The 143,726-nt window shown below is 41.9% G+C and overlaps 2 protein-coding genes across 4 annotated transcripts; both read left to right on the top strand.

Moving 5' to 3' along the window:
- Positions 1-6,686: 6,686 nt before the first annotated feature.
- DGAT2 (diacylglycerol O-acyltransferase 2) lies at positions 6,687-31,208 on the top strand. Its single transcript, XM_084226376.1, has 8 exons — positions 6,687-6,815; positions 14,942-15,061; positions 16,037-16,144; positions 16,932-17,002; positions 24,339-24,543; positions 27,609-27,783; positions 28,853-29,055; positions 29,836-31,208. Exons 1-8 carry the CDS (start codon positions 6,776-6,778, stop codon positions 29,988-29,990), a joined length of 1,077 nt encoding a protein of 358 aa, XP_084082502.1. The 5' UTR covers positions 6,687-6,775; the 3' UTR covers positions 29,991-31,208.
- Positions 31,209-44,300: 13,092 nt separating this feature from the next.
- Positions 44,301-138,445, top strand: UVRAG (UV radiation resistance associated). Of its 3 annotated transcripts, none has more exons than XM_084226456.1 (16): positions 44,301-44,476; positions 58,821-58,938; positions 60,354-60,388; positions 62,147-62,308; positions 63,132-63,206; positions 67,672-67,757; positions 82,792-82,897; positions 84,671-84,797; positions 85,734-85,818; positions 86,292-86,379; positions 86,939-86,999; positions 87,567-87,608; positions 88,993-89,158; positions 106,639-106,717; positions 125,075-125,166; positions 136,361-138,445. In XM_084226456.1, exons 1-16 carry the CDS (start codon positions 44,396-44,398, stop codon positions 137,061-137,063), a joined length of 2,106 nt encoding a protein of 701 aa, XP_084082582.1. In that variant the 5' UTR covers positions 44,301-44,395; the 3' UTR covers positions 137,064-138,445. The 3 variants fall into 3 exon arrangements, with proteins under 3 accessions (XP_084082582.1, XP_084082583.1, XP_084082584.1); XM_084226458.1 differs by lacking the exon at positions 44,301-44,476 and adding an exon at positions 52,277-52,380; XM_084226457.1 differs by lacking the exon at positions 87,567-87,608.
- The last annotated feature ends 5,281 nt before the right edge of the window (positions 138,446-143,726 follow it).

Below are 143,726 nucleotides of genomic sequence, written 5' to 3'. Positions count from 1 at the left end.
AAGTTGTGGTAAAGCTAAGAGATATTGCAACAAAGCAACTAAATGCTTATATATAATAAAAAGCTTGATTCACTTTTGATGACAAAATCATGTGGCAGACACCAGTGTAAGGCCTCCCTCCAGATGACCACAAGAACGACAGGAAGCCAACAACCACCTGGAAAGATTGTGGAATTGCTGATCCCAGCTTATTGATATTTGCTGATTCAGATTAACACAAGCACACTGGAAAATGCTTTGTAGGCTTAGAACCAGTCTATATACTCTGGTGAACTTGTAGTGGTGTGTGCCGTGAGTGGAGTGGTGACTCCCTGGCCACCAGCGCTGCTTGCTTGCTTTCCTTACAATAAAAGATATAAAAATGAAATTCGGTTTGGCTATCGAAATTTTATATCAGTCTGTTGCCTCCAAACTACACCTCCCAGTTTGCAGTCCTAAGGAGCTCTTCCTAACATCTTAAAAAGGCCACAAGCATCCTGCCATAGGAGGGATCCGTCCTCCCTTTCCAAAAACTTACAGCTTCCTGAAGGGAAGAGATGAGCAGCCGACAACATGGAGCAGAAATACACCGGCTTAAGGGAGACAGTCTCCTAAGAAACAACCCACAACCATTTCTCATGGAGCAGATGTACCCAAAACGTGTTGTGCTACACAGCCTTGAGAAGTCAAGTGCCTGTGAGCAGTGGGGAGCTTGTCTCTCTGCCATGTAGCAAGGTGGTTTCTTCTCACCAGGCTGCTTTGCAAGGCTGGGGCATAGCTTTCCTTCTTCCCTGCTTTAAGTCATCCTGCGCTCTGTGCATGGCTGAAACCTGCAGGGAGGATTGGAGGAGTCTGGGGCAAAGGGAGGATTTCCCAGTCCCTGCTTTTCTCTGCAAAGGGTGCTGGTGCTGGAGGGGCCCCAAAGCGCTCAGGGAGGTTTGCTGCAACTGGTAAAATCCTTGGAAGCTGGGAGGCACAGGATGTGCTAATTCCATGAGGCAATTCTTGGATATGTCCTTGCAAACTGCAAGCGATCTGTTGAGTGAATTTCTACCTTTAAAAATCCATCTTTTCTTTATGATCTTGGGACTGATGGATCCCCCACAGGATTTGGGGCCACACCTGCCATGCCCAGGGTGGTGGAGAGCCCTTGAGAGGTCTGACTGGCTGAAAGGTCGGGGGGGGAAGAACAACCTTGGCTAATAGCTTTAAGGCCTTGCTTATAGGCCCTTGCTGTGCCCAGGGGATGGAGGGTGTGTGATGCTTCTGCTGGGAATTTGTCTGGCTGAGAGCTGGGATGGAGGCAGGAAGGTGCAGAGGAGCACTTGCCTTGGCTTCACCAGAAATGCATGGTCTGTGTGTGGATGGTTACCTTTCCAAGATTTGTGCCTCAGTTTCCCCACCAGTGCTGGCCCGTGGCTGTCTGGTTGCAAACACAGAAAAAAACACAGAGGTTTGTGGATTTCTCAGGGAAGGCTTTAGGAAAATGCAATCTTCATCATGGGCAAGAGCTGAAAATGCTCATTTTTAAAGAAGTGTAGCAAGATGCTTCCTAAAAGGTCATGAAAGTCTCCCACCCTTCAATAATAACTTTTTTTTCCTATTATATTTAACCACTTTCCAATGTCTCATTCTCCCACACCCCTCCTAGCAAACCTACTTAAGAAAAGCACTAAAATCACCTTTTTTGGTCTGTGTGTGCCAATTCTTGTTTTACAAAACACCCTGCAACTGGATTAAAAATGGAGCTGGTCAAATGTCTATTAGTAATTCTCCACCTGGTCTCTCTCCTGTGCTGAGTAGTGCTCCTTCAGCACAAGGACCAAAGTTCTTTGGACATACAGTTAATTTTTAGGTGCTCTAATTTTAGACTGCAGCTAGGCAGCTCTACCATGACTTGCTGCCAACAGCCAAAATCTTTGCTCCCTGACTTGCATAAATCTTCCTATCGGTCTGCTGGGGAAAAGTGAGGGTGAGACTTGCAAAAAAAAAAAAAAAATTAATGCCCTTCAACACAAAGCTCACTGTGAAGTGTCTCTCTTGCAGTTTTGGCCTGAAGTTTGCTTCCACTTGTGAAAAAGAGGAGGTGTAAGTGCAGCTTAGGAGGGGAAGAAATGGCTACATTTCAAAGCCTCTGTAAATGTTAAATAACTTAACTACCTGAACAAAAAAGGCAAGTGCTATGAAAACAGCTGATGCCAGCTTTGGGCTTTGAAGTGGTTGTACCATTAACCAGTGAGTTGCAGAGAAAATGCTCTTTGCTCCAGTACTACAAAAAATAGTGGCTGTGTACACTGAGCATGGAGGTTTGCAGACAGTACCTACCCCAGACAACGCCTAATAGGTGGTGTGGCATCAGAAAGGATACAGGACCAGTATCGAACAGGTGGACAGAAGAAATATGGCATTTCCTCCTGTGCTGGGCACCTCCAGTCCTGGGGGTGTTCTGGGCTCCTCACTCCAACAAAGACATTGAGGGCCTAGAGTGTGCCCAGAGAAGGGAACAGAGCTAGGAAAGGGTCTGGAGCACCAGGAGCATCTGAGGGAGCTATTCACTCTCCCCAGTTCCCTGACACGAGGGTGGAGCCAGGTGGGGGTCAGGCTCTGCTCCCAGGGAATAAGTGACAGGATGATAGGAAGCAGCTTCAGTTTGCCCCAGGTGTGGTTTAGGTTGGATATAAGAGAAAATTTCTTCCCTGAGAGAATTGTCTGCCTTTATAATAGACTGCCCAGAGAAGTGGTGGAATCACAATCTCTGAAGTGTTTGAAAGGCATGTGGATGTGGCACAGGGAACAGAGTGTAGTGGTGGCCTTGGCACTGCTGGTTTAACAGTTGGATATGATGATCTTAGAGGGCTTCTTCATCCCAAATGATTCTGTGATTCCATGCTCATTGGGGTTTTACCCTCTGCTTGTCCCTTTCTTGCATCAGTGGTCTGCTCATCAGTCAAATTTGCTTTTAACACAGTCTGGATAAATTCAGGCTTTGCCCCACCAGCTAAATAAATGCTTGTTTTTCCTTAGTTTCTTTCCTGGGGATGTCCCAGGATGCAAAAGTCCCAGGGATGTGTTGGTAGGGGTTCTGAACAATCTGGTCTAGTGGAAAGTGTCCCTGTTCACGGCAGAGGGTTGGAACTGAATGATCTTTAAGGTCACTTCCAACCTAAACCATTCTGTGATTCTGTGATTTTATGTGTCAATGTACTCCTAAGGTGCCCATAGCTGCAGAAATCCCTCTAGAGAGCAGGGTTTGCAAAGCTCTGTCATGCAAACATCCCCCCCAAGCAAATTCTTTGAACAGGAAGGGTGTAAAGTGCAAACTGGCTGAAAATCAAGCCACGGGCTGGGGGCTTGGACAATTTTTTGGCCATATGACATGGATCCTCCATATGCAAAGGTCAACCAGTTCAATGAACGTGGTGGTGCTCAGATGTCCACAGGCACCTCACCATGGGCTCTGCTGAGGTCTCCTGGGGAGGGTGGCATTGCTTCCTGCTCATTCAGCTCTTTCTGGGCACGGTAGTAGACATCTTTGCACCCTAGCAAAATATAAGCCAGTGCCACTGGACCATGCCAATGACCTGGCCCAGAATGACTTCATGCATCTGTAACACGTTGCCCTGTTATATTCCTGTTAGAAAGTGTATGATGGCTTTAAACTGGAAAAGAACAGGTTTAGAGTAGAGATTAAGAAGAAATTCCCATGAGGTCTTGGCACAGGCTGTCCAGAGAGGTTGTGGCTGCCCCATCCCTGGAGGTGTTTAAAGCCAGGTTGGATGGAGCTTGGAACAACCTAGGAAGTTGCCCCTCTTCATAGCAAGGCAGCTGGGACTAGAAGATCTTTAATGTCCCTTCTAACTCAAAACATTCTGTGCTTTTATGATCCTATAGATCAGTGGTTGTCATTTGTACAGCAAAGAGTGGCCATGCACAATTTGTTAATGGGTTCAGAGACACCCTGGTTGACACTTATTTTGCATGTCTGAATGTGTCTGGTTCCTGCTCATATGGCAGGTGTCCCTGACGTATTTTCTGAAAAATACCTTTGCTAGGATTTTTCTCCTGAGAAGCTGAGAGGCCTCAGAAACAAAATGTAAACAATAATTATCTGATTGCTTGGAATGTGGTTTGGAGGTTGCTTACCAAGAGGTGCATCTTTGATTGGTTCCACGTGGATTGTTTGTACTTAATGACCAATCACAGGTCCAGCTGTGTCGGGACTCTGGTCAGTCACAAGATCATTCCTTTCCTTGCTAGCCTTCTGATGTCTCCTTTCTCTCTTTCTTTAGTATAGTTTTGGTACATCATTTTCTTTTAATGTAATATCATAAAATAATAAATCAGCCATCTGAAACATGGAGTTAAGATTCTCTTCCCTCGACTTGGGGACCTTCAAACACCACCACAGGCAGGCACTTCTCTGGTGATGGAGCATTAGAAAGTACCAGTCTGGGCTCTAAAATCATAACACCAAGCTCAGAAGCATGGACAGGCAGTGATGTGAACCTGGAGTGACAGAACACTTCCACCCACCCACAAGAACAAACAGGACTTGAAGGATCTTACCAGAAGCTACAGCCAGAAGCAGGAGAGACCAAGGGGAGCTTTCAAGTCATGAATTCAAGACTAAGGCATGGGGTGAAGGACCAAGTGTGAAATTCTCACAGCTACCTAAATCTGCATTGTTTCTTTAGCTTAGTTCTCCAGTAAGCTTGTCCTGACAAGCCAAATACAGGAAGTATCTTACATACATCCAAGCTGCTGGGTGAAGACATTGAACACTGATTCTTTGAAAACAGGGCATTTTCTGCCACTAAGTAGCTGTACAGGAACAAAGATACAGAGCTGCACGCCAGGTTCTGACTCAAAATATTGCAAATCCGCCCCACAACTTGCAAACAATTCCTGCAGTCTCTGAATAGAAGTGGGAAGGGAAAAATAAGTGTGTTCTCAAAAGCTTTATTCAATAGGCATTGCCCTAAAAATTCAGTATATGTATTTAAAAAAGCAGTCTGAAACTATTGTGAATTGTTCTTGGCTGCAGAGAGCTGGAGGACTGGCTCCTATCTGTGTTTGTCTGTCCATAGCCCATGTTTTTCAGACTCATGTGGAGTAATAGTAGGGTATTTGAAAAGATGTTATTGTTCAAGAATAATCACGCCAGACACACAGGTTAATAACAGACAAAGCTGTGTATCTCCTGCATCAACCAAAACAACAAGAAAATATGTCCTGGATATTTCCAAAATCATTAATCAAACCAGTACCTGGTGTGTGGCTTCTTGTTGGGAAAAACATCCTTGTGGGAACACAGCCAGGATATTTCTAATCTATTATTTTGGACTGTTCGCTGATTTTCAGTGAGCGGGATGGGAGAGGCAAAAAAAAGTTTCAGGACAAGTACTCTTCAAGGAAGTGAGATACTGCACTGCACTGCTCAAGCAGCGGGAGTCAAAGAATCTGAGAATGGTTTGGGTCAGAAGGTTCCTTACAGCCCATCTTGTTTCAACCCCTGCCAAGGGCAGGGTCACCTTTCACTAGACCAGGTTGCTCCAAGCCCCATCCTACCTGCCCTTAAACACTTCCAGGCATGGAGCAGCTACCGCTGCTCTGGGCAACCTGGTGTGCCTGGGCCTCACCACCCTCACAGACAGGAATTCATTCTAACCCTGTCCTCTCTCAGTTAAAAGGGATTCCCCTGATTGTGTCACTGCATGCCCTTGTGAAGGTAGAGCCTGTTCTGGGGCTCAGTTGTATCATCAGGTTCAGGCTTACGTTTTCCTTCCTTACAAGAAACTTGGTGACACCATTTACAACTTCAAGTCACAAAGCAGCTGCTGAGACTGAGGCTGTCTATGGTGGTTGCATCTTTACTCCTGACAGCTGTAATAATGCATGAAGCACTAAAGGATTTCATTATTATTAGTTTATTTATTTAAATTTTAATGCATCCATCTAGGCTGGGATACCATTGCAGCATATGGAGCAGGAAAAACAGCCCAGAAAACCCCCATCTCCTGGGCCTGGGCTGATCCCACAGCGTGGGCAGCAGGGGAGCAGGTGGTTCTGCTCCTCTCAGGTGAGTCCCCACCTGCAGTGCTGCCTCCAACATCAGAAGGATGGGGAGCTGCTGGAGACCTTAGAGCCCTGCCAGTGCCTAAAGGGGCTCCAAGAGAGCTGGAGAGAGACTTTGGACAGGGACCAGGACGTACTGGACAAAGAGGAATGGCCTCCCACTGTCACAGGGCAGGGTTAGATGGGATATTGGGAAGAAATTCTTGGCTGTGATGGTGGTGAGGCCCTGGCACAGGTTGCCTAGAGAAGCTGTGGCTGCCCCTTGCCTGGAAGTGCTCAAGACCAGGTTGAATGCGGCTGAGAGCAACCCGCTCTAGTGGAAGGTGTCCCGGCCCACGGCAGGGTGTTGGAAATGGATGAGTCTTAACTTAGTCTGTGCTAATCCAAATCGTTCTGTGATTCTATAAAACAGGGCATGAAACAGCCCGTATAGGGTGCTTGGTCTCCCCACTCCCTAATCACTATCCCATGTATCCCATGCAAAAATCTGCACCGCCGGGACCAAGAGCTTCCCCTCACCCCCACGGCTGGGCTGAGAGCCCCAGGAGCTCGGCCGGGCCCGCCCCTGCACCCTCCCTCCGTCTCCTCCTCCTCCCCCTCCCGGGGCTATATATGGATAGGCGGCTGGCGTCTCTCCTGCTCGCTGGCTGCACCGGGGCTGCGGAGCGTGGGGGGCTCCTCCGTCCCATGGCCCTGCCCGAGCCCTGAGCGCGCCCCCGCCATGAAGACCATCATCGCCGCCTACTCCGGGGTGCTCCGAGGTACCGGGGGCAGGGGGAAGGGCTGGAGAGGAGCCTCGTGTCCGCAGGGGATGCTGCGGTGCGGAGCAGCTTTGCGGTGCTTCAGGGGCTCGGTGGGAGCAGCACCGAAGCACTCGGCTTTATGATATGTTTATATATACATATATATATATATTTTTTTTTTTTTGGCGCAGGAGCGTTGTTGAAGGGGAATGAGGGGGAAGAGCGATGTGCAATGGCGGGGAGGGAGCTGTAGCTTTCCTTGGGCTGAGGATTACAGGTCTCTGCGCAGGTTTTGTGATTTAGCGGCTCGGAGGCTCCTCGGGGTGCGCTCCTGGGGCTGCTGGAAACGGCTCCAGTTGGTCCTGTACATTTTGCCGAGGTGCAAACTACAGTGAGTTTGCACCTTTGCAAAACGTGGGCGTGGGGCACTTGCGTGTAAACGAGTCTTCCCCTCCCTCCCACCCCCCTCCCTTTTGTCACGGTAGGAAAAGAAGTGTAGTCGCTTTATCGGATAAAGTTCATTCTCAACTTTCTATTCATAGAATTTCATTTAGCTTGGAAAAGGCCTCTTCAGGGTGTCCAATTGTTTCACAATACTGTGTTCCCCACACCTTCATCAAGGAGAAAATGGCAACGTGTTGCTATTTTTGCTGTCTTATAATGAGGAGGTGAAGATTCAGTGCTCAGCAGGAGTTTCGTGGTGCCAGGTTTGCTTTACCAGCCCTCCGTGCTGGTGAGTGACTTGTTGAGAGAAGCGGAACGGGTGTCAGTGGCTGACACCCATCGTGGACGGAGCTGCTGCAGACACCGAACACTTCCCTGCACGCTGGGACATGTTGGTGAAAGGCTGTGGAGAGACTATAGGAAATCCCAAACCACAAGCTACCTTGCCTGCTTGTAAAGGCATCTCTGAGGATCTTCTAGGAATAAATTCAGCAAGTCTAAATGTTTTGCTAGATAGAGTTTTGTATCCCTTCTGCTGGGGTGCTTGTCTGGAGAAAGGTCAGGATTTGCACACGGGGGAGCTTTGGTGAAAATGCAGTTGGACAGCGATTTAACCTGTGATTTGTGGAGGGTCCTTGAGTGATTGCTCTGTGTTGTGACAGAAAGGCTTTTGCCCCCAAAAAGCAAAATGCTCATGTCTCCTAGCATGAAGAGACCCGTGAAACGTTTTGTTGATTAAACAAATCATTAGCAGAGCTGAAAGGACATGAACCTGGTGAATTAACCTCTGAAGTCTTGACTTTGCGCTGTCCTGTCTGGTCCTGGGTGTAGAGCTGTTGGTGCTCATCTCAGCCGGGATATTAGATTGATCTGAAGGATCGGTTTTGAACTGACTGGAGGGAAGACCTTCATGTGTTTCCTGTGTTCAGATCTGTTTCTTAAAATAACTTTGCTTGCCTGCATGACTAACAGAGGACAAGTTATATTTTCAGTTGAGAGAGGTTATTTGAATTAGTATTATCTGAACTGTTATATTGAGAGTTAACTGCAGACTAAGTGCAGAGAATAAATAATTCAGGAAACCTATAAAATATGTAGGGTTGACCTGAGACCTCAGCAGCCACCTTGTTGGCACTGTCATGTTAATGATGGATCTAGGACACATGCATAATTCAAAATGGACTGTGGTTTAGGGACAGTGATTGGCCTCATCTCTAGATAATCCTGATTAGTGATGGAAAGCTGTCTTAACTCTTCTCAGGTCAGTTTTCCTCTGAGGCACCTCGTGGGGATCCTGCAGTGATATTTGTGCTTTTTAACTTAACTTATTTCTGCCTGGGGTAACAAGGGATGTTGCCTTGGTGACTGCAACATCTACCAACCCCTTGCCAGTGCTGTAGCCTGGGCAGGAAAGCGCAGGACTGGCTTCGGAGCTGAATCTAGGGGCCTCCCAGAGGAGGTCTGACTCGGACTGGGTATGGAGAGAGTGGTGTTGGGACCCTGCAGATCAAAACTGGCAGAGGTGATGTGGTGTTGAGGTTCATTCATGAGACCTTATGTACTGCTTGATCATGTTTGATGATTTGTCTCACTACAGAAGATGTATAGAACAAGCCTGCTAGATTTTTTTCCCCTACATCCCAGAATATTTTCTTCCGAGTATCATGCTTGTGCCAAGAGCTGACTTTGGGGTGAGCATCTGAATGGCTCATACTGTCCTTCAGTCTTATTGTTTTTCTGGCATCTAATTTTGCTCTGGTGCTTGTAAGTTTGGCTGAATTAAGTCTGATCCTATTTAAAAACAAGCAAAAAAAAAAAAAAAGTGCAGTCATCTGCGTCTATATCCATCCCTTTAGGTATGGAGAGGAATGTTCTTTGGTATCAACCAAGTACTGCAAAAATCAGAGCAGACTTTAGACCAATGCCTAGGGTTGGATCATGCTCTGAGGCACCTGGTTGTGGTCTCCTCACCTTGACCTGCCCCACTTTGGCCATAGGATGCCCAGGAGGTCTCCTCGTTGTCTTTGGCAGAGCAGCAAGGAGGTCTCATCCTTCTCCCCTGAGGAAAGGTGCTAGTGTGGCTGGAACCTTGAAAGGCTGTCCTCTGCTGAAATGTCTTTTCTAATGTTACTTCATCACTAAGAAGTTTGCCATGAAGATGATTTTGCTCAGCTTTACCTTGGAGTTAATCTTCCACTGCATGCGAGGTTTACCAGACCTGAGTTCTGCTCTGGGGTGGGCAGCCTGGGAGCTCCTGTTTTGGGAGAACAGGATCAGGCTGGCTGCAATGAGGTGTTGACTCTTGACAACGTTGCTTGGGAGGTGAAGGTCTGGACTTGCTGATATGAAGCCCCTCTTTCAGAGCTCTCATGTGCTCTGGACACACTGATGAGCTGTAGTAGGATGGGTCATTTTCTCTTGTCCCGACTGGTTCAGTGCTGCTAACTTAAATCTAAGCTGGTTGGCTGCTCTGGGACAGTGGGGTCTTGTGGCTACATCGCTTCAACACGTGTACTGCTGTGAGTGTGGAGTCTGAGAGCTGAGTTTAGTGCTGAGAGTAAATCCAGAACTAACATAGGTAATCATGACAGATTTGTTTCCTGGGTCTGGAGAATCCCAGCTCCTTTCTAAAAGAGCTGTTAGAAATTTTTATATACATGTCCCTGTTCAAAATATTGTTGATCTCCAGTTGTAGACACACCGTACTGCAGATAATGTAATTGAGTAGGTTCCTGGGACAGGAGCAAACTGTTCTAAAGCTGTGTACAGGGCAGGATAACTATACTCTGCACTGATTACTCATTCTTTTCTTCATAAATTGTTTACTCTGTAGTGAATATGCTTGTGCACCCAAGTAAACCCAAGACACAAAAGGACTTGTGTTGCTCAAGGGTTTTTACAGGTGCTCCTGTGAGCTGTGTGGGCTCCTGCTCATGCTTGGGTGGCTAAGTCCTCCTGAATATTCTAGTACTGGTCTGTTTTTCTTATCTTTGTTCCAATTTCAGCTTCTCTGCAAAATATGTGGCTCATAATGTCCATTTGCAGCTTATGCTTTGGTGGATCAAATATGGTTTTCCTCTAAATAAGCCATGTGAAGCAGTTTAATTATTGGCCAAGAATTAACATGCTAATTGTCTCGCAAAGGTGGCAGATGAAGCTTGGGTTTAACAAGGTTTCAGTGTATTTTTAACTATATGTAGCACTTGTACTTCTCAGTTAATTTCCTTTGCTGACGTTTAATTAAGTCGTTTCCGTTGGGTTTTTCTGGTGCCCATGTGTGAAGTTCTGTTTACTTCCACTCTTAAAATCTTTGATTCTACTTCCCTGCCTAGATAAATGTTGTTTGTGTAATTTATCTGAAATAAACTGTGCTGGAAGAGCACCAGATGCTGAGTTGGTAATGCAGGAATCAAATGCTTGGTCAAACCATTTGCTGATTCCAGGATCTCCTTGGTAGCAACTCCTGTGTTTGATGTTAAATGGAGCTAAATGATAAAAGTAGGGTGAGCCCATCACCAGTTGCAGGATGGCTGGCTAATGTCCCTGAGCTGCCTTGGAAGGCTGCAGATGAGCAGCACAGAGGTCTCCTGGAGAAGTTGTTACTGTGTCCATTGTGACAGGGAATGTCCTGGAGAGAGCCGTGCATGGCTTAGTGCAGGGAGTATCCCATCAGTACTCCAGGGAACGGGCTGCAGTTCCCTGGGGACCAGCTCATCTGAGACCAGGAAACCTGTTGGTAAAGTATGTCTTTGTGTGGGTATGGTTTGCCAAGGCTGACTCCAAGATTCGTGGAATGGCTTGGGTTAGAAAGGATCTTAATGATCATCTAGTTAAGGCTCCCCAGTCAGGCTTTCCAGTTCTGGGACAGGGACCCTGGAAAGTGCTCAGGGGCTGTGCTATGTGGCCAGCACAGGATCAGCTACTGTCTTCAGTGGCAGAAGACAGAGGTTTGGGTTTCATCAGGATCCAGGATATTTCCTTGGGAAAAGACTGATAGGAATGTATACGAATTAGTTACATCTACTGGGCCCTTTTAAACTAGGTTATAAGGATAATCTGTTCCCTGAAAGTTACAGAAAATGCCTTGGGGTTTTTAGTGTGTGAAAGGTGCTTGGTGTGGGCCCACAAGTGAGCCATTAGAAAGAAGTATTTTCTCTAATGGACTGAACTCAAGTGTCAGTGTTGGGTTATTCCTCTGTGGCTGAGTGCCAACCCCCCCCTTCCCCCCATTTCTGTTGACTTGTTACAGCTCTTCTGCTCTGTGTCACTAGTACTGGCCTGGTTCTCGAGAGCATGGAGGGTCTTTCCAAAAATGACTCCTGGCTACTGAAGCTGGAAGGAGATGAGGCTTGCTTGGGGGGTTGAATACACAGTGTCAGTCAGACATGATGAATGAGAAGGTCAGGACTGGCTGGAAAGGATTGTCTTGGCACTAAAATCTGTAAATGGTTGATGAAATGGGTTAATCTGGAGTCTGCAGGTTTTGTGCAAAGGTATACCTGATGAACCTGCCAGGTTGACTGACCATTCCCATGGTCATTTCCTTTGCTACTGGGCATTTTTCATTTCTTAACTGGGAATTAAATGCTATATACAGGCCATGGTAATTACTGACTTTCCTGGTATCTTGGTTTGAAAAGACAGGTGTCTGTTAAGGAAGGCAGGAGCCTCCCCTGAAATGGGAAGTGTAAAACCCCTCCCTCTGAATTGTTATAAATTTGAAATTAATGGAGGGCTCTCAAGCAAATATATGGGAGCAGGAATAGCAGTTCTTTACTAGGGAAGAAAATTTAAATAAAAAATGCATTAATACAAAACAACACTGACAGAGTCAGAATATGACCTGACACCCTGTGGGTCAGGGTATTGTTAGCAGTCCAGTTGGAATGGTGGCTGCAGCCTCCTGGAGTGGCAATGTGGTTCTGTTGAAGCAGTGATGCTATAGAAGGGTGTAGTCTTCCTCTGAAGATCCAGTGGAAGAGGCAGCTGTTCCTCTAAGAATCCAGTGGAAAGGCTGTTCTGGTATCCCAAAATCTCAAATTATATCCAGGTAGGAATGCTTGGCTCCTCCCCCTGGGCAGAGCATCTCACGACAGGATGATGTAATTTTTATCAGTCATGCAGTGACACTCAATGCCCATTGACAGATGATGTCTCCTGAGGGAGGATTGGCTTGTGGAAGAGATAAAGAAAACTGCCCCACCTCTAAGAGCTGTCAAATAGAATACACACATTACCTTGCAATCTAGGACATGTGGTGTGGAGAATATTGTTCTCTTTGAAAGGACATCTTTGCTTTCAGTAAATAACTGACCTGGGACACTAGTCCAAGTGCAGGGGCTTAGAGCTGTCTGGCAAACCACTACCTTTTCTCTGTCTGCAGGAGTTGAATGTTAGTTTTATGTGGTTCGAAAACGAGCTGACAGGTTGACTTGTGCTACTCAATAGTGTTATATTTACAGGGCGGGCAATGCCTACAAGTTGTTTGAACATCTAGAAAAATTCTGAAATACAAATTCTCATCTAGAGGGATAAACAGCTGTTCTCTTTGGTAAGAGGATAGGGATTTAGCTAATCCAAGGTTGGAGTGTTTGGTTTATGAAGCCAAAGAGGTTTGGTAGTGTAAATGCGGGTGCTGGAAGAAAAAAATTACACGGGGCTGGGCTTTTATTGTGTCACAAATAATCTCTGAGACTTTTGGCTTCTTTTGGAGGACATAGACATATGTCCAATCATACAGCTATTGCTAAACACTTTCTTTAAACTTGTATGTTGTAATCTTAGTCTATATAAAGTCTGTCCACGTGCAATTTTGTAAGGTTTTTGGGATAGCAAGTACCCAGAGCTCCTCCGCGAGAGTTGAGCAACCTGGTCTAGTGAAATGTATCCCTGCCCATGGCAGGGCATTGGATTGACATGAACTATAAAGATCTCTTTGAATACAAATCGTTCTAAACCCAAAGATTCCTTTTACCCTTGAGCAGGCAACTGGCTTTGTAAAACATGGGGTGAAGTTTATCCCTCACCCCAAATTTGGGGATTTGCCACTAGATTTTACAGCATGGGGTTTCTGAATCTCACTGCTTAGATACTCTAGTGTGGCAAATCAATGCACAGTGACAGTTTAACTCAAAATATTCTCGTGTCTCACCTCAGAAACAGGAGAACTACTTGCTGGATTCATTCTTAATACTGCACTGTATTATCTTGTAAAGAACTGCCTCCAGCTCTAGCTGTTGTTTCAACCTGGATTAGTGTTGTAGGTTTCAGTTCACTTGCAGTTGTAGTGGTATGTTCTATCCCAGCCTAAAACTTGGTCTGCTTAGAGTAATTAATGCCCAAAGCCCTACTGGGATTGTTCATGTAACATTGACTAAGCAGAGCTAAGGTCTGAACTGGGTGGTCTGGCTCTAAGTTTAGACTGCAGCCTTTGGTGTGGCTCCCTCCTGAATATTGCCAGGGATGAGGCATCTCTGGGTAACCTGTGCCAGTGTTTCACCACCCTCCTAGTAAAACCTTCTTCCTTACCTAATCTAAATTGACCCTCATTCCCATGAAACAGTTGCTTTACATGTTTAAAGGATGCACCAACGAGAGTATCTTTGTAGAAGCTACCAAAAATCCTAGTGCCTGCTTATACCTAGAGAAGCTATTTTGAATCACTTTGAGTGTGAACACTTGCTGTGCTATTACCACTAGCAGGTAGTATCTTGTCAGCAAGAACTGGACCTATTCAGTGTAATAGCTTCTTTCATAGTCCTAATAACAGGCTGATCCTTAAATACAAAGAAAATATGTAAATACACATAAAGTGATTTGTATTTTGGGCAGTTATTAGGGGGCTTGTAAATAAAGTAATGAAGAAAAGTGAAGGAAAACGTGCTTGCAAGTGCTTCTTTCTGGGGGCTGTGTATACTGTCAAAAGTTGCAGTGGGTTGTTCTTCATATAGAAACCAAGTGTTTCCTGTGTTTTACCCACTTCTGGGTTTTTTTCCCTCTTGAATATCTTAAGCTTCTGCAAGAGTGGCTTTCAGCTCCTTCCTTATTTACTGCTTTGGGAGTGCTGATAGTTTTCCTTACTTGTAGAGCTGTGGATCTTCAGGGTTGTATGCTGAGGTGTTCAGCCAGCATTTGGGCTGTGCTGAGGAAGGCTGGAGCACAGAGCTTTCCTTGAACAGCACTGGGAGCTGTGCAACAGGCCTTGTGAAGGGTGCATGAGAATAGCTCACACCACAGCCGGGTGTCTGCTTGCCTGTGGTTTGAGGCAGCTGATCTTTATCCTGCTGTGAGCTCATGGGGTTCCCTTTTACCAAACACCACTTTGAGGAGCTGCAGTGGGAGGTGAGGGTATGTGTTAGGAACATGGGTTAATGTCCTCTGCATTTTTATGGTCAAGTTAACAGAGGCTTGCTTGGGTGGGTACTGATGATTACTCATTAATCCCCTCCAGTATTCTGAAAAAAGCTGGATGTTGGCAGATGGCAATCCTTCCTCTTCCAGGATGCCCAAACTCCATGGAAAATATTAGCTTTTAGCAAGCCTTGCTGTAAAAGCACACTGCACATTTATCTGAAACCTCTTACTAAAATAAGCTGGACTTGATGACCCTTCCTTCTATGATTCTGTTTCAAAAGAAAAATATTGTTTCCTTTGCTCAGTGTGCAAGTGTAACTTTATTTCTTTTATTTTTCTTTCCTTAGGCACGGGATCGAACATTCTTTCTGCTCTGCAGGATTTGTTCTGGCTGTTGAAATCCAAAGTAGAGAAACAACTCCAAATCATCTCTGTGCTGCAATGGGTTCTCACTTTCCTTATCATGGGTAACACCTTTTGGCCTAAAGCAAAGGGGTTTTGGCTGTAATTCTGGATGAGAAATGTTAACTTTTTCATAAGTGTTAATTACTAGATGTGTACTGCAGCAGTGTAGTTCTTGGGGTACATGGTTACTGTAAATCAGTTACATTGATATTTTCAACTATAAATGACTTTTCCTGGCTCTAGAAAGTCATAAGAGCTATGGAAAGACTGACTGATGGTTTAGCTTGTGTCAGTGTCTACCATGCAAATGAGGCTGAAACAATTGGAAATGTCTTACTTGGCTGCCTCATGGGAATATCCACAGAGATTTCTTAGAAGCAAGTGGTAACTGATGCAAGTGATTGCAACAGGTATGCCTTCCTCTTGGCTTGGTCTGCTTCCACGAGGTATCAGAGATGAGCAAGAGTTGTTTGTGTTAGACCAGTAAAAGAGTAAAGCCTGTTTATCCCTGGGTACTTGGATTATGTGACACCTCGGGCTGCTCTGCTCCATTGGATTGTTAATGATTAAGCTGGAGAATGACTGCTCTTAGCATCTGTCTCACTCTGCCTTCCCAATTCAGTTTGTGCTGAAATGACAATGTCATTTTTGGGTGGGATCCTTGGCACCCTGGTGGGATGGCTGATATAGAGCTGGTGTAACCTGTGGAAGATGTGTGTAACTGTGGGGAAAAATCCCATTGGTGTGGGCCACAAAGAACTCTTCATGCTCATCAAGTCTGATGAAGCAGCTGCCCTGCCTGGAGATATGAGAGATGCCTGGAGGCACCATTAAGGGGAGGCTGAGGTTTTCCAGAGCTCTAGAGGAAGCTGCCTCAGCCCTACATAAGGGGCTTTTGACTAAATCCAATTTATTTGAGGATTAATGACATCAGGCTGAGACTAAGATTTCAGCATAGAAGAGTCAAAAGGCAAGGGGTGTAAATGGAGACCAAAACCTGCTGCAACCTTGTTTTCTTCTTTCTTGCACCCTTCCAGGTATTGCTTGCACTTTAATCCTCATGTATATACTGTGCACAGATTGCTGGGCGATTGCTGCTCTATATTTAGCCTGGCTGGTATTTGACTGGAATACACCAAAGAAAGGTAAATATTGCAGAAGAAATACTTGTTGTTCAAGTGTCCCTGTCTCCATATTTGGACAAAGAAGCACTTCCTTGTAATGGATGATTTCTCTTTTTAGTGGGACTTGGCTGAATCACTGACCAAAGGCATTATTCAGTGAAGCCCTTAAATGTCAGCCCTCAGCATGAACAGTGACTACAGGTTTCACTGATGCTGAGGGCAGTACAAAATTGACATTCAATACTATTATGCCATTGCTGGCTTTTACTAATGTATTTATAAGGCATAGGTTCTTTCTTTACTTCAGAAAGATCTAAAGATTCAAGACCTTTCTGTCCTGTCCAGCTCTTGCAAGGTTCAGATTGTGATGTGATTATCAAGGTATGGCTCCTTTGTGGAGTCAGTGTTGCTAGAAATTAAGCAGATTACTTTATTTCAGGAAAAAAACCCCAAACCTGTAGAAGCCAGCTTTGGCAACTGCTTTTATATCTAGATAGGCACAATTCTCCATTGCTTCAAGATGACTGAAACCATCCCAAGATTTTTGCCTTTCTTGAAGGTTGAACTGGAGTATTTCTAGTTTGAATTGTAGAGTTGTCTACCATGAATTTGCAGTCAAGCCTTAATTTGTTTGAAGTACCTTGTATTCCAGACTGTCACTGATTTCAGTGAATGATGCAGGTCTCCCACTTGGAGGAATGAAAGTGTTGATTCCTCTAGTGAGACAGCAAACACTGGAGTCCTTTCGGCTTTTTGATGGACAGCCACGTGGAAAGAGCTTTAAAGACATCATTACTTTTTTCAACAGGGGGAAGAAGATCCCAGTGGGTGAGAAACTGGGCTATATGGAGGTACTTCAGGGATTATTTTCCAATAAGAGTAAGTAAAAGTTTAACTCTATACCCTGAGGTTTAATTGCTTTAATGTCTTGTACTGGCTCTAGTCTGTCTATGACACAGAACTGTAAGCAGGACACGGCTCAGTTACTCTTGCCATACTACTGCTTGTGGCAGGTGTGGTAAGAAAATCTGAAATGTATTACCAGTGGTGGCAATGTGATTGCCAGAAGCTGCTGTTTCTAGTGGTCTTACCAGATTCCTGGAGGCACTCTGCAATCCTTGTTCATCTCTCCAGCTTCTGGAGACACTGGCACAGGTTGTCCCAACAAGTGGTAGCTGCGTCATCCCTCAAAGTGTCCAAAGCCAGGCTGGATGGGGCTTGGAACAGCCTGGTCTAGTGGAAAGTGTCCCTGCCCATGGGAGGGAATTGGATGATCTTTAAAGTTCCTTCCAATGCAAATCACTGAGTCTCTTCTGTGCTGCAGCAGTCCTGTGTAGTGCCTGACCCTAACACTGTTCCCTTCTCATAAATCATAAAATCTAGCTCAGTTTTTGCCTGTTTTCCAGTAACACTTCTGCTCTGGGATGTATTGGGCCAGAATATCTGGGACCATTGTGCATCAAAAGTCAGCACTTCACATGGAGCAGTGAGATTTGTCCTTAAATCTTTTTCTTTGGAGAAGTGGATTTTCCAGCAGTGGGAATAGCTTCAGTTCTCCAGCTTGTAACTTGCTCACTACATACTTGTATTTTTCCTACTGGTTCAGACATGTTGCAGAAAGAAGACAGGGCTGCCAGACTGCTCTGGGACCGCAGAATTAGCTGGGTGACTTGGAAGGGAGCAGGGGTCAAATTCGGCTAGGAGGGAACTCGATCCTCTTTGGAAGGGCACGCAGCTGAAAGGACTATTATGTAAGGTTGTTGGCAAGTTTTACTCAGCTTGACTATGAGGGAGGGACCTTGATACAGCTTTTGAGCTACCTATCCCCAAGATAGTCTAACCTCAGAAAGGAATAGGGAATCCAGTTCCAGCAGGATGCCAAAGCGGCTTAGACTGGATTCTTCCTTTGCAAAGTCACTTGAACTCTCAGGGTACCTGAACGTGGTGCTGGTGAACAAGCCTTTTGTTGTACTCTGAGAAGCACAGAACCATTTAAGTTGGAAAAGACCTTTAAGTGCAAGTTTGACCATTAACCCAGCACTGCCAAGTTCACCATGAAACTTGCTGTTGTTAACAGGTAATTCTTGGCAAGTCTAAGTGTACATGGAAAAATTCACTATGCCTGCACAGGCTGGAAGTCATCCTGGGTCTCATGGCTGACAGAGAACTGAGCAGGCTCTGCTGTTGAGCATGGGTCTCAGATGTGTTGTGTTCTAGTACCAAGTCCTTAGCATTGCATTAAACACTGCTGCCGTGGATATTGCTGAAATGGGCTCTGTTATGCTGGGGACTTGGTTCCAAAGGGTCACCTGTAGTGCTGGTTCTGTTGTTCCATCATTCCATTCCTTTGATGCACATTTATCCTTGTCTTCATGGAAATATGCTCTGCAGAAGCCCTGCAGGTCAGATTCACTGTGGATATTGAAAGTTTGTCAAAGAGCTGGATTGTTTAGATAGGTTTAGAGATGAGATGGGGTAGATAAACTAAACTCTACAGCAGTTTTTGTTTAAATACTTGGTAGTTCACATGTCAGTTTGTGCGATCTCCTTATGGGTGTAATTCCTTTGCTGCTAAGGGGGAGGAATTGGGCAAGGTTTATGGAGCTGACTGGTATTTCACATGCAAAGGGCAGAACAGGAGTGCTGACAGCTGGGAGATGACTCCTGCACGTGTTTTGGGGGAACAGCCAGCTGGCTGCAGGGAGGGATCTTAGGGTAGAGAGGTGCTAGAAGTGTTTTTCTGCAGTTACAGGACAGATGCATGGACAATGGATAATGTCTCTGGATATTAAGAATGATACTAAGAACCAGAATGCCTTGGGCTTGCTAAGAGCATGGGAACTCCTGGGTTAAGCCTGTTCTTGCCCAAGAGGAGAGGGGTCTACAGAGGATCACTTGTTTAAATGTTCTCCTAGAATAATTTTTACTGGATTCTGATCTGTGTAATGGCTCATGAGGACTTGGTTTGTGTCCCAGGCTTATGGTTTGTCAGGACAGTCCCCTGCTGCATCTCAGCCTGTGCCATGTGTCTCCTGAGCACTGAAAGGACAGATCACACCAGTGACAGTCACACTGGTGGCACTTGTAATGCTGAACTTGCCTCCAGCAAAGTCTGCATATAGAGCTGTGGTAGCTGCATCCATACCTGCACAGGTACCAGCTGTGCTGGGTTATCAGCTCAGATTTAATTCATGAATCACGGTACAGTTCAAGGGACCTTAAAGCTTGTTTCATTCCTCCCCTCTGCCATGGTCAGGGCCATCTTCTATTAGACCAGGTTGCTTCAACCAGGCTGTGTAGCCTGGCCTTGAACACTTCCAGGGATGGGGCAACTACAGCTTCTTTGGGCAACCTGTGCCAGGGCCTCACCACCCTCACAGACAAGAATTTCTTCCTATTTGGCTTGCTGTATTAGAGCAGCTGCATGAGAATCAAGCTCTGCTCCAATGTTTGTGCTGATTAGGCTGGTCTCACTAGAGTCAGCAGTGCCTCCCAGCCTGAAACACCAGGACTATTGTACCCATACCTGGAGATATGAGGTCATGTTTTGTAATACCAGGTGGATTTGGAAAGCAGCCTGAATCTGTCTCAGTTACTCAGCATGAGCTGAGTTGGCCACATTCCCTGGAACTTCATGCAGCTGCTCTGAAAATAATAAGCTCTTTTAGGTCACTAGAAACTTAAGTTTGTCTGCTGGTGAATGGCTGGCCTTGTAAATAGTGCTTTAAGTGAAGCAGCACATGAAGTGGCTGAGGTGAACTGAGTCCTGGACCTAAAGTGGAGGTGAAGCCCAAGCCCTTGCAGGTGTATGCATGGGGCTGGACTGGAGCAGACATCACCTGCACACACCATCTCTATCTCATGCACACACTCATCTGCACACACCATCCACGATCTCATGCTGCTGATCCCAGCAGCCTCCTAAGCACATGCTGATCTGAGGATGTCATGCTGGCAGTGCCATGGCCTAAAGGTTTTGCTTAGGTAAAGAAGCTGTCATCTGAGCATGTGAACATCTCCACATGCAGTAGGACTCAAGGTAGCCAGGGCTTCAGACCTTTGGCTTACCTTTGTCAGACTGTGAGCACTTCAGGTGTGTGCAGGGAGACCTGCTCACTGCAGTGGAAGAGTGGGCATCTGGCCAAAGCAGGAATTGCTGCCAAAAGTGTGGTTTTTTTTTTCTTTTCCTCCCTCAATTTGTCTTGTATTCTGTGTCTCTGCAAAGCTCCTCCTTAATTGTTGTACATGATTTACAGCATAGAAATAGAGGGGTTTGATTGCTCTGTCCTAATCTAGTGTAGTGGAAGGCATTCCAGCCCATGACAGGGAGTTAGAACAAGCTGAGCTTTAATGTCCCTTCCAATCCAAGCCATTCTGTGAATTTGTGACATATATAATACTGGGAGCCTGGCAAGGGGTCTTCAGGTCCTGGCTTGCACTGCTGGGAAGGTAAGGTAATTTCTTTGATAGTGTTGCTGGGTGTGATGTGCCTAAGTGCAGTTCTTGGGTTGTTTTGCTTACATGCTCATGAGACCTGCTGCTTGGATCCTGCAGGATGAGCTCTGGTTTTCTGCTCTCTGAAAGCTTCCAGTCAGTGCTACTCAGCTCCCACACAGACAACTGACTTTTTTTCCTGCTCTTTGGCTTCTGGTGCTGAGCAGCAGTGGTTTTGCAGTCCTCTTTCTCCACTACTGAATGTGCCACTGTTGCTAAAAATAAAATTGGCATTATGGTTCTTTATCTGTATCTGGCACTCTAATATTAACACTCATTTTCTTTACTCTGTTGCACTGGCTTACTGCTTCTGTAGGCTGGCTTAGTTCTGTGTAAAGAAATCTGTTATTATTAGACAGGTAGATGGACTTTGCTCCAGAGAAACAGGTTTGGCCTCTAACAGCAGCTGGGAACAGGTGTGTTAGTGCAATGAGGTGAAGGTTCATCTTCACTCCCAGGACTGATTGTCCAGCTGAGATGCAGCAGGGATGTGCTGACTCTGCCTCATCATGGGGGCACTGAGGCTCCAAAGAACTGTGTGGGGATGGAGAAGACCTTGGAGGCAAAAGGAAAAAACCAGCTGTAGGTTCAGAACAGAGTTGCAGTGGTGTTGTTCAGTGACAGCTACAGCAGTTCCTTGGGGCAACCTGCTAACACTGTTTGCTTCTCAAGGGGAGGGGTTTAAAATCCAGCAATGAGCGATCAGCCTCCTGAAGAGAGGCATGGAATCATGGGATGGTTTGGGCTGGAAGGGACCTTTAATTGTGTTCTAATTCCAAAGCCCCATCTTGTGCACTTCACTATTTTCACTCTCGCTTGAGTCTAGAAATACATTATTTATGCTACTTCAAAAACTCCTGCTTTTAGATTAAATTTAGGGAGAGATGAAGGTATTGGCAGGTTATACCCTCCCTGGGCTGAGTTTGTGCATTAGCAGATTCAGGACCTCCACTTGCAGAGAAGTGCCCAACCCTGTCTGATATGTTGGTCTTAGGTTCCCTGGCTTGACTTGGGTGGAAGAGCACATAGAATCACCAAGGTTGGAAAAGACCTTGAAGATTGAGTCCAACTATTCCAGTGCCTTTTGGGTAATTTTTCCTGATATGTAATCTGAGCCTCCCTTGGTGCTACTTGAGGCTGTGTCCTCTTGTCACTTCTCACCTAGGAGAACAGACTGAACCTCACCTGCACCCTCCATGTTTACCTTCTGTGAGCCTCTGTGTTGTGGGATAGGTGTAGAGGGCAGTGGCAGCCTGCATGGGACAAACAGGGGAAAGCACACGTGTATGAATACGAGGCTAAATCTCAGCACTCTCCCTTGCCTTTGTTTAGTTGGATCCCTGCACACCCCTTGCCCAGCTCCTGCAGTGCTGGGGGTGATTGATTGTCATGGGAATTGCCAACCCTATGGCTCCATAACAGGAGCTCTTGGAAAACAGCTACAGTGATAAGGCTGCTCCTTGGCTGGGGCTCATGTGAGGTATCCAAGCAATGGCTCCACTGGGATCTGGGCGTCCTTGCATGTGGTGGAGGGGCTGGAGCAGGAGAACAGCGTGACTTCCATTTGTGTGGCTCTGCCAAGCTCAACGTGCAGGTGCCTCGTGCTCCAGAAGGATAAGGACAAACCTCCTTTCAGCTGCCTTTCCTATTAAAGGAGCTGTGCTTGGGGCAGGGGAGAGATGAGGCTTGGAAATCGCTGCTTTGTTCTGACAGGAGCTTTAAGGAAGGAGTGTCTGCTGCTTGTGCAGCCAAGCCATGTGTCAGTATCTACCAGGCCTGTAGTCAAAAAGTCAGACTATTGACTAGATTGGAAAAGTCCCCCAAGATCATCAAGTCCAACCATTCTGCCAGAAGTGCCAAGGCCACCACTAACCCATGTGCCCAGGTGCCACATCCACAAAGCTTTTAACTCCCTCCAGGGATGTGGGGTCCACCACTGCCCTGGATAGCCTGTTAATAGAGTCTCTACAATTGAGCAAGAATTGATAGAGGGAGGGGGTTAGTTACCATATCACTACTTTTTCGTGGAGATGGGTTTTTAGTCTGTGATCCCTGTTTCCTGTAATTGATCAAGGGGGCAGCTCTTTTATCCTGGGAAGTGAAAGCAAAGTCACCTACTAATTGGGAAAGAATAGTCAAGGGGCTCTTCAGAGCTGTTGCTACCACAAGACTCTGTGCCCTCTTCCTGGAGCTCTACATGACCTCAAAGCCAGAGGAAATTATGAAGAGGGCCAGTCACCTTGCAGGACCTGCATCATGCTTATATCACAGCCACTGTTTTAAATAGCACAGGAGCTGTAGCTTCATCTGAGGACAAGGCTGAGAACAGGGAGAAGGGAATCAGGTTTCTGGGCACGCTGCTTTAGTGTGTTGCAACTGTACTTCAGCTCCCTGTAGCATGATCCAGCAGCATGAACTTGCCAAAACACTCCTTGTCCAAGGCAGTGGGGTGGGTAATGCTGGTGTGACATCTTGGAAATCTGTGGGGTTTTTTCCCTATGGAAACTGATGCAGAGTGGCCTTTGCAAATGCAGTTTGAGGGATGGAGTGCCAAAGCTTCAGCTTGTAGGTCTGAGAGCTGCTGGGGTTTCAGTTGGCAAAAAGTGGCACTGTTGCAGCCTGAAAAGAGATGTTCAGATTAGATATTAGGAAGAGATTATAGACTCTTAGGTCCTGGCAAAGGTTGCCCACAGAAGCTGTGGCTGCCCATCCCTGGAAGTGTTTAAGGCCAGGATGGACAGGGCTTGGAACAGCCTGGTCTAGAGAAAGGTGTCTCTGCCTGTGACAGAGGTTTGGAACTGGATGATCCTTAAGGTCTCTTCCAACACCAACTATTCTAACAGTTGGAAAAAATTAAATTGGATCTCTATTTTTGTAGGATGATTCAGCAGCTCTGCTGTGTTTTGTCCTGTGTGCTTCCTCAGACTGCATGTGTGCTGCCTGGGGAAGATGCTCTGACACATGGGATGCTGCTGCTACCTATGGCATCAAAGAAGCCCCCTCTGGCAGTAGTGGTACTAGGGAATGGGCTGTTCTGTGCTAGCTAAGGCAGCTGTAGAGAGTCCATGCTCTGCAAACAGAGGAGCAGATGGTTAGGAATATTGCACAGCAGTGTGTTCACAACTCTGAGTGCATGCCCTGCAGGAATCAGAGATGGCTTGAGGTGTCTTGCTGACCCTTTGGCATGTAGGCCAGAGCACAACCTCTTAAAAGGAGGGATAATTTCCAGTGGTTACCACCCTTCTGCACACTTTCCCACTTGGAAGGTGGCCAACAGGCCCATTAACTGGTTGGCTCTTTTTTCAGGCATTAGCTGAACTTGCTTCTGCTGTGAGACAGTGATGTTTATGTTCTTTCTGCCTCATACTGGGATGTGAGCCACTAATGTGCTGAGAGAGGGCCTGAAGGAGGTAGCTGTGGCTACAGGACTGAAGAACTGGATTGGTTTGGGCAAGAGGTGTGTCAGAATACTTCAGGAAGGAGTAGAGAAGCAAAAGGCCCAGGCTGCAGCAACCTATGCCCTATTCCTACCTGGCTGCCCAGCTTCTTGTGTGTGAGATCAGCCTGTTTATCTTGCTCCCTCTGCTCAGGAAACTGAAGTCTAAATGGCTGCTCCTACCAGAGGACAAAACCAGGGGAATGTGAATTTTTTTTTCTTCTCCCACTTTTATTTACTATCTGAAAATATCCATTTTCAATTGAGCTCTTTTTTCTTTCCTAGCTGGTTAAAACCCACAATCTGCTGACCACCAGGAATTACATTTTTGGGTACCATCCACATGGCATCATGGGCCTGGGTGCCTTTTGCAACTTCAGCACAGAGGCCACGGGTGTCGGCCAGAAATTCCCTGGGATCCGACCATACCTTGCTACCCTGGCTGGGAACTTCAGGATGCCCATATTGAGGGACTACCTAATGTCTGGTGGTAAGCACATTCACACTGTGCCATTTCTGCTTTTGCTCTTGGCTCTGAGCTGTCTTCACCTCTATCAAGTGAAAAGCTGTGTTGGAAGCTCATGTAACCACTTCCTGCTGGTAGCATCACCCAAACATTGCTTTCATATGGTTGTCAAGAGGAAGCTGTGAATAAATGTGAGAAATCCTGTCTAGTGGAAGGTGTCCCTGTCCCTGGCATAGGGTTGGAACTGGATGATCTTTAAGGTCCCTTCCAACCTAAACCATTCTGTGAATATGACTAGTTTGGGCTGCAGGGACTGCTGTTCCTCTGTGCTCATCTTTACCTCTAGGATCTAGGATACTCTTGTCCAAAACCATATTAAAGATACCTGACAGCTGTAGTTGTGGAAGGTGGAGACGTGGAACCAAATTGTCCTAGTTATTGTGTGAAGGTACAGGAAGAAGTTGCACTGACTGAAAATACTGAGTAACCACGGCCAGCTCGGCTCCTGGGCTCACTACCACCTCACTTGTCACACATCTGTGTTTTGTGGTGCTGGTGGATGCTGTCTCCACTCAATCACACTGCTGGGTGCCTGCCAGGGGTAAAGAGTCTGAAATATTGCACGATACCAGCTGTGCACAGACCCCCCCTTCCCTGGATGTGTTCCTGTAGATGGATCCCATGGATTATGCAGTGATGTAAGTGTGCCAAATTACATTCATAGGTTTGTTTTAATGGAATCCAGGATTTTAATACTGGAGGGCTTGTAAGTTATGACTGGGCAGAGGAAACAGTGCTTAAAATACCAATAGCGTTCTTGCATGGCCTGAGCTTCCTTTTCTGAGTGAGGGTGTCTGTCAGATAGCGGTGAGGGAGTCACACTTAAAGACTGTGAATTGAACAGTCCAGTAACCTGTTTGCTCTTTGTGGAACTGGTTCATTAATAAATGACTTCAAAACAGATATCTTAATAAATACCATGGCTGGAGAGACAATAGGAGTAGCTGTACCTGACTCTGACTTGCTAGAATTGACTATTTCTGAGATTACTGTCTTAATCGAGGGAGAGAAACTAACTGGATCTGGTGCAGAGAAGGTGTTTGTCCCTATCTAGAAAGGACATATCTCAAGCTGGTTTTTATCTTCCTGTACTGATGTTAGTTGCTGTGTGAAGCCCATAATTTGGGAATTCCCAGGACAGCAGTACATGAGAAGTTGGGATCTGCTTTCCAGTCTGTCACATCTGTAAATTTAGTTGTGTTGCTTAAGTTTCCATGCAGCTTTTTATATTTTAAAAAAACACCTTTAATCTGTTCAGTATGACTGGCAAACAAGTCTTGTGGCCAGCCAGAGCTGCTTTCTCCTTTTTGGAAGAAATGTGGGAGTAGGCATTAGCAACATCATTGCTGGCTTGGCTGCCCCTGAGCATTGTGCTTAAACCAGAGCAAAATTGTGCTGCTTCGGTTCCTGGGATCTAAGCAAGTCTACAGGTGTCATGAAGTTACCTTCTGAAATCTGTAATTTGTCTTCACTTTCCTATACTGGAACTTAGGGTGCTGATACAAAGGCTTTAACATCACTTAGAAAGTGCTGATAATTCCCTCAGTCCTTTTTTCTGTGGATGAACCACTTCCAGGTGGAATTATAACAAATCTAACACTGTACCAATACACATAGTTGGTTTACAACTAGTATGAATTCTTAATTGTACAGCCTACTAGAGGTTAAGGTACAGCAGGGGTCCTATAAGGCATGACTAGAAAACCCTATATACTGTGTGAATGTGCTGAAGAGCAGAATTTTATCTATTGCCACTTGTCTCCACGTCTCATTACACTTTCTGAAGGAACTATTTGGTGCTGTGAGCAGCAGTAATCTCCTGCTAACAAGTGTGAAAGAGCCTAACATAAATCTGTTACCAGGCCTGTGTAGCCAGCATGAGCCTTCATGTGGAGATTGGGACAAAATTGGAGCAGCGAGTATAGCCTGAACCTTTCAGAGGAAAAACGGTCAGAGATGTAGTTGTGCTGAAAGAAACTAATTCTTCATCCTCAATTCCAGCTGATCTGTCTCAAGTGGGGTCTACTCTCTTCTTACCTGGAGCTGGGATAGGTGATGATGCCCCGACAGACATCAAGGCTGGCAGACTTGTCCTGTCTAAGTCCCCAGGGCCTGTTCTTCATTTAGTTCTTGCCTCAAGCAATTAATACCATGAATGTAATAGGGCAGTGACCTAAAGTACTCAGATCAGATGTGTTGTGTTATGGGAATGCAAGTGATGGCATCCCATTTTTCCTTGGCTTATTCTGGCCAAAAAGGTGAGGCAGGAGCAAGCTTGGACACCACTTCTAGGATAAAGGCAAGAGTTTGTAGAGCAGACAATGAAATTTCTTTACATTTTTAAAGCAGTACAGAGGAAATTAAAGGTGCTGTCTTTGGGTTTTCATTTCCCTGGAGTGGGGACTGGTGCTTTAGGGCAGAGATTGCTTACTAAAGGTGAAGGGAGGTCCTGCTCTTTCCAGTGTGGAATAGAGGGAAAGACCTTCACAGACACTTTCCTCAGAGTATGGATTTACATAAACACTTTCTTATTATTTCAGATCTGTCTTAAAGGTTTGTCCATTTATTCTTTTTATATTGCTAAATCTATTCCACTACCTGATTTTGCTGAAGAATTGGTCAATATCAGCCTCTTATCCATCAAAATAACACAACTGCTTTCTTCCTTTCTAAAGGTAAACCAAATCCTACTGCAAAGTTTACATGGAGGGAGTATGTCTGACACCAGTGCCTTTGATATCACCAGATATAGAAAATCCTTGCTGGATTTTGATTAAAGGAAAACTTTGAATAAAGGAAAACTTTTGAGAGCTGATGTTTATGGATTTTATGACCAAGTCTAGTGCTGCTGGGTCTAGTGAACTGCTTGTTTAGTTGAGGAATAGGTTGCCTGCTAATACTGCCTGCTCTGACTAGATGGCGATTGGACAGCTCAACTTGCAATTGAGGCATAAACTTTGTGCTGCAAGTGTGAGAAGACCCTGAAGTCACCTTGTAGCATGACCCTTGTGTCTGTCCCCTTAATGCAGGGATATGTCCTGTGAACCGTGACAGCATAGACTACATCTTGTCCAAGAACGGCAGCGGCAATGCCATCGTCATCGTGGTCGGAGGAGCAGCAGAGTCCCTGAACTGCACCCCAGGGAAGAACTCTGTGACGCTGAAGAACCGGAAGGGATTTGTGAAACTGGCTCTACGGCATGGGTAAGGGCAGCCTCAGTGCTGGAGCACTACTGCTGCCATGGGGATGGTGCTTTTATTTGAACAACTTGGTCTAGGTGAAGATGCTCCTGTTGCAATGCAAGGCTATAGGACTAGATGGCCTTTAATGGTCCCTTCCAGCTCAAACCTTTCTGTGATTCTGTTCCCTGATGCAGCTGATACCTTGGAGGGATTCTCTGTTTGCAGTTGTGCTGTGTTGTGTGGGTGTTTGCCCAGAGCATCAGACATGAGTGTCCTTTGGTTTCTGCCCCTGAGCAAGGTACAGGGGTAGGGGGATCCCTGGGATGTCAGGAGGCTTCCATGGCAAGGAGAGGCAGTGTCAGTATGAGGTGATGACCTGTGCAGTCCCTCTGATGCCTGTGTGTCACCGACATGTTTTATGAAAAATCCTTTCCTTAGGATTTTTCCTCCTGAGAAGCTGAGAGGCCTCAGGAACAAAATGTAAACTATGATTATCTGCTGCTGTGGAATGCAACAGGTGCATCTGTGATTGGTCTCATCTGGTTGTTTCTAATAATGGCCAATGACAGTCCAGCTGTCTCGGACTGTTTCAGTCAGCCTGAGCCTTTGTTATTCACTCCTATTATATTCTTAACTAAACCTTCTGATGAAATCCTTCCTTCTATTCCTTTAGCATATTTTTTAATATAATATATATCATAAAATAATAAACCAAGCCTTCTGAACATAGTCAACTTTCTTGTCTCTTCCCTCACTCTGAGACCCCTGCGATCACGGTCACACCCCTATGTCTGAAAGCAGATGGCCATCCAAAATAGGAGTTGAGTATATATGGAAGCATGTCCCATACCTGACTGCACAATGCTCCACAGGCCCATTGTCAGTTCAATTCTCTTGTATGCCTTCAAAGTATATCTCTTATGTCATGCCAAGTCTGGCTGGCTTATGTCAGTACCTTGTGCTGCTGAAAAAGCTCTGGGCAATGGTACCAGCCGCTGTGCAGCCTGGCAGAAGGCACAGCAGCAAGTGTGGGGCTGTCATGTGAGCTGCAGTGCAGGGGGTGGGGTCCTGAATCTTTCTGTCTTTCTAGAGCGGACTTGGTTCCCGTCTACTCCTTTGGGGAAAATGAAGTGTACAAGCAGGTGATCTTTGAAGAGGGTTCCTGGGGAAGATGGGTTCAGAAGAAGTTCCAGAAGCACATTGGCTTTGCTCCCTGCATCTTTCATGGCCGTGGCCTCTTCTCCTCCAACACCTGGGGGTTGTTACCTTACTCCAAGCCCATCACTACTGTTGGTAAGGTTTTAGTATAAACATGCTGTGTGCCTCTCTAGGTAGCAGAGTACTTGAGTCTGTGCTGTACGTCTGCTGTAGCTTGGTCTCGGAGTCTTGACTATAAAAGGGCTTTCCCTTCTATATAAAAACTTTCCAAGCAAAACTGAGAATGAGCTAGGAGAGTTTCCAGAGGTTACAAGCCTTCAATCAATGTTCTGCTTACAGGCAAAATTTTACAAGAGAGCTTTTTTTGGGGGGAAAAAGGCTGTAGCTCTACTTTCTTTGGCCTTGGATAGGTGAAGTCAGAAGCAACCTGGCCTCCCCATATTCCAGTGGGATGCATGTCTAAGAGCTGAGTATTTAAAGCCAACCCTAAAGCTTGCATTTGAGTCTTCTAACCCAAAGCAGCAGGGCTTTAAGGGAGGAAGGGAAAAAGGTTTGCTTTTGTGGTGTGTGTAGGGGAATGCCTAAGAAGAACTCTTGGCTCATGCTAATTGAGGAGAGATTTATCACTCTGCTGTAAACAGAAGGGGGGCTTCCCAGCCACCTTGAACTGTAAATGCATTTGTGTAGCTAAAGCAGATCTAGTATTGCTGCAGATGTGGTGTGGGTCCTTGCTGTGGGACAATTGTGCTTCAGAGCCTGGTAAAACTGGGGGGATCAGGCAAACCACTGCTGTAATGGCAAACTGTGCTGTGCCAGAATGGATGTGCTGAACTGCCATAGCTATGTCCATAGAGGACAAAACACTGAGGTTTTAGGAGCATTTAAGCTAATACGGATTTGTCCCTTTTTTATCAGTTGGAGAGCCCATCACCATCCCCAAAATTGAAAATCCATCCCAGAAGGATGTGGACTTCTACCATAGCATATATGTGGACTCCCTGATCAAACTCTTTGACAAATACAAGAGCAGATTTGGCCTGCCGGAGACTGAGGTCTTGGAAGTCAACTGAAGGCACTGGCTCAGCAGCACCTCCTTCTCTCTGAACCAACACATCATTTCCAGGAGTCCAAGCTGTCACTGTGTACTTGAAAGCATGTGTGGGTGTATTTGTTCTTCAAAGCAAGTGTTTAAAGTATTGCTAAACCACTTTAAAAATAATAAAGGCTTTGCTTTAGAGAAATCCCATTACAAACATCTTTTTATACCAAAAAAAAAAAAAAGGCACAACTCCCCATTGCTGTGAGGATTTGGATAAATGTTTGCCTTTGTAATCTGATCAATCTGTTGGATCACCAGCAATGAATTAGAAAAGTTCCTACAGCTACTGGACCCACAAGCAATTTTGGGAGAGTAGGATTCATCTGGTTTTCAATCTAAAAAGCAGCACATTGATTTGAGCAGCACGGCAGTTTTACAGGTGTGTTGCACAAGAGCCCTGTTGAGACATGCTCACATAGTACAAGGGTATTTCTGCTTTGGAAAAGCCCTTTCTGGAAGTACACTCCCCCTGGTGTGGCATCTGTGCTGGATGGTGCAGAGAGAGTCAGGTAAAGCTTGATCCATCGTGTAGTGGGTGATTTTGTGGCTGTAAATTCAGCCACTGTATTTAAGATGTCAGTTTAGAAGCAGGTATGTCCCTGGTGCTGCTTGCACAGAGGCTTAGAGCTGGAAATCTGAGACTTCTTCATAGCCACAAAACTCCAAGGATAAGCTCTAGGAGCAGTGGGAGGGTGTAGCCCTGGTGTTGCAGACTTTTAGGGTAGACCTTATGGGGAAAATGCAGTGGGGCTATTGATGGAAGTGCTTTGGATGCCAGAAGTATTTGGGGAAACCTAGAAGTTACTTCTGGTCTGAAGATGGCTTCTAATTACTCGATCCAGTGAATGTAAAAGAGTAGCCTTTGCACACATAGACTCTAAAGTGAGCTACTTTTAAAAGTATTTATAAGATGTTTATGTGGATGTTAACACTGCTTGTAGTGAGATTTCTTGGGAGTACAATTTGTTTATGTATAAACCCGAAACACTGCACTACTTGCATGTCTGACCTGCCTTTTCAACCATTCAGTGAGTGTATCTTGAGCTCTAAAATGTGCCTTTCTTCCATGCAAGAGGATGGTACTTCACATTCCTGGAATCTTGCCTCTAAAGACAAATGTTCATCTGTCATATTTGATAGAGTATTGTATTACAGAGGATCAATTTTTGTACAAATTTCTAGAAATAAACTTGGGCAAAAATAGCGGGCTGCTTTGGTCCCTTCAGTGTTGCAGGGTTTGTGGCTGGTATTACAGCAGTAATTTGTATGATTGCAGTTGTGCCTTTTTTCCTATGGGGGAAAAATGGTTTGTCTCTACAAAAGCAGACTCACACCAGAATCACCCTCTCTGAAAGTGTGTAGTGGTACACCTGGAAGAGTTAGGTTAAGGGTTGGACTTGATCTTAAAAGTCTTTTCCAAGCTTAATAATTCTACTGTCTGCATGCTCCCTGCATGAGGCAGCCAGGGTAGTTTAAGCAAATCTTTATGGTTTATAGTTGGGGCTTTGCCTGGGAGTGTACAAGGAGCTGAGGCAGCCTCCACTGAGCAGATACAGAAAGCATGTTCCCTGTTGCCCCTTACAGCAGATTACGTTGGGTTTTGTTGCTGGTTTGCATCCCTGGTCCTCAGGTGAAAAAATCCTTCCAGCCCCTTTCAGTACTTAAAAGGGAGCCTCATCAAAAAGAGTGACTTTCTATACAGAGTGCTTAGTGATAGTGCAAGGGCCAAATAATAACTTCTATAAATAGGCAATAAGCTTAATAGATAAGAGATTTAGATTGGATCTTGGGAAGAAAATCTTCCTTGTGAGGGTGGTGAGACCCTGGCACAGGCTGCCCAAAGAAGCTCTTGCTGCCTCATCCTTGGAAGTGTTCCAGGCCAGCAACCTGGTTTAGTAGAAGGTGTCCCTGCCCCATGGCAGGGGAGTTGGAATGAGGTGAACTTTTAAGGTCACTTCCAATTCAAACCTCTCTGTAATTATTCTTGTCAGAGCCCCAGGACTTCTACTACTGGAGGTGCAAAGTGCTGCAGAAATAGTTCACAGTGCTGAAAAGTTCATGTGGGCTCTTCTAGTAACAAGGGAGGTTTTAACCTGTTGTTATTGGGCTGGGTCTGGCCTGTGAAACATCAAAGTGATCAATCAGTGTTGGCTGACTTTCACAGCCTCACAGTGTTGCTCTCCAAGGTGGAAGCCAAACTTACTCTTTGCTCTTTTCAGGAATGGCCAATGGAATTTTAAAGTCTCCTGCTCAGGAAGATAAACCTGGTGTGTTGCTTGCTTCCCCTTTTCCTCACCCCTAGTAGGATTGATTTGTATCTCTGTGTTCTACTAGCTGACATGAGGGTTGTGTTTCCAGTGACTTCTCTGGAAATGAGTAGCAGGAAAAGCTCTGCCCAAACCACTTATAACTACTTGTGACATGTCACTGGAATCCACCTCTGAGGATTCCATGAACTGGAGGTCAGTTCTTGTAGAGCTTTTTCCAAGCAGTGGTTTTGATTATCAAGTTTTAGATCAAAGCATAGCTGCTGACTGAAAATCCCCCTAACACAGAGGAGTTATTTCAGACAAGGCTCCATTGCAAAAAGGGATACACTAATGAATGTCCTGTGATTTTCCACACTACAAGGTTGGACCAGCTCTGCTGAATTCTTGGCTGTGCTAAGAGTGTAACAAGAGATTGACACTGAACATGGTTCTTTTCCTATTACCAGTCTCTGAAGGAGGAATTTTTATGTGATCTCAGCTCATGCCCATGTTGTCTCATACAATAGCGTGCAGAAGGCCAAATGCATCTTGGGCTGATCTTACAGTGTGGCAGCAGCTCAGGGGAGGTGATCTGGTCCCTTTGCTTGTGAGGCCCCGCCGGCGCTGCTCCTTCAGCTCTGGAGTCCCCACAAAGACATAGACCTGGCAAGTCCAGAGGAGGCCACTCAGAGGCTCTGAGGGCTGGAGCCTGTTTCTGCAGACAGACTGGGAAAGCTGAGGATGTTCAGCCTGGGAAAGAAAAGGCTTCAGGGAGATCTTAGAGCCCTGCCAGTGCATAAAGGGGCTCCCAGAGCTGTAGAAGGTATGGAGGGATAGGACAAAGGGCAATGGCTTCACAGTGACAGAAGGGCAGGGTTAGAAGGGTTTTTAGGAAGAAATTCTTCACTCTGAAACAGTGGCACAGGTTGCCCACAGAAGCTGTGGCTGCCCCATGCCTGGAAGTGATCAAGGTAAGGTTGGATGCGTCTTGGAGCAACCCAGTCTAGTGGAAGGTGTCTCTCCCATGGCAGGTGTGTGGAACTGGATGATCTTTAAGGTTGTTTCCAATTGAAACCATTCTGTGCTTCTATGAGCTTAAGCATTAATAGGAGTTAAAATTATCACCTCTGACAACTTTGTGGTGATAAGCATTAGAACAGCCTGCCCAGGGAAGTGGTAGAATCATGACCCCTAGGAGTGTTCTAAAAGGGTGTGGATGTGAACTTGTGGACAATGGTTAGTGGTGGCCTTGGCAGTGCCAGGTTAATGGTTGGACTCAACGATCTTAGAGATGACTTTTCCAGACATGACAGTTCTGTGATTCTTTGGTTCTATGACTCTGCTGTGTGTTGCTGGGACTGTGTCAGGATGGAATTGCTATGCTCTTGCTGCCTCATCTAGGTCACTTCCCTTGGCTGAGATCGGCTGCTGTCCACTACAGACCAGCCCTGATAAAGCTGTTCATACAATCTGTTGAGAAGTGAGCATCTTTCCTTTCCTGTGGACCTGTCTTGCCTTTAGCTCAGCAACTTCCCCTTGCTCTGCTTTTGTTTAGCTTGGTATATGAAGTACATTTGCTTTTCTCTGGTTCTTTAAGATCTCCCTGTCCTCCTAATACTCCTCATTATACCTGCAAGAATCCTGATAAATCTGTCCCTCATTACAGGCTGGAAGAGGGGACTTGCCACTTTCACCAGTTCTTCCTCATGTGTTTATACATAGTTACTGTCCTATTTTGTTGCCTTTGCCTCAAATCAGAGCTCTCCCTCTGGCAAACAGAACAAAAGGGTACATGACTCAGTTTATGGAAAAAGCATGGCAGTTGGATGCAGGCCACCTGCAGTGATTTATCCCTTCCTTGACTGCCAGCCATGGGCATCCTGAGCATGTTATATGAATCCTGGGTTCAGTTTTGAGCCCTTCATGACAAGAAAGACATTGGGGGACAGAAGTATGTCCACAGAAGGGAATGCAGCTGGGCAAGGGGCTGGAGTGCTAGAAGTGGCTGAGGGAGCTGGGTGGGGCTCAGTGTGGAGGAAAGGAAGCTTGGGGGGTTTTGTCACTCTCTACAACTTCCTGACAGGAGGGTGAAGTCAGGTGAAGGTTGGGCTCTGCTCCCAGGGGACAAGGGACAGGACAAGAGGAAACAGCCTTAAGTTGCACCAGGGAAGGTTGACATACTATATTAGGGAAAAATCTTCACTGAAAGGGCAGTCAGGCATTAGAACAGGCTGCCAAGGGCAGTGGCAGAGTCTCCATCCCTGGGGGGATTTAACAGAAGTGTAGGTGTGGTATTTGGGGACACGGGCTAGTAGTGGGCTCAGTATGGAATGGTGACACTCAATGGTCTTAGGGGGCTTTCCCAATCTTTATGATTCTGGGAGTTTGCTCAGCTGTTTTTTCTCTCTCTGTGAAGCAGGGCAGCATTATCTGCTACAACACCAGCTATAAAGGTGGGATATCACCAGCTTGCGTTGAGCCCCACATTAATAAGCATAGCATGAGCAGAATAATGCTGTTTGTATTCTGTACACAACTGCTTTTTTTTTTTTAATTTTTTTTTATTTTTTTTTTATTCAATGTGGAAGCAGACCTGGGTCTAATGAAGGAGATTGAAAAAACAGAGAGGACGTGCTGCCCCCATAAGGTGCCTGTCGGTAACTCCATGATAATGTAACAGCCCCCAAGCATTTTGGGGAAACGCCAAGTAGCAATGCCAAGAAATCACTCACCCAGACTAGAACAGCCTTCCTTTGAGGAGGCAGAAACCAGAAATGGACGCATTACCCTCTAAATGAACTTTTTGTCAATTTAGCCCAAGCAGCAGTACCACAAGGAATAACAAATTATTTTTCTACAGTGCACATTCTCAAAGCTTCGTACTGTAAAATGATCCCCTTGAAAATGGTACTGTTTGGCAACAGCTTAGATAATTGAAGTTTTTCCATTTAAAGAAAAAATCCATACTATCACAAAAATAGGCACATTCTTCCCTGCCAATGACAGGGATTCAAGGGACCACATTAGGCAGCTGAAAGGGCAGGAAAAAATGCTAATGTAGGGATTTCTCTATTTTGCTTTGTGGTTATCTTTTTTTCTCTCAGAGGGGGTTCTTGGAGTGAAGATGTTTTAACAGGTTGTAAAAGGCCATAATGTAAGCTTGGTGGGAATTTGAACTCTGTCCATGGTCTGATTATTTACTGGTTCCCTGATTCCTCTTAGATCTGATCCACACCTCTAATTAATCATACATTGGGAGCTTTTTCCCCCACTAGTTTTTGGGTTTGCATTGTGCTTTCTGCTGTGCTTTGATCAAGGCAGCACAGTGCAGGCAGGAGTGCCCTCCTGCCACATTTGACTGAGCTAATATTAACCTCTGTGCCAAAATGTCATACTGCCATTGCATGAGATCTTTGGAATGGTTGAGCTTGATGATCTGAGAGGTCTTTTCTAACCTAAATGATTCTGTGATTCTGTGCTTTTATGCAAATAGGCTGCACAGCATCAGCAACCATAGAACGCATCCATTCTTCTTCCTTTGTCACATCAGAAGGTCTGGATATCCCAAATTCTTTTTAAATAGATGTAAAGGTTTAATCAGTGAAGAGTCAGTCAGGATATTATAACCTACAGATGATACCTTATAAGAATCAAAGATAAGAAAGTCTTGGTATTTTGGTATAACGGCATTATATTGTTTGGGTTATACTTATAGCCAATGAAAGTACAAAGTTTTGGTGCAAATGCTGTTCTGGGGAGGCTTAACAGCCAGTAGGCTCCAATTCAATGGGTGTACTGATTTTTTCTCTTCTTATGTATATTTAGCTTTCATCATTGCTTTCATCTGGTGGAAACTTTTCATTCAAAGGGCCTTAAAGGTCTCTATAAATATTCCAAAGAAAGATTTACTTTTCCCATAGATTAAATGCAACCACTTCTGGAGTGGAAAGCACAACCATGACACATCAGATTAAGTGACAAATCTCTACCTCTGCAAGATGAAAATGCAGGTGCAGTAAAGGGAGGGACTTTATTTCAAGCAGAATTCAGAAATGTTTCCTTCAGGGACTTATGGTAATGTACCAGGAGATACTTCATGACTGTACTTACATGGCTTAGGAATTTTGCATCTTGTTTGGAGACAGTTCTTGCAGCAGCCTGCAGTCCCAGTGCTTATGTGTTAACGTGGGGTCAGTGGTCAGAGACAGAGACGACACACACTTCCAGAGATCCATGCAACAACAACAACAAGTTTTATTGTTCAGATCCTGTTTACATAGGGGGTTTGAAACACCTTGGTCTAAACTGTCGGGTCTGGTTTTAACACCACCCAGCTCTTTGACCAGTGTGATGTCTGTGGCTTAGGATGGAATGTGATTGGGTGCAATCCCTGTTTGGGTTTGGATGTATCCTATCATTGTTCACAAAGCACCGGTTAATGGAATTGGGCTGGGTTTCTTATTCATAGCTGAATTAATTGCTGAGCCACAGACCAGCTGTGACACTTATTCAGTAGTGAACCACTAGCCTTTGGCCTTGATCTACCCACTGAAATCAGAAAGCATCTTCTGGTTGATTGACATGGGCATTTAATGTAGTCCCCAGTGGTAGCAACCACTTTGAGGTTCTGTGGGTGCAATGGACCCCATGTGCTGTTCTCTTTCATTTAATTGCCTTCTCATTTAAAATATATTTAGTTTGTAGAATTACAGAATCATTTCAGTTCTAAAGCCTTTGAGACCATGGAGCCCAACTATTCCCCCAGCAATTCCCAGCCCACCACTAATTCATGTCTCCAAGTGCCACATCCACATGCACACATCTGTTAAATCCCGCCACGGATCTGGGCTCTACCCCTGCCCTAGACAAGCTGTTCCAGGGCTGGATGACCATTTCCATGAAAAAATTTTCCCAATATCTAACCTAAACCTACCCTCACGCAATTTGAGGTCATTTCCTCTTGTCCTGTCCCTTGTTCCCTGGGAGAAGAACCTGACTCCCACCTGGCTCCACCCCTCTGTCAGGAAGTTGTAGAGATGGAGAAGGGCGCACCCAAGCCTCCTTTTCTGCAGGCTGAGCCCCCCAGCTCCCTCAGATGCTCCTTGTCACACTTGTGCTCTATTCTTTTCACTACTTTCCCTATCTCATTCACAATATATATTTAAAATACATGTTTGAGTCTGAGAAGGAAGTTTTTTCCATGTAAATAATAGCCCTTTTAAACACCAGGAGAGTAACAGATATTCTAAGCATCATTTGCCTTCCAAAGCACCAGGAGTCCTCTTCTGTGTCCTGTGTGGAAATTATCTAATGGTTATGAGCTGACTTGAAAATGTCTTCTACTGAAAGTGGATGTCCTCTGCACACATAATGTGACCTAAACAGCTTGGTGGTGTGTCAAAAACACAATGACGGGCCTCTCTCTGAGGTGGGGTTTATCTATAATGGGACACTCAGGAAACTTAGGGTAAATTAATTAAATCAGTTTTAATACCCCCATATTTATGTAGCTGATGGTGATGGTAGAGTGCAAACAATGGCCAGTTGCAAAGAATACAGTCCCCCTTGGAGTTTATTGCATTAAAGACTTATATTACTTTAAAAGCAAGGGCCTCTACATGAAAAAGATGTGACCTTTACTGTGCTTCTCACTGTGAGCTTCTGATACATTGTCTAGGGATTACCAGAACACCTTAGGTATCTGCAAGTGTCTCACAGCAGTTCAAAATAACCTCTGTGAAGGGAGCAAACATATTCAGCTGCAACTGGAAATACAGATCCTAAGAAACACCTTGGACACAAACAGGTACGAAGTTCAATGCCTACAAAACCAGTCTCTTGTTTTAGTCACTATTGCCTAAGATTGAGCCCTCTCAAAGGAAAGCTAAACAAACTCTTTTCACCCCACATCTATGGCTGTAAAATACATTATTTAATACCCATTCAGTGCAGAATTTGTTCTTTTTTCTGTGTAAACAGTTCACAAACTTCAAGTATTTTCCTCTGCATTTGGAATGCTTCTACCCATCAGTGAAGTATGCTGTCTCACTGGAGGGATTTTGCAATGATCTCATACCCCAATAAGAAGCATATCTGACCAGATCTGTGGCAGAAGTAGGGATAATTGTTAGTCACAAGGTAATTTCTTCCCTTCCCAAAGGTGATACCCTGCCAAAACTTGCAATAAAGTCTATTAAATAATATCTCTAATAACTTGCAGGTAGTATCTCTCCACCATATGTCCTTTTGAAGGACCTGAGTCCATCTATCTCACCTTCAGTGCAAAAAGACTACTGATAAAGTAGTGCTTCCAGAAATGGCAATTAAATATTCCAGTGTAATTTCTGGCAATTCCTCACTGGCTCTTCATCCAGCTTTCTCCAGAGCCTTTTCAAAAATACACTTCGTTCTGCAGGAGTCTTTACCAACTTTTGTTAAAAATGCTTTTTGAAATTGTGTTAGTAGTAATTTTAATTATCTTCTGGCTTTGTTTAAAAAAAAAAATGTCCAGAAGAAATGCCTTCTGGTAGTCCATAATGTCGAAGTGAGGAGCTGCCAGTGTGAGTTAGACAACACATAAACACAAGACAGAGTCAGTAATCTGGTGATGTTTTTGATTGTTGAATTCATTTGAAGAAAACTGAAGATCAAAGATACACAGACTGGCTTAGACTGAAAGGGACCTTAAAGCTCATTTTGTTCCAGCGCTCTGCTATGTACAAAGACACTTTCTACTATACCTGGTTGCTCTAAGCCCCATCCAACCTGGCCTTGAACAGTTCCAAGGATGGGGCAGCCACAGCTTCTCTGGGCAACCTGTGCCGGGGCCTCACCACTCCCAGGGACAAATTTCTTTGAAATATACAATTTAACCTTGCTTTCTTTCAATGTGAGGTCATATCCTCTTGTCACAGACTCACAGAGTCACAGAAAATTCTGAGTTGGAAAGGACCCACTAGGATTATTCTGTCATTCCAGGCCCTTGTCCAAAGTCCCTCTCCAGCTCTCTTGCAGCTCCTTTAGGTGCTGGCAGGGGGTGGTCTAAGGTTTCCCTGGAGCCTTCTCTTCTCCAGGCTGGACACCCCCAGCTCTCCCAGCCTGTCTCCAGAGCAGAGGGGCTCCAGCCCTCAGAGCCATTTTGTGGCCTCCTCTGGACTTGCTCCAGCAGCTCCACATCCTTCTGATGTTGGACCCAGAGCTGGAGGCAGCTCTGCAGGTGGGACCTCACCTAAGCAGGACAGAGGGGCAGAATCCCTTTCCCTACTGCGCTGGCTGTGGGATCAGCCCAGCACATGGGGGCTTCTGGGCTCTCCGCACACATGGTCAATCCTGTTGAACTTCTCACCCATCAATACTCTAAAATTCTTCTCCCCCAGGCTGCTCCCTGTTCATTCTTTGCCCAGCCTGTGTTTGTGCTTGGGATTGCCCTGACCCGTTTGCAGGGCCTTGTAGGAATACAGCTAGAAATCTGAGCTGGGAGCACTGCCCAGCTCATGACAGAAGTGGATATGTTAGCTTTAGCAGGCTGCAAGCCTTGGCAACAGAAAGCAGAACCTTGAAGAAGGAATGCAGGAGTTAGCAGTGTGCTTGGTACAATGGGCTTGGTAAGCAGAACTTCTACGAGATAACACATACCTGCACTAGTTAGTAGGAGGCTCTGAATTAAGCAATGTTACCTAGTTATATAAATGTTATAGTTGTGCTATTTAGTAATTGCTGCAAAGGTAGATAAGCTCAGCTTTGTGAATCAATAAACGGCTTCATGTGTGCAAGCCATGGAGTCCACGTCTCTTTCATCAGTTGCCGTCAGGACCTTGGACATGGTCTGGTTGAACTTCACAAGGTTCACACAGACCCACTTCTCCAGCCTGTCCAGATCCCTCTTGACACCATCCCTTCCCTCTGCACAGTAGAGACGCCACTCAGGTTGGTAGATAGGGAGGTTATGGATGTGGGAGCACTGTGTGCATCTCCATCTGCCCATCCTGAGTGGTATGTCTACTGTACTTGCTGCAGCTGCAGGAGCTTCATCTTTTATGATAACACACTGCAGGAACACCCATGGAGACATAATAAAGGTTATACTGTAATCTTCAAAATGATGCAGACAGATAATGACAACCTTTTGATTTGGTTAAAAAATTCAGATGACAGTTTCCTAGGGCATCAGTAAATTACACAGGGTCCTATGTAATGCCATATACATGGGTGACTTGGGCAGTACTGCTCCAGCATTACTGCCTCCAGTGACTGCTCATAATTAGGGGCAAAAGAAACCACTCTCCAGCTGAAGCTTGCAAATACTCTGCTTAAAATAATCCAACAATCCTAATTAATGAACGAATTGTTGTAAGCCCTATAATTCAGGGACAGTCTGGGTTATTAAATGGCTGTCATCATGTTGAGTGGTCATTGTGGTGAACTATACAAGGCAGGTACTAAACCTCTCAAAACTCATGAAAATCAGATGTAAATCTGAAACCTTATCCCTACAAACTTCTTATTTTATAATGCCCTTGGAAACAGTACTTTTTCATGCTGACATAACAAAACCTAACAATAAATCTGAAATTTAGAATAAGGCCAAAGCTTGAGCTAGTGTGAGCTGGAAATCTGCCAGGACTTCTCTACAGCTGTATGAGTTCCACTGCTACAAAATCAGCAATATATCCACATGGGTTTTGGGGTCATATTTGAATTTTTCTCTGAGCAATATTTTACTTTTTAGTCCCTGAATTGTGGGTTAGAGCTCTCATCAAGCAGCAAATGCAATCTCCATATACACGGCAGGTGAAGTGCTATAGTAAATAAATAATTTGACTTTTCTAAACATCACTATTTTATCACCAGAGTCTGGTCCTGTGGAAAAGAAGAAAAGTAGGAAAATCCTGCTATGGTAATAACATTTGGACTTAAAATTCAGCAAATTTCACTATGTAAATTAGTGTCCTAGTGTTCTCTGGGATAGAGTTAATTTTCTCCTTAGTAGCTGGTTGTGTTTTGGATTTAGGATGAGAATAATGTTGATAACATACTTTTTATAGAAGGAAAAGGTGAAGAAGTGGGGGAATATCAGTCACAGAAACAGCATGTTTCATCTGAGGATGAACTTATTTTTTTTAAAGGATGTATGGGGTTTTTAATATTTTAGGCAAACAAGCAGTGGCATCTTCACACTGCTTCCATAAATTGTTTTTAGTGATTTACCCCAGGAAAAACTATGCTTACAGCTGTGATCTTCTTTGATTTTATATCTAAGTCTAGGCTAGAATTAATTTGGCTCTCTGGAGAAAACATATTGAGAGTCTCAAAGGCAGAAAGCATTCTCAAAATTTCTTGATGTTTAGATAATTTTGTCATTCTGAATGCATTTTTCACACCTTGAGCAAAGAAAACCCCCAGACTTCATCCAAAAAAATCAAGTTTCAGTTGTCCAAGGTGACGTTGGAATGCTTAACAGGAAGGAGTGTCTTGTACTGAACCAGAAACCAGGAGGTGAATCAAACTGATACAAGAGGTCCAAAATGACTATGTTTGAACTTCCTGGTCTCAGCATGCCTCAGGAGTCTGGGTGCTTGAAAATAGAACACTGGCTATAGAAAATACTGAAATAGAAGGGGTTTTTTTCATTAGAAGGAAAAAAAATGGAGACAGGCTTTTTCCCAGAAGATCTTCCCAAAAACGCCAATGTTTTTAATTAATTTTCCTGATCAGAGATAGCAACATCCTGTACTCACACACACCAGGCTCAATGATGTCCAAAATTTAAGCTTTAGGTATTGAATTTATTTGATGTCTACATGTAGAATCAAACAATTTGGGAAAAGAAGTCCATATAGATGTGTTATTATGGGATAAACCAGGGAATCACCCAGAAGAAAAGTTTAGCATCTCCATTTCAACTAGGAAGCATTTTGGAGAAAAGCAGACCATGGTGAGCAGCTGCAAAGGAAAGAGCAGGATGGAAGATGATTTCATGCTACAAGGATGGCCATCAAACCCCAGAAAACTTGACTTTCCATTCCAGTTTTAATTTTAGTTCCTCTTTTTAACAAGTTAACTTTTGAATACCCTAGATAAGCGCTGAAGACAATGCTGTTACAGCACCTCACTGGAGCATGGAATATTACAAACCAAGGAGTGCTGCAGGTGAATGAAGGCTCACTGGGCTTCCAGCAGGATGCTCTCCATGCTGTGGCAGATGCATGGTGCTGAGGACAGGAGGACAGGAGGAGAGGAGGAGCAGAGGACGGGGTTTTCCAGCACCGCACAGCACACTCGACCCTTTCAGAGAAGCATTTCCAGTGCTGTGGCATGCATTAGGGACAGGCATTCCCAGTGCCACTGCAGGGAGGGCAGGACTGGTGCTCTCAGCAGTGCAGGGACAGGTGTTTTGGCTCAGTCCCTGATGGTCCCTGGCAGTGCCATGGGGATGGGCATCTTGAGTACGACCACCTACGCTAGGTGTTGCACTGCTCTTGGGATGGACGGCCCTGGTGAGCACAGGCACAGGACTGGTGCTCCGAGAGCTGCACCCTGCGTGGGGATGGTGCTGTTCCAGGTGGGCATGGTCTCCTCTGCTCAGGATGGATGTTGCTTGGGTGGGATGGGATGGGATGGGATGGGATGGGATGGGATGGGATGGGATGGGATGGGATGGGATGGGATGGGATGGGATGGAGGTAGGTGCTGAGGGGATGGTTGCATCGGGCTTTGGTGTGCGTAGGCATCATGGCTGGTATGATGTGAGGCGAGTTGGCCTGATGTGGGATGGCTCGGCATGGAATGGGATGGGTCCATGAGCTGTGGGAAGGGTTTGTCTGATATTGGGTTGGTTGGCACAATGAGGGGCAGGTTGGTCTGTGGTTGTTGGGCAGGTTGGGGTGATGTGAGGCAGGTTGGGGTGACGTGGGGCAGGTGGATGGGCTATGGAGAAGGCTGGTGTGATGCGAGGCAAGTGGATGTGATGTGGGGAAGGTTCACAGAATCATCGAATAAGCTGTGTTGGAAAAGACTCATCAGGATCATCAACTCCAGTTCCTGGCCCTGTGTAGGACACCCCAACAATCCCACCATGTGCCTGAGAGCATTGTCCAAATGCTTCCTGAGCTCTGTCACATTTGATGCTGTGCCCACTTTCCTGGGGAGCCTATTCCAGTGCTCAGCCACCCTCTGGATGAAGAACCTTTTTCTAATATCCAACTCGAACCTTTCCCAACTCAGCTTCAGGCCATTCCTTCAGGTCCTGTCACTGGTCACGAGAGTTAAGACACTGGTACGTGTCCCTCTGCTTCTCCTCCTGAGGATACTGAATGCCTCAATGAGCCTACTCTTGTTGATCACTCTCTTCTCCAGGCTGAACAAGAGAAGTGACCTCAGTTGCTCCTCATAAGGCTCTCCAGACCCTTTGCCGCCCTCATGGCCCTCCTTTAGATCCTCTGCAATTACCTAAGGTCTTTTTTATATTGACATGACACGGATGTGACCCTGGGCAGGATGGCCTGTTTTGGATATGGCGTTGAGCAGGTGGGAGTCATGCGAGGGAGGGGGCGCTCAGGGTGACAGCACTCCCGCTGCACGGCGCGGGCCCGGCCCCGCAGCCCCTCAGGGTGCCATGGCGGCCGCCCCTCAGAGTGCCATGCTGACCGCCCCTCAGGGTGCCATGCTGACCGCCCCTCAGGGTGCCATGGCGACCGCCCCTCCGTCCCCTCCGCCGAACTATTTTCCGTCCCCCCACGTGATGACAACAGCTCCCGCACACGTGACGGAGGGCATGCTGTCAATCAAACTCCATCTCCTCCAATCGCGGCCCGCGATCGGGCGCCGTCCCGCCTTCCGGAAGCGGGCGCTCTAATCGGCGCCGGCGCGCGTTCCGGCGGTTTGACAGGGCCGGCGCAGCGGGACGTTGATTTGCGTCAGACTGAGCCAGTCGCAACTCGAGAAGGAGCGTGGGGTCCCGCCCCTGAGGCGGGCGGGCCAATGGGCGCGCGGGAGGCGGAGCCCCGCCCACCCCCCGGCACTGCGGTAATATGGCTCCGTAGCGGGCGGCCGGCTTGGCGTTGCTGCCGCCATTAACCCCTGCGCGCCCGGCGGCCTCGGGGGAGCGGAGCGGGGACCCTACGTGAGGATGACCTCGGCTGCCGGTCCCGCCGCCTTGCCGCCCGGCTCCGCCGCCCGCGCCCTGCATGTGGAGCTGCCTTCGCAGCAGGTACGGCGGGGCCTCGGGGCGGCGCTCGGAGGGGGCTGAGGCGGAGGAGAGTGTCCTGGGGGGAATCAGGGGTGTCCCCTGAAGTGTGGGGTGTTCTGAGGTGAGGGGGATTTGCTCTTTTAGGCGTGGGATGCCCTGAGGTGTCCACAGGAGCGTGCTCTCTGAGGTGTGGGTTGTTTTGGGGTGCCAGGGAGATGTTTCCTGAAGTGAGAGCAGCTCCTGAGCTTGCTCCCTCGGGTGAATGGGGTGGTCCCTGCGCTAAAGGGGTGGACAGCTGCTCCATGAGGTGTCAGTGGGGCTTCCCCGAGGTCTGGGGGTACCTGAGGTAGAGTCTCCAGGCTGGTGGAAGGGGAGTCCCTGAGGCAAGGGGCAGTTTGAGCTCCTTTCTCTTAGGCTGGTAGGAAGGCGAGAGGAAGTGTGGGGGTAGGGGTCTGTGCCTCTCCACTGGGGGAGTCAGGTGCTGTTTCCTCTCCCAGAAAACTACTTCTGTGCCTACAAAGGATCTGGAGCACACTAAAGGTGAGACTTGCAGCAGGAATAACACCGTGAAAATCGATGTTAAACTTGGGCACCTCGTGAGGCCGGAGCAGCTGGGGTGTCATCTCCTCCTCCTGTTGGTGGGGTGGGGAGCAAGTGTGGATATAACATGAGGTATATTCTGAAAAGAGGTGAAATGTTCTTTCCCCGTTGCATCCTTCCTTCACCTAACGCTGTTTTTCTTGTTTGCTGATAGTTGGCTTTTGCCTTACTGGGCATTTGTCCCATGTTTTCATTTTGGAAAGCATTAATTTTAAGTGAGGAAGACTAGGTTCTGCCTGAGCATTGAGCAATCCCTATCAAACCAACTCTGTGCCCTTTCCCCTCTTGCATGTGGCCACTTTGATTGTACAGGAGCTGGAGCAGGACTGGTGAAGGCAGGAATAATTAGCAAAATTTTGCTCTTCTTTAGAAATAGTGAAAGATGTGAATGTTGTTTTGGCTCATTGACTCAGTGCAGTCGATGTTTTTATGAGTTAGACACACAGTCTGTTTTACTTGAGCTACATGTTACCGGGTAGGAATACAAAGAACACCTAAAGAAAAAAATCAACAGATGTTAACTTGAAGTGGATCTATAACTGCTCTTTTGTTAAACATGTTCTAGAAGACATCTACTTGGGGGCAAAGGGAAGGAAGTGGAGGTGTCTGTTGGCCACCTGACCCTAATTTGCGAGCAAGGGCTTACTCTGAAGTGTGGGTCTGCTCTGTGTTAATAAACATAAACATGAATGGTGCTCTGTATGAACAGGAAACAATGGATTGTCCATGAGATCAAGTACGGCCTTCTCCTTGCTGAATTTTTGGCTTTATTTTTTCTCAGGCTTGTGTAAGGACCAAGTGAATGCTGCAGGGAGAAGCCTGAGATATTAGTCATTGGATTTCATTTGTGAAAGTGAGACCAAAACACAGGCTTTTTTTTCTAGGAGCAGAAGCTTTTATAGGAGTTCCTAGGAGCAGAAATTGAGTCATCAATTATAGGCTGTTGCAGTTGAGTAAATATTTAGTGAGGATGCTGCTTGTATGTTCATTGTAGCAAGTTTAAGGCTGTGACAGAGACTGAGGTATTCTGCTGTGTGCTCTGCCAACACAAGGACCATGTGCTGAGGGATCTGTGTACTCTGTTTACTTGGAATCAAATTGAGAGGCTCAGCTGAACGCACTGATAGCAAATCACCCTCTTTCTTTGTATCATCTGAGCTCAGAAGTCTGGTACTGAAGTGCAAGATACCTTGAAGGGGCTCAGCATACGAGCTATTTTACTGCAGAATTATGAAAAAGATAAGTCATTCCTTCCATATTGTACCACCTCTGTAATGCCACAGTCTGGCTGACCCGAGCTACGTGATGCTATGTAAGGCAATGTAATTGTTTGCTGTGTGCCAGCACAAAATAAGCTTGGTGATTTGTTTCAGTAGGCAGCTTTCTCTAGAACACCCAAAGCTACATTTTTTGAGTATAAGATGTTATAGTGATTGTAAGAATTGAGAGCAGGATGGTCTGAGTAATGGCTATAAATCTCTCCAAAGACAAATTCTCAACTGTGAATTCAAGGTGAGTGCTTTTAATGACTGAAGTGACTTTTTAGGGGCAGAAGTACTGACAGTGTAATTTAGATTTAGTCTAGCTTTAATTGTTGCAGTAACGTTCACATTGATTAGAAAACAGCGTTCCTGCTACTGACACTTGTGCAGGGAGGAAAGATAAGTCTGAAACCTTTTGCTGCTGTGATGATACTTATGTCAAAACTGACTGACCTCTCCTGTAACTTGTTTGTGTGGCAGGATGGCTGGGGCAAAAAAACTTTTTGCTGTTGTATTCTGTATTTTAAGAAAGAGAAATAGAGGATACGGCTGTAAAGAAATGCATCTGATTAAGCATAAAATTCCCATTTGAATCCTTAGTCATTGTGTCAGGATGTTGTTCTCTTTTGCTGTACAAGTGAGCACAACAGAACTGAAAATGTGAAATACTTGTACTTCAGGAGCAGAGATTCTTTAGTAATATCTCTTTGCAGTTGCTCGTCACAAGAAAATTGGGAGTGTCATAATAACTTAAGGATTTCTGAATGCTGAAAATAAACTGTTCAATCCTGTCATTATAAGCAGTTCAAAGCAATGGAGGGGTTGGGGGACCCAAACTTTTCAGACTCTTATATGTCCTCAGTGGAAGGGATTGGACAGAAAAATGCAGCCTTGAATGTACAGAGGCAGTCATGCCACAGTCAAATGATCTGTTGAGTGCTACTGTGGTAATTGCTGGCCAAAACAGATTTCATGTGTGGCTGTCTAGTAACAGGAAGCACATAGTCATGGACTCCAGAACCAGTGCCCTGGGAGGCTGTATGTGTGGGAGGGAGGGAGATGTATCTGCTGAGTATGGATGTGGTGGTAAGGATGGAAGGGGTAAGTTGTGCCATTGTGCACAGCCATGAATAGTGTCAGACCAGGTGACCCGATATTTTCTGTATCTTTCAGTTCACAAACGTCTCTTGACAGAGAGTGAAAGTTTCTGTGGAGAGGAGCAGCAATGAGGTTTCAGCTACAGGTGTCAGAAATGTATTTCAGGGTAGAGCAAAACAGAGCAACCAGTTAGTAAAACTTCTCAAGGACACTCGGTAGCCTCCATTAACATTAAGGCTGGCATTCCTGAAGGTCCAGTTGGAGTTTTATGCACTTGTACGAGTCCAAGAGCAGTGCTCATCATAGATGGCTCCTTTGGCTTCCACACCAGCATCTCTACCCCTCAGGATTTGACCGTCTAACCAACTCCTTATCCATCTAACAGTCCACTCATCAAATCCATCTCTCCAGTTTGGAGAGAAGGATATTTTGGGGGGATCGTGTCAAAGGCTTTACGGAATTCCAGATAAATGTAACTCTTCCCTTGTCCACTGATGCAGCCACCTCATCATAGAAGGCCATTCGGTTGGTCAGGCAGGACTTTGCTTTGGTGAGACCATGCTGGCTGTCAGATCACCTCCCTGTCTTCCATGTGCCTTAGCACAGCATCTCAGAGGATCTGTTCTGTGATCTTCCCAGGCACACAGGTGAGGCTGACAGGGTGGTAGCTCCCAGGGTCCTTCCTTTCTGGCCTTTTTCAAGATGGGGGCTATGCTTCCCCTTTTCCAATCACCTGGCACTTCACCCGACTTCCAATATCACTTCCAACATCATGGAGAGTGGCTTGGCAACTTAATCAGCCACTACCGTCAAGACTCTGTGATGCCTCTCATCAGGTCCCATAGACTTGTGCACATTCAAGTTCCTCAGGTGGGCATGAACCCAGTCTTAGAGTGTGAGGGGCTTTGTTCCCCCAGTCCCCATCCTGCTGTCCATCCATTCAGGATGTGCTAGAAGAGAGGTTGTCATTGAAGACTGAGGCAAAGGAATTGTTGAGTACCTCACCCTTCTCACCAGTTGTTACCAGTCTTCCAGCATTATTTATCAGGAGGTAACACCTTCTTTGGCTTTCTTTTTCTGGGTAGCATACGTGGAGAAGCCCTTCTTTTGCATCCCCTGCCAGGTTCAGTTCCACATTCAACTTGGGTTTCTTTCTTTAAAGATGTGCATCACTCGTACATAAAGTTTTGGGCAACATGGCAAAAAGGGATGTTTCAAAGTGTGCTGGCAAATGTGTTTGAAGGGTCTTGTGTAGGAAAAATGAAGAAAGTTACTGTATGGGCCCAGGCTGTACGTGAGTGAGACTTTAAACAATGAGAAAATAGTATCTTTTTAAACATTAGTTTTCTATTACTCTTGTTATATATTCTCCTGAGTTATCTGGGAAAAAAGACTGATTCTTAAATATTTTACTTCCCCTTGCCTACAAAATATGGGGGGAGGGGGGCAATCAGAATAATGGATGGAAAATTTGTATTGGAATATTGCTTTCAGTTCTCTTTGACACACAGTCAAATGCTGAGTGGGAGGGAAGTGCTGCTCCAGTGAAAGACCACAGTGTGAGTTGTGACCTGCTGATCTTACTCAGTTGTATCCATACCCATCTGTATCAATGTTTAGTGTTTGTTAGAGATAAATTAGGAGGAGTAGTTGTTAAAGTTACTGGAAAATTGTAATTTGAGCCCAAAAGACTGGCTGTTATGCTGGGGCTGGAATTTTGCTGTCTGCAGTGTACTTTCTGTAAGGGATGCAGGAGTGTTTTGCAGACCAAATGATCCGTTGATAAGTTAGACTGTTATGTCCAAAAGCTGTACTAAATCAGTTGTCATGCTTTATTTGGGATGTTTGTGGTGGGTTATGGAATGTTCTTAATTGAGCAGCTTGCTAGCTGAAGACTGAAGTCTCATTTATGAAGGGAAACTGACTTATTTGCTCTTGATTTATCATCCAGCAACAAGATAAGCATTAATATGCTTCAGGTTATTAATCATCATAGGCTGTTTGCTTGTGCAACCCAGAGTGACCTTTAATGCTTCTTTAAGGTCAAAATTGTCATTGTTTTGATTTTGTTGTTGTTTCTGTAAGGCCCTGTTTACTTTTTGGGTGCTTCCTTCTGAGTATCATCTTAATATTCTCTGGTTATTCCCACAGCAAATGTGGACTAATGCTCCCTTCTCCAAGGTCATGTTAAGAGGCTTAAGAGACTTCTCTCAACTGCTGCAGTGTGTTATTAATGAGATGGGACTTGCACCCTGATGTTCTTTTCTGTCTGGTGGGTTAGTTCCCATGGTGTGTCAAAGAAGCAGCTGCAGTTTCAGTCTTTCATCTTGAGACTAAATGCTTACTTAGACAAACTCAGAGAAAAGCATCAATAAGGAAAGATATTTCTAGCTACCTCTTCTAAAAGGTTTTGGTTAAAGATGGAAAGACTGTCTAGTTTCCTATTATTTGCATCTTATGTAAACACCTAGCAAGAAGAGCTTTATCTGGCCAGCAGGCAATATTTGCCCACTAACATTTTCTTAGCCATAGTTTAGAGCAATTTTTTAGGGTGTGCTGACAGTTCTTTCTCTTTGGAGCTGTGGTGTTTGCCAGCTTGCTGGATCTGTGGGTCTTGATATTATAGTGACCATAACCAAATACAGCTGTTGAAACAACACCCAGAAAGAACTTTATTTGCCCAAGACCCTCCATAGGCACATGATTTGGCTTTTGAGTCCTTCCTCATAACATTATGTTTAAATTAATTCTGTGTATTGAGTCTTGTTTTGCCACACCTAAACAGCTATCCTGTTTGTGTCCCAAGAGTGAATGTGTTTTCTGTACCTGCCCCTACAATATGTTTTAAATAACAGGCTTTTACAATCTTTCTGCAGAAATTAGCAAAAAAAAAAAAAAAAAAAAAAAAGGCAGAAGATTAGTGAGTTGTGTGGACATCATGAGCTTACATCAGTTTACATCAGTTTTAGTCTTAGTTCTTTCATTCATTTTGGACTCTAAAGTAAGTGGTGTAGATTTTCTATATGTGATTATCGGATACAAAGAGAAGATTTCTTTCTGTAAACAGCTGAACAGTTACCAGCTGTTTACATCATTTCATGGGGGTAGAAATTGAGTTCTGAGTTGCTCCTCCGTGTAGATGCAATTACTTAGTGAGGAAGTAGTTTAGAGGTTTAGCTAGTAGGAGGGGGTGCAGAGAAGAACAGACCAGAGAACACAGCTGTCTTTCAAGAGTAATATATAGTCTTAAGTTTTTTCAGTTACAGTATAGTCATCTGTTTTAATTATTTTCTGGTGTGACTAGTTAGTTAGTATTAAAGGAGCAGATAATGCCATAGATTAACATATTTTGTTAGATCTCACACTGACCTCAGATGTTGCATTCTTTAACTCCATACTGACCTTGCAAAGGGCTGTTTAGCATTCAGGTAGCTGGAAAATAATTATACTTCTGCATGGACTATGTTAAGTATTGAGACATTCCTTATTCTTCCTGTTTCACTTTCTCCTTGTGTGAATTAGGGCAGACTTGATGTCTTTTGAACATCTTCCATTTGCTGACTGTTCCTGCTGAAGCTCTCAGTGCAGTACGGAAACAGGAGTAGTATGGATGATTAGAAACCTGTATTGACCCTTGATGTGTTCGCATGAATCTGCATAGCTCTTTTCCTTCTTAAGGAAAACTTTGAAAAGCCTTTCAGATGCCCAGAAGTGTAAAGGAAAGGAGGCACTTTGATTTAAGGATCTGTAAACTAAAATTCACAATTGTGCATCTTAGAAAACTTTGAGCCCATGTTGATGAAATAGCTTTGATTTTTCTTGTGGTCATTTAGGCTTTGACTTTTCTTGTGGTCATTTAGTCTGGGTAAATCATCCTGCACAGGTTCAGTCTATCTGGTTCCTTGCATAAGATCGTTGGGAATGTGAGGTATGTGATGTATGAGTGTGTTGCACCTTCACCGGAAAAAAAGTGTAGTTGTGTTCCTACAATGCATCTTCAAACCGGTGTTGTCCTCAGTTCTGATTCCTAGTAGAAATCATTTTCTTAAAGGCACTTGCAAGAAAGTAGCTTAATTTTAAAAAGGGAAAGGAGTTCCTGGATGCCTGTTGATCACTTGACATGGGGAAATGGAGATAGGAAGGAGGTGCAGTCATAAGGAGAACTACACGTGATTTATTTAACTAATTATGGCTTTATATGAACTAATTATGGCTATGTAGCTTTGAGGGCCTTGCTGTCTTCAAGTGTGTACTGGAAGACATTAAAATAGAATTCCTTAAAATTCCTTATGGTGTGTCCCACAAAAATTGTATATCAAATGCTTCTGCTTTGCATCAGAAAGCCCATTTGAGTCTCTTGACTCTAAACTGTGGAAAACTGTTAAATTGCAGACCCCATAAATCTTCCTAGCAAGTGTGTAAATTAGAGTGCGAGCATTTTCTTACCTTTCCTGTGGTTTTAAGTAACCATACATCTGAGTAAGGGCTTAAATTCCCGTGTACATTTTGGGTTATTATGCTTTATGTTTTGCTGCAGAGGTGACCCAAACCGTCTGTGAGATATGCTCCACTTAAAAAAAAAAAAAGGTATTAAATTGAAAAATGAGGCAGCTTGAAAACTTACTTAAAATTAAGTATGAATTTTTGTCTACCCTTTGACTTCCAAGAGATTGGATCATGTGATTGCTTCTTGGATATTCAAACTGGCATGGAGAGGTAAAAGCAAATAGTGAAAATCTGGGGAAGTTGGAAGGTGCAATACAGAGGTGTAGAGCAGTGTTGTGATAATAAATAATGCTCACGTTGACTAATATAGATCAAATTTTGGTAACTTTTTTTTGTTTTAGGGCTGGAGGTTTTATGCTTTTTAAGAAAAAGACCCAGCTCAACCTGTCTGCTATGAGCTACAAAGCACACAGAGCCCTCTGTTTTAATATGACTTAATTCTGACAAATATCCAGACATGTAAGTAGCTGACATTGCAAGCTCAGGTCCATTCAGTTCAAAAACAGTGGATTTGTTGTAGTAACGTTTGTTTTGTGAACTAATCTTTGCCTTCTGCTTTAATGCTAAAATAGTTGGAAGGATTTTGTTAAAATTCTTCTAGAGCTTCTGTGGGTCATAGAGCAAGGAACCAAGCTATGAAATTCATGTGAAAGCCAGGTAAAAGCAGAATGTGTGTACCATGTCATACAGAGGTCAGAGCTGATCCTGATCTGAAAAGAGTTCAGGGAATTTACTTCCTTGATAGAATTGTGAGGAAGGCACCAGTCTGAAAACAGAGATGGTGCCCAGAGAGCAAGAGTGTCTTGGTGTGTCTTGATTAAAAACTGTTTGATAAGTAGGGTACTCCATTAAAGGCTATGGATGTAGACCTGGTGCTGAAATTTTAGCCAGTGTTGAAAGTTCTTTGTTCTGGAAATCCGATAATTGCTTTTCAGCTTATCAGGCCTCTGAGAGAGCCCTGAGTGGTGATATAGTTTTGGTGATTTTGGGCTAAGTAATTTACGTAAACTTCTACTTTGCTTGTAGAATATGATTTCCCAGCCTTCTTAATACTGGTTTTACCATTGTATTTACATTTCAGGCAAAAGTAAGTTTCTGGTTACATGGGTTGTATGGAAGGTCATCAGTAATGGGATGAGTGGTGCCTTTTTCAAATTCACTGATGCATAAAACTTTCTCCCTGCTCAATTGAATTTAAGCTTCATTTTGGAAAATGTATTTCTATTTATAAAATTCTTTAAAAATCTGCCTGATGGAATTTCTGAAACTTGCTTATGGCCATGGGTGTAGTGAGCCCACTGTCACTTAGTAACATCTGGAAGTTTTCAGGCAAACCCTCCATTCACAGAGGGGGCTGTTTGATGGCATCTTGGACGGTTCTTGCTGGAAGAAACCAAACTATCTGCCTTGCCTAAGTTCAGGTACTCCCTTGACACCTTTGCAAGTTTATTTAACATGTCAAAGGGACTGCTGAGAGTAGAATTAATGAACAGTGTTGCTAAAAGAGCCAGTGCTAAAGAGGGAAGACCAGTGCTACTGGGAGAAGGCAGATGTGGGACAAGGAGAAGACAGACCTCCCCCTTTTCCCAGCTGTGAGCCATTAGATCATCTCAGCTGCCGACAGCATGATAGGCTCCATGTGATCAGAATGAGCTTTTCTGTTGCCCGGATTAGTGACCTGAGCTTCACAATTGATACTTGGAGCCAGAGCTGGAGTCAGTGTGATGGCTGAGTACCAGAAATAAAAATGGTGTTTGGCTGTGTTCTCATCCAGCCTGGATATACTGACATTATTATTTTTTTTCTGAGGGTCATCAGATTCTTGTAAGCAAATAATGAAGTGGTTAAGATGGAAGAGGAATCAGAATTCTCCATGCTTGCTTTTGCTACCCATTATTATGACCTTGAACAAATAATTCTGAAATTCCATGAATACTTGAGGCTGTTGTAGGTAGTCCTGTTCTCCTGCCGTGAGCAGTCCAGACCTTGTGTTAACAGCAGTGCACTTCTCTCTCATTTGACGTACTCCCTTTTCTTACCTCCCTGCTGTGTCATCTCTACAGTGATTTTTATTAATGATACCAGATTATTAGACAAAAAACAGTGAATAGCTTTATCACTTCTGTTTCTCAGGCCTGGAGGAAAGCAAAGAGTGGCATCTGGATAAGCTTAAGCTGTAAAGAAACTTCAGTGTTGAAGTCTGCCTCCTCTGTCCTCTTCTGTGGTGGGCACATCTGTGTAGCTGTAGGGAGCTGAATTGGAGGAATTTAGCCAGATGTTACCCTTACTTACCCAGTTAGTTACCCTTACTAACTTTTGGTTTTGACAGCTTTACCTTGGTTTAATTTTTTGATCCTTACCATAAGCCTGAACAAAACACATTGCGGAGGATGGGAACATGCTGAAGGTGTCATTCTAGGCAGAGGTAGTGAAAGATGATGGTATCTTAGTGTTGAGGGAACTAAAGCATTTGTCCTTTAGACCTCAAAAGATGTGGCTGACTGTCTAGAATCATCTGATGAAAAAGCCATCTTACAAGGCTGGTGGTGAAAATACTTGATTGTGGAGCAGTCTGATTTGTTTTGAGTGAAGCTGGCAATCGCTGAGCGGGTATGGTATTGCTGCACCCCACAGCAGCTCTGTAAAGATGCTGTTGTAGTATTCTGGGAAGGTGCTTTTCTGCCTCTGCAGGCATGAGGGATGAAACCTGATGGTGAGTTCTGCTCTGCAGATCTCTCCTACAGTTTTCCTGATCAGACTTTCTATCTTTGGGATAGCTGTCTGCTTATGACATGTGCTATCTTTACATGCAGCAGTGTTTTTGAAACACAAGCTACTCAGGATTTCTCCTAATAGAAAATAAGTGTATCTCTTCTCCTGGTTTGTAGTCATTTATCTTCAACATAGAAGGAAGTACTAATTTCATTCATGTGAATCAACATGTAGTTGCTGTATAGCAGTTGCTTTTAATCAAATGCAACTTAGAATGGCAACTAAAGCAAAGGATAACCAGGCATGTAATGTAATTTCACTGCTCCGTGGGCTTTCTTGGGAATTGCAAAGGTCTAGGACAATTGTAACCAAAATAACTTGTGTCACAACCCCCTGAGAATGACCTGTTAGACCTGCTGTACTACTGTGCTAAGCACTGATCCAGATATGCCCCTGTTAAGGCTTCATGTGCTGAATTGAGAGCTCTTGGAAAGGTTAAACAACCTTTTCCATGGTATTAATTCTGCAAAAATAACTTTTTGCTGTAGGACATCTCACTAAGATACTTGCTGTAGATGCCTCTCTGAGGTCTTCAGTCCTGTACTGCTGGTAACCTGTAAACTCTTTGAGGAGATAGCAGTGAAAATTAGCTATACTCATTGCATATGTTACTCTTGTTTTTTAAAATGAAAACAGGTCCTGCACTATCATCTTGCACTCACACAGGCCTTTTTGAAGTTAAGCGATTCATGAGGCTGCCAAGGCGCTTAGATTGTTTATTAGCCCTTGTGTTTTGAATTTTAAGGTGGGCTTTTTAGAATGACTGTTCTGGCTGCAGAGCATCTTATCCTGGGGGAATCTTCCCTCATGATGAAGATTTCTTGACACTTTTACAAAAAGAGCAAAACAGCTAAAACTTGTCACTTAAAAAAAGGGACCTTTTTTAGCACTTCACCTAGAAGAAGGAGCAAATGAAAGAATTGTGTATTATCTGCAGCTGCTGCATTCAACATAGAGTGTACTGGTTTATTCTCTAAAAAGAGTTGCCTTTGCAGTTTGAAATGCTCTGGTACCTCATTGTGAACTGCCTTCCCCTTGGTTCGTGGCAGTGCCAGGCTCTGTTGCTCCACATACACTTCAAGCTGGTGGTTTCATTCCAGCCATTCTCTGCCTTCAGCCTCTTGCTGCTGCGTTGTCCCCTCCTTGGTCTGCTCAGCTGTTTGTCCAGCCATGTGGTCCAGCCATATTGAGGAAGTGAATTGGTGAAACTAACCCAGGAAAAGGGAGAGGTGGTTAGTTTCCATCCACATTGGTTCCCAGATATGATTCTGTGAGCAGCTGCACAAGTGCTTATTTATGGTGTAACGAGTAAGAAAGGGTGATGCAGTGCTGGGGGTTGGCAGTGTTTGGCTGATGCTGGTGCTAGCTGAGCTGCAACACAGTGGGGTTTTTGTTTTGTGTATTCCAATGTCTCCAGCGCAAAATTACATGAAATGCATAGGAGGTAACACTAGATATTTAAAACTTCCCTGAAAATAATATTTACTTTGTCACAAAACAAAAGCCCTTGATGAGGAATTCTAGAACCTCTTTCAGTTGTCTTTGGGTATGTCTTTGTACCTGATAGTCTCCTGGTTTAAGCTAATTATCTTTGATTAGGAGAGGTTAATTGACTCTGAATGTTGCCTGTGTAGCGTTCTGAGGAAATTTGAATAATTCAGTATAATATCAGTGAACATAGTGGGTGAATGGGAAGATTTATTATCAGGATTCAAGTCTCTCTGTCATCATGACTTTGCTAAATGGATAGGAGGGGAGTTCTGGCTAAGCTGCAGATTCAAATAGACGTTCATTACCTGTTGCACATTGAGTTCTTAACTGTGCTGTGGTCTCATAGCCCCAAATAAACGATCCCCTTCTGAAAGATTTAGGAGAAGTGAGACTTTAACCCCCAGATGCTGAAGGGTGCAAGGAAGTCATAAATCATGGACATAAGGACTCACATCTTGTTCAGAGGTGGAGGTGTAGGTTAGGATACTCGACCGCTTTTTTTTAATTATTTTTTTATTTTTAATTTTTTTTACAAACCTCGTAGACCTCATTGTCTACTGTGAATGGTAAGAAACTTGTTTGACTTTGCTTGAGATCTAATCAATGAAACATGTTATTTAAAGCAAGCACACAAATTAGCTTGCAATCCTAAAGAGACCTGGAGAAAATTGCTGTCTTAGAGTACAGTGTGGGCTGTTCTTTATAAGGGATGAAAGATAAAAAAAAGATACCAAAAATGAAGGGAATGAGCATGGTAGTTGATTGATTTCTCTGCTACTGATGTTAATTAAAAGAGAGATGGCGCTTAAAATTCTTAAATCATTTTTCTAGGTAGCAAAGTTCATATGCAAAGCCGTTTCTTAAAGAGTGTTTCAGTTTCATATAAAAACAGCCAGCGAAGCTACCCAGCTTTGAGGTTAGATGTGAAAAAATGTTAAAGGTCTATGTAGCTTCTTTTAAGTGAGGCATAATATTTGTTAACATTTTAAATACCATTTTCTAAGAAAATAAGACCATGTAGTCTCACAGAACATTTTTTGTCAGTTGGGTTTTTTTGTTTTAATTTTGTAGTTTTTGTATATTCTAGAGGTACCAGGGCATCCTATCTCAGGCTGTGTTTACAGTCTTAAGTCCTAAACAGAGTTTGAATGGAATGACTCCATCAGTGATTTTTAGGCTGTCAAACAAAATTGAATATTCCTCATACCTTTCCATAAAGGAAAACTAATATATGGTCTTAAGTGATATAAAGTGTCATACTATGATTCTAAAACGGATTATGGCCTTTCAACTCTTGTTAAAGGCCTTTTAAGGCAAGCAACAAACAGGAAAATTGTCTTTTAGTTTCAAAAGTTTTTAAAATGTGCTTTTGGTCAATCAGCTTTTAAGGTGGATTCAGCCTTACAAATAAAGATGCTTTTGGGAAAAAATGGTGTAAGATGAACTCTGAGGTAAAAGTATGCACTAAAGAGTTTTTTGAGGCTTGTTGGTGTTTTGTGGTGATCCACAAAGTATGTGGAGCCATTTGTCAATGTCCCCATGGTAGTGGGTGAGACGCTGGTGAGTTGAGAGGTTGGGAAAATATGACACTGAAGGATTTGGTGAGAACTTTGTGTTTGAGTTGGCAGTTCACTGAGTGCTGCATTCATGGGAGGCTGTTTGAAGCATGGGTCTTCGAAGTTAAAATGGAAACAACAGCTAAGCAATGATTTAAGTGTGACAGTCCTGCAAAATTGCTTTGTTAACTAGGTAAATTTTATAAGATGTTAATAATGTAAAATATTTGTCAAAGATTAAGGGTGTGATGTGCCTTGAAGCTAAGACCTTAGCCACAGCTATTAAAGCTGTTGGGCACAGAGAGGTGGGAGAGAGAGATTGATTTGATCTGATGATTTTCATTCAAGGTTCAGTATTGTAGTAAACCAAGATAATGTTGGAATTGGATAAAATCACTTAAACTAAATATTTTAGTGACATATCCTGCTCTATTCATTCCAAGGGAAAAGGACTCTCTCTCATCACAGCAGATGGTAACTTACAGTGAAACTCTCAAATTTCACTGTGCCCTTAATTTTCCCTGAAAATCTTGGTATGTCTTCCTGATGTATTTTACTTTTATTTAATGTTGTTAGAGCAGTTTCCAGGATTACCATGAAATCAGGAAGCTTTGTTCAGCCAGTTTCTTATGGCTCTGGATTAGGTGGTGATTTGTTTGAGCTATTTGTCCATTAATGCTTCTTCAAAATAGCTTTGGCTGGGAAGTGTTTCCAGTGCAATGATGTAAAACATCTGGGTGATGCTGCTGCTGTGTTTGAAGCTGATAGTGTCACATTGCTTGGAACTGCTCAAAGAATAGGGGTGATATAGTCATGTGGGATAAAAATGACATACAGGACATGAATAAGAATAGCTTCTCTTGAATATCAGTGTTGCTTAATCCAAGCTAGTAGATGCTTGTTGCTTGTCCTTTGGCTTTGCTGTTTACACTTGCTGTCAGACATAGAAAATTGAGTGTTTGGTGGGATTTTTTTTGTTTTTACAATACTGCTTTGGGAATCATTAAAATGCTTTGAAAAAAGAGAAAGGGTTAATTATCAATCTAAGAAAATTATTGCAATTTTTTTTCTTGTTTTTAGCGCCGTCTCCGTCATCTTCGGAATATTGCTGCACGTAACATTATTAACAAGAATGGTCATCGCCTCTTGGATACGTACTTCACTCTTCACTTGTGTGATAACACCAAGATATACAAAGGTAATCCAGGCTTGCTATCTACCCTTTTGCTAGTTAATCTTTGAATTCTTATGATATGAATTCTCTTTCTTCCTTTTTTTTTTCTTTTATGTCTTGACAAATTTCTGCCATTAGTTGTATCACCTTTGCTAACACTGAGCTTTAGTTTCCTCAATTTCATGAAAGCTTTCAGTGTTAGCATCTAAGGAGGCAAAACAGATGACAGGTTTTGTAGTCTTTTAAATTAGCTTATTTTTGTCATTGCTCTTCCCTGAGTGATGATGTAATAAATTGGGAATTTCGTAGGGCACGTAGAAGTTAAAGCTTTTGGAACTTTGGTTGCCTTTTGTGGGAAAGAGTGTCCCACTCTGTGCATACCAGTTGTTTTACAGAGCATACATCAGCACATACTGTTATCAAAGTTTTCAAAAAATAGAATTGTCAGCCAATGACATGAAGCATCCAGGCGCCTGTTCTAGTTTAGATAACTGTGTTTGAACATTAGATCTCCTCTTTTTCTTGCTCTTCTTTCCTATTACAGTATATAGTTCATTGTGGAGAGATGTTATTGAAATCCATTTTCATGCTCCTTTTGGTGTGATTGGAGATGAATTTTGATTTTTTCTTAATTTTTATTTTCATCTGGCACAGCGACGCATCTGGCATCTTGCCTTGCTTTTTTTAGCAAGGTTGGTGTTTTAGAAGGATAAGAATACAAAACTTGAGCTTGCTGCCTGGACTTAGTTGTGGTGGTTGGTTAAACCTGTCACTGATGACTGTTTTTCAGTGGTTGGTGTTAGGGACTCTTCTGCACTTCATCAAAGCTTTATCCCTGGTCTCCCCTGGGCTGGGATATTCTACAAAATATCTAGAGCTGTCTAAAGTGTTTTAAGCTCTTGGTTTGACTGGGAAAGCCAAGGTTCATGTGCCAGCAGTTGCTTATTCCCATTTAAATATAGGGTTGTTGGCACCTTTGTCAGGTAACTTGGCAGCTTCCTCTCTGAGCACCTGGAAGGGTCACCATTGCTCTGCAGGAAAGTGCTGTAATTCATTTATCCAAGCTGCTGTGTTCCAGGAAGAGGTTGTGTGGCAAACCAGTCATTTTTGCAAATGTCATCCAAATTCTGTTAACTATTGTGCCACATTCTTTCCTCAGAAATCAAAGCCTTGTAAAACTTGAGGATTATCATGGGTATAAAGATGAAATACTAAATTTAAATAATGACTTGTAATAAGTAAGTGTGAAGGAGTAATTTTAGTCAAAACTATGACTACATTTCGAAGTCTGTCTTATGAATTGGTTACTAATAAACTGGACCCACTAACATTTGTCTTTCTTGATTGTTACTTATTTTGGTTTTTTCTGTTTCAAATACTAAGATTTGTATTAGTGTTTAAGTTAATCTAAAGGTGCTTTTTTACTTATTTTTCTTCAGAATTTTATAAGAGTGAGGTGATCAAGAATTCTCTGGTAAGTTACTTTAATGTGGAAAAACTTTGTTTTTAAAATTGTGTATTTAGTGCAGTATACTGATTTCTCTGCTGAATACCATAACTGTTTAATGTGTCTTTCCACTGTTTGGTTCTATTAGGAGCATTGTGTTCTTCTCCTCCTTTTCAGATTCTTTTCATGAGGGTTAGAATAGGGAGCTGCTGAGTAGTAGAAATGCTGGTTTCTATTAACATCTTCATGTTGTGTAGGAAAACAGCAAGGAATGTGTACCTGCCATATATGTACATGTATTCTTTGAAGAGCTAATAGCTGTAAGAAACTGAAGTTTGAAAACCTGTTAGATTTTCTAAATTTTTCATTTTCAATTAATGAAAGGGCCAGAACTGAAGAGTTTATTACAAATGAGGAAGGGTGATTAATAGGATAGGAGTAGGATGTTGCAAATGTTGGCTAAGGGAGTTTGAAAACCTGCTGAAGACTTTTTAATGCCTGCATTAATAAGGCAGAGCTGCTCTATTTATAGCACCCTGGGTAAATGCTTTGAAACCCTCCTGAATGAAGGAAGAGCTGTCTGCTTACTCAAGGCTGCTAACTTCTCCAGTTTCTCTCTTAAGTTGTTAGGATTTTTAATTCTGTCTATTCTAAATCAGGAAAAGGAAAAACAAAAAGGGAAACTAACCACAGGATATATGAGAAGGAATAACAAAAATCTAAATAAAAGATGTCTTGAGGACGTCCTGTATATAACCTATGGGTATTTGAATGACCTGATACTCCTGTGCCTGAATAGCTATGAAATATTCCTTCTTGTTAGGAGGACTTGATTAATGCATTTCTTCTGTAATCCTTACTGGGTAACTTTGCCTCTCCCTTCTTTTCAGAGGCATCCTATTTCAAATTGACTCATTCCAGTTCAGGGATGCTAGGCCTTTTCCAAGCTGCTTAAGCACTAGAAGGGAAGGCAAGTTCTTTCATGGGGTGGTGGGTTCTTACCTTTTGTTTTGCAAGAGCTGCTGTTTCTGTGTTCAGCAGAGGAAGGAGAGAAATAAATATAAATAACAGCACTTTACCATTTCTGCTTTTGGACACCCTGTTGTTTCTTGGCACTAGTAATGTTGGATTGACTTGGTTTTGTTACAGCTTGGGTCAGTTATTTAGATGTTGTTAGAGATGAGTAGAAAGCATGTTGTCTTTGCAAATCTGAGTTCTGGTGGAATTTGCAGTTTAGCTTAATGTGTGTTGGTTCTGAAAAGCTCCAGGTGCAAATCTGATCTTGTGGAGTAAAGATGAGCTTTTAGTAACAGCATTTGAGGATTGCACATCAGTCAAGAGGAGAAGAATGTGAACAAATATGTCAGCAAGTTCTGCAAATTTAATTATTGGGGAATATATCAGCATTTAACTTTGGCAATACATGCCATACTCTGGTTTTCAGAAGTTGAATTATAACTGAAAGGAACATTAAGTTCATTTTGAAAGTTCCTGATTTAGTTAAACTGAATTAGGAATTTCTGAAGTAAATTCTTTGATGCCTTGTAATGGAAGGAAGCAAAACCCATTCACAGTTTCTGAAGTACTTTACAGCATGTACCTTTTAACAGAGGATTTCTGTCTAGTAAACCATGTAAGGAAGCAGCAGAGTTTGAAATAACTGTTGTTCCTAATTCTTAAAATTTTAAAAAATCTTAGAGGTGGGCTTTGCTGCTTTCTGAATTGTCAGTTTATGGACTAGTTGCAGCTTGTTCAAACTGTATTTATCCTTCTTTGAATACTTAGAATCCAACATGGAGGAGTCTGGATTTTGGAATAATGCCTGATCATCTTGATACCTCTGTCTCTTGTTTTGTTGTGAGGATCTGGGGTGGCAAGAAGGAACACTTTCAGCTTTTGATTGAATGGAAGGTCAATTTAGATGGGTTGAAGTACTTGGGCCAGCAGGTAATGTGAAAATATTTTTTCTCAACTTTTTTTCTTCAGGAAACAAAACATCTGGATGAATTAATATATAGAATGCTGAGAAAGGAAATGAGTGTGTTTAAAGATTGTATTTTAAAGTTTGATTACAGATATTTATGTTAGTTTACATCAGAGCTTTAAATCATAAAATCATTTAGTGGTTGGGGTTGGAAGAGACCTTAAATATCATCCAGTTCCACCCCCTGCCATGGGTAGGGACCCCTTCCACTAGACCAGGTTGCTCTAAGCCCCCCACATCATGGCCCACTTCCAGGCATGGGGCAGTCTCATCTTCTGTGGGCAGCCTGAGCCAGGACCTCACCACCCTCACAGCCAAGAATTTCTTCCCAATATCCCATCTAACCCTGCCCTCTGGCAGTGAGAAGTCATTCCCCCTTGTCCAAAGTCCCTCTCCAGGTCTCTTAGAGCTCCTTGAGCAACTGGCAGGGGCTATAACATCTCCCTGAGCCTTCTGTTCTCCACACCAACCTCTTGGGTCTTACCTCTGTTTGGTTTCCAGCTATCTTAATTTATTTTTGTCACCTGGAAAGGCAGTAATAGGAAAGATGCTCTGTCTGATGTATCTGATTTCAAAGTAGAATGGGTGGACATGGTGACTATTGGTAAAGCTGTGAAGCAAACAGGTTTTCCATGTTAAATTCAGTTTTCTGTGAGTTTTTGTGTACTTCTAGAATTACAGGTGATGAAAAACTGCTTTAGACTCTTGGAGCAATTTGGGCTCATTTGGTGTGAAAATTTTCAGTAAGCTGGCTGTAAACTGATTTGTTTTCTTCTTTCCCTGCAGATCCATGCAAGAAATCCAAATGAGATTATTTTTGGTCTCAATGATGGTTATTATGGAGCTTCATTTGAACAGAAGGTAAGGGTGTATTTGTTCTGATTTGTTGGTATTGGTGACAAACTGAAATTCAACCTGTGAGATTGATTTTTCACATCTGGATGCTCAGAACATTAAAATGCTTTCTTTTGAGAAGGAATAATTTTTTTACATGACAGATAGAAACTAATATCTTGCCTTGGTTGCATGGATATCTGTGATGTTTTGAAAAGAAGTGTCGCATTTAGGGTCCAAAAGCCCTCTGGTTACTGAAAATAAGCTTTGGCTGTATTCTTTGAGGCAGACATTTCATTCAAACATAGGACATATTGAAAGTGATGTGGTTGTTAAAACTCATTTTCATGGCATGTATAAAACCACAAAGTTTTGGTTATCAGTCTGAAGCCTAGAGTTTGTAGGTCTTTAATGAGAAGTTATTTATTCTTGCTGCACCTGTGTTACCCCATGGGTTTTTTTTTCAAAGATCCACTGTAGTATTTGTGCCTCTCCATCCAGTATTCTCTGATAATTACCTCACTGACGATGAAGAATTTTAAACTTACCTGTTGTAAATAGTGCCTCTGACAGTTTTTTTTTTTTTTTTTTTTTAAATCTCAAATTGTTAGTGGCAGTACTGTGGTACTGATAGGTTGTGTTAAGGAGTCCCTGGTTGGAGAGGAAATGACTCCTTGACACCCAGCTGCAGTTTCTGCATTCAGTTTTCCTGAAGCAGGATGTAGTTGTTTTTCAAGATTTCAGTACTGACAGCCTGGGCCTGAATTCAGAGATGGGAACATTGTCTTCTTTTTCTGATTGTTGTCAGGACTTATTCCCTAGATCATAAGGTTTAAAGGTACTTCTTGGTTTTGGTGAGAGAATCATACCATGGAATGGTTTGGGTTGCAAGGATCTTCAAGACCATCTCATTCCAGCCCCCTGCCATGGGCAGGGATACCTCCCACTAGACCTGGTTGCTCCAAGCCCCATATGACCCGGCCTAGAACACTTCCAGGGATGGGGCAGCCACACTTCTGTGGGCAACCTGTGCCAGGCCCTCAACACCCTCACAGGGAAGAATTTCTCTGAAATATCTGATCTAATCCTGCCCTCTGTCAGTGTGAAGTCATTCCCCCTTGTCACAGAGTCACAGAATATTCTGAGTTGGAAAGGACCCACTAGGGTTATTCTGTCATTCCAGGCCCTTGTCCAAAGCCATCTCCAGCTCTCTTGTAGCTCCTTTAGGCACTGGCAGGGGTGGTCTAAGGTTTCCCTGGAGCCTTCTCTTCTCCAGGCTGGACACCCCCAGGTGTCCCCAGCCTGTCTCCAGAGCAGAGGGGCTTCAGCCCTCAGAGCCATTTTGTGGCCTCCTCTGGACTTGCTGCAGTAGTTCCATGTTCTCCTTATGTTGGAGATCGTAGAGCAGGAGGCAGCACTCAGGTGGGGTCTCTCACCCTGCAGGTTCCTTGTTCTGTATTTTGGTTGCAAATACAGTCATAGCCTGTACATAGTCATGTAGAGGTACAAAGTAGGAAACTCTTGTAGCATTACTGGCAGAGAAATTCTAAGTATCCCAGACAATAGTAATTGTCTTACCTGAATAAAAGAATCATAGCCAGAGCCTCTTTATTGTTATTGTGACTGATTCTCCACTTTTTTCCTAGAGATGCCATAAAACTTTTAAATTCTCTGTCCTTGACAGTATATAGGTATTAGTAGCTTTACCTTTCTTCCGCCTCTTCTGTCCAGCAGCAACTTGGCTGTTGCTGAGATGCTGAAAAAGAAGTTTTCTTTGAGTCATGTTCTTACTCAAGTTGCAGTTTTTTACTGCCATGGATACTTAGCTCGTGGCAAGGAAAAAGGTTGGGTATCAAGGGTTTAAAAAACCTTTGTGGGTGCCTTCTGAACACTGAAGGGTACTCTTTCTTTACTATAGATGTCTGGCAGTAACTCTTCTAGTGTTTACAGGTTTTCTTCTCAGTGTCAATACAAAAGTGTGCTGCCAATATAGCTGCTTTGTTCTTGATCATATTTAACTTTCACATGATGGTACCTCCAACTTCTGGACTTCAACAAGTTTATTATTATTTTGCAGCAGTAATTTTGCTGGAAAATTTCAGCAGGATTCTGGTACTTTCATTAGTACCATGTCTAATGTATTTTCCTTTCTGGCACTGGACCACTGAAGTGCTCTGTTCCTCTCTGTTTCAACATCTCTACTAATCATACACCAAACCTTTGTTTGGAGTTGCTTAAACTGGACCAATGTTTTTAAGTAAGAGAGATGTGTGCTTCAGGGATTTATTTTGAAGCCGTTAACCTGGATATAAAGTATTCCTGATCCTTGAGCAGCTTTCTAAGTCTGGTTTTGTGTGATGCTTCATGCCAGTATTTACCCAAGTTCAACATAATCAATTATGGATGCTGTACTAGCTTTCCTAAAGCCAGGCTTCTTGTCCTCTGGTATCCTCAATGCCTTCCTGACTTACAGATTGCCTTTCAACTGTTCTATGATTGCTGCTTCCAACTGATAGAGCTTACCCTTCCTCTTGCAGAGATACCTTTTCAGAAAGTATATTGAGGGAAGCAAGTGTAGCTTCTAGTTAATGACTAGCTTTCTGATTTCTCTTTAAAGAAGTAAAAGCAGAACTAGTCAATACAGCTCTCCATAGTTCAAAAGCTGTCAGAGGCATGAGGAAAGAAACATAAGTTATATTTTATCAGGGATGCTGAATTGTAGCTTTTCAACCATCAAGAAGGAAAGACCCTCATCTTTGCAAAGCTGCATCTCTCTCTTTTTTCAGTCTGTGGTCTCCATCAATGTAGGTAGAGTCTTCCCCACATATCCATATTCTTAGAACTTTTTTTAGTGGCTAGATCCTGGCCACTTTGCCCAAGCAAAGCCTTTTTGTTTACAAGTACATGTGCCTATATCTCGTAAATGTGGCAAAGAAAAAAACACACTCCTCTTTCAGAGGGTAAACTTCCTAATAGCTAAGTCTGAAACCCTTACATTACATGTTCTGCAAATTTACTCAGGATAAAAGTTTGCATAAAAGAAAAGGCTGAAATAGGTTGCTGCTGCAAATTCTTTCACTCCTGAAACCAGTTATTCTCGGTCAGTCCTCTTGTTCTCTGAGAAATGTTGCACTTTGCTTTCTGAAGGCAGTGTTTGTTGAAACACCGTCAACTTCATGCTGTAAAATCCTAGAGTGGTTTGGAAGGGACCTTAGACTTCATCCAATTCTACCTCCCTGCCATGGGCAGGGATACCTTCCACTAGATCAGATTGCTCCAAGCCCCATCCAACATGGCCTTGAACACTTCCAGGGTTAGGGCATGGTGATGATGGTAGCTTGTGCATTTTCAGTTCTCCACCATCCTAGTTCTTTCAGACAGAGATTAAGATGTTTTTAATTTGATTTTTTTTTTAATGGAGAGGTGTCTGGATCACAGCATTTAGCATCCAGTGTCTTGGGTATGAAAATGAGGAGCTGAGAGAGCTGCTGGGATGGTGCCTCTGTAGCAATATGCTGTGCTACACAGTGTGTAGATCTCAGGATTATTTAGATGGAACCATATTTGTGGTGGAAAGGAATGTCTACTGTGTGGCCTGTGGTTAACACAGTTGTGTCAGGAGATGTCTGAATTTCAACATCTTCTGTGTGGAGACAGACTCTTGTTGGGGCAGTAAAGACTCTTTAGGCAGGTATTGTGGTACTCAGAATCTCTATCTCTCTGGCTGATCACAGGTACAAGATAGGGCTGCTTTATACACTAAAGTAAGTGCCTTTTTTCCTGGCAATCCATAATCTTTCTGAGAGTGCTGCTGGTGGCTTGGCCTGCTTAAAATTTACTTTATCATGTAAAGCAACTCTTCTCCATTTGCAACTTTTCTAGGAATTTGTGTGATGTGCCTGATATGGAAAAGCTCAATATCTGATGTTTGCAGCATGAGGAATTGCTGGTTTTCTGTTACTGTTTTGATACCTTTTGAGCAGAATGGATACTCTGGTCTCTTAAAAGAACAACCTTACCTCACTCTTACTTTGTAACTTCCAGAAACTTGTTCACTCAAAACTAAGATTACTTTGATCTTTTAATGTGTTACAGCATGGATAAAGGATAGAGCTTTATCTCATGTTCATGTAATTCTCTTGCACATGACTGAGTGGGCTCTCGGGTCTGAAGCTGAAGAATGGCAGTGCTGTCAGTTGCACTTTTCAGTGTTCTGTGCATAAAATTCAGAGAGTTACGAATTATAAAGATCAAGAAAACACACTATGTGTCTAGAACATAGATAAACTGATAGGTCTTTTATACCTTTATAGGCAAGTGGTGTTATTGCCACCTTAAATTGTTTCTACCTACTATAGATAAAACATGTGTGAAGACAGATTTAAAATACATTAAATGCAAGATTATTTATTCTACTAAAAGTGCATGCTCTTACTCAAGTGGTTTTTTTTTTTTTTTTTTTTTTTAAGTAATATTCTTTCTTTTCCTCAAGGATCACTCAGGTACCCTGAAGAACAGTCTTCTCCAGGTGGATCAGAACTGTGTTCGTAACTCTTACGATGTCTTCTCTTTGCTTAGGTAAGCCTTTTGATATTCTTTTGTGTAGCTATTGTAACTTCTGTAGTGTCTGTGTGGGAGGAATCTTTCCAGATATTAAAAAAACCCCAACATTCTGGTATGGAATGTGCAAAGGAGATATCCAGGTTATGCCAATATACTCACGTAGTGAGCAGCTGGGCTGTGGTGTCTCTGTTCAGTGGTGGTCTCTGGGCTCCTGACATGTAGATGCTGGAGTGCTCTGAACTGGGACTGACTGTGGAGCTGGACATGCCTTGTGAATGTCAAAATCATGGAGCTTCTTTGTTGGAAAGTTTCTGTGGAAAGCCTTTACTCTGTTCTCAACAGCAATAATTTTTTTTTAAATACACGAGAACACAGTCAAGACCCAGTTACTCCAACATAGATGTGGACTAAAGAAAGGTACAGTGTATTTTTTGCTTTTGGGTGCCTAATTAAATGTCTGTGGTGATAAAAAACATAAAGTGCTGGTATTACATTAAACAAGATGTCCTTTTTCAGATCTGTTTTAATTATAATAGTTCAAAAATATTAGTTATGAAAAAGTATAATTGTGGTCCACCACTATCAATAAATTGGTTTTGAGGAATCTCTATTTAAATGGCATTTTACAAGACAGGTTAATAACTTTGGTTTTGCAGTAAAGGCAGTAGATGTGCTATGAAGGAAACCCTTGAATAGGAAATGTTTAATATGCTTTCAAAAGTCTTTGTAAACATTTGGCTTTTTAAGTCAGTTGTACAAGTTAAATCCATTTGACAGTGTTGACAGTAGGTGTCAGTGTTGCCTGTCTGAAGAGAGAGGAAAATTCAGTTTAGGTTGCCTATTCAAATGTCCTTGTTTAAGCTCGCTGTTCTCTTTCTTGATTCTGTAAAGCATATTTAAACTGAAGGCTACTTTCTAAATGTTTGTTTTCAGTGCTTTTAGTGGGAAACAACCAGGGGGCGTATTAGGAAGTTCTGATTACATTCTGGCACAGTCCACTAGAAGAAAACTTGTACTACCTAACATTAACTCTTTGTTAGACAGAAAAAGGAAAATATGTGCAGTGTACCCTGATTATTTCATTCATGAGGGTTTTTCACATTTTGTGTAGACCTCTATGTAGTATGAGGCACGTTGCAGGAAAAAAGACTCCCTATGGTCATGAACTTGACCCCTGTCTAGCTCTGTGTAACTGATCTGTAATCCTTCTTCCGAACATGCCTGACTGTTTTTCCTCAGGCTGACAAGAAATTAAGATGTCAGCTGTGGTAAAGTTCACCTTGTTGAGTGACCAGTGCTGTTTTGAACCCTGACTACTGGAGCTTCTCTCTGTTTTGGGGATGTCAGAGTTCAGGCTCTAGTCTCTTACAATGCCTGGGCATGGTGTTGGGTTTAATTTCTATTAAGTTTTGTCTCTGAGCTGAGACATTCTCCATTTCTGTTTTGTCCCAAAAGGAACAGTGTTTTCCAAGCCTCAGAACCAGGCCTGCTGCTTACTGTATTTTAGTGGATTTGCATACCGTATCAAGGGGTTTATGTTGCATTGTTTAGTTCCAGCAGAAGTTAGAAGCTGTGATTTGTGACTCTGCCTAGGTGTCATCTTTGTCTGATTTCATTGTAGTTAGGAAAGTTCATCAGGAACTAAGGCAGAGTCCTCTGTGTAGCTTAGAATCCTTTCTATTCCCTCTCACATTAACTCTGCTTTTTTACAGGTATGTTTTCTGTACTGCTACTTAGCTTTGATATCAAGCTGAAAAGTGTGGTGTTTGTTTTAAAACAATCTCTAGTCACTTTTTGTTAGGTGTCCTTTTTCTCCTACCAAACAGTTTGGTTTGCCACCTCCTCCAGGAGTCCATGCTTAAATAGCCAGCTCATGAACTCTTCCCAAAGATAGTTTGTATGAGCGTGTTCCTCTTTGAACAAAACAGAGAGATGAGCGTCTCATTTGAGTTATGATTCATTAGACAGGATGTGTCTAATGTCTTGGGAGGTCTCTTGGTTTGAAAAGACAGGTGTCTGCTAAGAAAGGCAGGAGCCTCCCTTGAAACAGAAAATGCAAACCTTCTCCCTCTGAATTATTATGATTTTGAAATTAAGGGGTTCTTAGGTAAGGATATGGGAGTAGAATAACAGTTACTTATTAGGAAAAAAAAATTAAAAGAAAAATATAAAAATATAGTAATACAAAGCAACACTGATATAGTCAGAATATGACCTGACACCCTGTGGGTCAGGGTGTTGGCAGCAGTCTGATTAAATGGTGGCTGCAGCCCTCCTGCAGTGGCAGATGTGTTTCTGTTGGAGCAGTGATCCTGTAGAAGGGTGTAGTCTTCCTCTGAAGGTCCAGAGGTGGTGCAGATGGGCCTGGTCTTCCTCTGGGAATCCAGTGAAAAATGCAGCTGCTCCTCTGGGAATCCAGTGGAAAAAGCATCCCAAAATCTCAGATTATATCCAGGTAGGAATGCTTGGCTCCTCCTCCTAGGCAGAGCATCTCACAATGGGATGCTGTAATTTTATCAGCCATGCAGTGACACTCAATGCCCATTAACAGAAGATGTCTCCCAGAGGGAGGGTTGGTAGTGGAAGAGATAAAGAAAACTGCCCCACCTAGTTTTAACAGGTGGCCCAATTAATAGAAGAAACTGCCCCATGTCTAACAGATGGCAATAGAATACACATCCCCAGCCACATCCTGCATTTGCAGTCTAAGACAGGAGGAAATGAGCTGCTGTCTTCTTTCTTCTGTCCATTGAACGTAAAGAGAATACTGAGGTGTCCACGCCATAAAGATTTGCATCTGGTCACATAAATTCCATTTTGAAGAGTTTCTCATGATAAGATATTTGTCTGTAATAAACATTCACAGGCTGCACATGTGCTTTCCTAATGTTTTCACAATAAATGTGGATATGAGGAACAGCTTGTTCTGGCTTTATTTAAACTTTTACAAAAGGAAGCGAATCCTGGTGACAATGGGATCTTAGTCCCAGCTGTAGTGGTACTGTGCTGCCAGATGTGGCAAAGCCACTGATAGCCAAAATGGAGAGAACTGGCTCTACCTCATCCCCTGACTCTTGGCACAGTGAGAACTTCTGGGATTGATCTGTGTTTCAAAACTGCTTTTGGGAGAAGAAGTGATGTAGTTTTTTCCCTCAGAAGTGAATAGTTAAAATTTATTAAGCTTGTGAATTCACCTTAATGAAAAGTGTATGCTTGGCTCAAATTATCTTGATTAATAAAATTAATTGGGAATGACAGAGTGTGTGAGCAACAGAAATTTTTTTTGTGCATTGGATTAAAATAATGCTTGTGTTCAGATGCTGAGTTACGTGGATTTATAAGTTAATGAAACAGGAGGAAAAAGTTAAATGTTGAGCCAACTCGTCTTTACACAAAGAACATTTCAGCACCTCTGCAGCTCATGACCCTTCTTGTTCTGGGATCAGGGACAATATCCTCAGGCGAACATGGTGCTGCTTGTAAGTTGTTTGTGCCGTATAGAAGTGACAAATGTTCTTCCAGCTATTTGCTTTATAAGAGCTAACTAATAAAAATTCACCACATAACTGGAAAGCTCCAATTCTGAGGTTTTTGTTCCTTGTCATATTTCCTGAAAAGAGATAATCAAAGACTTTCTAAACATTATGTTACTGGTAGTAATAGGTTATACAGTAACACTTTTCACACAGCACTCAGGATGGGCCAAATTCATCTGAGGTCATGTTCTGGACATGTCTCAATAATCAAGTTCTGAGCACGTTTGCAGCACTAATGGGAATAGGTTTATATTTAGTATTCTCTTGGTTTTCTAGCTTTTCTTTTCCTAAAGCTTTGAAAAATAGACATTTAGTATTAAGTGGTGTTGGGAAGATAAGATATCACTAAAGAAAGGGCTTAAAATGCTATGTAGTAAAAATTTACTTCAATGTCTAAATACAAAAATTAATATAGTGTATTCTGAAACAGCTTTTTTGTGTTGTTGTGACACAGAGCAATTGGTTTGTGTCTCTAAGTATGTGAATGCCTGAAATCCTCCCGTATTAGTCCTGGAGACAAAAAGGACTCTAAGAACTAGTGAAAATCTGCCCCTTTGAAGTTTTGCTTCCAGTAGTTTTTATTGCTCCACTCAGAACTGGTGTCTCTATGGCTTAACTGTTCTTCAGCAGATGGCATGGTGTGTTTGTGGTGTTTAGTGAGCCTCTTAGTGCAGATTGAAGATATTTTGCTTGTGTTTTTGCCTTTAAAAAGTGTTCTTTTACAACAAAACCAACAACGGAATTTGATATTGGCATAATTTGAGTGCTGGGCTGGGTAAAAAGACTAGCTGCTTAATATTATTAGTGTCTAATTTGGCAGAATTTGATTTGAATAATACTTCTGGTTATTAATCTCTCATGGGGCAGGGGTATGCTTCAAGTGACAGAGTTTACTTCAGGACTTGCCATTTGTAATATAATTGTTCATTTAAAGAAGTGTGCATATGTCATCACTGTAGAGATATTATTTAAGAATACAAATGTTGGTAGTGTTTGTCTGTGATCTGAAACTTGAGATATTCATAAAATCACCTTCTAGTGACCATGACTAAAACACGTTGACATGATATAAAATCAGCTTTTGTTTAGTTTTGTTTATTTTAGGGAAGATGTTTTTAAATAGCTATTTTGCTTTTGTTTAAAATCTTCTATCTTTATTAGCAAACAGAACATGAACAAACAACTTTATTGTTTTATTGAACAAACAGAACTTGATCTTTAAAACTAGAAATTAAGACAAAATATATGGTCAGTGTTGGCTGCTGTGGAGCTGAAAAACTTATTAGTAGTTCCTCTGCATAATTTCTCTGAGACTATAGTCACTGGGATTGCATATGCCAAATCTATATGTAATAGCTTTGTGCAGCTATTTTTAACACATGGAAATAATGCTGAAAGTGAAACCGTTTTTTATAAGCTCTGAGTAAGGAATGGTAGAGCAGCATAAGGGCTTCGTGGGCTTAAGGTGCTCAGTGCTGAGTTGTATCTCAGGTACATTGACTGGTCTTCTGTAAACCAGCCCATCTTGAACAGTGTCAGTGTCCTGTCTGACAGGAGCTCAGCCAGACTTTGCTATTGTATGCTTGATTTAAGTAGCAGTTCCAAACTTTAGGCTTCCAGTTGTTTAGTGGGGTGAAAAGGAGGGAAGGCAGGAAGAAGACATGTTCTCTTCTAGAGAGTGGCTGTCTGACTTCAGAGAGTTGCACAGCATCTGAGAAATCCAGATGTGAGCCGTGCAATGCTGTACTGCCTTTTGAACTTCCCTGAAGTTCCTCTATTTCTATCTTCATCTCCATGAAAGAAGTGAACCCAATAGAGCTAGGAACTAGATGGGACTACATGGACAAGAGTTGCTTTTGCTACCCTATTCTTTGTGGTATGCTGGTAGCTGCATAGAGATAGGGACAGGCACAAAAGATCTAGTTAAATTTTAGAAGATGCACTAATAATTAAGTCTCCTGTTTCTAGCTTTTGTCTTTGCTGTCCTTTACTCAGAGAAGGGTCCCAACTCGGCTGTGACCAAAACCTCTCTAAACCCTGCAGTTACAGATGTTCATGCGGTGGAACAGTCACCATCTTTTTGTAGCATGTGAATGGGTCAGGAGAGGTGATCACGAATAAATAACGTGATACTCTTGCAGTGCCTTGCCCTAGCTTTTTCTGAGTATCTTGGCAATCACATTGCAGACTTTTGGACTTCAGTGTTTCTTCTGCTGCTGCCATCATCTTCTCCTACTTGATGCAGAAATACACCATCTTAAGTGTGAAAAAGGTGGTAGGATTCCTCTTACCTGCTCTTAAATCACCAAGTTTCTCTGCTAAAACATCCCTTTGCTAGTGATAAGTTTCAGGGGGATTTTGTGATGGCCAGTTTTGATGTTTCTAAACAGGAAAGATTTGCACCTGGAAGACTTGGCACTTTGTACCCAATAGGCAGCCAAGACCAGGCAGGCAGCCCCCCCCTTGGCTTTGGGCAGGCAAATCCAGGTGGCCTAAGGCCAAGACGAATAAATAGGAGCTGGAATCAGACCTCTAGAGTGCTTAATTAAGCAGTACTGAAATGGATGAAGAGTTTAACAAGTGTCATCCTTCCTGGCCTGAAAGCTTTGTGGGTTGGAATTGTGCTGTGGTGGCTTCCTGAGAAGTAGCGATGGAGATGAAAACTCGGATCTGATTTTTTTTTTTTCTATTTTGAGAGGTTCCTTAGGTATTTTTATTGGTGGCATCAGACTTTTGGACAATGCCTTCCCAGGCATTTTACCTTTACAGTGCTGAGCTGTATGGGAACTGAGGCTATTCAGTCATTAGAACTCTAAACTTACAAGCCTGCCTTTTTGCCAAATTCTGTAGCAGAGAGTAGCATGGGTCATAGCAAGTTGAAACAGTCCATGAAGCATAAGAGTAGCATGTGTTTCTTAGCTTCTGGCTTAGTAGTTTGCTGCTGCTCTGATCTTCAATTTTCCTAATATGCCATATGCAATAAGCTACCCCTGCAGTGGCACATTTTTAGCTTTGATATATTGCTAGTTTTTGGTCAAATTTTGTTTCAAAGCACTTTTGAGAGGAATTACGCAAAGCTGTACAGGGCTTAAAAAGTAGCTTTATTCTGCCTCCTTATTTGTGACAGTGTGTAAGGGTGGTATTAATGAAGCAGTACTGAGAAGTCAGAACCCAGTCCTCCTCCTTTTTCTGGCTCTATGAAATGGATGAAAACCAGCATGTTGTAGAACTGTACAATAGTTTGGGTTCAACAGGACCTTTAAAGATCATCCAGTTCCACCTGTCTGCCATGACAGACCAGGTTGCTCCAAGTTCCATTCAACCTGGCCTTGAACACTTCCAGCATTGGGGCACCTACTATCACCTTGAACAACCTGTGCCAGTGTCTCACTATCCTCATTGGAGAAAATGTCTTCCTTTAATCTAAATAGCCAAGTGTCACCAGAGGAGAATCTAAGTAATTTACTGATGGATATCTGAAAGTTTTTAAGAAGGATAATTTTGTGAACATCAGGACTGTTTATTTTTTTACGCCTTTGTCCTGGATATGGCCATGAGAATGGTGCTGTGAGTTGCTTTCTTTCTCAGCCTGGGCAAAGATTTTGGTGAATGCAATCATGTCTTTAAAATCCTCAGAACTATCCAAACACACCAGGGAAAGTCAAAGCAAAATTTTGACTGAGAACAAGTTAAACAGATTAAAGATCTTGTTGAGGGGAAAATGTTACAATAAATTTGCTCATTAAAGCAGGGCAGGACAGGAAGTGTATGAATGTCCAAGAAACTGCAGAATACTCCTGAGAGCATTATGACCATCCCTGTTAGGTGGGAGTTTTCACTACTATAGCTGCAGAATTCTGCTTCCCTTGGAAGAAGATTCAGATGTGAATTTGGCAGTGGTTTCTAGGAGGTAAGTGTAGCAGTATGCAGCTTTGAAACCTGAGTCACCTGAATATTGGCTAGTGCTCCACCTCCGTCTTGCATTCCATACGCCTGTGCTCTGCTGTCACAAGCACTTTATCAGTTGTGTGGCGTTGAGTGGAAGAACACAATCAAGTGGTGAGCACCTGGTCTCTTTTTGGGTGGAGCCTGGAACACATTCAGTCTGAATTTGGGCGTCTTCCTTTTCAGCTGTTCGGTGAATCCCAGTCTTAGGCTTGCTCACTGTCTCAGAGTGAGAATTGAAACTTCTTTGAAGATTTGTTAGGAAATGCCTGTTGAATTATTCTGGTGTTACTGTCCACCTGGCAGGAGTTTATGCACTTTAGAAATTTGTTTTGTATCTAATTTACCTTTTTTTCTAAATGCAGTGCCTTGAATATGATTCTGTGTGCTCTGGCAGCAAGGTTTCTGTAATCTGTAAACTGAGAAAGAACAAAAAGAAGCTTCCTTTGTAATTTGCCATATGTGTTTTTTGAATCAAAAAAGCTAACCCATAATTCCCTCCATTTAACTGGAGTTAATTCTGTGAATTGGAATAAGAGAACTAGAGACATCTCACATTTTGTTGCTTCATTTCTTAAAAAAACTGAGTTTCACTTTAAGGCTCTCCTCTTCCATTCATGCCCTGTGAGTATTGAAGGTGATCTATATCCTAGGTATCTTTCTTGAGTATTCCTCAAGCTGGAGGCTGGAACATGCCCATTTGATAGACATGTTTTTTCATTTTCTTTGTTTCCAAGTAACTCACAACATTTGCTATTGCAGTCCACAAATCCACATGGACTTGATTATTTTAAAGCTTAATTTGAGTCTTAAATGTGTAAGGCTTAAGTGTAGACTGTCCAATGTAAACATAAGTCTTATGTGAAATAAACAGGGCTGGAGATCTTTCTCCTTTTTAATGCCTTTATTAAAAATCATCTCAGGTGGGAAGAATTGACGGGTTGTACTCACACCGCAGCTGCTTCCAGGAGTGGTTCAGAAGTGGAGGAAAAGTGCAGTTTTGTCTGCTAGTGTACAGGCAGAGCTGGGGGTTCCATTCTCAGGAGCACCAGGAGGTTCCCACTTCTTTAGTTTGACATTCAAGGTCCTCTGTCCAGCTGACATCTTTTAGGTTATGGTGAGGAGTAAAAAGAGTCTTAGTGGATCCTGGACTCTGTTCCTCACGTCTAGACATGACTTTGATCTGTCAGTTTTGTGTTGGCTCGTTGTTTTTAGGGGTTTATTTGTTAAGTTTGGTGGGGGGCTTCTCCCTTTGCATGCTGGCTCCGAGGTCATTTGCATGTCAACTGCAATGTCCCCTCCTTTCACCTTCCGGGGGCGGATGCCATCCTCCTTGGCAGCAAAAAGGGGAATTCTCAACAATAGGGAGTTAATGACCGACTATTAACAGGTGATTATAACATGATACTAACAACTAACAGTTAGAACTCCCCCCTGGCAGCAACTGGCTCAACCTGTGAAATCTGCAACCTTTTAAAAACCTTTTACTCATAACATTACATGTAAGTGATTTACATTTGTAGGACTCAGAACTGTTTGAAAGAATGATGGAAAGTTATCTGTGCTGCATCAGCACTGTCTTGTGTGAGTGTGAGAAATCATACTCACTTTGAAAAACTTTGAAAGGTTTATTAAAACCTTATCAAAAATACAACAGAAGACTGAATAGCGAAAATATTACGGCACTGGGAGCAGAGGATCTCTCCCACCATGTGCTCATCCACACAATGAGCATTTGGCCTTTTAACCCTTTAGCCCCTCCCAATGTTCTGTTCATCAAGTCCTTCTTCACTGTGCAGTGGTGGAATTTACTTTCTTAAATCTGGATTGGAGGTCAGGTGCTGCCACAAGCCGACCCTCCCAAATGTCCTGACTACCCACGCCACCCCCTTGATAATAACACAGGGGGAGGTAAAACATAACTATAAATCTATAAAACTTCTCTTAACATATATACATTATATTTGCCTTATAATTACTCATCTATTACATGAATTTCTTACAGCATTGGCTCTTGTAGAGGTTTGATGTCACAAATTAATAAGTCAGACTTGTATTTTATTGTTTTCTTACTCCTTACTGTCTTTTCTTGCCCTACATCTGCTTTTGATAAATTGTAGGTATAGGTATCTTAAGAAATTGGAAAAGGAATATATGATTATAAATGAGGAATTTTTTCTTGTGGGAAAGCAGATGTAGAAAATGATGGTTTAAGTGGTTATGAAAAAAATCTTACAGCTGGCTGGCACTCTCCAGAATCTAAATTTGTGGACTGATATAAAGTAGCGTGCATTCTAGTTTCTGAATTTAATAGGAAAGTCTTTAATTTTTTTTTCTTTGATAATAGATTTGGATACTTTACTTCCAGGACCCTACATGTCATTTATTGCCAGAAGTGTTCCATTCTATTTTCTAAATCCCATGTAGTAATTCTTAGTTTAAATTTAGTCTTGCTGTAAATTAGGGTTGTTCTGGCAAATATGACCAGAGGCAGTTATTTCTCTCGTGAGAAGGAGACATAGTATGTGACTACAATAATTAATTGAGGTATTTATGGCTTAAGGTTCTGTACATGAAAAATCCAGATGTGTGTGATAGGGGGACTGGATGATAGAACTGCAAAATCATGTATCAATTGTCTGATAAAGCTGAGACTCTTTCATTAATGTTAATACAAGCATATGTTACCTTAATGTTGAGGATTAAGATTTTTCATTTTGTTTCTTTTCTGGTGGTATTTCGTCCTATCTGTTGCTAAGAGACAATAATGACCAGTACTAAAAATAGACAAAAGATGGCTGAACTATTGTAGCTAAGGGCATTCTCTTGGGAAGGGCAGAGATACGGCCAGATTTTTGCAGGCAGGTGAGGGGCTGAGCTCGGCTCCTCTTGTGCTCTTGGCATTGGGACTGGAGCAGGGACAACCGGTCTGCAGTCGCTGCCCGGAGGATTTGCTGCCACTGCGGGGCCTTTGTCCTCTCACTGCGTCTTCTACTGTGGATGAGCCTTTGCTCGTTAGAGCAGCGGTTCAACCTTAGTAACACCTGATCTGACTGGAAATGACGCTCATCATCTATTCAGGGGAAAACCTGGGAGCCTGACCCGCTCCTCACTGCTGGAGGCTGTGTCACCCTCGCTGTGTGCTGCAGCTCAGCCCTACTTCTTCCTGCTGCTGCCTGCGACTTTTTTGCTACACTCTGACTCAGCCTCACGAGTCCACCCGACACCTGCGGCTCCTGCTAAGGCTGTGCCTTCACCTCGGGGTGAAGTGGGGGGTGTGTGTGCCTGCCTCTGCCATCCGAGGTGCTGCTCCGAGGTTCCTGCTGCAGCCTGGTTTTGCCATCCCGCCCGCCGTTACCGTGGCGGGTAGGTGCAGGTGAGCCCGCGCCACAGCGCCCCCTGCAGTCGTGGGGAACCATCGCATCCGCCCGGCCTGGCCGGGAGCCACCAGCTCCCCTGCCGGCTGTGACCGGAACTGCACCCAAGGGGAGAGTGCTTGACAACCAAGAGAAGGCTGTTTTTACTGGGCTTCTGGTTATGTTTGTTGTTGCTGCCGTTGGTGTTGTTTGTTTGCCTTGTTGTACATATAAGTACTAGTAAAGGCCTGTTATTCCTTTTCCCATATATTTGCCTGAAAGCCCCTTCATTTCCAGGTTATAATAATTTGGAGGGAAGGAGGCAATTTTTCCATTTCAAGGGAAGTTCCGCCTTCCTTGACAGATTCCTGTCTTTCAAACCAAGACACTTAATAGGCACAGCTCTCACTATACTCCAGTTTTCAGTTTTTTAGAGATTGCAGCCGGAAATGAACTTGCTATACAAACTAGTAAATCACTGGACTTAGGCATGACCAAGAGAGACTAGGATAATGCAGCATATTGAAAAGGAAAGTGCTCAACCTGAACATTCAAACTTACTGCAGGCCTAAAGAAGGAGAATGTGTTGTTACAGCACATTCCGAAATTGTAAAGTCAAGTTATGTTAGACCACTACACTGTTCAGTCCTGGGAGGTAAGGAAAACTGATTGATCTTGCAAACAAGACAACAGTATGTCAAAGAAATCCTGTAATGATGGAGTCCAAAACTTGCTGACCATTTTTTCCCCCTCTCCCCATCCAAGCCGGTACCCAAATTGGGTTGGTGGTGGAACGCTGTATGGTAGAATGGTTTCAAATCTTACAGCCAAGGTAGCAAGTGGGTTTTGGCTTTTTTAGAGGGGGGAGGGAAGGGGGCAATATTTGTTTTCTCCCCTTTTAGAGGGGGGGGGAAGGGAAAGCAATTAGATGTAAGACTTGAAAAGCCCTGAGAAAATAATCCAAATAGCCTGTATTTCAGGAACTTGGAATCTAGAAAGTATAAAGGAGAGACATTGAAATTTTATGTGCTGGTCCTTTGCAGAGCAAGTAGGGATGAAGCTTGTGTTAGTTTTAGCTTACAATACATGGATGAGACTTTTAATGTATCCAACTGTTTTCTAAACTGTCAAAGGAAGGGAGAGTGTTTTGTGTCGTCCTAATCTCCCCCATCTCAGAAAGCTGGTGCTATAGGAATGGAGGTAGAACAGCAGCCTTGTGGATCTCCACTTTCAATCAGTCAGGATGCTCAAGAATTTACATGTCTGCTTTGCTTTCCGGTCTTTCCCAGGCAGCAGCGTGGAACTGGCCTGATGTTGGACAATTGCAGAGCAGCTCTCAGGGTCCCAAGCAACAGCAGTAAATCTGTCAGTCATCACGTTCCAGTTGCTCTGCTTCTGGCCGACAATGGCTGTGAGCTGCTGCAGACACTGAGTGACAACACTGTTGGCTAAACTATCTCTTTAAAAAGGCTGGAGTTTCTGCTGTAACTGGCTTGACTTTCCCAGTTGCTGGAGGAAATTTGGTAGCAGGCCAGTGGCCTCTTCAACTCCTCAATTAGCTTTTAAAGTGCTATGGAAGTGCTATTTTTAATAAAGTACTTAAAAAAATGAAATCTTGGGCAACGTAGGAAGAATCCCAGGTTGGCTGATGGCATGCAGGTGATGTAATCAGTTGGCTTACTGTTGACAGTTATTAAACCAAGCAGGATTGTGCTCAAAGCACAGCTTGTGCTGACTAAGCTGTAACATTGGACCTGCATTTAGCCTAGAAATGGAAACAAGATGTGGTCAGTCAGGGTTGAAGTTTCTCTCTGTTTATTCTGTATATGTTTTAATCCAGATTTATGGCCTCAGCTTGCTGATCTCCATTGTGCAATCATAATTGCTTCCACCAAAGTCTGCTTGTGCTGAAGTGATACACAAAATTTCCATGTTACTAGTCTTAATAGCTTAGTTTGTATTCCCCTTGTTGGATGACCAAAGATTTCCACGTGGAGGCTTTTTTTTTGGCAGAGAAAAAAATTCTGTTGATGGTTGCTGCTTTTGTGACATGAAGTCTCTAAAATTTTAATCTTGTAAGACTTAACTTTGGATGTAGTCATGTTACCATTTTAAAGTTCTTAGAACAACAGTGGATATACTGGGATTAAGTCAACCAATATCAGTAATTTTTCTGTCTTGCAGTGTAAATGGCCCTATTTGGCATCAAGGCAGCAAAGTTTAACTGTGCAAGGAATGAGTGGATGATGCTTGGCTTAAAAAGAAATAAATTTCTTATTAAAACCAGATTTTATTGCTGAATTATTTTGTATAGCAGTTTTTATAAATAAAAAAATTATATTTAGATACTGATTCACCAATTGAACAAGTATTTGACTATATGTATTGTTTTGAGAAGTCAGTCTCTGTAGATGTTTGTTCCTTATCCTTTGAGCATGCGTAGGAGAATTTAGTTACTACACAGCTTGTAGGTTGTTAATGAGTGTTGATCAAATCACTGTGAGGAACTCACATGGCAAATGACCTTTCTAATAATTTCTCCATTATGTAAGTACTCTTTCAATGAGTAGAACACATTCCAGGAGGTTTTGCTGCCTAAATGGAGTGTTGTGAAAACTTGTAAGACTGTTTCGTGATCACCTAATGGACTAAATCAAAAATGTTCTTCCAGTGTTAAACTACATAAAGAAGAAGGGGAAATGTCATTCAGTTATTACTCTTTGCCAGAAAGTTTTATCTCGGGTAAGGCTTTCTTATATGTAGAAGGAAAACATTGCAGACTTTTGGAAAGAGACAAGTTGGGAAGTGTGGAAGTGGATGACATGACAACAGAGCTCTGAGTGATGTTCAGGGTATTCAGCAAACCTTGGCTTTGACCTGTGTAACCACATGTTCTGTAGCAAACAGCCTCGGGATGAATTCACAGAGGTGGGAAGTGTAAGAAGTAGTTCCCAGTAGGATCAGGGTTTCCGGGAGGTCTCAGTTCTTCATTAGGTGTGTTTAGACCAAGCCCTTGGGTGATGCAGGACTGTTGGTCTGAGCAGTCTTAGCCCCCTCAGCAGCCAGCAGAGCAGCGTTTCTTCATTTGTGATGGCCCCTGACCAGCTCTGCAGCTGCTGGTGCTATGAGCAGTTTGAGAAACTCAAGAGAAACCAAAGAAATTACTTAGACTTTTGCTTTAAATTATCCTATTACTGGATAGGATAATCAACAGTGTAAAGGAACTAAAGTCATCTGGTGACTTCAGTGTATTCATTTAGAACTGGAACATGTAAAAGTGCTAAATCATAAGACCTTGTTTATTAATATTACTAGCACTGTTTGTTTCCATGCACAACTCCTCTTTTTCTAATAAATTCAGTAATTTCTACTCTGTGTTAATTTTAAGAAAGATGCGAGTGTCTCTCTTAGACCTGTTTTTGCCATCTTTTTTCTCTGCCTGTTTTTTTTTTTTCCAATAAATATGGCAAATAATTGGTTTTCTCTCTTCACTCTGAAGCCAGGGCTATCAATCAGTAATGCATCATCATAATCTTTTCATATTTTCAAATGTGATTCAATTAAGAAACCAATGTTTTTGCTACAGAAGGACCCATGGCAGAGTGGGAGAAATGGAAGAATGTTTCATGTTCTTGACTGGGTAGCTGTGTGTTAGCTAAAGGATACTTGCACTTTTTCTAAAGCTGGCCTGTGTTAACAATGCTTGTGTGTATCTATTTTCACGTTAATGGTGATTTAACTTAAGTGAGGTACCTGTAATTACCTGCTCTCTCACCTGCAGCCTGGTCAGTATCTGTTGAATTGAAAAATTGAAGAGGAGATTTTGATACTTTATTGAATTTAAAGACTTGGCAGTTTTCTTCATAAACTATGCAAGTTATTACAGAATGGTTTAGGGCTGTGGGACCTTAAAGCTCATCCAGTTCCAGCACCTTGCACTAGACCAGGTTGCTCCAAGCCCTGTCCAGCCTGACCTTGAACACTCCCAGGGATGGGGCAGCCACAGCTTCTCTGGGCAGCCTGTGCCAGGGCCTCACCACTGACAGGGAGCAATTTCTGCCCAATGTCCCATCTAACCCTGCCTTCCTTATGCTTCCTCATGTGGTATTTTGAAATGGAAGCTGACAGTCTGAGTTTGCATTCCTGTTGCTGGTTTTGAGGTGTTTGCGCATGTGGGCAACCTTTACCACAGCTGTAACTTTCTTCTTGCAGGCTCCACAGAGCTCAGTGTGCAATTAAACAGACTCAGGTAACTGTTCAGAAAATAGGAAGGGAGATTGAAGAAAAGCTGAGATGTACATCTACAAGGAATGAACTGGTATGTTTGATTTATTAAAACCTTATTTTATGGGCTTGCTGAAGCATCTGACTGATGGATTGATTGTAAGCTTTTTTTAACACTTGAACTTGGAATCTTTCTTTACACCTGCCATTTCACATGGGAACTCATCTGAGAGCTGTGTAATATCATCAGTTTGAGTTGTGTGAGTTACTCAGATGGATTGATAAATTGGTTATCCCATTTTTACCTTTATTTTGTACAATCATGCTATCAAAGCATAAACATGGCACAGTGCACAAAAGAGGTCTTGCAGGAAAAACAAGCTTCTAATGATTTATATGAAACTTGACAGGAACCTGTGGTGGATTTAGAGTGAGGTGAGTCTTTCGACTGTATCTTCTTGCACCCTGACTCCCTTTGGATGAACAGAATTCATGCAAGTGCTGTCACTCAAGTGACATGTTCATTTTGAACAGAAATTGTACTAGATCTTACAATGGCTTTTGACGTTTGGTTTTGCCTGCTCCCCTCCCCGAGAAGTCTGTTGACATTAGTTTCTGCTTTCTGCCCAGGAAAGCTGATCTTGGTTCAAAGATGAGTTAACAGGAGTGGTTTGTGGTGCCTTCATTATGTTGGTACTCAGTGATATGTGTCTGGTGCCTTGTAAAGGACACATTTGCAGTGTGAAGTTAATTTATTGCTGTAAAGCAGATTCTGAATTGAGAGTACTTAGCTAAGTTCCAAAAGTGTCAAACTGGTTCAATGATTTGACAAAATGGGAAAAATGGGAGCTTGTTTGTTGTCTGGAATTACACAGTTTACATTGTAGATGATGAGGTGAAGAAGTCACCTTCCATACAGGGCAATATAAAATCTCTTGTGAGTCATTCCAACCCAGAGCTTCTTTGCCTTCTGGTATCTTGACTGTTTAACCATTACCTTTTCAGTTATGGATATGCTTGTTCCTCCTTGCAAAGGCTTGTAATTTTTAAATACACGAGAGCAAAACTGTATCATACAATACTAGTATGTTTTTGGTTGGAAGGAACCTTAAAGCTCATCCAGTTCCAAACCCCTGCCATAGGCAGGCATACCTTCCATTCGACCAGGCTCTTCCAAGCCCTGTCCAACCTGGCCTTGAACACTTCCAGGCATGGGGCAGCCACAGTTTCTGAGGGCAACCTGTGCCAGGGCCTCCTCACCCTCACAGCCAAGAATTTCGTTCCCAGCAGGGAATTTTAGGCCCTTGTCCAAACTCCCTCTCTGGCTTTCTTGGACAACTGGGGCTCTAAGGTCTCCCTGGAGCTTTTTCTGTTCTCCAGGTTGAACACTCTTTCAGCTTTTTCTTTGTATCCTCTTATTCTCATCTTCCTGAAGCTGGGAATTGAATCTAATAGTGCAGCTTGAATATCTCCAGCCTTTTTCCAGCTCCTGCCTTCACTTCATATAGACTTCTTACTGCTCACCTTCCCTCTTGCTGGTGACCTCTTTGCCAGGGAATGAATGCTCATCCTGCTGCTAGTGCTGTGCTGTCAGTTTTTATGTCCTGGTGAAGCACCATTCTTAATTTCTGGTCTGGGCTCAAGAGAGATGCATACCACAGGAGGATCAAGCACTGTGACACACAGCTGTGATGCTTTCCTTCCAAAGCAGCAAATATATTAGTCTTTGGGAATTTGTTGCCTCTGGTAATCTATGAACTCCATTCTTAGGCAGGTGCTAGTCTTGTCCTGTTTTTTCATTCTCTCCTATCACCTTTTTATGGAACTGCAGAGAATTTTTTTAAAAAATCTGTTTTTCTTCCCATAGAAAAAGGAGAGTGAATGTTTACAGTTGAAGATCCTGGTGCTGCGTAATGAACTGGAGCGACAGAAAAAGGCCCTTGGTCAAGAAGTAGCCTTGTTGCATAAGCAAAAAAGTACTTTGCTTGACAGAGGTAAGTGTAGAAAACCTAGCCTAGTTTATGACCAGAATGAAAGTGCTGCTTTCTTTTCTGTTTTCATCATCTGGCTGTAATGTGCTGCTTGTGTTTTTTCTTTGTCCGAAATTTGCAGCCAGGTGTAATTTCTTCACTCTATATTATACTGAGTTTTAGACAGCAGTTTCTGGTATTTTGTCTCTAAATAACTTCTTACTATGACATCTCTCCAAAGCAGTCTTAAATCTGTGTTTAATTGACATTTTTTGGGAACATCAGAAGAAGTGCAGTATAGTACAGTAAACATTGCCATCATAAAGGAACTTCATATCATGAGGGAAGTTGCTGTACCTCTGATTTGGATTCAGTTTTAAGTATTAGCAGACAAAAATCCCTCTTAATATTTTAATATGGAAGTGACAGATGAAATACTCAGTCATCTTGGTATCATCCTTTACCAGGCAAGTCTCTTCTATAGTGAAATGCTGTATCACTGTCTCTTTAGAGCTCACCAAGACCAAACTATACACATACTTGATTTTGTTGCAGGATTTTTTGTTTTCAATACTTAGTTGAGTCTAAGTATGGAAAACAAAAAATTGAGTCTACTACTAAAAAGGATGGTTTTTACCCTGTACTTTATTTTGGCTGTGCAAGTATTGAGATCCCATAATTGGATTACTGCACTGTGTGGTTGTGAGAGGAATAGGTATTAAAGGAAGATGAAATCTGATGGGTTGTATTTGGCTGGTGAATGGTGTGTAGTGCATGAAGACAGGTGTTCCTCTTGTGCTGTCTGACATTCTCTAGTTTGGGAGCATGATATGGAAAATGGGAGGATAAGAATAAGTGGAAGATTATTGCCAACATTTTGTCAGTATCTACTTTTAAAACTTTGGATAACTAAGAAAATATTTTTACTATTTTTTTTTCCTGATTCCTGCTGTTGCTTAGAAAATGCATTTGGGACTGAATACCAGAAACTTGAAGAGCATAATGAATCTCTATATGAATCAAGAAAGGAATGCACTGCTAAGAGGTAAAAGGACCTATATTTGTTCTGTGGTTGGAAGAAAAAGATAAGCTTGAGCAAAAGCCATTGAAAATGGGACTTCTGGCACCAAATTCTTCCTCATGTTGCCCTAAAACTTCTGTTAAGATATCCCTGCTACAATTTGTAGATATCTAAAGTGATTACCAGTGGCAAGTCTAGAAGAGAAGAAAACTAATGCTTGGTTGTATGCATAGACTGTGGTAGGAATTTCAGGTGTGTTTAAGTGTAACACAGCTTTGTAATACCTCATTCTTGTAGTCAAAATATGTCTATAATATATGATATGCCTGAAAACAAAAATTAGCTTTGTGTACTGTATTATTTTTTGGGTGGATTTACCTAACTTTTTGGAGGATAGGAGGTGATAATTGGAAAGCTGCAGAAGGGATATGACAGCTTGATACCTTTATTTGGAGGTTTTGAAGAAAATAATAGTTTTGGAATCTCTTTCCCCAAAGAGAACAGTTTTTGAAGATAAATGCCCAGCAGACTATTCGATGCAAGCAGCTGCTGTCGGAGCTATCCTACATCTACCCTATTGATTTGGTATGTTTTCAACATCCTGACAATCTGCTCAATGTGAAGTGTAGTTCCTATTTATTACACTGCCAACAAATACTATGCTTTACTTGTGACAGAATCTGCTCTTTGCTCATTCTGTTTATTTCAGCTTTTTCTGACATTTGGTCTTTAGATTACAAACTTACAGGGAGGGAACTTAGGCCAGCACCTAATACACAGTGTCCTCTATGAAAATAGAATAGCTATAATTTAATGGCTGTTTTCCATTTTGTGTACAATTGCATAAAGTAACCCTGACAGTAGGCTAGCTGAGAAACATGTTAAAATGTTGAGATTCAAAATCTTTTATAGAATGAATTAACATAAAGTTCTTCACTCTTAAAACAAGTTGCATTTATTTTACGAACTATGTGAGACGTGGATTAAAATACTGTGTCAGTCACTCCTAAGTTTAGTTCAATATTTAGTTTTTTTATTTTTATTTAATTGTTTGTTAGCCCTGTTGTCGTGTTTTATGCAGGTTTTGGTGTTCTGGATGTTATTGGTTCATGCTCACTTTCCATTGTTGATGTTAAATTTACAGAACAACCAAAAGGATTACTTTGTTTGTGGAGTCAAGCTTCCTAATTCTGAAGACTTTCAAGGTAGCTGCATATTTTTAATGTAGTTGTTACAGTTAACACTGCTTCTAAACTTTGTAAAATTAAGAAAACTGGTAGCAATAGCTTGGGGTCCAAATTGACCAGAAAGATGCTGACTAGAAAAAAAACAGACAAATTATTTGTTGGTACTTCCTAGCTAGAGCAAAGGAGGTTCCTTTTGACTCTTAGTACCTCTGTGTTCTAAGACTGCATATTGAAATACTGGGAGAGGTTATCTAGAGAGGCAGCCAAGTCTCCATTCTGGGGGATGCTCAGAACGCAGCTGGACACAGTCCTGGGGACAGCCTGCTCTGAGCCAAGGGTGAGGTGCCTTCCAAACTCAGTGATTCTGGAACATATTGGTGTCTGTCCTAGAATTCCATTGGGGCTACTTTTAGTCCATAAATCTTGGTGGGACAACAGGCATAAAACCTCATTTGGTTTGCTGTAGTTGCTGGTGAACTTGCCAAATAAATACCTTGCAAAAGAAAGACTTTGAACATCTCTGACAGTGTGGAGTACTTTACAAGTGACCTTCTACTTCAACTGTCAACCCTCATCCTATTCCAGAAACAAATATATCATGTGCCTGCCTGTATAGCAATTGTACAGGTAACTGCATGCATTCATCTACAAATGTTTGATGTGAACTGAAAATTCATTAAAATTTCCTTGAGGATTTCTTTCCCCCAGTACCTGTTCACTCTGGTTACTTGAGAAAAAACCTCCATCAATTGTCTGACTCTTTAAAGCCACCCCATAGTAATTAACTTGTACTAATAATATTGTATGCTTGAATATTGGAGGAATAATCTTTAAAACAATTTAATTTGTCAGTAGGACAAAAGTCAGTCTATTGCTTTGTTTCCCTGATTGCACTAAATGTGGTAATGAACTCAGTTTGCTAACTCCCAAGGAATGAGTGGTGTGCCATCTTCTGGCCCATTTTCACTTTCCTGGTATTAATTAATTGCAAAAGAATTACTAATTCTTTATCCAAGTCTTTAGAAGAATTGTATTGTGAGGAAGAAGTACTAAGCATTCAGTTTAGTGACATCAGCAGTTAAATTTGAAACCCAGCTGTCTGGCATGGATCTTATCTCAGACTCAGTAGATACTATCTTTTAAAAAACTGGGAATCAAAAAAAAATCCATAAAACCAGTTGCTGCAAATTTTGAACCTTTTCTACAAAATCCATTTTGGCAGGGGTGTAACTTAAATACATACATCATGACAGGCTCTGATAGAACTCAGTATGGTTGTTGAATATCATTATAAGCTTTATTGAAGGTCCTCTGTTCAGCTGATTTCATGGATGCATCAGAAGGGATGACTATTGTGCTGTCTGTATTCCTTAAAAAGAATTCAAAATAGAGAAATAAGAAAGAAAAAGCCTTTATTTGGCTAAAAGATGTAGTTTCAATTGCAAGATCTATGTGTATTCCTGGCAGGTGAAGCTTTAAGGTTGAAACTTTAAATGTCAAGTTGAAAATGATACCTTGAAACAATGGGTTAATCTAAGTTTTTCCAGCTATTGGCAGAGAACAGAGTTCATAGCTTGGGGTCAGTGTCTCTCCAACTGATCTCACTTGTGAATAAATTTGAGGAGGAATGCAGCTTTCTCCTGATCCCACTCACACGCGTCAACTCCATCTAGAGAAACGCAGAAATCTTAATACTTGAGTTTTGTCTTGTGAATTTTGTTTCACTTTTCCCATCTCTTCTTCACCCTCCCCCCATCCTGGCAGTGTAGCTTTGAAAGTAAAACTTGCAGGAAAACAAGCCATCACCAGTTTTCTGTGCCTTATCACAAGAGGCAAATACAACACAGTGAAGTGCAAACACTTGTAAAGCTCTCCAAAATAAACCAAGTCTCCTTCACTCCTTGAGCTCTGATTTTTGTGAACTACAGTAATTGCTGTTCTCTGAGCAATAAAGATGAGTATTAGGATTCAGTGGATACAATTAATAATAAAATCTTTTTGTCATTCACAGCAAAAGATGATGGAAGCATTGCTGTTGCCCTGGGCTATACTGCTCACCTAATTTCCATGATCTCCTTCTTCTTACAAGTGCCACTCAGGTATCCCATCATTCACAAGGGCTCCCGGTCTACAATCAAAGACAATATAAATGACAAGCTGACGGAAAAAGAGCGAGAGTGAGTATATTGTAAATATGCTGATCTACTGTCTTCAACATATCAACACCAAAAAAACCCATCTTAAACAGTTATGGGCAGTCTGAGGTGATAAGGAATTTGAAGTTACTTGTTTCTGCTTTCAGTAGCTGTGGAATAGTCGTTGAGTTTCTCTTGTTGAAATTTTGGGATACAATAGAGTAACTCATCTTTGTTATTCTGGGTCTGTTGGCACATATATGGCTTTGATTTGGCATCCAGTAATGCAATAAAAACTTAGTGTTTCTTAGTGTTTCATGAGTTTTGGTTTCTATTTGAAAAACGTGCCTTTTGTGTTTTGCTACTGGCTATGGGAATAAACTGCAGATAGCGAATGTAGTTTCACTGGGGAGCTGCTGCCAGTGCCCTAATAGTGGTTGATAAATGGGAGAAAACAAATAGCTTTGTTTTAACAAAGAGTTTTTAATCAATTGAAAAAGCACAGTAACCTGCCAGTATAATATAAATAACTGAATATTCAATGTAGAGCTTTTCATTTGTTCTGTAATCATTGTATTTTAACATGTAGCTACGCTGTTACTGTTTTCCTTCTAGAAACTGTCTTGCTGTCTTTAAATTCACTCTCTGAAGGTCTTCTCCTGCATTTTGGAACTTTGTTTATTTCCCACTGTCTTGGCACCTGTGTGCTCTAACATGAAATTAGTGGCAGTTACTGGTTAAGGTTCCCTTTGTAGCCTGAAACCACTGAACTGCCAGGAATGCAACACTGAACATTTGTGGGAGGTCAACTGCTCCGTTCAGATTCTGGGCATTGGCAAAGTTTGCCCAGAGGCTTTATGCACTACCCATCCAAGTTTTCAAGGCCAGGTTGGATTGGGCTTGGAGCAACCTGGTCTAGCTGAAGGTGTCCCTGCCCTGGCAGGTGGTTGGAATGAGATGAGCTTGAAGTCCCTTACAGCTCAGGAATTCTGCGACCCTGTATGTGTGTATAGATGGCTGCAGTCAGGCTTGCAGCATCAATAACTTCATTTTTCCACAAAAGTTTGAAAAAGGAGCAAAATAACTGACAGGGTAAATGAACTTGTGGAAAGCAACTGACTCTATTGACAGGAAGCTGTGAAGAAACAAATTCTTCTCTTTGGAAATATGCAGTCAAACTATTACAACATTTTAACACTAATTCCTCATATTCCAAATAAAGATGGAAGGGTTTTATTGTGCCTAATTGACAGAATTTGGATGCTTGAAAGCATCTGATTTCTCTTTGAAGGTTAGTGATTTTTGGCAGGACAGGCAAGGTAATTTGCCTTAAGATTTAAACTTGTTTTCCTGTTGTGACACCATAAAACACAACTATATAATTATGTCTTGAAAAGTAATTTTGATACCATTTTAATAACTTGTCCAAACACGCTTCTGGGTATCTTAATAGAACATTGACCTGTTTTGCTTCAGTGTAGTTCTTGAAGCAGATGATCATACTCCTCTACATCACTTTGAGAAGAGCTGCAAACTAAAACATTTGTATCTTGAAAACAAATTTCTGAGTAGTAGAGCTCCTTGTGTGTGGGTGTGTAAAGATTAATTCAATTTCCGGTTCTCTTATATGGATTAGAAGATTTAGTCCTTCATGCTGCCGTCTTCCAAACTGTTGTGACTTAATACTTGATTTCACAACAGATTTCTGAAAAGGAGAGATTTTAGCTGAGTAAATGAATCCCTGTTGGGCTAATGGGAGAAAAATAAACAAAGTTCCAAAATGCAGGAGAAGACCTTCAGAGAGTGAATTTAAAGACAGCAAGACAGTTTCCTAGAAGGAAAACAGTAACAGTGTAGCTACATGTTCAAATACAATGATTACAGTACAAATGAAAAGTTCTACATTGACTATTCAGTTGATTTATATTAGGCAGTTACCTGTTTGTACAAGATTTTTTCAGATTTAGTTCCTGCTGGAGATCTTCTCTTCCCAGCTGTCGGCGAAACAATCCTACCAACTCCAAGGTTTTATGTCAAATGTCTTAAATTGAAGTTTTCTTCCTAAACTAATAGATCATGTTTCTCCTTTGCTCCTAATTGTGTTGAGCACAGCAGTTAACATACATTATTAGATTTTTTTTATTTCAGTTACCTGTTCTTTAGCAGCTTTTCAAACTCCAACATTAGTTATTGAGTAATTGCAGTGATGTAATCCCTATGTTTGATCTTTACTGAAACACATAGCGTCCTCCTTATTGACTGGCTTATACTTACATACTTGGCTTTTTATTTTATTTTTTTTTTTCATTGCAGGGTGTTGGAGGTTAGGATTTTTCCTTTCTCAGGAAATTTTTCTCCCATTTGTTATCTAAGAGATGGGAAGGACAGATACTTAAGAGAGACAAAAGATGTGGCCAGGGCTGAGGATGGGGCACAGTTTGCTTCTGTCTCTTAGTGGGAGGTTTTCTCTTGGAAAATGCAGGGATACTGAGAGAATTGGCTGGGAGTTAGGGGCTGGGCACAGCTCTCATTCTCTCTCTCAAGAGTGGGCTTGTGCTGCCAGCTGTGACCTGAACTGCACCGAAGGGGAAGGTACTCAACGGCCAAGAGAAGGCTGTGGTTGTGATTCTGCTTTTAGTTTGTCATTGCTGCCATTGTTGTTGTTTGTCTTGTTATATATATACACTAGTAAAGCCCTGTTGTTCTTTTTCCCATATATTTGCCTGAAAGCCCTGTCATTTCAAGGTTACAGTAATTTGGAGAGAAGGGGTTTGTGTTTCCCATCCCCGTAAGGTTCCCACCTTCCTTGGCAGGCACTTGTCCTTTCAGCCAAGACACAGGGTTTCTCTGAGATCCTTATTAGGAGTTTCTAGAAATTGTTTGTTGGGGAAAATAGCTGAGGTTTTCGCTCAAGAGCAAATGCATAAGTACAGGTGTTTGTTTTTAAAGTCATACTGTATAAAGATGTTACTAGACTTTCAAGTTTCTTTACTGACTTTTCTAAGCCCTCCTGTTGAGCTGGTTAAATGTTTTAAGAGCTTTCAGAATGTAACTTCTGGAAAATGCTTCATTTGCTTCAAATTGGTTTGCTTGCATGATCCAGGTCACTTCTATGAGGATCTTGAGAAGTTACAATTTTTTTCTGTTACACTAACTGTTCCGTTGGGACTTTGAAGTAGGAGGCTGTGGTGAGAACTTAGCTCTTGTGTGGCCACAGGATGAACTTAGAATGAAGTACAGAGTGACTGCCAGTAGCATATAGTATATGGTCAGCTTTGTAATTGTAGAGACATTAGTGTTTGTAATCTGCTTAATAACTGTTCCTCTCTTGTATTCCAAAACCTGATTTTGGTACTACCAAAATGCTATAAGTTTTCTCCTGTGATGTCAACTTTTATGACTTTTTGAATTACCATGTTAAGGCAAGAATCTGATTTTGACAAAATTTCTCATTAACTCACTTCTTCAGTGGTCCCTTTCAGCATCTCCAGAGTTCATGCAATATGTAGGAAGAAAGAATTCTCAGAAGTTCTGGAGTCTGAAGGCCTTCAAAGCAATGAGTGCACTTTGATTCAGTTTGCAGAGGACACCATGTTTGGCAGGAGTGTTGACCTGCTGGAGGGGGCAGTAAAATTCTGCAGAAGGATCTGGACAGGCGGCACTGATGGGACAAGGCCAGCTGTATGAGGTTCAACAAGGCCAAGGGTTGTATCCTACCCTTGGGTCACCACAACCATGGAATGCTGCAAGCTTGGGTCAAAGTGGCTGGAAAGCTGGGAACGGCCCTGGGGGTGCTGATCAGCCGTGGCTGAACATGAGCCCAGGTGTTACAGGTGATCAGGAGGCCAATGGCACCTGATGAGCCCAGGTGTTCCCAGGTGATAGGAGGCCAATGGCACCTGGCCTGTACCAGTAATGATATGGCACAGGCCCAGGGCAGTGACTGTCCCCCTGTGCTGGGCACTGGTGAGGCACTTTCAATCCTCACTGTACCTCAGTAAGACAGACATTGAGGAGCTGGAGCATGCCCAGGGATGGGGTTGGAGCTGGGGAAGGGTCTGGAGCACCAGGAGAGACTGAAAGAGTTGGTGGAGCTCAGGCTGGAGAAGAGGAGACTCAGGAGGGCCCTTCTTGCTTTCTACAACTCCAGAGGAGGGTGGAGCCACTTGGGGGGGTTTTCTGTTCCCAGGTAACAGCTGACAGGACAAGAGGAAACAGCCTCAAATTGTTATAGAGAAGTTTTAGGTAGGATATTAGGAGACATTTCTTGCCTGAAAATGTTGTCCAGCCCTGGTCAAGTCTGGTACAGTGGTGGAGGTATTTAAAAGCCATGTGGATGTGGCACTTGAAACACGGGTTAGTGGTGGCCTAGGCAGGGCTGGGTGAGTGGTTGGATTTGGGATGTTCTTAAAGATCTAAGAACCTTAACTATTCTGTTTATGGGTATGTAACCTCCAAATTAAAGCTACTTAGACAGCAACATGTTCCTCTCTCCAGTAATGAACAAGTTTACTTGCAGAATAAATCACCTAAATTCTTTGGCAGTGTTCCGGTGGAACTGAAACCTAACACTTCATCACATGCTCAACAACAGAGTGAGAATGCTAAGACGAAACTATTTCTGATATGTTCTGAGACTGTGTTTCTCAAGCCCTGTATTTAATGCTTCTGTTAGTCTGCTCCCAGATTTTTAATAAAGAATGGCTCCCAGCTTAAGGCAAAATAAGGATTGTTGTGGCTGGAGTGAGACATACATTGCGACATTCCCTGTGTTGGTGTTGCTGCTCATGTTACAGTATATTTGAGTATAAACAGCTTGGAAATATATATATTAGTCTAAGAGGAAAAATAGGGGTTTTTAGGTTTAATCACCTTTCTGATTTGCTTTGTGTATCTGGAGAAGTGAAATGTGCATTCAGACGAATTATTTATGTTGAATTTTTGAGCTATCACTCCTACTATGTCTCTTAAAGATTTTCAAGAGCTCTTCCCTGATAGGTAACTTGGAACTGGAAACTATTTCAAGAAATAGTTTTACAAACATTATTTCTCTGTAATAATAGTATAGAGAAATCAAATAGTACACACAATGTCACAGATGCTACACCTTCTTCCCAACAAAATGTGTTAAGGGAGGACTAGTAGGAGCAGTAGGAAGAAACTTGCCACTTCAGTGTCATACTTCACATTGGAGAAAAAATGAAGGGGTAGAAAATGGCATCAATGCCTAAAAAGGTTTTATATTTAAAAGGCAGCAAGAACATTGTGGTTTGCAAGCATAGCTGCTGGAGCATTTAAAGACATTGCAGAGTTGTCCAATCTCCAGGAAGGGCTTTTGGGCTTGCTTTTTTTTTTTTTTTTTTGTCGTATGTTTAAATATTGAACTTATTGGTATTCAGTGTTATAAAGGCCAAAAATTTCTATAAAATTTAAAGATAAACAAACAGGACCCAGAGAGTAATGGAAGAAACCTGATCTAGTCTGGTGCATTTTTTGCAGGAATATTTGGCATTAGTTGATCTGAGATAGCAGTAAAAGGTTTCCTTGGTATTTTGTGTTTTAGAGAAAGACTATTGTTTTTCCTTTCACTGTGTATGACAGACACAGACAGCAAAGGCCAAAGGATTCAAACAGCTACCGTGCAAGTCTTGGGCATGTTACTTGCAGCATCTGACATTTTTGCAGTTGTTTTATGATGTACCTCAGGTACCAAAAGATGTATGAAAGGATGTAAGGGGGAGTGAAATTAAGAATGCTACCATGGGTTGCTTGTCCTGTCTAAATTCCTTTGGTTGTCATTAAAGTAGGAAACATCTGTCTGTTGTAATACTGGGCCCTCATGGAAAACAGGATGAAAATACAGCTAAATAATTATATAACTAAAAGGGATAGGTTTGTTCCTGAAGTAATTTCCTGGAAACTATTTTTCTGAGTTGGAGTTACACCTCAAATTTGTCTTTTTATGCAGCTCACCTTGATCATTATTGAAAACCCCAAGCATGCCAGAAGATTGCAGTGATTAGTCAGTTTTTGTCTTGATGTTTGATTTCTCTAGGTGCTGATACTTTGAAGGCCAGGTTGAATTCATTGCTGTAGCCCTTGTGGGAAGGGCAAATGTATACATATAAAAACCAGGTAACCCTCCACTGGGATGGTGCAGACTTGTTGCAACTGAAGAGTGCATAAAGCATGAATCAGAGGTGCCCTTCTTGGGTCTTCAGAGTGAAATGTGCATTTCTGGATTCCTTAAGGATGCAAAGCATTGAGTAAGTTTATCTTAGCTGATGTGCAAGGTCTGCAGCGCCTTTGCATGTGGGGAATGTTGATGTATCTCCACAATTTGTTGACTGAACCTTGAATTCAAACCCCAGCAGACTGGATTAGTCCAGTTTGGGGTGCTTTTCATTAGTTTAGGAAACCAAATTTCAGAGAAGATTAAGTAAATCAGACTGGACATATTTTGAATCTACACATACTCAAGCAATTATTTTGGTGTATTGGTGTTGTATTTTAGACCTACTCATTTGCACTGCTCAGAAAAACTGGTATGTTGTGTGTGGTTCACAGAGTGTTAAGTCGTGGAAAGTGAGTTACTGACAGTGGAAGTTCTGATGTAAAAAATTTCTTTTCAGGATAAAAAATGAATAAAGCAAACATATGGGATTCCTTGCCAGTTCTGCTCCAAAAATGCTTCCAAATTATCTTTCTCAATGTATTATCTTTAATTTTTTTGAAGTGTGGCAAGCTGGATGTGCAAGTAAGTGGAGATAAGTGTTGCTGAGCTAGCCTATGGATAATTTTGGAGCATTTGCAATCCACTTGTTGAATGAGCATAATCTGAAAGTGATCCTCCTTATGTGGCCTTACTCCAGTTTGGAAGAATGGGAAAATAAGGATTTCAGCTGCACTAGACTCAGTTCAACACCACTAAAGTTGTTATTGCTCTGTGCCTGGTAACAGATAAGTCACTTGCAAACAAAGCAGCCTGAAAAATCAGAACACAAGCATGTGAAGAATAACTTTTCACTGACGTTAAGATTTTCCAACTCAATTGACACGTCTTTAGTCAAATTTGGTACTTCGGCTGAGGTAATGAAATGGCAGCTTTGGGAAGAAATCTTGGCAAACTTAGATTGGAGGGAGATGGTTGCTTGAGAAATCTAATAGCTATCAAAGAAAAGTTGATTCTTTGGGGCAGATTGAGTGTGTGTTAAGGGTTCAACTGTATTGCTCAAAGAATGCTTTTTGCCATGAACTTATCTTGAACTGTATTTTTACATTCTACAATTCTTGAGGATGTTTAGCTAGAATCCTGGCTTATTTGATTCTTGATTAACAAAACAATACTTTTGCCTTCATTGGGTCAGAAGATATTGCTGTGTATAGATAAAGAATTAGATCAGGTGTTGTTTAATGAATTTAGATAATGTTAACACTGTTTCTGGGAACTAAAAGTTTTAACATGCTCCTGGCCAGTCTGAGAAAGCAGATTTTGTTTACAGCCGTATATGAGACCAATGACCCCAGAGATCTATCTGAGACCAGCTGAGAAATGTTTCTGTGAAGGCATACTAGTCTTAATTTACTCCCATTGGAACACTATACTCCTGTTGAGATTTTTTTTTTCCAAAACATTACTTCATTTTTTAAAATAAGCAGGGACTTGACCTGTATAGAGTGTCTTCTAGTTAAAAATGATTCTTCAGTGGCAGTGAGATTTGGAGTTCTGTCCTTACAGATAGCCCATGTATTGTGACATTCATCATGGCTTGTATGGTGCAAGCCTTGAATCCAAGCTGAAATATGTCATGGAAAGGCCCAGTTTACAAAAAGCCATCAGTGTCACTGGCTCCATAGATTCTTTGCTGTGATTTTGAGGTGTTTGAAATAATTTGCTGAAGCAGTAGAATGATACCCTCTTGTGCAAAGTGTTGACTTGTCAGGAGCTGCCTGACTTTCATAATTTGAATCTGTGCTTTTATTTTCTGTACATGCTGAAGCTATCGTGCATTCCCCAAAAGCAAGGTCACAGCCGTTACACGTATCACAGAGAGATACTTCTGCTTTTGATTATCATCTGAACAGTTGAGAAATGCATTTTGAAAATACATTTCATAAGGCTAAACTAATGTTTTACTTCCCCAGTAAACGAATTCTTTATTTATTGTATAAAGCTTGAATTGGGATATGCTTTTTCCTCATGGCAGCCTGTATTTTTGTCATCAGATTTGTTTTACAAGTGTAGCTTTTTCTGTTAAGTAGGAACTCAAAACCATATAGTAATCCTATCTGAATTTGCTTGTGATTTGTAACACATATTTATGTCTTAATCTGTAATTACAAGCAAAATGCATGCTTGTAATCCTTTCTTCTGTCTTTTCATTTAATTTTGGATCTTCTGCAGGAGATCTGTGCAGTCTCTGCTCTGAAGCTGATAGAGCTGTGGTCCAGCTTATCTGATGTGGGAACCCAGGAAATTCCTCTAGCTGCCCTGGAGGGCTCGAGATCCTGCCCAGGGGGCTCAGAGACCTTGGCACAGAGCCCAAGACCCCTGTGCCTTTGAATTAGCCCTTGGAAAAAACAATTATCATCCTCTATATGAAGGATTACAAGCCACGACAGTTTAAGTAGAATGATAGAGAATTTCTCATGGGGGGAAAAGTAGATTTTGGGGTTTTTAGAATAGGGGTTCAGGGAGCAAGATGGAGGAATCTGGGCATGTCCAGCCTTTCTCCTTTTTCTTCTTGGCCTCCATCTTCTGCTGTGATGTTGGCACTTTTATATTGGTTTAGAGTAGAAGCTCACTGTCTAACATAGGTGATAGGTGTTGGAGAGTAATTGGAAACATTGTACACATAGTTTTTAGTATAAAGACATAACACTGCCCCGGGATAGGCAGAGTGCCTTGGACTGTCTTGCTGAGCGGACCTCAGCAGGACAGGAGAAAGAATTTTATAGATAAGGAACAATAAACAACCTTGAGACCGAGAAATGAAGAGCTCTGACTCCTCCTTTGAGTGCCAGGCTGGGAAAAGTGACTTCCACATACTTTGGAGTCACTCTGACCAGCAGAGAGTCTGAAAAGAAAACCTGTTTTAAAGGTGTGCAGCCTTGATCTTCAAGTGGAGTGCTAAGATGGTAGGAATGCTGGATATTTTGGTGCTTGTGGCTCTTGAGCAGTTTATTTGTCCTAGTATTTGATTTGAAGTGGCCTGAGAAACTGTGATTTTAAGTGAGCTGTCTGGACAGTGGTGGTCCTTCTGACTTAAAAGGCTTTCAGGGTTTAATTTCTTCTGGTTCAGAGAAGCCCCAGGACTTTTAAATCACACAAGCTTCCTCCTCTGAATAGGACATTCCATTACAGCAAGCAAACAAGATGTGGTTAGGTTGGAGGGAAAACTCCAGTTCTTTCCTCCCCTGCCTGCCCCCCTTGCAGACTCCAAAAGGGGGTGAAGCTGAAATAACTCAAACTTCAGTAAATATTCAAACCTTTTCTTCTAGACTCCTCATAATTCAGGCATATCAAACAAGAACTTGTGGCTTCTCCAGGCCATTATCTTGCCTGGATTGTGCTATTTAGTCCTAATCTCGTATAGAGTGTCCTCTCCATGGTCTAAAGCTTAAAACTATTTTTTTTCTTAACTGACCCATTTTTAGTAGCATTGTGTGAGACACAGTTGTTCCCCCAGATCTGGTAGATGCTCTGCTATGAGATGAGTGACTTACAGTCCCAGAAATGGCATCAGTTCTTTATCTGTATGGTAATGAATAACTGGGTTTCAGTTGCATTTTGCCAAGTCTGTGCTGCAGCCACCTCTCTCCAGTCATTCTGCTTACTGTCCTTGAAAATGAGAAGTGAAAGAAAAAGCCAGGTTGAATTCGTTCTCTGATAAATTTGGCACAATTGTGCAGGAAGTATCAAAGATAGTGTAAATATGGTCATGTGAAAGTGCAGTTGTGTCAGCTTCATTTAATCTTTGGATTAAGATTCCAGTCTGCACTTAGCTACTGGGTAATGTCTTGATGTCAAAATGGACAGCAGTGATGATTGGTGTTCTCATGATTTGGAATTGTGACCAGCACTGTTTAACTTCTAAGTCAACGACATGGACAGTGAGATAGTTTGCCAATGACACCAAGCTGTGTGGTGCTAGAGGGAAGGGATGGCAGAGGGACCTGGACAGGCTGAAGAGTTGGTCCTGTGCCAGCCTTGTGAAGTTCAACCAGGCCAAGTGCAAGGTGCTGCACTGGGATCGTAATAATCCCAAGCATAAGTTCAGGCTGGGTAAAGAAAGGATTGAGAGCAGCTCTGAGGAGAAGGACAGCTTGGAAAAATGGCAGGATGAGAAGCTGGAAATACCCTGGCCATGTGTGCTGGCACCCAGAAGTGGCCCTGTGCTGGGCTGATCCCACAGCCAGGGCAGCAGTGAAGGGAGAAATTCTGCTCCTCTGTCCTGCTCTGGCGAGACCCCACCTGCAAAGTTGCCTCCAGCTCTGGGGTCTAACATCAGAAGGATGTGGAGCTGCTGGAATGAATCCAGAGGAGGCCACAGAGGTGCTCCAAGGGCTGGAGCCCCTCTGCTCTGGAGGCAGCCTCAAAAACAGAAGGCTCCAAGGAGACCTGAGAGCTCTTTCCAGTGCATAAGGGGGCTCCAAGAAAGCTACAGAGGCATTTTAGGCAAGGGCCTGGAGATATGGGACAAGGGAGAATGGCTTCCCACTGCCAGATGGAATATTGGGAAGAAATTCTTCCCTCTGAGAGTGGGGAGGCCCTGGCAGAGGTTGTCCTGAGAAGCAGTGTCTGCCCCATCCCTGGAAATATGCAGGGGCAGGTAGGACAGGGCTTGGAGAAACCTGGTCTAGTGGGAGGTGTCCCTGCCCATGGTAGGAGGTTGGAACAAGATGGGTTTTCAGGCCCCTTCCAACACAAACCATTTTGTGATAATTAAGTGTTCTTAAAACATAAGTGTCCTAATTTAGCTTATAAAGCTGCAAATATTACTGGTTCTTAAAGTTCTTAATCACTTGGAAAGTTAAGGCTATGTAACATAATTCCAAACTAGATTTGGAATTTTACTTAGATTTGCCAAATGAGATGTAATATGATATTTAAATTGTGCCAGACTTCAGCCTGTGCAAGACAGTTGGATGTGATGTGTAAAAGCCATTATTTTACTGACTTCTTCCCTTAAGAGCTTTCTGAAGTACAGATTAAACTTTGAGACTGTAATATAATTTGGGATATGGCAGAGGTCTGAACCGAAGAGAGAATAAAAGATCTAAAACATATGGTGTATTACCAAAGTAGAAGCAGGTGAAAGCAGTTAAAAATGAAGCAATTTCATAAGCTTTAAAAACAGTTTGTGTTAAAGGCAGGTGGTTATAGACAATAAAAGTGGGCCATCAGTATATTGGTACGTATGTGATATTTCTCGATGCAGAATTCATAAATCACAGAACACAACAGTAAATTTATTTGGACTTGAATTCATAAGAGATGCTTGAGGTCTGAAATAAATGTATGGAATAAGGATTCTTTCAACTTTTCCTAACATTTACCATCTGCCTGAGCCAGGAATCCTGTAGTGATTTACTTGAGTGTTCATCAAGCACCAAAGTGACTATTTAAAACAGCTAAAGTTGAGCTAAAGATATGAAATTAAATGAGATCTTGATGGCTGATGAGAACTTGTTGAGGGTCAGCTGGAAAAAGTAGGACAGTGAAGAGTTTTTAGTGATTAGAGTAGAATTCTTAGCACAATTTATTTGAGTTGCAAGAATGGTCTAACGCTTAAAACAACACAAGTAGTCTAATCATTGTTGTAACTTTGAAACAGGCCTCTGATTTTCCAGAGTAATATCTGTGGGCAACTTTAAAAGATCTCTTTTTCTGTAGTCAGTTTTCTGGTTTTTAAATACATCAGTATTAGTGAGCAGTTTTGTTGAAGACACCATATTAGCAAATTGTGGCCTATGCTCTTACCAAAGCCAGGGTTTTAAAAGTCAGTAAGAGAAAGGCGTAACCTTTTCTTTTGTTAAGAACTCAATAATACTCCTCATAAGGGAAAAAACCTCACCAGAATAGAGTATGGGTATGACCTGCAGGCATCACACCTCAAACTCTAAATATGAAAATGAAAAATCCTTGCAAGAGGCTTTTTCTCTGTCTGTGCCTGAAATTTCTTGGTTTTACTTTCAGCAGCGTGTGAGTACAGTCTTCTTCGTTACATCTTGAATCATGGAAAAGACTTGAATTAACTATGGAAGGTGACTTAAACAGCCTTCTTACCCCGAGGAAGGATGACATTTTGGAGGAAACTGTTATGATAGCTGAGTGTGCAGGGTGGCTTGAACTTGCCCTAGAGGTGATACATTAGGCTTCTTTGTGCCTGTAACTTTATGATTACAGGATGATCTGCTTGTATCTGGATGAACGGCAACACGGAGCAGTGGCTTGTGGTCTCATGGGGTGGGCTGCAGCCTCTGGATCAGATTCCTGCAGGGATCCCATAGAATTACAGAGCCAACTTCTAGCAGAAATGCCTTTAGGATGAGAATCTAGACAAGAACAGCTGGCAAAAGTGTTCATCTGAAATCATGTCTGCTGCTCCTGTCCTGCCACCAGACCATGAATGTGTTTAGATATATTCAGGAATCCTCCTTGAACTGAAAATTGGAATTTGTCTTGGTTTGACAGAGATTTCTGTTCAGCTATTTGCATGTGCATGAGTCAACTGGAGTGGAAATGCTGACAACCAGCCACCAGTGGTTTTTCATATTGACTGGAAACACATATACTGGGTTTATCTTTTTTAATAGAAAGACTTTTAAACCAGAGTGGATAATTTAGTATCCTGTCTAGTCTTTGTAACCTTGATGTGATTTACTGTAATGAGATTATTATTAGAGTTTACTTTTAAGTTTCTTAGAGTTACATGTGTTTCTTTTGTCTGAAGAGTGTTCTACCTTATTAAATACCATGGTAAAATAAAGTCTACTTAGACTAAGCAAAGTAACAGCTCCCTGAGAGTCCTGTTGATGGTGTAGTTTGGTATATTTAAACTTCATACCTAACAGAATGATATTTTTTAATGCAAATATTCAAACCAACTATTTAAAAACTTAGCATTTGTGGAGTGTTGGGAGGTCCTTGAACTCAAAACTTAATTCTATTGTTGATGGTAATATGCTGGTTTTGTAGTTTCAGTGTGGATTACAGGCAGACTTTCAGCCCTGTTTTTTGTTTAAAAGTCTGACTTGATGGTGAACCATCAGGGTAACTATGAACCAAGCATGTAACCTCTGCCTTGTGTTTTCTTTTTCACAACTCTATTGAGCCTTGACCTGCTCACATTTGTTTCCCTCCTCATTGCATATCAGCAGATCCTCCATAGGTTTAAATATTTGAATATTAGGTGATTTTGATAGAAAAACAAGTTTTAAGCTGAAGAGTTCTTTATCCAGTAGCTGATATCTGCTTAGGAAGTGTGGCAGGAATTAATAGGGAATGGATCGAAATAAAGCGGTGGATAATGACTTGCTGAAATTAAGATTGCAGGGAGAGAGGAGGGGCTTATTCTTGGGAACCTCCAAGCAGGAGAGATGGGAGAGAGGTCAAGTGGGTGAGGATGAGAGAGGTAAGGTTAGGGCATATGAATAGTCATCTCTATTTTAAGCTCTGCTAAAATGAAGTTATTCAGAGATGATTAAAAGTGTCTTTTATCTGCTTCTATTATTTGGGGTTTATTTTATTTAAATTTTTTTTGTCATCTATGAGAAATGACAATCAAAACTTTCTTGTGGGACTGGGAATGCTTGGGTCTTGAACATAATAGTGTTGGTTCACCAGGGGAGAAAACTGTTCCGTCATGGTGACATCACCATAGAAAAACACAGGTTTTTGTCCAAAGTGATATGCCATGGAAGGGGATATGAGCTATGTGCCTAAAAATGTCCTGCAAGTGTTTTGTGGTTAATTATAGATATGCATTCTGATGCATCTGGGTAACACTGGTCATATGACTTGTATCCCAGTGAGCCCTATAAAACAGAACATGACTCAAAAAACATTAGTAAAAGCTTACTATTGTTACTGATATTTTTTATTTATCTTTTACTGATATTTTAATTTATTTCATTTATTTTAATAAATAAAATAATAGATAACTAATAAAATAATTAATAATTATTACATAATAAATAATAAGTAAAATAAATAATATCAAAAAACATGAGACTCCACAAACAAATGTGAGCTTTTAAGATTAAGAATCTTCTTTATGTTACCTGAGACCTTCAAAGTACATATTGACCATCTGGTTCAAACCAGTTCAGTGTGCAGCTTGGATCACTCTGAACTAGAGTTCTCCACCTACTGAATTCAGAGTGGGGCTTGTTTAATTTCAGCATCTTTGGCACAATTCTCTTAGATCCTAAAGCCACCTCTACGCATGCCTGCTGGCTGATTATTCCCTTAATCACTCGTAGTTGTTGTTGCTTTTCCCCAGTACAGGCTCCTACCTTTGCTGACATGTCTTGAAAGCAGTGGGAATACCAGATATAGAAACAGTTTCAAAAGGGGTAAATTTGTTACAAGTTACTAAATATGGTGGATCTTTTTCTTGCATCAGGTTAATCTTCTCTAAACCAGGATTTTCTTTACAAATCACTATTAAAACCACTATTGCTACGTTGCCTGCCTCTTTATATACAGAAATAGATCATCTTCCATAAACTCAGTGTGTGTTAGCGCTGTATTTTAAGAAGCCTACATGCTATTGAAATGTCATATTCCCTAGCTGTATGTAAATGACAACATATTTTCACAAAGGCACATGTTGACCCTCACTGAGGTGAAGCTCTTTTGTTCATAATTCCTTACTGTTCATGTGGCAGATGTGTGGTTTCCTAGAGCGTGTAAGTACTACTCTGAAGAGGACCAGAGCTCAACTTCTGAGCTCTGTCCTGGACTGAGAACAAATTTCCAACACTTGATAACTTCTCTCAGATAATCTTTTCTGTTGATTATAGAAAAGGTACCTGTAGCTTGTGGGTTTTGATTCTTTCCACTAAACATATCACACTCGTTCAGATTTTTTATCTCAGAATAACTATGTGTTTTGCTTTAAAGTAGCTTAGTGATTTTTTTCTCCCAAATATATCAGCAAGAATGGGAAAAAGGGAGGTGCACTTTGGAGTAGAATAGGTAGGTGGATGCATTTTGAATTTTATTATGCATTTTGTGATTATAGAAACACTAAAATAGTGTTTTTCAAAAGTATTTACTATAACTAAATCCTTACACAGCAGACTCAGGTTTTTGCAGAATGCCAAAGGGAGGGATTAAGCTTACAGTCAATGCTTTTCTGTTGAGTGGGCAAGAAGAATTTCACACAGGAAGGCAGCAGTTCAAGTTGGATTCACTTATACTCACTGAAGCACTGTATAAAATGTTTGGGTTCCTTGAGTTTTTTGCTTGTGATCAGGCTTAATGGGCAAGCAAGATAAAACACAAAGAGAGATGCATAAAACCTAGTAATATTTTTCTCTTGAGTCATAAATGTGTATATGCAGACACATCCACTGGTAGTTTTCAAGACTTTAGGGGTTATGTTGTGAAAGCTGACCTAAGGATGTACGTAGTTTAAAGCCTTTCAAGATTAATTAGTAGAAGTTAGAGGATAGAAATCTGAATATTGGGAAACAAGCAGGATCAATGTGGTAAGCAGAAAAGCCTGATTTTCCCTTTTAAAATAATCTCTGTGTGGGAGATGTCAGTGAGCACCATAAACCAGTTTTTACCTCCTTTCTATACTGTATGGATCAAAGAGCTCTGTGTCTAATGACAGAATGTATGGTTCCTGTTACCAGTGACTTCATGAAATGCTGCCTTCTAGGGAAACATGGTTTGTGTTGCTAATGGTGCTTTTATTGTAAAAAAATTTGCTAGTTTTAGACTGTTAATTGTAAAGTTATTCTTTAAATCTAACCCGTGCTCTGTTTAGTAGTGTAATTGGAGATATTGAAATTAATTCCTCTTGCTTTGTATTTTGCACTTAGAATAATGTGTTGCAGAATTTTTGTAGCATTTGGGAAAGCTTCATTTTCTTGCATGGGGAACTAGTTTGATTTATAGATCTATTAAGCAAGGTTAGCTAGATAAATAGTATTCACAGAGATTTAATAGACCTAGCAAGTTTGAAAGTAGCAGAAAACCTGAAGCTGACATCTCAATATTTGATCTGCTGTGATCATGACTTGTTAACCTTTAGCTTTAATGACACTATATAATTCTTAAAATTATAAATGTACTCTACTATGGGGCTGATGGATGATAAAATTCACTTTGCCTAATCACCTCTCCAGAATGTGTGTTGTTTCTAGTAGATATTGATCTCCTGTATTTCTTATCTTATATTTGAGAGAGACCTTAGTTTCTGCTGTAGGGTGGGGCTTATGGGGATAATTCATTCAGCATCTTGACTAGGAGCTGCAGGACATGGTTCGTGAGAAGGTAAAAACTTGATTCATGCAGTAGCTCCCATAAAAATAAATTTTAGTTTGTACTAAGATTGCTGAATTGACCATGATGACCTCATAACCTCTGGTGCTGAGGAGGAGTCAAAAGAAAATCCTTAGAAGTATAGTATACAGCTGTAAAAGCTGCTTGAGAACTGCTTCATTTAAGCAGAGATTTTTTTAAGCAGACATATAAAACTATATTCTTTAATGCAGAAACTGTCAAAGAGTTTCAGTATTTAAGGGAATAATGTTTTAGTCCTCTTGTCTCATGCAGCAGTGCCACGCTATGTTCTTACAAACTATTTGATCCATTTGGGTATAGCAAATGCAATATCAAATTTACATTCAAAATGGTGAGCAATATTTATTACATAGGAAAAATAAAGATCAGTAATAAAATGTTTGCAAGGGCTATAGTGACCTATGATGCTGTGACTCAAGCCTTTGGTGCATGTGCGAAGTTTGTTGAAAGGAATCACTTCTATTCTGAATGTTGTTTTGGTAAGTGAGCCTGCAGAATTATTCTCTGTGTAAAGGGCTTTGTGCTCTGTCAGTCACAGGGTAATGATCAAAGGAGAACAACTTTTTGAAAATATTCTTTCTGTTTGAAAATGAGATAACCAAGTGTGACTGACTGAATGCAGAGGGATAACGTGGGATGTGGAATTGCGCTGTGTGCTTCTGAAATTACACTTTGATTGGTGAGAGGGATGTTGCAGCTCTGGGAGAATCATAAAGTGTCTTTTAAAAACCTGAAATACTTTAAAAAATGGAATTCCATAGCTGAGTTTTGGAATCAGTTGTTAAATGCTGATTGACTGGAGTTGCAGGGGGTTCCTGAATATATCCTATGGAGGGGTTCCTGGAAGAAGTCAGCAAAGGAAGCTTTTAAAATTTTTACCTTCTCAGAAAAGGAATCTGGGGCTTTTTGAAGTTTACATAAGCATCTGAATAATTTCACCTTAAATACTTCCCCCCCCCCCTTTTTTTTTTCCCATCAGATTTCCTTTATATGCAAAAGGAGGGGAGAAGCTTCAGTTTGAATATGGAGTTTATCTTCTCAACAAAAATATAGCACAGGTTGGTACACGTGAGATTACTTTTTATGTATTCTCTGCTTGGTGTCAATATGATGTGAATGTGCATGTGCTGTCCTGTGATGCTCCTCTCTGTGGTGAAAAGCTGTGAACTAAGTAAAATATCCTTGAAAATATAATTTTCACTTATCTTCAGCTTTGTGCTTGAGATTTTCTTCTGTGATGCTTAGAGAAGGACTTGCCAGATAATAATGAATCTTTTCCTTTTCAAATAGTACATTCTATGAATCTGTAGACTTCATACTGTTTTGAAAACTATAAATATTCTCATATTTTTTATTCTGTCATACTTGAAGATCTATTCATGTAATTCTTGCTTGTGTGTCTTTAATTTTGCTGTATTATTGCTTCAACTTGTATTCTACCCTTATAAGAAAACACAATACATGTAAAATATGAAGTATTGCAAATGTGTGACTTTTATTTAAAAAGTTTTCTAATCAACCTTACTTCCTTGTTTTTAATGTATTTAAAAAAAAACACCCTTTACTCTGAAAAACGCAAGAGACTTTGCAGACTTGTATTTGAGATGGCAGTAATACCTGCAGCTAACACATTTGGTGTGGAATTCAGAGAATGTTCAGAAAGCTGGTCTTAAAGAGGCCTGGCTGTTTCAATTGGTATGTAGTCCTAGGACAGGGTCAGCTGCTTTTCTGCTGTTCCTGGTGATGTTCTGTGGAGAAAACCTGTGATTTAAGTACTGTTTAGTTTCAGTGCTTGACTGTCTTGGCCACTAAAGACAGCTAATTTCTGACATTGAGTCCAAACCTGTGTTGCCTTTGTTTATATATTGTAATAATCTGATCCATTTAATTCTCTTCTTCTTTGCAAACTTTTATCCATTGAAAAACCACTTTTCAACACTTTTCTTGTCTCCAATTCTCCATCCAAATTCACGTTTTTATTGAAATGCTATTCCCAAAGCTGGATACAGTGAGCAACTGTTGCTTTCAAAACATTGAGTAGGATGGGAGAAATGCTTCCCAGGTCTTGTCCTTTTATTTCCAGTGGATTGGGTTCTAATAGGTTTGTACTCTTAAAAGCCTAGCAGAGTAAATTTTATGATTCTGTGCAACCAACAGCCCCAGGTATCTCCTGCACAGCAACACAACAGTCCATTCTGAATTTGTGCAGGTTGTTACATTTGTTGCAGTTCTGGAGACAGGCACTGGACTGGACACACCGAGTTCAAGTGACAACAGCCAACGTTTATTGATGGACGCCCCTTTTATAGGGGGTTCAGATTTCCCATGCTCAAACACCGAGGTCTCAACAGCAGCCAGCTCACTGGCCAGCTAACTGTCTGCATTCAGGATTGAATGGGATTGGCTGGGCTCCCCTGTTTGAGCTCAAATCCAACATTGTCTTCCTGGGGACTTGTTTACTTCTACTCCTTAATGAACTAGGCTGGTCGAGTTGGGGTTCTGTTATGGCCAAATTTATCTGTGCACTTTCAGACCAGCTGCAGGTGTCACAGCAGGTGAATTTGTTTAATTCACATTTTATATGCTGTACCTTGAATGTATTCTTAAAGAAGAACTTTCTTGTTCTTAATCATGTTTCTTCTTTGGTGGCAAAGAAAAAAAAAGCTGAGAACTCAGTCTCGCCTTTATGCTGGCTGCGCCTGAGCCTATGCCCTATCCAGATTACCTAATTAAAATATTGGATAGAACTGGGGTTCTGTTATTCCAGGTGGAGTCCCATTTTGCCAGCACTTCAGTTGTAGTCATGAACCATTCTTTATTACACCCAAAGAGTACTTTCTCTGTATTCACTTGTACTTTATCCATATACCATTTGCCCAGCATGCTTGTGAGCATATTATAGCAGAAAATGCCAAGAGATTTAAATTCCAAGAGAAATATGACATTTCTGTTTCTAACCTGTTTGAAATGACATTAGTCTTACAGTTTTATTCTTGAAAAATCTGACCTTCTTATGTCTAGTTTCTACTGGTCTTGTTTGTTTTTCCAGTTTTCTCTTCCATCATTTTTATGCTATTCCTTATCCCAAATTGAAGTAAAGCTTCTGAGTCTTTCTGTGTTTGATTTTTAAGCTTGGATTGCATTTACCATTTTCCAGACTTGCCCATGCTTAGTGTATTTTGGATAATAACCGCTGAAATTACTTAAAGGCTAAAATATCTTAAGACAAAGTTAATCGAGTCCTACTAATCTTGGAAATTGGCTTAGCCAGGCTGTTACTGTATCTTAGACTACACCTCCTTGTTGGTGGTATTAGTAATGGCAGCCAGCTGTTCACACTTGACCTCCAGAGGGAAGATTAGTGAGAAAAAGGGATTAGTCTTTCCCTCAAGTGCTTTGATAGATCTCTCTCTTCATTACTATCAAAACAATGCTTTCCTTAATCTCTGTTTATTAGTTCATTCTGTAACTTGTGAGTTGTGATGCTGCTTGCTTTGCTTTTCAACCCTTCTTTGTCTTTACCTTATTCTGGAGTTTGCCATTCAGTTATGTGATGCAAGCAAGAAGCTCTGTTATTTTTTCATTGAAATGATGAATTCTTCATTGAGGCCAGAGTGGTTGTCTTTCCTGTTTGTCTAGTTTGGGTTACTTGACACTTGTGCCTGTAGTATTTTTTTATAGAAACTGTCACCACTTCGTTTGTTTTCCTGTTTATCTCCTTGACTTGTCACCTCTAACTTGTTGCCACTCTTGGACCTACTGAAACCTCTCATTCCGATTTTCTTGTCTTGTTTCTGAAAGACTCTGGGTGGTTGAACACACAGTCACTCACACATGTTGCCTTCCAATTCCTTGCAGTTGGTTTCTGAAATCACTGGCATATGTTTAAACTTATAAAAGTAAATGAAGGCTTTAAGTATGTATTGGTATAAAAAGAGTTTCCAGCTCTACTTGGGGTCATTGCTGCTGGTGCTAGCTAGTCAGTGGCCAAACTTCAAAGTGGTTAGTAGAACACTAGTGGTTCACATGTTAATGCTTGAGATTGTATGCTGTTGGATATAAAAACATAATAAAAGTAAATTGGAATTTCTGGGGGTGCTTCTACTACTTATTTAATCATGAAAGTGTTATGATGTCCACATGAACTGTTGTAGTCACCTTTGTTTTGATGTTCTTGGTCAAATATTGCTGCTTTATATAGTTCTGCCAAGGGGAAATTCCACTCTGAAAGCAGAGGAGGTACATAGTGTGCAGAAAACCTTTGCATCATAAAAACTTTGTGCTCTGGGGCTGACTTGACCTAAACACCCCAGATTGTCTGAGTTCTTGTATGTTTCTTGAGATGCTGAAAATGTTGAATTTACATAACTTTTAGCAGAGCTTATGACTGCTTTCAGAGAAGTGTTCAGATATGCTTAGTTCTTGTGGACATGTGAAAAATTAAGTCTGGACAGAAAATGAGCAGCTGCCTCTCTCTTATCTCCAGACCATTACCCAAAGGTGTTTACCTTAATTCAGAGAATCAATCCTCTTTGTCAGGAACAAATGTAAATTGCTTAGTTCCCTCTGTGCTGTGTGAAGGTTGGAGGTGCCTGGGAAGAATAGTGGTGACTTCACTGGAGCATGAAAACAGGAGCTTGGGTCTCTGTCGCCTCACTTGAATCATTCATGCAAGTTATGAACACTGTGAGGAACAAAGAGCCCAGAAAAATTCGGTCAACTTAAAGAAATATTTTGAAATTATTTGTATAAGCTTCCCTGATTTCACAGATTTTTATATATTTTTTTCCTTTTACAATTACCTAGATATCTGGCGTCAAGGAGAAATGTGAGTGTGCAAGAAGTGAGATGAGATTGATATTAAATAAAATTACTGATATAAAAACTCTTCTAGAGATAAAGAGGTACTGTTTTGTAAAACAGCAGGATAATAACACTGGAAACCACATCTTGCACTCAGGAGAATTCAGCTGGAATTAGAAGCAGCCTAGTGCTGGCTTGGTGGAGTTTTTTTTGGAGAAACTTGCTTTGCTGTTACATTCCAAAGTTGAAACAATGTATGTTAATTCTGAGAGCTCATAATAACTTCCATCTGTATGTGAGCACGAATTGTTTCAATACCCATATTTTCTGTTTGTAAAATTGCATCTCTCACAAAGTTCACAGAGGAGCTTTTTGAGTTGGATAACATTATCTAAGGCTGTAAATTTCCATTTAAGATTTCAGCTGTTTGACTCTCACTAGCATAGAAATGCAGGGTTTTTTTCAAAGATAAATTAGTCACTTACGTCTAATAATACCTACCAAAAAATTCACTGTAATTATCAAAGGTGAAGTGCGGAGGAACGGTAACGGGACATCATGCCATGATCAATATGATCAAGTGAAGCCATTTTATTACAAAAAGCAAGCCATTTTTATACTGTTCTCTATTGTTCATGCCTCAAGCTAATACATGATTGGTTAAATCCTTTTTATGCACACATTTTAATATTTCAGTTAATTTTAGTTAGTCTTCCTTCTTTGTTTATCTCGCTGCGGTTTTCTTGTCTGCCTTTGCATCCTGAACTGTCCGCTTTTGAGCGTATTCTTCTCCTTTCGTGTCCTTCAAGGGCATGGTGACCTTACTCAGTCTCTATGAAGGCTGGATTGTGCATATGTTGTATATGTCCATTGTCCTGCAGAAAACTCTCAACAGTGAAGTACATTAGAGTTGCTAAAAATGGGAGTGAATTGCATAGCTCTCCAAAGCATTAGACACTGGGAGAGCATTCAGCAAGTACTAGCTCCATAAATCCTGTAGCTCCTGAGTTAGGGATGTGTATGGAGTATACGAGGAAGCCGAGGCTTTAGTAGGAGAAAGAAGTGAACTCTCATTCTGGTATTCACTGTGGAGTAATTTCGATTACACCATGAAAACTTCTTGTTATGGTCAATGAATATTAGAAAATCTCTGAAGTTTGGTGAGGTTTTTTTGTGGGCGATAAGTGAACGCAGAACAAGGTCAAAATGGCATCTCTCATTGTTTTCTTTGTTCTGAACAATGTGGGTGGCACCCAGTTCTGCTGGAGCAGAGACACGGACCTTGTGGAACTGAGCTCTCACAAGTGCTCAAGCAGTGGCCTTGCTGCTCTAGGTTTTTTCATCTCAATAATTTAATTAATTTTTTAAAACTTTGCACTAGGGGTTATTGAGAGTGTAGTGGCTTTGAGTTTTGAGTCTCAGGTCTGTAAAAAGAAAGCATCTTTATTGCTGCTTTACTGGCTGCTTTGCTGTCTCTTTCCTTTGTTCCCAGAGCCTTAATTGCTTCAGCCTGACTTCAGTGTAGGTTCTTCATTACATATGATGAGTTGATCTTAATTTAGTGATCATCCTCCCTGAGGTGAGTGAGTCCCTAGCACACAGTGTTACTGTGGGAGAATAACTTGCTCAAAATTGTATACCCAGAAAGTTGAGGGTGGTGAGGCCTTGGCACAGGTTGCTCAGAGAAGCTGTGGCTGCCCAGTCCCTGGAGGTGGCCAAGGCCAGGCTGGATGGGGCTTGGAGCAGCCTGGTCTAGTGGAAGTTGTCCTGCCCATGGCAGGGGCTTGGAATGAGATGAGCTTGAAGGTCCTTTCCAACCCAAACAATTTTGTGATTCTATATTAAATTATTTTGGTCCTGTATTGATCATTATGTCTAATGCATGCATTTATGATGTGTAGCCATTGAGGAGAGCATGTCCATCTTGTTCATCAAACTTCCAATTTCTTTAAATATTCAAGAGGTTGTCTCTTGCATGGTACTTGACAGGCATTATTTCTTGTCCAGTTCCCAGATTGCTTGTAGAGGACATAATTTCAATAGAACTGTAAAACTGGTTTCTTTAGGTACCGGTGAAAAGGGAGTTTACTGCAGCTATTTTCTTGCACAGGGCAGTGAAGTTATTTTCACTCAAAGTGTCACATGATTTGCTATTTCAGTCAGCCACTGAAGGACATCAAATTAATTTGCCTCTTAATCTTCTGGGTTTCTTACTCTAAGTCTTATCTCAGCTTAACCATAGAACCAGAGGGCATCTGTATGACAGTTGTGAGACCTCTTTTATTCTTTTGCTGTGACCTTGGTCACTATCTCCATCTCACTTTATTTGACATGGCCTCAGGAGTGGTGGTGTTCTGTCCTTGACTAAATTAATGGCTCGTGAAAAGTAGACCTGTAAAACCAGGTGTCACATAATTTGCACCATTTTACAACTCTGTTTTCCTACAGCCAACCCAAGGAGTGAATGTGTCTAGTCTTACCTCAGTTCATAGATTCATACAACAGTTTGAGTTGGAAGGGAACTTGAAGACCATCTTGTTCATAGGCAGGGACACCTTCCCTAGACCAACACCCTCCTTAACCCACCCTAGACCAGGTTTCTCCAAGCCCTGTCCAACGTGGCCTTGAACACTTCCAGGGATGGGGCAGCCACAGCTTCTCTGGGCAACCTGTGCCAGGGCCTCACCACCTCCTGAGTAAAGAATTTATTTCTAGTATTTAATCTATATTTGTCCTCTTTTAGTTTAAATCTCTTCCCTTTTTCCTATCCCTTGCTATCCATGTAAAAAGTTCACAGTGTTTGTTAGCAGAGTCTCTGCATATGGTGTCAGAGCATCACCTTCCAGGCATCACTTCCTAGTTTAGTGAAACCTGTGGAATTTGTTACACTGTATGAAACAAGGTTATTTTTTCTTCTGTTCAGCCTGAATGCTGTGCTCAGGATTGTTTCACAGGGAAGGCTTCTTTTCTCATCCTCATTTGTTTTGTCAGACCATTGTTGTGTTATGTTAGACTGATACTCCTATTCATATTGGCATCACTTGCTCAGCCCTGGCCAAAGAATAGTTCTGCTTTCATCTGACAGTCATTAGCAACACATGTACTTTGCTATTTGATATGAAAAAAATTTAAAGTCACTCTCTTATCAGCTCCCCCAAGGTTCTTTTTCTCACCAATGGAGTACAGATCCAGGTAAGTAACTAATGTCTAGCCCTCCTCTTGTGTATCCATGGCCACCGTGTCCACATGGTAGCAGGCATTTACGTGCTTTGTGTAATCTGCTTGGGAAGCTGAGCAGCCAGTGCTGCTTTCCTGGGAATACTGCTTTGTGGGTGAGTTGCTTGTCTAATGCACAAAGTAACAATCACAGAACCATAGCAGAAAACCAAAATTCTTGTTATATTGTAGGTAAAGTGCCATCTTCCTAATACCTGCATGGAGTTAAAGTTGAATCTATATGTACTAGTGCCGTATGTTAGGGGCTGAACTGAAACTCAGCTGTTAAACATGAAATGAGGCAAGAGGTTCAGTTTCTGGTTCTGTTAGACTATCAAACATGAGAGAAAATCAGCTCTATAGCAGAAACTAAAAGCTTTTCCATGGGAAGTTGAACAGCAGAAATGTTAGGCCTAGAAATTTGTTTTGGCAATAAACACTAAGGAGCAAAAGTGTCTTTAAAGAATTCTGTGAGTAGTGGTGTATATGCAGTGGTTATGGCCCTTTGAGTGCAGGATACTGTGACTTGCACACTACATCTTTTATGAGGCCCCTAAACTAAGATCATAAAACATACAGTTCAGAAAGAATGCACCATCTGATTCCAAGGCCAGTTTAGCTACATACGGAAAAGTATTCTTGAAAGAGCATAGGTTGAAGCCAGAGTCTAGTCCTTGTCTTGTGAAGTGCCAGGCTTTCATTTCAGTGTTAAGAGGAAGGGACTGCACCTGAAACACCACAAAGTACCTTCTCCAGCTGTGTAGAGCCAAAAGCTCTTAGGAGAGGTTTATTCCTGAAACTTTCCTAGGGTTACAGTGAGCTGATACTTAGCCAGATCATTTAGAATTGGGGAATTTATATATGTTTTTTGCAAACTTTTTGGAAAGGCTTTCTTTTTTCCTTTCCTATCACCCATGCCAAGAAAAAATAGGTTGAAATGAGACTAGATTAGCTGGAACTGAAGTCCTGGCTTTCATTCAGCTGAAAGCCTGCTTATCCTTGTCTGTAGGCAAAGACCATTATTAACTTGCTCTGTGAAGGTGCAGATCATGGGTGTTCAACCCATACAGATCCCAGCACCTGCAGTCTAAGCCCAGGCAGTGGTTGACGCTCCTGCAGCTGTGGTGGGATGACCACTGTGGTTGGGTGACTGGAGGGATGAAGCACTTCTCATATATGGACAGGCTGGGAGAGCTCGGGTTTTTCAGACTGGAGAAGAGACGGCTTTAGGAAGACCTCAGAGCCCCTTCCAATGCCTGAAGGGGCTCCAAGACAGCTGAAGAGGGACTTTGGAGAAGAGCCTGGAGTTACAAGACAAGGGAGAATGGCTTCCTACTGTAGAGGGCATGGTTAGATGGAATATCAGGCAGAAATTCTTTGCTGTGAGAGTGATGAAGCCCTGGCACAGGTTGTCCACAGAAGCTTCCCACCCCTGGAAGTGTTCAAGGCCAGGCTGGACAGGTCTTGGAGCAGTCTGATCTAGTGGAAGGTATCTAGGCCCATGGTAGTGGGGTTAGGACTGGATGAGTTTAAAAGTCCTTTCTAACCCAAACTGTTCTAGGTTTCTATAAACAGGAGAGGTGGCATCACCAGCTGTGCTTAGAGTCAGTCCTCCAAAATGATTTTGTGAAACCAGCCTTGCAGGCATTTTCTGTGTATTACATAGCTTTTGTACTGTGTAGTTGTCATCATCTCTGTGCATTAGTTCTTCAGACTAAAAAGTTTCCTAAAAAAATGAGTATGTTTTTAAAATAGAACCAAAATTGAGTAATCAAAAGGCAAATGGATTCCTGATATAGTTAATCTGACATAAACGCATGTTGTCTGCCAGGTTCAACTGCTTTGTAGTGTATATAAGTTCCATGGTACAAAATTGAAAGAGATAAGGAGGTGGGAAATCTGTTATCAAGCCCTGGCACAATGTATGAGTGTAGGAAAAAGCTGCAGTGTATAGTTTTTCTTAACAAGTTGGGTGTGTGCGCTGGAGGCAAAGCTGGACATTCAAATATGAAGTGTTCAATCTGTGGAATTCCAGGTCCTGCTTGGTAAGCCTGTTTCTTCCTTCGGAGCCTTCTCTCTTTCTGCCATGTGGCCCATTTCTTAATGGGGAAGAGAAATGATGGTAAAATGCACCTAATTTCTTAAAACTTCACTTGCTTTAATTCATAAAAATTTTTCTTATCTCTTATTTGCAAGCAGGTGACAATCTGTGACTTGTGGGGTTTAGATTTTTTTTCCCCTGAGCTTCTGTTATTTTCACATTCCCCGCTCCCCCCCCCCCCCCCCCCCCCCCCCCCCCCCCGTGTTCTTCTGTTGTATAGTTTAATATGTATGTTTTGTCCTCCTTGGTCAGGGTTGGTCTCATACTTCTGTGCATAAGATTTGGCACATCAGGGCACAAAACCTATTTTGGAAGCTTTTGGTATGTCAGCTACTTAATCATCCATAAATGCCTTTCAGGTTTTTTATATACTGGGGTTGAAGTTTAGAGCAAGTTGTTCTCCAGCAAATGGAATAAAAGGGTCTGATATGTATGGGCTCATTCACTTTTTGGTCAGCCCAGAATGTTTGGAAATCCAGACCTTTGAAGTGTTCTGTTTTTCAAGAGACTGGAAATACTGAAGGGGTTATTGCATCTCTCTTTGCTGGCCTTGTGTGTAATTCATGAAGTTAATATTGTGTCATTAGGAAAAAAACAAGCTCTGCTTCAATTTAGCAAGTATTTTCAGGACATTTTCAGGAAGACCAGTGCTGAACTGTCCTTGGTTTAATGCTCTCTGACCGCAGCTTTTAAGTTTGAAATATCATCCATCATATGGGAAACCATTTCCTGTGTTGGTGTGTCTTACTGCTGAGTGGAGTTCACTGAGTGCTGGTGTTATCCTGATAGGAAGCAAGTCTGTCTTTCATAGGTTAAACTGTTCATTCTGTACTTCTCAAATGTGAGGGCTTTCCATTTGATTCACAATCTAATCTCTTTTTAGAAGTCTTTTGTTCACTGACAGTAACATAATGGATACCTGGAAAGCAGTTCAGCTGAAATGCAAGATGTGTCTGTGAGCAGAGAATCTCCAAATTCTTCTTCCATTTAAGCTCTGTGTCATGGGAATCACTTGCTCTTTGAGTAAAGCTTTCTTGAAGCAAAACCCATTTCACCTGAAAGAGCAGGGTTCACAAACCTGGATGAATGAATGACTATAAACTCAATTTCACCCATTTTAAAACAGGGGCTTTCCCAACACAACATGAAAGAGCAAATAGCTGAAAGATTTTTCAACATCTAATGGAGCTCATTGTTTGCCCACTGAAATAATTCTGCGGGTTCCTTTCCTGTAACATCTTAAGGTAGAGGGCAGAGCTGGACTGATGTCATATGTGAAAATTACCTGGTTTTGGAGTGGATTTATTAAAATGTGAAAGTAACAGAGAAGTGAAGGAGGAGTATGTAGCACTATAACCCTGACCATACATTTTCTCTGATTTCCATCCAGGACAGGATGGGAGAGTTCTCTGTATATACCTCTGTATTCCCTGAGAATATTGCCCTTCTGTTATTCATAAGTTCATATATAGGTAACAAGTAAACTTCAGATATGCAGATTACATTTGGGGAGCTAAACACACATAGAAAATTTAATGTTCAAGATGGAGGCACAGAATGTTACTTATCTTTCCCCTTTTGACTTTTGCATGTCTGATCTCTTGTTCTGTGCCTGATGTAATGATTTTTAATACAAAAGCTCAGGATGAATGAAGGCATAGGAAATAAGTGTACCCATTTCCTATAATCCACTGAACATCAATTAGTGATACTGAACCCTTTTGAGAAGCTCTGCCCTGAATCTGTAAAGGTTATGAGCTGTATAGTTTCAGCTCATCAAGGTATAAATGCAGCAAGACTGCAGTAAACATGGTTTTAGTTATTTGAGTGCTTCACTGGGGAGTAGGGGAAGCTTTTTGGAGGCTGGTAACTGCTCTATCTTCTAAATTGCCTTTTTAAATGTTCTTTTATGAAAGAGTCATGGCATATGAGGCATTCCTTTATGGGCATGGGGGCCCGTATATGTTGGTTTTTGTAGCAAGCCCAGTAACTGCTAAGATTTACAGGAATACTTTACTTATATGAGTGGCTCCCAGCCTGGCTTTCACAATGGTTCCTCTTACTGGACACCAGACTGAAACCATGAAGGTTAATGTTTGATACCTCTCTGGAGGGGTGTTGTGTTTACTCTCAAGAGTTTCATATATAGCAGTGAGAGAGTTCTTGAGGAAATGCAGCTTTTTGGCTTATCTAAATGTTCAGTTCTAGAGTGTGTTCTACATGTACTCAAACACATACTCCTATTTCCTTATTTTCTTGAGGTCTATCTCCAATAAACACTATATTGCTCTGAAACCAAAATCCAGTATTAAATATTGCTGAAGTTTTAAGAATAAGAAGAAAATGGGTTCATAAATGTTTGGCAGAATAGTACAAGTTGCTATGCACTTAGAATTGAGGCTGCTGCTGTCTTAGAATAAATATCAGACTTTGTGTTTTGGTGAATGCAAGAGGAAGAAGCAGCTTAATGTAATTCCAGGACAAATAAAAGAAGGTAAAAGGGAATTAGGTCTGTTATCAGATGAGAATATAGTTTCCCTGATCACTTCTGAACTACTCCTGTAGATGTATGTAGATTTCATGCATGAATTTCCCCTGCCTTTCAGATGGAAGTGAATTAAAATTCTCCAGGCTGAGAGGAGAGGAAAGGAGACAGGCTGTTCTTGGGGCAGGAGGAACCAGTGGTGAGAAAAAGTTTCCATCTCAATTTGATGCAGTTTGTGAGAGCTTAATCAGCCAGAGCTCTGTGAGGACGTTTTGCTCTAATGTAGAGGATGAATGTTTCTGAACTGTACTAGTCTTGGTCCAGGGACTGTGTAGCATCTCCAGTGTTAGTTATCACTGTTACAGGTCAGAGGGTGAGGGGCCCTCAACATCAGAAGGACATGGACCTGTTAGAGCAAGTCCTGTGGAGGCCACCGAGATGCTCCAAGGAGCCCTTGTAGTCTGGAGACAGCCAGGAGAGTTGGGGATTCAGCCTGGAGAAGAGAATGCTCCATGGGGACCTTAAAGCCCCCTCCACTGCCTAAAGGGACTCCAGGAGACCAGGAAAGGGACTGGAATGACAGGGAGAATGGCTTCCCACTGCCAGAGGGCAGGTTTAGATAGGATACTGCACAGAAATTCTTGGCTGTGAGAGTGATGAGGCCCTGGCACAGGTTGTCCACAGAAGCTGTGGCTGCCCCATCCTTTGGAAGTGTTCAAGGCAAGGCTGGACAGGTCTCGGAGCAGTCTGATCTAGTGGAAGGAATCTAGGCCCATGGTGGCGGGGTTAGGACTGGATGAGCTTAAAAGTCCTTTCCAACCCAAACTGTTCTAGGATTTTGTGATAACAGGAAATTATCTTATTGATTTCAGCATCTCCCTTGTAAACATGGGACAAATCAGCTTAGTTCAGACCAAGCATGCTTTAAAAATTACTGATTGTAATTCTCCTTCAATGGTATAGCATAAAATGCAGTTATCTGCTCTTACTGCTTTGGTTGCTGTTTCTGTGCTTTATTTACTAAATCAAAATTGTGGTGGGAGTGTTTTAAGATGATTTTAGTGAAGGCTTTAGGCATGCTCAGTTGGCTTGAAGAACTTGAAAGAGTATGCTCAATGGATTAATGAAGGACATGGGTCTTCAAGGATATGGATGTAACTTGCTTTCTTTTTAGTCTAATACTCTTGAATGAGTTGCAGAGTAAACATCTGCTTTTCAGGTGTAACTCTGGGAGATGGACACAGGCATATAAAGATAAGTCTTATCTATTGAAAAAGCTGTTATATTTGAGCACTTCCTCTTGCTTGGATGAGGGCTGTCACTACTGTAGCAGTCCTCTATTCGCTCTCCTGGAAGCAAGATTGAGAACTTCAAGACTTATAATCACATCAGTTATTTTTCTTTTTTCAGCTCCTATTTCCCCAAGAATCTTAAAAAAGTTTTTTAAACTGTTTTAACTGTTGTTATGTTTACTTCCAAACTGTAATTGATGCTTACTGATAGTCTTTTTAAGTGTGAAAAATGAAAATGATTTTTAGATGCTTAGTTTGGAGGTACATTATCTAAAGAGCTATTGATATCACAACAAGTTTCAGTAATGTTGTAGCTTAAGGGTTTCTCAGTAAACCCACATAGGCATTCAGAGCTAGAACAACTAGCCAGATTCAATAAAACAAAGGCAAGCAAAAAATTTTATAATTGCTCCCAAAAGATATAAACACACACAACTGTTTATATAGCAGCAGGCCTTATTTCACTGATCCCCCATAGTTGTTTATATAGCAACAGGCATTATAACAACACTTCCCATTTTCTTTATTGCAGTGCTTAGTAATCTGAATGTCTGCCAGTGTTCTGTCCTACTCTGACAAAGTCACCCAGGATCTTGTAAAACAATTAACTATGTCATTTTATTAAAACTTCTAAAACTTAATATTTCTGTTTGACATTCTTAATATATCAGTGTTTGACATTCTCTGAAAACCTTGTGCAAATGCTTGGCTTGTGACCAGCTCTGCAAATTTGATTGAAACAATAGTTTTGCTTCTATTTTTCTCTATAGGTTTTCACATTTGTGGAGCAGATGTTTTTTTGAAATTCTTGATGCTATCAAGAGAAACTCTTCATATAGCTGAAAATAATTCAAAATTGTTTTTGACTGCCTTAATATTCCAAGATCTTTGCATAGGGTAATCGTGGGTCAAGTCCACATATTGTGTAGGTGCAGGTAGTGCTACAACATCAAGAACCAGTTGCCTGCAGTGGGGACTAAGGGAAGTCCAAAATACAGCAGATTTTGGCATAGACTTGAATATTATGCACAATATGTACTAAAGTGGCTGCTATTTTGAGCTTTAGTAACATATTCTGGCTGTTAGACTGCTTCCACATGGCTTAGAACAAGATGAATATGGCTGGGGAAACAATGTGAGAAATGATGAACAGATGAGGTTAGAATTGGAGTCATTCTGCACTCCCCCCAAAAAATATAATTGAGCCCAGGTACTCTGTGGTTTCTGGCTGGAAGTACATGTATATGCTTGTATACCATTAGTTATTAAATACTTCTGCAAGAATTAGGATAGGAAGTGGACAGTTGTTTTTTGTACATAAATGCAGGATATCATTGTTTTTCTTAAGAGCAGGCATGGAGTGGCAAACATCTTGGATGCAACCTGCAATTACCCAGGAATAGAAAGATAACTAAAAGGTTTCTTTTAAAGCCAACTAGATTGAAAAACTTCAGTAGTCCTAGTACTTCTTATAGACTTTATAGGAAAGGAACTGAACTTTTGCAGGTTTGTATTTTAGTTAGTTAATAAATGATGTATCTCAACTGGTAGACTTGATGAATGAACGTTTTGCTGTGGAATTGTTACCTTTAGGAAGGCAGTAAGCTTTTCTGTTGTCAAACGTGATTTTAGGTCATGATTTTTAAGTCTTACAGTCCTGTTGATGAAATGACTCCTTGGAAGCTGTTTGGTTGGCAGTGGAGTAGAGATGGTCAGATTGGAGCTGTTCACTGCTGGTTCACTCACTTCCCTTCCAGTGTAAGTTCAGACCATTGCAGAGAAGGAAATACAGGTAGAAACTGGAGCAGCTGAATATTATTTTTTCTCATCTTAGCATGTAAAATAATTATGCCTATTTTGTTACAATTTAACTTCTGTTTGTCATGCATCACCTACAGCTAATGCTGTGGTTTTGTTGGTATTAGTCTTTTAAGGAAATTTAATCTTTAAACACTTTCTTAGAAATTAGAATAATACAGGTTTTTGAAGAATAAATCTACCTTTTGCTCTGAGAACCACTGTTTTAAATGCAGCTTGTTTTAACATTTATGGTTTTCTGTGATGTTGGAATATATAGGTATAATAGAAAATACCCACTGGTATGATTAGCTGGTTTTTTGTAGAGAAGTTGGCCTTGAAGTAAATGTATTATCCTATTTCTTGAGATTTCTCTGTACATATAATTCTTTAAATTATTTTGCCTTGAACTGTTCATAAAATATGATGTATCTTGTCTCCTGTGTCTTGTTTCTGTGGAGTAAGTGTTGTTAGTAACAAACATGAGAGCAACACTTGGGAGAACAAAGCTGTGCATAGGAGCTAAATACTGGTATAGAAATCAGAATTAATATTTTATCTCTGGAACATCATTAATGATTTACTCAAAGTTGTGTGGAGAGTACATGGTCTCTTCTCTGTGGACACAAATCTTGGACACCTCTTCGCTCCAATTAAAACAGGCACATTTTCTTTGGATGGCTGGGTCTGTAATACCCTAAAGAAAATATCTGATCTTTAAAATCTTAACTAAAATGCTGCTTTTGAAAATTATTGCATTGGAAACTTGGTGTGGAGATGGGTGACTTTTAATAGCGGCAATTGAAATTTAAACAGTTTCTTAGGAGAATCAGGACAGCACATGGTTGCCTCTGTCTGCTCTTGTTTTCCTGCCCTCTTAATTCTTATGACCAAAGCAGCTTCTCCCTACATTTTTCTCTTTTTAAACTTCATTTTGATGTTAAGAAGTACTTGTGTGAATCCTACTGTAACAAGTCACAGGGAATCATAGAATGGTTTGGACTGGAACAGACCTTAAAGATCATCTAATTCCACCCTCCTGCTATGGACAGGGAATCCCCCTCTAGACCAGGTTGCTCCAAGCCTTATCCAACCTGGCCTTGGGCCCCCATCCTTCCAAACCTGAGGCAGCCCCAGCCTCTCTGGGCAACCTATGCCAGGGCCTCGCCACCCTCACGGCCAAGAATTTCTTCCCAGTATTCCATCTAATCCTGTCCTCTGTTAGTTTGAAGTCATTCCCTCTTGTCCTGCCATTTCAGGCCCTTATCCAAAGTCCCTCTCCAGCTCTTGGAGCCCCTTTAGGCCCTGGAAGGGGCTCTGAGGTCTCCCTAATGCTTTCTCTACTCCAGGCTGAACACCCCTAGCTCTCCCAGCCTGTCTTCAGAGCAGAGGTGCTCCAGCAACCCTTGGTGTGTCTCCATGGCCTCCTCTGGATTCAGTCCTTATGGCTGTTGTTCAGTGCCTTACTGTTTATTGGTTGAGGTGGATTAACTAGCCCTGCATGTGGGTATTGGATGTTAAAACAATTAAACTTAAGGGAAGGTGTATGAGAAGTGCTGGGAAAAAAAAAACAGTCCATACTAATATTTGTTATTTTACTTTGTCGGAGGTTAAAGAGAGGAAGAAGAAGAATTCTCATCTTTTAAGTAAAAAAGAGTTGTTTTTAAACTCCCTCCACCTCCTTGTTTGCATTTGTTTGGTGCTGTACCTGTAGTGGCCTGCATCATGCAGCAAAACAGAGATTTTCTTTGTCAGGATATGTGAGACTACTACAGAATTACGCAAAGCAGGAGTTAACCTTCGCTGCATTAATGGACTGATAATTTTGAATCCAGACTAAAACTCTATTCCTCAGCTGATTTTTGAATGTTTTTTCTGTTCCTAGAAGGCAGATAAGTTTTTCAGCGATTTCTGGGTTTGTAAATACATCAGAAGCAGCTTGTATTGATGCAGACACAAGGCAGTATTGCTTTGCTTTTAATCAATTACAAAGCCAAATAGTATGCAGTTTATGAAGTTAACTAATAACTTTTTCTAGGGGTTTCATGGAACTTGCATTCTAACTTTACTTAATATGCATCTCTACTATAGGAAATCTGAAAATATCTTTGAGTAGAAGCAATGGTTTTGCTCATGTTTGGATACTGGGGTCTCCCATGAATTCTTCTCATCTTGGCTGTTGGAGAGATCCCTTAATCCACCTTATTTTCATGCTCTGAAACCTTAAAATGTAAGAATGACTATAAAAAGGGGTATTCCGTGAACTTTTCATTGTTGGAGGAGGACCAAATGTAGTTTTTGAGTTGGTGGATTTTTTCTTCTTTATTTCTTTTGCTCCAGGCTAATTCTCCAGTTAACGAATTCCGCTATAATCCCATCAGGAGAATGTGGTGATGGCTTTGTAATTTATATTGTATGGTTGTCTTAATCCAGGTTCTGTCACTGTAGCAGAAAATATGAACCCAAGCCCACCATATGATTTGGCTTTGTCCATATGGAAATAATAAACTGTAATAAATGGCCAGCTGTTGTACAATGCAGTACTGAGGGTGATTTTCTTCCAAAGTAATTATTCTTTCTGAAACTCAGACAAGCACAAAAATTATTCCCAATTTCAGGAGTCTTTTTCTCTGAAAACCTGATTGTTTGGGAGAAGTCAAAAATTTCTGAAACTTAAGATACTTTCCTGCATCTTGCTGTCAGGAATTGTGGGAACAGGTGTGTGGTTCTAAACAAAAGAAATTTAACTTTGAGTGGGACTGTTCCATGTTTCAGCAAGTAGCTCTATCAGCACTAAATTTGTGCAGTTACTGTGTATGCCCGTGTTGGAGTCCAGCAGAGACTTCTAAAACGTCTTAATGTATGCTGAGAACTGCTTATTAAGTTGGTAGTGCATCATTCCAGTAGCCTTAGAGATACTGGAATGTAGGGTGTTGGGGTCTTTTTTCATATTTTAACCACACAAGGGATACATTTCTCTGCAAAGTTTTCCTGAAATTTTGAGATTCAAATTTGAAAGACTTTTTCCCTTCCATGTGCTGTTTTCTTCAGAGGTATTTTTAATTTGGTGACTTGTTAAACATGGAGTTTATAATTCTCACCAGTGACAGTTATGTCACGAGTCAAGATTCAGGTTAAAGTATGTCAGTGTTTAAAGCCTTTCCCTTTGCTAAGTAGCATCTGATTTGAGTGCTGGATTTAATTATGATACTGATAACAGGCATTTAAATGCTGATATAAACTGTGTAAGGATCACAGATATTGATCAGTTGTATGACAATATGTATTTTTATTCATTGATGTTACTACAATAATTCCATTACTAATTCCAGTATACACTGATACACTCAGACTGACAAGTACACACAAATAAATATTTGGAATTAATGAATACAGAACATTGTGATGGAATTTGGTGAGTTCCCATAATGGCTGTGTTTTTATTAAGCTGTGAACCTGCTCTCCTGTTGCAGATAGTAAATGGGGAAAGTTGTAAGAAGGTTTAAGAGTCAGGTTGACTGAATATTTGGCACTGCTCTTGTGTGGGTTTCCTAATACAAGTAGTAAATAGACCATTTTTTTAAGGGGAATAAATATCTTGGAACTGCTGGATAATCATCCTAAACTTTCTAAAAACTTAGTGACTTAACTGACTATAATGTTGTATTCTTTGGGATTTGGAAAGATGTGCTAATTTTAGGATTTTTTTCTGATTTTGTAGCTTAGATACCAGCATGGGCTGAGTACTCCAGATCTAAGGCAAACTCTTCCTAACCTGAAAAACTTCATGGAGCTTGGACTGATGGTTAGGTGGTAAGTATTTTTTGTAATTTATAAGAAAGAGGTGGGCGCTACAAAAAAAATGAAGGTAAGGATTTGTCTCAGGCAAGCAGCTCCTCTTCACAAGCTGAGAATGCTTGGTGAGATTATGACCTTCCCAAAATACAGGCTCTGTAACTGCCCACAACATTCTATTGTTTTCTTACGCTCTTACAAGTTCTTCCATATGATGGGCCCACAACTCTTCTCAGAGCTTGATGTAGCAAGGGAATCCTGTTTGAAAAAGCAATGCTCTTCACTAAAGGGAGGTGAATTAATTGTTGTCTTAAGACTGTATTTAATGTTTGGTAGCAGATACACCTTCTGTATCAAACTCCTTAAGCAGAACAAGTCATAGCCTGGGCAGTCCGTGACTGGAATTCAAGTGAGCTGCATAGGAATCTGAATGATAAGCAACACCACCTCTCTGTAGTATAATTGCTGGTAATGAAAATAGCTGTTGCATGTTCAGTGTTGTTGCTAAATGAGAAGCTACATTAATAAATAACTGAAGGTTATAGTATCTTCCATGAAAATCCCATGTACTTCTGTTCTGATTGACTCTGAAGGATTCAGACTTATCTTCTTCCACTGTTTGCAGAAAATCAAATCAGACAGTTTTCTGTGTTTCAAGGCTAAAGTTAGTTTAGGTTTATCTTGCAGCAATTGTTTGAGCAGGAGGCTTAACCAGTTCTCCTTAAACAGAGGTGAATTTTACTAAATGTGAAGAACAGTTTACTACCCAGTGGATTTCAACAAGTGATGGTTTGTATTCACATGTTTTTAATTTATGCTCTCTGAATTGCGTGCACTCATGCAGTCTCTTGGCTTTAAGCAATTATTTTGTCCTGCATTCTCATCTAATCATAGAATCATAGAATGGTTTTGTTTTCCTGCCTTCTTAACTCTCATGAGAAAGCAGTTTCTTCTCCCTACATTCTCCTTTTTTTAAAATTGATTTTGATGTTGAAAAGTACTTGTGTGAATCCTACTGTATCCTATCACAGGGAATCATGGAATGGTTTTGGGCTGGAAAGACCTTAAAGATCATTCTGTTCCCATGCCTTGCCATGGGCAGGGACACCTCCCAGTAGATAAAGCTGCTCCAAGCTCCATCCAGCCTGGCTGGACACCAGCACATCCAGGGATGGGGCAGCTCCAGCTTCTCTGGGCAACCTGTGCCAGGGCCTCACCACCCTCACAGAGAAGAATTTCTTCCCAATCTTCCATCTAACCCTTCTGGCAGTGGAAAGCCATTCCCTCTTGTCCTGTCGTTACAGGCTCTTGTCCAAAGTCCCTCTCCAGCTCACTTGGAGCCTCTTCAGGCACTGGCAGGGGCTTTAAGGCATCTGGAGCCTACTCTCCTTCCAGGCTGAACACCCCCACCTCCAGGTTGCTGTTTGGAGTCTTGGCTAGGGAAAACAAATATAGTGTAGGAAAAGTTTCCTCTTTCAGCAATACTGTAAAAAGTGTTGCGTGATGGAAATTCAGCTCAGCCAACAGAGGAAGTAAATAGGTCCTGAGAAAAGGAAGCTCAGCCCCTTGTGCAGTTTTATTCTGTAAGTAATTTCAGGCACAGCTGAAAAGATTCTCCCTGCATTTGTTTTTTTCTCTAGCAAGATGCATAAAGAGAAGTCTTCTTCATTGGGAAATTATCACAGTGAGTTTTCGTGTGGTATCCATCACAGTAGTGTGAAAATCCTCAGATGGTGTGTGTTCCCCTCAGAATATTTGAAAATGAAGGGCCAGACTGTGATATCTGTAGCACTTCTCTCTGCTCATCAGTAGAGTGGGAGGTGCAGGTCATGGGTGTCTACTACAGTCTTGAATAAGCAGAAGTGGATTGACACTGGAACATATGAAATGGGAATTATTTTCAGTGTGGATACTGTTCTTCTCTTCTGGCATGTGCTGTCTCTGAGGAACTGATCTGGAAACTTCAATTATGCTTTGGAGGTTTTGCCACCATACAGTCCTGTTGTTTTCCATAGGTGATGCACAATCATTAACAAAATAAAGCATTTTTTTTTTTTTTGGCAGGATAATATTTCCATGTAGGAATATTAAGCATAGTTCTTCTGGAGTATCCCATTCCCTTCTCCCCATGGATGTCTATGCCTCATTTCCTTCTCATGTCCAGAAGTTGTATGAATAGTTGTTCATTTTTAACTTTTTATTTTTTAAACTGATGATTCCAATCAATGCTTCTTAATGCTTCCTAATAATATAAATGGAAATGAGGCTTTACAGAGAGTCTGTCTTGAGGGGAAAACTGGCTAGACTTTCATAATTGGGCAGAATACAGATGTCCACTGTCCTGTGGATAATACCTGACTAAGAACATAGAAACAATCAGACAAGCCACTAGCTGTTAAAATGAATATTTGGAGGAATTTTTTGTTTTCAGGTTACTGTGAGTCATCTGATGACCTCTGACACAAACTGTAGTCTGTAAATTATTTCCAGGTTATTCTTTGCAGGAGAAGAGCAGGGAGACAAGAGGTTTTCTTATCCACATACTCACACTGCCTGATTTGTTTGGTTCTCTTTCTGGTGTCAGTTTCCTTTCTGAGCACTGTAGGTGGGTTTTTCTGAATTTAAGTTCTTCACCACCATAATCATTACCATTTTAGATTAAAAGCAAACCCAAAAATCCTCTATGGCTTTTGTAGAAGAGCTCACTTATTTCATACATCCATTAAAGCAAATTTGGCTGTAAAGTGTCTGCTTCAATCTTCTATGAGTACCCTTGTTTTGCCTGGAGCTCAGGGCTAGCCTTTGGCCCTTTGGAAGGTCTGCAGAGTCCAGTGTTTGTCCATCAAAGTTTAGTGCCTGGTTCCCTGAGCTTGGTGAGATTTGTGTTGTTTTTGTTTCTCAGGCATTACACTTAAATGATTAATAAATGTTTTCACATCCCAACTTGTGTGATTTATTGCAGCAAGCTTGCAGGTCTGCAAGCTCTGCTTCCATCTTCATACCTCTCCTGGTAGCACTATTCTGCTGTGTTTACTTTTGTCCTCAGAATCTTTTCTGTTTCCTTTTGGGAATACTTCCCTTTGTTTCCATTTTTTTAGTCCTGGAGTTTCACTAGCTTCCAGAAAAGTAGCTCAGTTTTTTAGGTTAGCTTTTGTGGGTGCAAAAGATCCTATACCGATTTTTTTTTAAATCCTTTTTCTTCTGAGCAGGCAGTTTATTCCAGCATTTGAGACAGAATCATAGAAAGGTTTGGATTGGAAGGGACCTTAAAGGCGTGTTGTTCCACTCCCTGACCATGGGCAGGAGCACCTTCTGCTAGACCAGGTTGCTCCAAACCCCGTCCACTCTGGCCTTGAACACTTTCAGGGATGGGGCAGCCACGCTCCTGTGGGCAGCCTGTGCCAGAGCCTCACCATCCTCTCAGCCAAGAATTTCTTCCTAATCTCTAATCTAAATCTCCCCTCTTTTAGTTTAAAACCATTCCCCTTGTCCTGTCCCTCTCTGCCTCTTTAAAAAGTTGCTCTCCTTTCATAAGTCCCCTTCAAATCCCCACTTTCATGTAGCCTGTCCATTTTTAACATTTTTAATTAAAATAGTTTTATTTCTTTTTGCATGTTCAGATTTACCTTTCCCAAGTTTAGGCTCTTTAGATTATGGTTGCATTAAATCAAGAGACTCTGACTCATTTTCTCTCCTATTCTTCAGCTTTTTTCTTTTTTTTTTTTCACTCTGTAACTTATGAGGGATAGTCTTTGTGAGTAACATTAAGTAAAGAACATGCTTCAAGCTTGAGCAGTCTAGCAAGAAGATTTTTTCTTAGTGAATAGACAGTAGACTTATCTAATGCTGGAAAATAAACGATACTCCTTTTGAATGGCTTGTCTGTAGGCAGGGAGATGCCCTTTTGAACTGCATTTAAAGGCTTTCCTCAAAAATGCTTGAGTGTCAAGGCTTAAAGTTGTGTTTTGAGGCTATGTCTTGATTCATATACTGCTAGAATCAAGAGGAGCCCAAAACTTCTTAGTTATGAAAACTCCGGTGGCTTGATTTATGAAGATTTCATTTTTTAAAAATGTGTTGCTGAATTTCTTAGCTGTCAAAAGATGCAGTTTCATCTTAACTTCATACTGGCAGCCTTCCTATTGCTATTGTACATTATTTTACCAGTAATCTCTAAGAAGGTGAGAAACTATTACTGCATTTTAGCATAGTTGACATGATATTGGCTCTGAACTGCTCATGGAGCTTCAAGTGTTTCAGATAGCTATAAACCAACTAAAACACCTTCATTTAGTATTCTTACTGCCGTGAGGGCATAGTTTACAACACAAAAAGATCAAATGGTGTTTAGGTTTTTGTGGGTTTTTTAAAGCATTCTCATAGCAAAGAGCTGTAGCTGTGTATTTTGGCTTTTGGCCAGGCAATCAAAATTTAATATTTTGTCCAGCTGTGATCCAGTAATGTTCCTCACGGGAAACATTTTGTGTGGAGGAAAAGATAAATATTTGAGCCTGTAAACTGTATTTTGTCCCTCATATTGCTTTGCAGTTTCTCTGAGCCACTTGCAGTCAGATTGAATAATCACAGGTGAATCTGACCAAAGAAACGTTTTATCAAAACTGCAACCAGAATGTGTTCGCTAGGAAAATTATTTCAGAAATGTTTGTCTTACTTCAGTCACTTTATCTCACCTGTTTACAGTAAGGAGTCTGTGTCTTCCACCCTAAGGCTAAGAATGCTCACACTGACTATTTGTTAACTAGTGAAAATTAATATTTTGGGAGAAAATAGCTACTTTGTCATTTTGCTGCCAGAAAAACTTAGAGTTGAAGACAGACTGTTAGAATTGGCTTTTGAGATTTGGATACAATTGAAACATTGAAATTTGTGACCTGAGGCTTCTAGTTTTTTGGGTTTTTTTAAATTTAGAAATCCTGCTTTTTGACTGGAACTGTACATACCCATATGTGTAACCAGTTCTAGAGTCATCCACTAGAATAAAAGTAATCAGGCCCTAATGACAGTTAATCAAATCAGTTTTTATACTCCACAAGTCACAGGCCATTCTTTTTGTAGACGTCCACACCTGTCTGGTGTCTTGGGTGACCAACCAAGGGATTGTTGCTGGAAGCTGAATCAGCCCAGCCTGAGTAATTCAGCTCAAGACTGTGCCTTAAAGGGCTGTGCTCCTGCAAGCCAAACCTTTCTCACTGGGGACAGTCTCTCAAGTGTGTGATTAACTGGATTATACTCACACATTACTCTCTTTTTTTATATACTTTTATATATTTTTATTAATTTCATGAGCTGTGACGCTCAAAGGACAAGGGACGATGTCTTTAAACTGATGGAGGGTGGGTTTAATTTAGAAATTAGGAAGCAGTTCTTCCCTGTGAAGGTGGAAAAGCCTATGTTCAAGGCTGGGTTGGATGGGGCTTGGAGCAACCTGGACTAGTGGAAGGTGTCCCTGCCCATGGCAGGGGGATTGGAACTAGATGGTCTTGAAAGTCAGTTTCAAACCAGACCCGTCTGGGATTCCTTCTCTGGACTTTACCTTGATATGAATGCTGTGAATTCTAGTAACAGTACAGCCTCAAGGGAAACACAGGTGCAACAGACACCCTCCAGCAGCTGCTTGTTTTCACAGGTATTAATAACAGCCTTGTATTTTTGAGCTCTGTGCCTCTGTCTAAACATTACTTTTGAACTAAACCCTCAACATGACTTCCTATTCTCACCTGGAGGGAGGTGATGGCACAAGAAAAAACAGTCTAACCCACTCTACCCAGAGTCCTTATGGATTTGTTTTACTTGCCTGAAAGACTATGACCATTGTTCTACTTAAAAAAGAGCCATATATCTTCTCATATTTGCCTTGTAGGCACTTGTCACTCAGCCTGAGCTTGTTGCCTAGGTTGCTCCTGTGATCAAGAAAAGGCATCCAGGGAAGATGACTTTCCCACTGATCATAATTGGCTCTCAACTAGGGGATTACCACCCTTCTCTCATTTTTCTTCTCCAGTGACTGTGTGGCTGATCTCCAAAACCCTTTACACATATTTACTTCTATCTAGATGCTATTAGATAGTATTTGATTGGCAGATAAACCATACTATTGACTTCATTCCTCCATTCTCAGATTTGGGATGTTATCGCTGTATTTATTCCTGACTGAAGCTCAACCCATCCTATTCATATTTATTGGTAGCAATGGACAGTTTCTGAACTCTGCCCCCATATTTCTCCAGCAGCTTAAAACCTAGTTTTAAAGTCTTAAGGTCCTTTTCAGTGCATGTCAACCAAGAAATCTGGCTGCAAGCCATTTTTGTTCAAAGACATTTGTTTGAATATCTACTCAACAAATGGGGATAAGTCCTGCTTTACTGCCCTATAGGGCAGCCCTTACATACTCTGCTGTGTGAGAAGTTATTTTGTAGATGAGAGAGATGAATAACTTACTGCTGCTATGTTTGGATCAGTTGGTATAGATCATTCTGCCAGTTCAATTTAGTAAGGAAGGGAAGATGTTTTGGCTGCTGGACTAAAGAGGTATTGTTCAGGCATACCTAACGTGATAGCTTGAGTAGCCTTGTTGTAAGAACCTCTTAAAAAATTCTCCTGGTCCTGCAAATGAATTAATTTCTCACCCATTTTCATCTAAGGTCTTGTTTTACAAAGGAATTTAGGAATGTTTCATTTGAGCGGGAATTTAAATTTATACACCCACTGCATCAATTTTTAAAGCTGTTTTTCTTGTGCTAGACACCTCAGTTTTCATGTTGGTTTACTTGGACACTTAAATTTCTTCTGCTTCATAGAAGAGTTGCTGCTGTGCCTAAACTGAGCTGATTAACACTTGCTAAAGAATCACAGAATACCCTGAGTTGAAGAGACACACAGGGATCATCAAGTCCAACTCCTGGCCCTCACAGGACACCCCAGCATTGTCCAAACACTTCTTGTTTGGACCCCAAACACAGCCTTGGGGCTGTGACCACTGCCCTGGGGAGCCTGTTCAGTGCCCAGCCACCCTCTAGGTGAAGAACCTTTTCCTGATAACCAACCTAAATCTCCCCTAAAACAGCTCCAGCCATTCCCTTGGGTTCTGTTCCTTCCTGGTCACAGAGAGCAGAGAGTTGTTGCTCTGCCACCCCTTGGGAGGAAGCTGCAGACCATGGGGAGATCCTCAGCCTCCTCCAGGCTGAACAAGCCAGGTGATCTCTGCTGTTCTGCAGGTAACTTGGGGTTTGCCAATTAGGCCGTCCTATGCCATACTGAAATCTCTGTCCTTTAAAGAGTCCAGCCCAAGATAAATTCATTTGAGCAAGCTTGATACATAGAACAACAGATTACTCACTCAAGGTATTACTCACTCAAGATGGCAAAGAGACTTTGCCTTGGGTTTGATCTCTCCTAGAATTACCTGTGTTTTGCAAAACAGTGTGCCTCTGCAACTTCAGAACCTAGGCTGCTTTCTGCTCTTCTTTCCCTCTATGTCCTTCTCATCTGAGGTGGCGCTTATTCTTGTGAGGTATTTCATCTTGTGCTGCAAAGTGATGTATTCAACAGGAGGGTCTACTCCAAACCCATCTATAGGCTGTTCAGGCCACTGTGTTTGTAACTTGTCTGGGCCCAATTCTGGCTGCATATGTTCCGGGCAAGAATTTTTATCACTCAAATATTGTGTTAAGAGTAGATGGTCTTGTCACTATTGTGACAAACACACATCTGTACTTAAATCCACGAGGTACAGCTTGAAATTCTTCCTGAATTAGATTTTAGTCTCCTAAATACCTATTTTAACCTGTGGATGATTGAATAAAACCTAGAGAAGTGGCAGAATTTCCTATAAACCTTCTAGTCATTCTGCCTAGAAAGGGAGGTAGGAAGCCCTCGCTGCTCTATGAGATATTACAGATCTGATGCTATGACATCAATCTGTTCTTTTACTTCGGGAAGGATACAAGCCCTGTACCATAGCTTCTCAAAAAAAAAGTACCCATAAGTAGCCAGTAGTTCGTTTCCTAGCAACTTATGGGAAAAAATTGTATAAGTAAAAGAAAAAAAGAAAGAAACCAAACTCCCTACAGTGGCCCTTACGTCTCTACTTCACTGCCTGTGAAGTATTCTGAAAAACTGTGTATTCTGAAAAACAGCTTCTCCTTAAGGTGATTTGAGAGTTTTGTGGAAGAGACAGAAGCCCTACAGATGCAGTTAGGAGTAGCCTGGGAGGAGGCAATACGGGAGAGGAAATTCAACAGGAGTTGTACTAGTTACTGACCTCCCATGGGGGTCACTTATTCTTCACAGAGGGACTTGTTGCAATCTGCTTTAGTCTATTTATAAAGGGGAGCAAAACAAGAAAAGCAGTGTGGAAAAGGATCTGCACTAGGGACTACTTGTAACCGCTGTTTCAAGATGTGGTGGTTTCGGTTTGAAGACCAGGCGGAAACACCAATTAAGTGTAGTGGTTTTGGTTCACCAATCTGAGCTTCCCAGCCAACACACCAATTAATATAGTGGGTGCAAACACCAGTGCACCCACTAGAATTATTTAATCATTTTCTGCTGCAAGGTAAGGGTTAGGAGGAGAGGAAAGCAGGCTCAGAACTTTAAAGGGTATAAAGAAAATTTTATTAACAGAACTAAAAGAAAAACAAGTAATAAGAAATCAGAATAAACCTTCAGAACACTTCTCCTCCTCCCACACCCTCTTTTCCTTCCCACTGACAATGTAAAGAGACAAAACCTGGGACTTTAAGTCAATTTGCCACCTCTAAAATAATCTTTCTTCAGTTCTCTTAGGGAGAGGAGTCTCTCTTGCCATGCCATGGAGACTTCTCCACAAGAAACAGTCCTCTTTGGCTTCACAGTGAATTAGCCACCCAGGAAAGGAAAATCTGTTTGCAGTGTGAAAGTCCCTCCTGTGCCTTGCAGTTTTTCCACAGCTGCTTTCATGGGCCCTGTCATCTCATGGGGTACTATTTTAAGGATGAGCTGTCATAGCATAAAAGCAAAAGTTCTCTTCAGGAACAGAGGTTTTCTTCTTCTATTCCTGGGGCAAGGTTTCTCATCTCTCTCATTTCTTTCTGTTCAACCTACTTCAACATCTGCTTACTTCAACACAGGTGCTTCTGCTTTTGGCTGTGGCTAGAATGCTGCATCCCCCCAGTGCATTCCATGAGTTACAGGGGAAAAATTAAAGCCTGATGTATCAGTTATATCTTAACCATAGCCTTACAAGAGAATTTCAGCCCAAGACTAAGGCATCTCCTCAATCTCCTCCCATCTAGGATTTGACTTCTTCACTGACCTCACTGTCCCATGTTATTTTCTCTACCTGTCTTCATCCTTTCCTTTTCCTGATTCGGGAGAGAATTGGTGTTCATAGGTTCATTTGTTCTCAAGCTTTATCAGCTGAAACAGTTTTGTATAGAGGTCTGCAGCGCTGGAAGGTTGATCTCATCCATGCTCTGCATCAGAGAAATCACTCACTGTGCCTCTCTGTTGGTCACATGGTCTTTGCCAACACTGTGCGAATCGTGCTGGCTGCCAGCACCACTCTGTGTCTTCTCTTCCTGTGGGGCACCAAAAAAAAAATAGAAAAGCTGCTGCTGCTGCTTCTGTCTGCAGCATGGCTGGCTAGAAGCAGCCAAGCAAACAGTTCATTGGAAGCCATGCTGAGATAGCCACGGCAGCTTGGCACTGCCCCAACCATGCCGATTTCAGCCGAGCAGTCCCAGCCATGTGGCCGCTCCCAGCCTCAGGGCCCCCCCAGCACTGGTCATGGGTCATTCCCAGCACTGATCCTGGCCACATGGTTGCTCCCGGCATTGGGATGGGCCCCATGGGCATGGCCCGGCAGTGCTGCCAGAAAAAAGCACCAGTGGGGTTTCCAGGAAGTGGCTTGGTCCTGCTGGGAAGGAACCCCAGCCACCCCACCGGGCCGGGGTCTGGCAGGCTTCGTGGGAAGGGGCCTGCATCACAGCAGAGCCCGGCCTGGCCAGCTCCCAGTTACCTGTTCCAAGGCCGGAAGCAACAGAGCTTTTCATGGGCTTACCTGTCCTTAAATGTGTTTTCACAGAGGCCTATGCAGCTCTTTTAAGTGGTTTAACTGGGGGTCAGTCTTCAAAACTAGCCAACTGATTGGGTGTGCCAGATCCCGACAGGGAACCACCCTTGCAGCCTGTGGACTCCCTCCCCACCTAAAAACAAAACAATCTGTTAAACCACGACACAAGATTTTCCCGTGCCAGACAAAACGTTTCAGGTCTTGAGCAGAAAGAGTTTCTTTTAAATGGAGTTTGTGAAGGAGTTTCATACTGACAGTGGCTGAATCTTAAGAGTTCTATATTCAGTAGATCAGTAATAGTTGTTTTTTTACTATTTTTTTTTAATTTGGAAGGAAAGTGAACCAGCTGCTTATGTTCATGTATAGCATGCTATTTATATACAGGGTGGTGATTATGGTTGGATAAATATTGAGCCCATGAAGGAAAGTTCTCATAACACACCTGAGATGACGTAAAGTGGATTTTCCAAATTATAGAGCTTGAGACAGTGAAAGAGCTTGTAGAACTGTATTACAGTAAAGTTAGACTTGTAAATTAGGCTTGATTGGTTCATGTTCCTTAAGAAATAGAGGTTGGCATTTGTCCAAAAAATTTTGGAATGACTGGCACAGAAAAGCAGAAGATCTGGCAAGAATAACCCTCTGCAAATAGTGACGTTGTTGTGGTTTTTCTCCTTTGTGCAGCTGTCAGGGAAGTCCTCTCTTGGATTCTTTGCTCATAGAGAATTCAGATGTTATTACTCACTTTTGAAGAGTTTATGATGACCCAGTACAGGCCATAAATACATAAATATATGGTCATAGTAATACTCTGTAAGTGCAGCTCAGTCCTATAAAATGGTGTTAACAGTGCAAATTAGCATAATGTGATGGTTTCTTGGGTGATTGGCTTGCCAAACCATAGAGCCGTGTAAGCGTTCCTACAAAACCTCACTGCTTTTTACTACAGCTGTCCTCTGGGCTGTCTTCTGGCTCATATGGCACTAAATGTGTTTGGGGTTTTAGTACTTTAGGATAGAAGCTGTTGGCCAAACGGAGCCTGGAGTTGTGATAAAACAATTGCTTCAGCCTTTGATTAAACATCTGTATTGCTCATGAGCGTGCCTGATGAGTGTTGTCTATTCTTTCCTTCTTTTACAGCGATCGACACCATACATCCAGTGCAATTCCTGTTCCAAAGAGACAGAGCTCTAGCTTCGCCAGATTGGATATTGGTTTTTCCAGTGGGCTTCCTTCTCCAGATAAAGGACTCCGAAAGCGAGCCAACACAGGAAGCGAGAGACTACAGTACAAAACTCCTCCTCCTAGTTACAACTCTGCTTTAACACAGCCTGTTGCTGTCACAGCCTGTGTTGGAGAGCAGGCTAAAAAACCTGGACCCATATGTTCTTCCTTGGACACCTCTGTGGACTCCTCCAAAAGAAATACCAAAAAAGGCCAGGACTTGTGCAGTAGTTTAAATGGAGAAAATGGAAGCCTAACCAATACCCAAGACAGGCAGGAATCTTTCCTAGGACGTTCTAGTGCAATAAATGGGGCGTTTCTGCCTGGGGAGTGCTCTGGCACCATGAACAACGAGCAGCCTTGTGAGTTTCAGCCCCCACTCAACCCCGTGCTTTGCTGCACCGTGGAGCAGGCAGAGGAGATCATGGGTATGGAAGCGACAGGGTTCAGCGCAGGAGATCAGCTGGAAGACTTTACCTCCATCCCAGTGGAACATGCTGTAGCGGTTGAGTGTGATGAACAAGTCCTAGGGGAGTTTGAGGAGTTCTCTCGAAGGATCTGTGCACTGAATGAGAACATGTCCAGCTTCCGCAGACCTCGTAAAAGTTCGGACAAGTGAGCTGGCACGGAGATTTGATAGCAGACATTGAGGTGAAATCAGTGATCTGGAACAGAAATAAAATTGCACTTATTCTTTATATTAATTATGAAAATAAAAGAGCTTAAAGTTGTTCCTATGGTGTTAGACAAATGGACTTGAGCACAATAACACAGGATCATGGTGTATTCACAGCCCAGGTAACTTCATTCTGCTTTAAGTCCTTTTCTGTCTGGTATTTATATCTGTTGAAGGTTTTGTGGGGGTTTTTTCCTAGGGCATTGGAATCCATTTATAAAGGCTTTTCTGAAAACAACTTCTAGTGCTGATCAGCCCCTTCTATGAATGTTTGTTATGTTCTTAATTATTATTTAGAGTTAAATTTATTTTAATCTTTTCAGAAGAAAAGCCCTTTAATTTAATATATTTTTATGGTAAGATGTCTTTACATTCTCCCATGAACTCCTGTGTTTGCTTGAGCAATGTAGTCAGTATTACAGAAATACCATGAATTTGCTACAATTGGACAACTTTATTTTGGCTGTGCTCTGTAGCCTTTGAAGTTCTAGTTTGCACTGAGGAGTCTTCACTTGGCGGTGTGAACTTGCCAGAGAATGAGCACCTGTGTGATTTTTTGCAGTTTCCTTGCACCTGGTTAATCAGAAAGGACATTTAGGGGGTTTTCCACTCCTCTTTTCCTCCAAACTTGCTCTTCCTACCAGTGGAAACCTTGAGGAGTAAACCACCTCTAAGGTTCTGTGTAATAATCTCAGCCTGACCATTCCCCACTTAGGTTGGGCACAGATCTCATTAGTAGAGACTTAATGAACCCAGTACCAACATGGGGTTCAGCTGCTACCCTCCAAGGTGTGCAGTGGGGACAGTGTGCCCTGAGACACTTCAGACATCTTCTAAAAAACCCAGACTGGGAATGAAGCACTTTGGAGTTAGGTGAATGTGTGGAACTGCTCCATCCTCTGTAAAAAGGAGGCACTTAACATTATTCATCTGAATTTTTATTTTTTTTAATCATCTACACTTTAAAGGAAGAAACTTCCAGTGGTTTGCTGGAGGTGCAGTTTGCTGTTGGGTCGGTTACCACTGCCACATGTGTTCAGCTGCACTAATGAGAAAGCAATTTGCAGCCTGCTTTGTGATTCCTGGTATGTATTTCAGTTTGGATTTCATTGCTCTTGCTTTCTATATTGTATACCCAAGAATCTGAGCTCATTTGTGAGCTCTGAAATATAAAAGTATATAGCAGAATAAAAATACTTCATCTTGTCTGGCTTTTTTTTCTCTCCCTGGTTTATGTTTTCTTTTAAACCCACAACCTAGTCTTTTCCTAACTTCACTGTAAGGCTAGCTGAAATTAACTTTTTAAAAATATGGATATGTATAATCTCAGCTTTCTCTTGTCAAAACAAGATGTGTTTGTGAGAACTGGTATACATAATAGCACTGTTCTAGAATATGCATTTTTCCAGGTAACACCTTAATGATTGTATTAAAACTATATTCACATTACTTCAGTTAGCTTTTTATGGTTGTGTCCACAGTTGAGTGGTTGGATAGAGACTCTCTGCTGCAGTTTGCTGGCTTTGGTCTGTCCCAGGATGATGTGCTAGATGGGAGCACTTGGAGACTTTGATTTTGAGACACTGAATATGATTTCATGTTCAGTACAAAGTTGGACACATCCATGAGTATCCCCCATATTAGCTCCTCTGTTCAAACCTCATGAAAACTTCCCCAAAGGCAGTGCTGCAGAAGCTCAAAGCACTGCCATCATCTTTGGAAAGGAATAGGTAGGAAGCTCTTGCTGTCCTTAGGCCTAGAGAGGGAGAAATAAACACCTGAAAGAACAGCACTTCATAGTGATGAGCATAAGATTTCTGTCCTGGGCCCTGTGCCATCTTCTGATACCAGTATAATTTCAGGTGAAATTCACTAGCTTTAGGTCAGTTTTGCACCATATGGGATGGGATCTGGCACACTCAAGGCAGCACAGGCCTGTTTGTGCACACACTCGTGTTCCTGTATAACAGAAGAGCATTAGCTTGTGTGTGATGGTGACTTTTCAAAGCAACCCAAAGAGTAGTTGTGAAGTCACTGCGTTACGTAGGCAAACATGGAGCATCTCAGCGCAATTTAGCAACACGTGAAATTAGGTTTGTACAGCATCAGTGGGACTTTTTTTTCCATTAGTTGTTCATTTCTCAGGTTGCACAAACCAAATGAAGTCTAGTTCTCCTCCCCAATGTTGTGTTGCTGTTCCTGTTTAACCCTTGTAATTCGTAATGTGCTAAACACTACGGTTGATTTTTGCGTCTGTTGCACAAAGCTGCTCAGATGGGCTTTCTATGGATTATCTTTAGTTAGCCTTAAATTATCCCTGTGTTTCTCTTCCACTTCTACCACTTTCCATGTAGCAGGTGGTGTGAGGTGAGGACAGCATCACAGGGCTGATGAAGCATTGACCAGCTCCTTGTGGCTGTCAGGAAGGGGGTTGTACAGACTGCAGCTGTGTCATGGCTTTCTCCTTTTGGTGTTTATTTTTTTTCACCCCCTGTAAATTACTTTGGAAATAGTGTAGTGGAAGAGAAACAAACAGGAGGTTTGAGGGTGAGATAATGGATCACAGTGTATGTTCAATTTTCAAGAGCCTTTTGGTTCCTGCCCAGCTGTGGCACTTAAAAGTCTGCAACTGTCTTCAAATTGAGAAAGCATTCCATTGCAATCTCGATCTAATCCCTCATTAGAAATCCTTAAGATTTTTGAGCATATTAGTTTTGGAATATCAGATCCCACTATATTTTTATAGCAAGCACAACAGCATTGGTTTATCCTTGCTTGACCAGGTATTTAAAATAAGCGAGACCAGAATATCGCATAATAAATGACACATTAAAACTATGTTGGCAATTGCAGGAAAGCTCATCTGTCTTTATAAAATAAAATTGATTTGTATCTCTCAACTTGTGTGTCTTCTTCAATGGCTCCTTTGTGTTTGTTTTCTTTATGAGCCTGGTTTAAACCGCAGTGGCCTTCCCAGCCCCAAAACTCTGTGGCTTATTGTTCATCAAATCAATATTACTTCCAATGTGAATGGTTGGGCAAGAAGATTTGCCTGAAGAGGTGACTGCCTTGATGGCTCCAGATCCTGTCTCAGAAGAGCTGGTACTGCGCTTCTTTTTCATGCTTCTCCCCAAAAGATGGCATGCAGCTAGAAAAATAGCCCCAGCCTACACTGGGGCTGGGATTAGACTGGATTTGTAGACATTTATGGGTAGTGGAAATACTGTGTTCCTTCATCAGGGAAGCACTGCTACTTGTCCAACACCTTCTGTCATTCCAGCTAATAATCAACACATGTCTGCCCAAAATGCTGATGTGTGCCTTGAACAGGAGTCGGCTGCATGAGTCTTGGCAGGAGTGTGTCCACAGCTCATGAGTCTCTGGTGGGAAGCACTGAAATGTGAAGAGCTACAGGGACTCTCCAGGCATCATTAGGAGGTTTTTCGGGTTAGTTTTTTTTTTCCTCCTACCCTGTCTGTCTATCAGCAGAGAGTAAAAACCCAGGGCATCATCTGTATAGTCCAGGAGCTGGAGTGGGAAGATACAGAAGAGAAATTTTACTTTATGCTATCTTACAGTGTTGAAGAGCATTACTGAAATAGAATTGCCTCAAAGTGAAGAGTAAGGAATGGAAAGAATAAGATGGAGGTGCTGCTGGAAGAGTGAACCTAATCTAGGTAAACCTTGGGTTTTTCTGTGCCTTATTCTGTCACCTTTCAAGTGGCCAGAGAAGGTATGTCTGCTTGCTGTCTGGATTTTGACCTTTTTCACTTGGAAGTGTTTTAATGTGCTCTGTCTGCTCTGAAATGATGTGGCATAGCTGCTATCTCTGGGCATTCATGAGCACCTCCAGTCTTCAGGTAAGCTGTTCTTAATGCCAGGTGAAAAAATATTTCGCAAGGGAAAAAATATTCATGAATCAAATCTTTAAATTGCTCATTATTTTAATAACACTTTTTTTTTTTTGTATATATGGTAAGTTGCAACATTGGTTTACAATTTTTCATTAAATAGTATGAAAGCTTTTTTGCCCTAAATAACTGTGAGATGTCATGTCTGCTGCTGCTCAATTTAGTGTTGAATGTATTGCATTGACTGGCTCAACAGATAATCTGCAGGATTCTTCAATCTTGCTTTACTAGGTTACTTAATTATTAGAATCATAGAACAGGCTTAGAAGGGACGTTCAGCATCATCCAGTTCCACCTCCTGCCATGGGCAGGACACCTCCCACTAGACCTGGTTGCTCAGAGCCCCATCCATCCTGGTCTTGAACATTTCCAGGGATAGGGCAGCCCCAGCTTTCCTGGGCAACCTGTGCCAGGGTCTCACCACCTTCACAGGGAAGGATTATTTCCCAATATTCCACCTAACAATCTCTGGCAGAGGAAAGCCATTCGCTCTGGTCCTGTCATTCCACGCCCTTGTTCAAAGTCCCTCTCCAACTCTTTTGGAGCCTCTTTAGGCACTGGCAGGGGTTCTGAGGTCTTCTGGAGCCTTCTCCAGGCTGAGAGGCTCCACTATTTCTCTTGGTTTTTTTGCATGGCAGAGCTGCTCCAGCCCTCAGAGCACCTTTTGCTGATGGTGCTTGAACTGTGAGCTGAGCCTGGACTTGCATGAGTCCATCTGGCCAACTGCCTTACGTAGTGTGTTTCTTATGTCCCTGTTAAAAAGGAGTTTGCAAATCAGGTTGTATGGTCTCATCTCAGGTGTTAAGGGAAACCATGGATGAGAACCAACTGGCAACTCCTGGACTCCCAGAGCATACATACATTTATATAAAACAGATGTACAAACATAGAACACTCTTACCTGCCTCAAAATTTCATGAAAATGCATTTATTTTGAAATACAGCAATGAGGTAGCTCAGTCAGTTAAGCTGCATGGAAATCTGTAAACCTTGAAGATGCAGAGTTGGTACAGGTAGAAAACCTGCCAGCCCAGCCATTGTGCTTCTGCCAGGCACGAGGTGTGAGACTGTACCTTGTGGACTGGGCAGGCAGAGGAACTCCTGCTCCTGGGGAGACATTTCTCTCTTTGTGCTTCATACAGAAGGTGGCAAAATGGTGACATCACGATGGATAGTTGGGTTACCTATCCCTACCCAAATCTGATTGCCAGCAGTATCTCTTCTTGACTGTTCTGAGTCTTTTTGGACTTCTTTCAGGAAGGCACTATCTAGCTGGCCAGTTGATTGCTGCCAATACTGCCAATGCTAAGTGCATTTATTTTTGTCCGAGATCTATACATGCTACAAGCAAGGCATTTTTTGGGAAGAAAATCTCCTTTTTGTTACAGGGTGTCTCCAAAGGAGGATGTGCACAGAATTCCTTGTCCTTCCCTGGTGGAGCTCTGCTGCAGAAAACCATCTGTCTCTTTCTTTCAGCCCTTGCTTTTCTGGTTTTTCTTTCAGGAGTCTGGTTTCTCCAGCACCAGTTGTGTTGCGTGCTCAGGCAGGACACCATCAGTTCCTGTGCAAGAGAAGGATGAAAGCAATTGTATGGTGGTTTTCTGCAGTCTGGGAACACCTTCTCTAAAACCCTCTGGGCAGGTTGAAAGTTACCTGGATTCTCTAAAAACATTCCCTATTTTCTGTTTCTCTGTTACATTTGTAACCACTAAAAAACCAAACTTGTTTTGGAAAGAGATTTATAACTTCACATATTTTTCAGATGGCCTTGAAAGGCAAGTGCCCTATGGATTCTGTATGGCTTCTCCACCTATTGATGTCTGTCACATCTCCCTTTGTCCTGTGTGGGTGTTGGTCTCTTCTCTCAGGGAATAAGTGATAGGACAAGAGAAAACAGGATCAAGATGTGCCACAGGAGATTTAAATTTGATATCAGGGAAACTTTTTTTCCCCAAAAGTTGTTCTCCAGCACCAGCACAGGCTGCCCAGGGCAATGGTGGAGGCCCCATTCCTTGAGGGTTTAACAGATGTGGCACTTGGGGACTTAGATTAGTGGTGGCCTTGGCAGACCTGGGGGAACAGTTGGACTTGATCATGGAGAGCTTTTCCCACTTTAAAGATTCTGTGATTGTATGTCTGTTCACAGTATTGACTTGGGCAGCTAAAAACTCTTCAAACTACAGCATCTTCTCATTTAATTCCTTGATGACTTTGGGCACATTCGACCATGTTCTTGCTGCACATTTTTGCCATCTACCTGATTTTGTTTTAACATCTCGCCTTTGGATTTCCTATTCCCCATCTACCAGATGGACCCCTCCTTTGACAGATCACCTTTCTTGGACTTTGAACACTGATACAGGACAAGTGCAGGTCCACAACCTGTGGCAGCACTCTTTACCTTTGCCTCCAAGCGTGCCTTTAATAGCCTTTTCCCCTGAGCTAGCAGGAAATGTTCTCATGCTGGAGTAAGTGGAGGGCCCTGGCTGGCTTGACTCAGTGTTTTTATAGTGATAACTTTGTCAATAATGCATAGTGTGACAACAGAAAGTAGTTTGGCTACCCTATTGTCCATTGAGAAGGCTTGCTAAATTGGGGCAGGATTTGTCCTGGGTGATAATTCCAAGATGATGTCAGCTCTGCTGGGAACTTAAAGGGCCAAAGAGAGAAGCTTTAATCCTCCCTGATGTTAGCC

This window comes from Fringilla coelebs (assembly GCF_963513975.1).
Source record: "Fringilla coelebs genome assembly, chromosome: 2".
NCBI lineage: Eukaryota > Metazoa > Chordata > Aves > Passeriformes > Fringillidae > Fringilla > Fringilla coelebs.
The sequence above is the reverse complement of the archived record's forward strand: the minus strand, read 5'-3'. Positions and strand labels throughout refer to the sequence as shown.

Coding starts and splice junctions, on each gene's coding strand:
- UVRAG (XM_084226456.1), top strand. CDS start 44,396: ATGACCTCGGCTGCCGGTCCCGCCGCCTTGCCGCCCGGCTCCGCCGCC. Junction 44,477..58,820: donor TGGAGCTGCCTTCGCAGCAG/GTACGGCGGGGC, acceptor TCTTGTTTTTAG/CGCCGTCTCCGTCATCTTCG. Junction 85,819..86,291: donor AAGGAATGCACTGCTAAGAG/GTAAAAGGACCT, acceptor CTTTCCCCAAAG/AGAACAGTTTTTGAAGATAA.
- DGAT2 (XM_084226376.1), top strand. CDS start 6,776: ATGAAGACCATCATCGCCGCCTACTCCGGGGTGCTCCGAG. Junction 6,816..14,941: donor CTACTCCGGGGTGCTCCGAG/GTACCGGGGGCA, acceptor TTCTTTCCTTAG/GCACGGGATCGAACATTCTT. Junction 17,003..24,338: donor GGGATTATTTTCCAATAAGA/GTAAGTAAAAGT, acceptor TTTCTTTCCTAG/CTGGTTAAAACCCACAATCT.